The 113,596-nt window shown below is 41.1% G+C and overlaps 6 protein-coding genes, 7 non-coding genes and 1 pseudogene across 19 annotated transcripts in view; 4 read left to right on the top strand and 10 right to left on the bottom strand.

The window, feature by feature from the left end:
- Window positions 1–30,769: 30,769 nt before the first annotated feature.
- On the bottom strand, window positions 30,770–40,097 carry caly (calcyon neuron-specific vesicular protein). 2 transcript variants are annotated; one of them, XM_068727497.1, is made up of 5 exons: window positions 39,772–40,097; window positions 36,790–36,953; window positions 36,017–36,133; window positions 35,088–35,201; window positions 30,770–32,852 (listed from the first exon to the last, which is right to left on the bottom strand). In XM_068727497.1, the coding sequence occupies exons 2-5, from the start codon at window positions 36,916–36,918 to the stop codon at window positions 32,610–32,612; spliced, it is 603 nt and encodes a 200-aa protein (XP_068583598.1). In that variant the 5' UTR covers window positions 36,919–36,953; window positions 39,772–40,097; the 3' UTR covers window positions 30,770–32,609. The 2 variants fall into 2 exon arrangements, with proteins under 2 accessions (XP_068583598.1, XP_068583596.1); XM_068727495.1 differs by having other exon boundaries at window positions 30,770–32,855; window positions 39,772–40,096.
- Window positions 40,098–49,597: 9,500 nt separating this feature from the next.
- On the top strand, window positions 49,598–50,584 carry LOC137885242 (trace amine-associated receptor 13c-like). Its single transcript, XM_068727421.1, has one exon. The coding sequence runs from the start codon at window positions 49,598–49,600 to the stop codon at window positions 50,582–50,584; it is 987 nt and encodes a 328-aa protein (XP_068583522.1).
- Window positions 50,585–51,030: 446 nt separating this feature from the next.
- nsmce1 (NSE1 homolog, SMC5-SMC6 complex component) lies at window positions 51,031–56,093 on the bottom strand. The gene is made up of 8 exons (XM_068727081.1): window positions 55,952–56,093; window positions 55,311–55,437; window positions 54,748–54,869; window positions 53,782–53,859; window positions 53,345–53,491; window positions 52,578–52,694; window positions 51,872–51,998; window positions 51,031–51,567 (listed from the first exon to the last, which is right to left on the bottom strand). Exons 2-8 carry the CDS (start codon window positions 55,426–55,428, stop codon window positions 51,533–51,535), a joined length of 744 nt encoding a protein of 247 aa, XP_068583182.1. The 5' UTR covers window positions 55,429–55,437; window positions 55,952–56,093; the 3' UTR covers window positions 51,031–51,532.
- Window positions 56,094–56,666: 573 nt separating this feature from the next.
- On the bottom strand, window positions 56,667–63,322 carry vps37a (VPS37A subunit of ESCRT-I). 2 transcript variants are annotated; one of them, XM_068727435.1, is made up of 12 exons: window positions 62,867–63,322; window positions 61,577–61,651; window positions 60,850–60,967; window positions 60,515–60,618; window positions 60,088–60,310; window positions 59,852–59,922; window positions 59,580–59,707; window positions 59,407–59,465; window positions 59,188–59,256; window positions 58,606–58,749; window positions 58,386–58,474; window positions 56,667–58,199 (listed from the first exon to the last, which is right to left on the bottom strand). In XM_068727435.1, the coding sequence occupies exons 1-11, from the start codon at window positions 62,974–62,976 to the stop codon at window positions 58,394–58,396; spliced, it is 1,182 nt and encodes a 393-aa protein (XP_068583536.1). In that variant the 5' UTR covers window positions 62,977–63,322; the 3' UTR covers window positions 56,667–58,199; window positions 58,386–58,393. The 2 variants fall into 2 exon arrangements, with proteins under 2 accessions (XP_068583536.1, XP_068583537.1); XM_068727436.1 differs by having other exon boundaries at window positions 60,088–60,307.
- A 2,573-nt stretch (window positions 63,323–65,895) lies between these two features.
- LOC137885511 (small nucleolar RNA U3) lies at window positions 65,896–66,111 on the bottom strand. The gene has a single exon (XR_011104814.1). It is a non-coding gene; the product is annotated as a small nucleolar RNA U3 (small nucleolar RNA).
- Window positions 66,112–67,143: 1,032 nt separating this feature from the next.
- On the bottom strand, window positions 67,144–67,359 carry LOC137885512 (small nucleolar RNA U3). Its single transcript, XR_011104815.1, has one exon. It is a non-coding gene; the product is annotated as a small nucleolar RNA U3 (small nucleolar RNA).
- Window positions 67,360–68,112: 753 nt separating this feature from the next.
- LOC137885510 (small nucleolar RNA U3) lies at window positions 68,113–68,328 on the bottom strand. Its single transcript, XR_011104813.1, has one exon. It is a non-coding gene; the product is annotated as a small nucleolar RNA U3 (small nucleolar RNA).
- A 753-nt stretch (window positions 68,329–69,081) lies between these two features.
- On the bottom strand, window positions 69,082–69,281 carry LOC137885520 (small nucleolar RNA U3; annotated as a pseudogene).
- A 4,770-nt stretch (window positions 69,282–74,051) lies between these two features.
- LOC137885516 (small nucleolar RNA U3) lies at window positions 74,052–74,267 on the top strand. The gene has a single exon (XR_011104819.1). It is a non-coding gene; the product is annotated as a small nucleolar RNA U3 (small nucleolar RNA).
- A 676-nt stretch (window positions 74,268–74,943) lies between these two features.
- On the top strand, window positions 74,944–75,159 carry LOC137885532 (small nucleolar RNA U3). The gene has a single exon (XR_011104832.1). It is a non-coding gene; the product is annotated as a small nucleolar RNA U3 (small nucleolar RNA).
- A 1,696-nt stretch (window positions 75,160–76,855) lies between these two features.
- On the bottom strand, window positions 76,856–77,071 carry LOC137885531 (small nucleolar RNA U3). Its single transcript, XR_011104831.1, has one exon. It is a non-coding gene; the product is annotated as a small nucleolar RNA U3 (small nucleolar RNA).
- A 1,915-nt stretch (window positions 77,072–78,986) lies between these two features.
- LOC137885505 (small nucleolar RNA U3) lies at window positions 78,987–79,202 on the bottom strand. The gene has a single exon (XR_011104808.1). It is a non-coding gene; the product is annotated as a small nucleolar RNA U3 (small nucleolar RNA).
- A 975-nt stretch (window positions 79,203–80,177) lies between these two features.
- Window positions 80,178–109,190, bottom strand: micu3a (mitochondrial calcium uptake family, member 3a). 5 transcript variants are annotated; one of them, XM_068727162.1, is made up of 15 exons: window positions 108,894–109,178; window positions 104,277–104,424; window positions 102,994–103,025; window positions 101,748–101,826; window positions 98,621–98,668; window positions 97,417–97,499; window positions 96,409–96,480; window positions 95,186–95,227; window positions 91,578–91,673; window positions 85,589–85,683; window positions 85,279–85,450; window positions 83,730–83,838; window positions 83,369–83,526; window positions 82,007–82,071; window positions 81,316–81,408 (listed from the first exon to the last, which is right to left on the bottom strand). In XM_068727162.1, the coding sequence occupies exons 1-15, from the start codon at window positions 109,155–109,157 to the stop codon at window positions 81,402–81,404; spliced, it is 1,470 nt and encodes a 489-aa protein (XP_068583263.1). In that variant the 5' UTR covers window positions 109,158–109,178; the 3' UTR covers window positions 81,316–81,401. The 5 variants fall into 5 exon arrangements, with proteins under 5 accessions (XP_068583266.1, XP_068583264.1, XP_068583263.1 ...); XM_068727165.1 differs by lacking the exon at window positions 82,007–82,071 and having other exon boundaries at window positions 80,178–81,405; window positions 108,894–109,190; XM_068727166.1 differs by lacking the exon at window positions 81,316–81,408 and having other exon boundaries at window positions 82,003–82,071; window positions 108,894–109,190.
- Window positions 109,191–113,147: 3,957 nt separating this feature from the next.
- Window positions 113,148–113,596, top strand: part of LOC137885006 (fibroblast growth factor 20-like) — a 2,998-nt gene continuing 2,549 nt past the window's right edge. The window contains exon 1 of the mRNA XM_068727127.1: window positions 113,148–113,596. This exon is cut by the window's right edge and continues 171 nt beyond it. Coding sequence (XP_068583228.1) covers window positions 113,434–113,596 — 163 coding nt within the window. The 5' untranslated portion in view covers window positions 113,148–113,433.

Here is a 113,596-nt window from a genome sequence, read left to right as displayed (position 1 = left end):
ACCGGGATGGAAATTGATTAGGAATGACTGTTGGTCACACAGCATTACAGCAATTTAAGGCCTGTCATGAGCTCCTCTCGCTTCACAATGGCCTCAGTTGAGAAGCAACAGGCGTTTTCTTTCTCCAGGTCATACTATTTAATAAGCCAGACAAGTTGTGTTTTGCGAGGCGCCAGGCTCGGCAGGATCAAAAAGGAAGATACCTCGGGGAGGAAAAAAAGGCAACGGTTAACTCCACTTAACCAATTGTCCTCCGAATATTTCATAGTCCGCTGCGTGGAGCTGGGAGGAAGCAGCCGCTGACAGTTAACTGTTTCACGTCTAGTGTCAAACTGACGAGGGTGGGGTTTCATTCATTTCGACTATGTTTTATTAAAACGATGACGACGGCAGCAGCGATGCAAAACCTTCATCGTCATCGAGTTCATCACGACACCATCATGGACTTTGCATCAGGTGACAAGTCCGTGTTGTTAAGTCTAAAAAAAAAGTATTCAACTAAATCAATTGTATGTGAAATTATTGGAAAGAAAACTTTTTTTATTATATAGTAGTTATAGTATATAGTATAGTATTTGCAGAATACTTCACGTTCATTACGTTACTATTCAGATCCGTTGTTGCTAAGTTGAAGTATATCAATACGACAGTGTGAAAGTAATCGATTACAAATAAATGTCCTGCATTCAAAATTTCACTTGAGTCGAAAGTACCAAAGTTAATCAGCAAAATGTACTTAAAGTATTAAAAGTAAAAGTACTGATTATGTACTCATATTCATGTGATCATTACATCATGTTCACAGTTGATTTAAAACGTGTCCCGTGTTTTTACTGTATAGCTGGTTGAAGTGGAATTTATTCCGTCTACTTTATATATTGGACAATTAAAGCATGAATCAATCCTATTTTAGAGGCTGATCACATGTTTTGTATAAATAAAGTCTCAACACATAAAGTAACAAGTAAGATGCATGTAGTGGACTTAAAGGTATAGCATCTGCTTGTGTAGTGAAGTAGATGAATAAAGTTGTCGTAATCCATTTAGTTCTTCTTCATCCCATAATAATGATGTCCCTTCAAGAAGCGAAATGTAATCTCACCTAAACATCCTTTAAATTCTTCCCTTCCAGCCGATATCACGTTCAGAGTATCAGCAGCACACCGTGGCCTCCTGGACATCATCAGCACAACCCAACACAAGAGAGCTCCACACTCACCGACGCTATCAAATATACCAAGAAGTGATTAAGTGAGGAGATGGTTTGATCCGTGCCAGTTGTTAATCCGAGACCTTCAATTCATCCCCCCGTAATTCACTTCACCAAATTACTTCATTAGTCCTCTTCGTGCTTAGTTGGTATGAAACAAGGAATACTCAACCAACCACAAGCAGTTGTGTCCTGCGGGCCCATCAAGCAGCATATGACTGTCATGCAACTGGAATTAGTGAAATTAGCTGTTGTTTCTCAACAAACGACAACAACAACAAAAAAAGAAGACAAAATTCTTTATTGAGATAGATGGTCGGCCTCGTGCGAGCCCTCAGGTGCAAAGAACAGTTTACCCCTCATCAAGTAAGAGGGGCAGCTTTGGTTGGTGATTCAACTTGAGTAAATCCTGATGTTTGAGTGCGCTCCTTCTATCTGACAAAGCCGGCCCTCTGTCTCCTCACACACCGGGGCCTCTCGTCACCCAGCTGGTTTGGGTTTAAATCCCAGCGACCGCGTACCCTTCCCTCTGTCTCGTCTCCGTAGTGTTGTGCAAGAAGGGGATGAGAGTCGGCCCCGCGGAGCACGCAGACTCACACAGAGATTCATCCGATACAGGTACATCCAGAGACATATCTACACAAGAAGTACAGTTACCTCTCCTCCCCTGGTGTTTGGTGCAGTGTATTTAGCTCCGGGCCCCCTTCTCGCCTACCCCAAAAGACATTTCTGTAACAGCGTGCAGGAGAGGGAACTGTGCCAAAAGGTGTTAGTGAGTTTGAAAGCAGATCTGTCCTTCAAGCTCGATGGGAAGCACTTTTCCCCTCAGCTGGCACCAGAAACGAGAACTTCTTCTCGCGTACGCGCCGGGGCCATTTTCAATACCCAATGAAACCACTCAGCCAGTCGGTAAAGAAACCACGTGAGAAAACAACATCTCCCATCGTGCATTTGTTTTCTTTCAGAAGGTGTCCCGGTCAAGGCCGTGCTCTTCAGGCGCACCAGTGGATGAACTCAGACTTCGTGGGAGTCCAGGTGAGCCTGGTGTCTGTCCTCCATCAACAATGTGTGAATTCCCCGCTGTAGCGAGGCCCTCTGACAAACAAACCGATCATTTAGAGGAGTGAGCGAGCCGTGGAACCCAATCCCTGTGAGATGTGTCGACGGCGGCACAAAGACCTCTAGCTACAGGCCTCAACGAGACGGACGCTTTGCTGACGTGGCGGCGCAGACTATAGACGGGGACAAGCGAGTGTGCCGCTCTCGGCAATCGTCCCGCCACGCCGCTCTCACGCTGTCGTCACTTTTCTGTAGGAAAGGAACATTTCTGTGGTGGAGTTTAGGCTTCATTTCTGCATTGGAAGCAAGAGGTAACTGTTTATCTTTCCGTGCATTGTTTTAATTTCCTGCCTCTGTCAACACCTCGACTCGTGTGCCTTCCTCGCATAAGGTGGGCAGCACGGCACTCTGCATTTAACGGCGGTTTAAATAGCAGTTCTTAAGGCTGCTCAACGCTGTGGAAAAATATCTTGACCTTTCATTTGACTTAACAAGTTGATCCAATCCACATCAGACCCGCTTCAATCCTGCACTTAAACTCTGGTTTGACGTTTTCTGCCAAAGCCACTTCCTCTTGTGGCATCAGAGCGCCCTGTGTTTGAACGCAGCGTAATGAGGGAAATAGTCTTGCTCGGGCCGAAGCGAAGGAAGCAAGCTGCCTTCATCACGACTTCGTTTTGTGGACTGTAAAAAAGCAATCAGGGGATGGAGTGTCCTGTGGTGTTATGGCTGCTGTTTTTAACTCCAACCTAAACACAACAGGGTTCTTTTGACTGTGGTGGTTGCATTTGCATTTTGAGCTCAAGCTGAAATGAATGTTTGCTCATATACTGATGGCTACATTTAAAAAAAAAAAACTTGGACGCTGTTTCCCCACTCTTCAAAAACAGATGTTTTTGTTGAGAGAGTTCCTCCTGAACTCTGCTGCCAGCAGAGATTGTTGAGGAGAAAAACCACGAGAGGTGACAATGCAATCGGCAATTTTGTCTGGCTTGCCGGCGGCCATAGAAATCCGCATTCTTGAGGAAAGTCTGGAGACAATGCGAGTGGGCGAGTTAGGTTGAGGACTGGGAACGAGGAACTTTGAGTGGCTGTACTCCGTGGTCTCATTCACAAACCGAAGAATTTCGCCACAATCTCATACGCTCTTAGCAGCCAAAGCTGTGCTACAAGGCAGCAGCATAACTTTACTCCTGGCTTCAAAATCCCAGTGAGGCCAAAGCCAGCAACTATTGTTTAAATTACAGCAATTTGGTATATATAATAAGACAACTTTTCTTTTGCACCTCATAAAACTGTATTGGCTGTTATTTGGACGGAATGAGGAGAAAATAGGACATTTGATGCAACCAATTTTCTTCTTTTTGTGTAATTTCCTTATTAAGTTAAATAGCTGAGACGATTATTCTTAGTTGAACGCAGGTAAATTCACAGTTCTTGGCAGGTAGATTGCATCGATAAGGTTGCGGATGTGTCGCTTTATTGCTTTGGCAAGGAAAAAAACCATCACACCACCAATAATGACATTATTAATAATGTTATTAAAAGGTTTTATCACTGAAAATTGTCTTTCCACAAGGTAAAATGTGTGACACTTAATTGTGTTAATAGAATTGTTTCCAATTACCAGGCCTTCTATATCAGTGCTTCATAAGATTTAATCGTGAAAAAAAATCACTAAATAATTTTGGTTATATTGAATTCTCCATATTTGTTGCTTATTGACACATGTAGGTCAATTTAAATGTGCTCAAACCATAACTTTTTTTAAATGTTTGCCACTTGTTTCAGCCCTTACTTCATAATCTAACATGCCATAAAAATCTTTCACAAGTCGACAAAAGCTTTTGAGTCAAAGTGGTTGAATGCAGTGTAGATCCAAATTGGCAATGCCCGTCTGATAGTAATAATGTTATTGCAGTCACCAAAGGTCAGAACAAATGTGTGTGTTTGAATATCCTGAGATTACAATTTCAAAGTCCTCCCCATGAGAAGTGGAACAATGGAGAGGGTGGGAAGTTTAAAAAGCGGGGTCTCTTTCAAATAAACAAGCATGGGTTGATCCTGAATAGGGCTGCTACCGAGCAGCCGGATTGGTTCTCAGAAGATCGAGAGGAGCGACTGCAGGCTCTCTTCCTCCTCCTCCTCCTCCTCCTCCTCCTCCTCCTCCGCATCCCCGGCTCCCAAACCGACAGATGTAGTAAACACAAACAACCCGATAGAGCTTCACAACTATAATTTAGCACTTTGCTCCATTTCTTTATCCCACCTTTTATCTGCTCTGCGCTCCCCCTTTTTCCCTCCCGCTGAACAGAGCGTGGACGGGAAAGTAGATGGGGGGTAAGAGCTTCCCTTTTTTGTGCTATTGCTTAATGAGCCTGAAAATACAATTGCACTGTTCCGGTTGTGAAGGTAGCCTGCAGGCTAGTGTAAATTAGCAGCGCGAGGAAGCCCAGAGGGCCGAGTCTTGCTGAGCGGCCAGAATAGAGGGATGTGGGGAGAGGGGGAAATCCTGTTAGGGCAGTGCATGTGGAAGAACCGCGGTGCGTTTCAGAACCCCGACTGGAGACGGCCGGGCCACTTGTTGCAGCGACGATCCCCCAGGTCCGGGGGCGATCTCGCCTGCTGTAAGTGTGAGACTCATGGAGGCTCCACCACAGCCATGCGTAATGGCATCCATTATGTGAGATGTCAGTTGTTTGTCGCATTTTCAAACCCATAATTCCAGTTAGTTCCACACAATGGCTCTTTTGAGCCGCTGCTGCAATCATCATTCAATTCAATTTTCTATTCTTCTGTAGATTCCACGGCGAGAGTCGAGAGTCTCCCACACTGCATATGTCCTCTCATGAGCTCGGGGTGCTCTTTTGACCGCTCCGCTAGGCATCTGCTGCCCATTGCCTGCCCATATCTGCATTCTAATGCACATATCCTGCTGGGATGTTAACTTTAGGCCTTCAGTAATTGATGGCTTCCACACTTCAGCCGCGTCCCCCCTTTTTTCCCCTCTCCCTGCCGATTGTTGGTATATCTCTGTGGTTTGGGGGTCTTTCAGTCAACCATTGTTCTTTTATGGAGGAATTATAATAGACTAAAGGAGAGGGAGAAAAGAGAAAGAGAGAAGGGGGGGGGGGGGGGGCAGGAGGGGGGGGGGGGGACGACAAAAAGAGAGTCGCTGCTGATATTTAGTGAACTCCGAAGGGGGAGTTTTCATTCTCATTCTGCAAGTTTGGCACATGCCTTCTGTTACTAAGTGGCAGTGCATTGAAAGAGTGCCTTGCATTTCCCATTCTGCGGCTCTGCTAGGTGCCTAGACTTACAACCCTGGCAGCTGTTGGGCCTTCTATGCGGCTATAGACTCCTCTCCACAGGTGAGCTCCCCTACCAAACTCCCAGTCTCCACTTCACTCAATAGGGCCTTTTTTTCCCAAGTCTTTTATCAGTGGCGAGACGCTGACTTTATGTGTGCCACTCACAGGAGCAAACATTCACGGTTCTCAAGATGGCGATTCATGTTATTTATTGTGTCACACATGCAGCTTAAATCAGCACGGGGATGATTTCTATCCTGTTTCAGCATCATCTTCTCCTCGCTCAATGGGATGAAGGACGCACACATACCTTTCTGATCCATCATCCACAAACAAACAAACACAAGCGTCATAGAACAAACAGTGTTGTCTGTGAGATTGCACCTTTTCCGGGGCGTGTCTCAAGCAATCATCCATAAACAAAAGTGGTGAAAATTAAATATATTTGACGATTAATACAATTTCTCTCATTCATTCATTTCTCTCAAATTTGCCGTGCTATAAGGTTGCATACAGTGTGTCATTATGTGATATCATTGCCAAAGTGGCCAGTGGTTGGGTCTGTGTTTCAATACGGCCACAATGACTTTAAAAGCTGGATCGGTAGACCGCTCTAAATGATGTTGTTGTTTTGGTTTGGCCAGGTTTCAGCACCTTTTTTCTTCTGAATCCAGTGGCAGAATATTCTGTTGTTTATTTTCTCCTTCTCTCTCTTTTTTTAAATTTTTTTCTCTCTGTGATGCGAGCTGTTACATATTACTCCTGAGGTGTGGTGCCTCTTCCCTCAAAGGCCTCCACTGTTTCCCCCAAACTGCTGCCAAGCTGGGCTATCTTTTCATTTGGTTACTTAAGTGTAATTGCTCCCCTTTGAAGCCTCAGAGAGGCAAATCATTTGCTTTGGCCCCGGGGCAGTAATGGTCACCGAGCCAGCGACCCCCTCCCGGTCCGAGAGCGTCGGAGAGACCGCGAGAGGCCAGCTCCCATACGGAGAAGAAATAATACGGCCAGGGCCGCTCAATTTCACCTCCCTTTTCATCCCATTCTTTGAAAACTTTTTATTAACAACAGCTTTCTCTCTCATACCGGGGCGCCAGGAGAGGGGAGGAGAGGAGGCCGAGAGGTGGGGAGGGAGGGAGGGAGGGAGGAAGGGTGGGTGACGGGGGGGGGGGGGGGGGGGGGGGGGGTGGGGGGGGGGGGGGGGGGGGGGTGGTAGGTGGTGGCATGAGAGGATATCGGCAGCGGGGGAGGAGGGTGAGGGAGGGGGGGGGGGGGGGGGGGGGGGCGGCTGTCCCCCTGTAGATGTCTGCCCGGATTCTCACACACTCACATGCACACGCATACACACACACAGATCCGCGCACATACACACATCATCAATAGTGACAGGTCAAGGAGGCATTGAGAAAACAGCCTCCCCCTTCACTCTCCCCCACGGTTCACACTGCTAAACAGGGACTCATGTTTCATATGCCACAGGCCTCAGCGCACACACACACACACACACACGCACACACACACACACACACACACACACACACAAACAAACACACACACACACACACACACACAGCGATTCCTGCTCCATGGCTGCTTGTCAGTGTGTTTGCTATTACAAATAGTAACTCTGCATTAATATGGGAATAATGCTCCTACATACATACACACACGTGCATCTCTATACCTGCTTGTTGAACATCTGAGAATGTATTTGTCTCGACGCCAGAATGCCCTCTCTCAACCTATGACAGGCCGCGGAAATATACGGCAGCATAGCTCACAAAGACCCCATTTAATGCCGAAAATTACTCCACCACTTACTGTAATTGTCACAATTCTGAGCACATTGACATTGTAATCTCATAATAAGGTAATGGGCGCCGAAACTGTGTACAGGAGGGCGATTAGAAGGGTGTAGCTTAGAGAGAAGGGGTTAAAATGTCAGGGGATAACATTTTCTTTTCTGTCCAGACAGAGGGATTGCGTACTGTACGTTTGAAATCGATGAAACCATGGCAAACTTAAAACTGATACCTTTTTCGTTTTCTTACGCATCTCCATGATATGCCTTTTAGGACAAAAGCAACACATTGCACTACGAGCAACTCCTTTAACGGCAGAAATCACCAGGCTTCAGATACAATACTGTATTCAGATGCCGTACATAGCGTCAGAGAGAAATGGTGAAACCCACTTTTAAGAAGGAAAAAAAAAAACCCTGATTACTTCTAAATACCATGAGTTATCTTCAAGACACCGTGGAGCCAAATCAATGTGGACAGGCGTCCATAAAAAGCCAACCTGGTTATGAATGCTGAGTTTTACTTGTATCATTTTGACTTTGAGGTTTTTTTAAGAGAGAAGCATTCCCTGCAGTCAGGCCAGATGGTAACAATTCTTAGACATATTACGAGCTGCTCTCTGCCAAATAGCATACCTTTGGGCTATGTTTTCAGTGGGCTATAAAAGCCAATAATGTAATTTTGATCTATTTTATCAGACATCACCCCAGCCTCGGCTACATTTATGTAAGACAAAGTTTAAAACGGGATGAGAATTCTCTCTGTTTTTCTTTTCACTCTATAAGTGCACAATTTTCAATATCTGACCCGCTGCGTGGCTTTGCTTGTTTGACTTCTGCGTTGGACTGAGAGGCGGCGTGAGCCAAAACGTCGAGGTTAGCCTCCATGTTGTCGGGCATATGGCCCTGGGTATATGTAAAAAATACACTTTACTATAGGTGCGCGGTTGTCCACAAAATGATTTGCGCAGGCCAGCGCAGAGAGAAGAGGGGATCCTTTGTGGAAACACTCAAAAAGCCCGACCTTGACATGCCTTAATGTAACGATGACACAGTAGCAAACTATCCCAGCGCTGCACCACACTCCCCAGCGGTCTGCCATCAGCTCCATGACTCACCACTGACCTTGCAATCGCTTTCCAGCACTCCTCCAGAGCCATTTAGGGAAACCTTATGGGACGGTCACACATTTCGGCATCGCATATGAGATGGTGTAACTTTAAACACACCTGAAACACACACACACACACACACACACACACACACACACACACACAGAGCAACAGGGCCGAGGGATTATGCCCCATTGCTCCCCCTTAACGGCTACAAAGTGTAACGGCATCGGAGAGCAACCGCAACAAGGTGGGACGATCGAAGACATTAGCTCAGGTTTTTCCACTGTGAAGCCCGTTGTTTTTCTTCTCGTCCGATCACATGCACAACTGGAGGCCTGCTGTGTGGAATTACTCGCGCTAATGGCGCTACACACTTTTGTTGCAGGAAATCGGACAGCCGCGCTGTAACTGCTAAAGCGGTGATTAAAAAACCCCAAAATTGCATCATGATGTTGGGCAATTTAGCAGATAGGGGGAGAGGGAAAGGACTCCAAATGAAGCGAATGGGATTATTGACCCGTTCTGGGATGTGTAAACTTGTCTCGTGGAGCTTTGGCCTCGTCTATTGGATTTCTACGGAAAAATAAGACTTTTAAATAACTTTTCCAAATCTGGAGCGGCTAGTAAAGTCTAATTAAAGATTGCAATATAAACTCTGTAATTTGCTCGTCTGTGGGGTCATTAAGTGTCCCCCTGGCTTGGTTTAATTGGATACAAACTGCAGTTAATGAGACAAATAGTTAGCTGTAGTTATGCCTGGCTGACTGCTGCCTGTGGACGCTGTGAAGACTTAGCAAGTCAATTTGAGATTTCTTTGTACTCTGTAGGGGAGAATGGCTGGATGATGTGTATTAAGTGTGTTTTAGATTAGATTGTTAAGTGAAGATTAAAAGGTGGAATACCTAAGTCATGAGGAAGAAAGGACGATTTGCTTGATAAAACAAATGAGAAAAGAGCCAATATTGCAGTGCCACTGAACACAGGGGAAAACAGTTTGTGCTCAAATAGCTGCACGCAGCAGCGTTTAATCATATCTGACCTTTTTAAAAAACGTGGTCTTAATTTAACATCAGAGGGAGAAAAGTGCAGTGTACGTTATTCTGAGGTTTTATCTCCTTAAAGTCATATCCCCTCCTTGCTTGTGGTGCTTGTTAAAAGCCATTGTCGATAACAAACACAATTTTCCCGTGATAAACTGAGTACGACAGGGCAGCCTTATTGAGCAGTCTGCACAAAACTGTCTTTGTCTCTCATCTCCAGCGGCCAGTTACAAAGCCGAGCTTCCCCGACGACTGAAGTCTAAGTTAACTAAACATTTTTTTTTCTCTTCATCCCCTTTTCTCTCTGTGAATTTGTGGTTGTGTGCAATCCTTTAACGAGCTCCATCTTTGACCTGGGTTGTATGTTTCCACAGATGTCATGTCTTGTAAGTCAAGGAAAGACTTTAATGTCCACACGATTTAACATTAAAGGGAGGGATTCCAAAAAACGGGGCTCGGTGCCAGAGAAGTAATAATATCCCCGTAAATGAGAAATTGTAAATGCTAAATACATCCTACGGATCCTGGGAATAAACTGGCAGCAATGCTGTGCAAACTGAGAATAGGTCAGCCTTCTTTTTCCTGTTTTCTTTCTTTACAATTACTCTAAAAGGCAAACTTTTACATGTGCATCCAAACACAGAAGATGATGTAATTGCCAAACAGGGATTTGACTTAGTCTTCCTAAAATTAAAACCACTATAAGCTGCTTTTTTTTGTTTACATTGCACACAATCAAGATTTATCTTTTTCCTCCAGCAGCTCAGCATTTTTTCTTTTTTTTTTTTTTACTGTAAATTTGTTCTGCGTGTTTCCTGTTAAAACACATGACTTATGTCTTTATTCCTAACTTCAGATCATAAGGATGAAAAGAAAGAGAAGAGAAGGGGGAAAAACAGAGAAGGACTTTGGCTTGTGACTGTAAGTGACATGCTCGCCACGGCATTGTTTGAGGTTTTTGCAGACCTGTAATCAAATTTGGGAAGGTTTGGAAACCTATCGTCATGGTGCGCTCTCCAGAATGATGTCCAGTAAAAAAAATGAAAAGAAACACATTCACCATGCTGCGCTGAGCTGACATTTTCAAAAAGAAATATGCCCCACGAAAGGTAATTTCCATGCACCATGAAAAACGTTCCGATTACAAATACAGTTGTTATGTGCTTAAATCTGTTTGTTTTGTCATCTTGCTCCAGGCTTGTTTCTTTTTTCAGGAAACCCTGCTTAAATTAAGTGTGATAGAACACATGTGTCCCTTATCAGGGGCCAACATCTTCTATTATTGGCCTTTTTGAAACGACACCGGCTCCACGGGATAATTGAGCTTTAAAGGGGGATTCTCCCGGGGTGCCGCTCCTTGTGCCTGTTGGCGTGGATCAGCTGACGCCCGCCGTGTCCGCAGACTTGTCATAAGTGATCATAAGTGGTTGTGCATGTAGTCGTAGCCGCGAGTGCGATAGCGATCCCGGGAACCAACTCTGTTTTATTTGAGGCCCCCTGGCACACAGACAGACGCACTGCTCTAAAGTGTGTGACTGAATCTGATCAAATTATGTGGTTCACCTTTGAAGTTTGACACTTTCTGCAAAATGGATGATTGTGATGTTCATACTTTGAAAAAAAAAAAAAAAGAGGCAACAACAAAATAAAAAGTGTGTCTTTATTTGTAGGATGTCATCAGGATGATGATGATGACGATGATCGCCAGAGCTCGGTGGTCATTTTTGTACTCCATCTCACACACACACACACACACACACACACACACACATACGTCAGCTCGTGACTCAGCTGCCGCTCTTTTCAAACAATCCTCTTCGCTGACATCCCACAATGGACCAGTGTTTAAGGTTACGCTCCGTTTGCGTCACGTCACGAAAAAAACAACAATTTGCAGCAAACAGAAGGCTTCATAATAATTGCCTGCGACATGCAGCGACCCCTTTTGCTGTTTCGTGTTTTCTTTTTTTTTCTTCTCAGAAGCAAAAGGAAGACGCTAACAGTTCATCCTCCTCGTTGCAGAGGGCAGGTTCTCACTCGGAGGCCATTGTGACGAAGACGGGCCGAGCAGAATGGAAAATTGATTCCCCCGCAATCATCCACCGTCGTCTTTTGTCTACTCTGCACCACTTTGGCCTACACTCCAATCATCCCTGAGCACTGACTGCTCCTTTGAACAGATGAACTCGTTTTACCCTTTTTTGATTTTGTTTATTTCCTCATATGATGTGTTTATCTTTTTCCGTACACTTTCCAGTGACTTAAAAGCAGAGAATAAGGAGCTCAATCACTGCGTTGCACCGAATAACCCTGCAAACACACATGCTTTTGGCTTTTTTTTTTTTTTTTTTTTTAAGTCATTTCGGTTAACTATGGAGATCTCCTGAAGCGCTCTCTTAATAGCACTGGACTTAGAAAAAGATTTTACACCGGCGAGAGAGAGAGAGAGAGAGAGAGAGAGAGAGAGAGAGAGAGAGAGGAGCTGCCGGAGGCTCAGAATAACTGCGTGAGCCGTCAACAGGAAGAGTGTGCTTCGTGACTACAGGCCAGGAGCTTTAATTGGCTGTCTGCAGGAATTTCTCCTGTGGCAAACTAATTGACCCACAACTCCCTGGTGCTTTATCAACACGGGGAAATGCCACTGGGCTGATAACCAGCCAGCCTTGTAAACCAATCTATAACCAATGGCCAATTTGAAACACGTGTTATTGCCTATTTTACGACCGGTCCCCTCTTCTACTTGACTGAGACGTTTTGGTGTGTAACAAGGACTTTCTCAGGTTGAGACAGACGGCTTCTCCTGATTGACGGTTTGTCGAATGAAGAAACAGCGGTCACTGTACGGGTGGTTTGTTTTGTTTTTTTCAGTGTATTTTAACCGACGTGCGTGCGGAAGATACCTGGAAACGTAATAAACTATTTCACCTTAAAGTTAAAGGGCTGGTACAGCCGAAATATACCTCTGATATACATATCCAGCTGTGCAGATAATTACACTCATAATTGGAGAGGAACTTTTCTTGTGGTGCTCACAGCTTTGAAATGTACTCTTAAAAGAACAGCAACATCTGTTTCCAGTGTCCCTGTTGCTTAATAATAACAATAAGCCATAGTATGTGCTTTCAACATATATCATTTTTGGCCATAGAAAACAGTTGCAGTTGTAACTTATGAACAATGAAGTCTGTGTAGATTAGATGAGTCAGAAACTTGTAATTTGGGCTAAAACCAACCTTTGAAATATAAAGGTCCTTAACACGAGATTAGCAGCGTTTCCATTGCCTCTCAACATGGTGATGACTGGGCCGGCGGCTCGCAGCTAACGGCGCTAGCAGCGCTAACGGTGCTAACAGCGCTAACTACGGCGAAAGTGCTGAACTACAGGTTAGCATCACAACGAGGGAAGATGTCTCCCAGTGTCACAGAGGAGTACGATGTATCGGGCTTTGTCTGTAAGATCAAAGATCTAAGTAAGATCAGCTCATGCGTTGTTAACTAATATGTACTAGAATTGCGAAACTAACACATTAAGTTAACAAAAAGCAGTAAATCGGCTACACCTGGCCCACTGATCCATGCGTCCTTGGCGTCAGTTGCGACACATCGGCACAACGCGTGTCGTTACCATGACGTGATGAAAAGCCACAACTGAAAGGTCCGGCGCTCACGCACAGACCTGGTATTCACTTTCCCAATTGACTGCAAAAATGATGCCATAAAATCTCTGAGTGACTGTGACAGGTCCTGATCAAAACCAGCTGCCAATTAACTTAATGACGGAATCTATCACATTCAATTAGAGCGCGGCTATGAGCTGTCAATCCAGCCCTCGGCCCGCTCGTTAAACAAAAACACAGACGCAGAATGATCACTTTAGGAGGCACGTCTCTGTCTCTGTGATCCTTATCTGACGGGCCCTGCGTCCTATTTGAAGCAGTCGGCCCTGACAGGTCCCACGGATAAACCGCCGTATGAAATGGGGGTCACCCCAACCTCAGGAATCCATCGTCAGCTTTCTGTCTCGCGCAACTGACAAATGGTTTCAAACAGCTTTTCAGGAAGCTTTACAGAGGTATTCCCTGATGTGCGTCTGCAGGGAGAACAAGAGAAAAGTGGAAAGAAACAGAGAGAAAGTGGGGAGAAAAAAAAAAGCGATAGAAGAAAGAGATCTAAGTGAGATAAATGAACCAAAACAAAACAAAGAATGAGCACCACTTTCCCTCAATTGCCTCCTTACTATGGCAAAGGGCCTACTGTAATCCCCCAGAGGAGTGGCTATCTGGCAGGAGTTTGCTCCATGGTCAGTGTCTTTAACCCCAGATGATAACACTTAGCCCGGCCATAAAGTATAGGCCCCTTTAACTGATCCATTAGCGTCCGATCCCTTAGAGTGGACCCGCTGGTGTCTCCTGAAACTTACCAGGAAGCCTTGAAGGAAAACAGCATGGCAGGCATGGACTGAGATCAAAGACAACCACCCCCCCCCTCCCCCAACTCCTCCTCCTCCCCATCTCTCCTCCTCCCCATCCAGCGCTCTGTCTCTCTATCTCTTTCTCTCCCTCTGTCTATATCTTAGACGACGCCTGTACACTTTGATTTTGTTTTTGCCCACCATCCACACTAAAAAAAGATTTCAGAGTTTTCTTTCTAAATGTGTTTATTAGAGAGTCAACAGAGAGACGACAGTAAATGAGGAGAGAGACAGAGATGGGGAATGAGTGGACTCTAATCGAGGACATTGTGGTTCATGGTCAGCACCTTCAATCCTTAGGAAACTAGACGACTCCAACAGTGGATCAGTATTAATATTGACAAGCAATATAGTCTGGTCGATACAGGCATCAGATCAGAAATGTGTGTCATATTGGATGGCAATGATAAACAACAGGATTGACCCCCCCCTCCCCCAAGAAAAACAACAGTTTCTCATTTTAACATTCTTGTGTCCTTAAAGCCTTCAAGCTTGTCCTGAAACGATATTACAAACATTTGGTTTAGGTTAAAGGACTCTTTGTAAAGAGACAACAAGTCACTGCTCGTAATCTCCTTCTCCCTCTCTTTTACTCTGTTTCTCCTTGAACTTCCTCCACAGCAGCATTTCCTCCCTTTCTCTTATCAGCATCCTATTAACTCCCTCTTCTCTCTCTCTCTCTCTCTCTCTCTCTCTCTCTCTCTCTCTCTCTCTCTCTCTCTCCTCCTCTTTCTCTATCATCAAAACCTCTTCCTCTCCCTCCCTCTGTCTGTCTGTCTCCTCCCGACGTCCCCTTGCTCTCTGTCTCTCTCCTCCCCGTCTTTACTACCCACGTCCCCCTGTCTTCCTCCCCTGGTGTTTTCAATTCAGCGCCACTATGAACCAGCGCAGATTGTAACGCTATCAATTAGTCAGCGACTCCAGCACATTTATTCAATGGGGCCGGCAGTGAGCTTTGGTGATTTACAGGCTGCGATGGAGATGTGAGGGAGGGATGTGCAGACGTGGGCTGATATGGGTTTTTGAGGTCTGTGGGAATGGAGCCTGTGTACCGTGTACCTTGAGGATTTTGGGTCCTGCGGTTTATGGTCCCTGTAGTAATGCGGTGAAAACCACCGCAAGATGAAAAGGTTTGCAGCGGAAGAGAAGAAATGCTAAGGAAAGAGAAAATGTGAGAGATTTTCTGGAAAGCAAAATGCCTCTTTTTGCAGGTATTGGATTTCAAACACAGCTTTTTTTTTTTTTTTTTTTGGTGATATGCTATGGAGATGCTTTAAGATAGCAAAACAAAAACAAAACAGAAGGTATAAATACTGTGTATTTATCTTGGATTGCGCTTTCAAAGTAAAATTGCAACTTAAATCACCAAGACGCTGTTAAAAAAAAAAAGCTAAGGATGATTGAACTCTGGGGTATTTTTCCTAAACGGAGCAGATTTATGTCGATGATGCGATGCCACATATGATGGTTTTGATGCTGATCAGAGTTAACTCGTCCTCTTTTGCACGCCAACTATTTATCGTCATCCAAAGAAAACCTTTTTTTTCTGTCGTTTCTAATTGTTTCACATGATTACTCTTTCCTGATATTTCCTTTCTTCGTTGCTCATGTCTGACGTCAGCGTGACACTTTTATGTGTTCAGTGTGTTCACACATCAGCATGCATTAATACGTACACACACAGGACTCCTTCACATCCGCAGGTGTTACTTGTTGCCTCCTAACAGACGGTAATTGTTCCGACAACAACGAGGGAGCCTCTACACATGTCGCTGTCGTGCCTGGAGATAGGAGGTCTGGTAAAAAGATGGAGTGTATTTCCTGTTAGTCTAACAGCACAGGGAGCACGTGACACCTTATCATTTGATGTGACACATCAGTGCCTCCTCTGTCCTTCATATGGGCCCCTACAAAGACCTCAGTTTGGTTTGTCCCACAGGGGGAGAGACAGAGACAAAGAGAGACAGAGTGTTCATTTTGGCCGCTATTTGAGATTTAGTCTTATAGTCTTACTCTTTAGAGGAAAATGCGTATTAGTCTTATTCACATGTTTTATTTGTTGAAAAGTTGTTCATTTTAGTCAACTTTATGTTTGCATTACTTTAAATTTAAAATGGTTTTCTCTTTCAATTTTCTCAGCATTTTTTTTTTTGTAATTAGAAAAAGACACTGGGACCCAGTTCAATATTATATACTATTATACAGTTATGTACTCATATTTACAGTCTCCTGCAATGGGAGTTTTGGGGAGACACAGCTACTCTCAAACGGGACGGACAACATAAGAGAAACACCTCAGAGTTTAACACACAACAACACATTTTTGTTGTTCTTCCAAATAAAGCAATGTCACAGTGATGTGGTGTGTACCATCTTATAACTGATGACCAAAGCTTTGTAAATAACACCAAAATGTGATAAACTGGAATTATCTTTAAAATACATTGACCTCTTTCATTTTTCCGGAGTGAAAACACTACATACTCAAAACACAGTATCAGTATGTGGTATGTAGTTGGGACAGCAGGGCAAGTGTGTGTGTGTGTGTGTGTGTGTGTGTGTGTGTGTGTGTGTGTGTGTGTGAAACAGAGCTGGGGAGCAGCCTGTTATGGGAGAACCAGAGAAGGGTTTGTTGGATGTCGGTACACACAGCCAATGGCCTGTCGCCTGTCACCGAGCCCCCGCCGTGTCTCTCAGTGTCTTCCTCTTAATTACCCATCATTCCTCTCGCGGCAAGGCCCCTCACAAATTACAGCGCATTGTCCCCCGCCGATCGGCCTGTCATCACGCGGCTCCATGTTTCAGAGCACGGCTCATTGTGGACGGAGGGCAGAGCTGGGGGGCCGAGGAGGGACTCTCTCTCACACACACACACACACACACACACACATATATATGCATGCGCACACACACACACACACACACAAGTGTATCAATGTGTATCTGCATGCACACACACACCGATTAATTTGAATAGACATGCATGCAACAAAACCATTAGTGCGTCTCCACACACACACACACACACACACAGGCCCATTAGCTCTGGTGCCAGCTGACTCTGTGACCCAGACGGTTTTCTGCCATGTCAGCAGGGCCAAATGACAGTGCTATGGTAGTAATACCCCCACACACTCACACACTCACACAAATACACAATAGTGCAGAGTGTCGCTTTGGAGAATTAGACTTCTTCTCTGTCAATCAGCTGAATGACTGCTCGCCCCCGGAGATAGGACCCCCCCCCCCGTTTGTACCGTCGACCAGGTCGAGACAGCAGCAGAAGAAGGTTCAGTGTTTACACCAGGACACTTCTCACCAGGATAACATGTTCAGCTTGTACATGCAGGCTTAGTAATGATAATCTATAGGATTTGATTGACAACCAGCAGGATCCATCGAGTCATATCTTTTGTGGTTAAAGCAGTAGGCTGGATATTTTTCTGTCCAACTCTCACTACAACTCTCAACTTCTCCAGCCCGTCTGTGACGCTCATCCCCAATCGAAGATGTAAATTGTTAAAAAAAAGTTAGAAATATATATTTTTTTGTTATTTCTTCTAAAGCTAAACAATTTCCTAAAACAGCTGGTCATCGTGGTTTGTAGCAAACATTACGTAAAAAGGAGAAATTTGTATATTTGTTGGAGTCATTTCAGTTGCGTTTTTATACACATTTCATACATATTCAGTGGAACAGTGAGTGTCTATGACAATATGCTCTATGACAATAGAGCAGTAAGATAGATAAAGCTATATTTACACAGACAACATGATAATGGACTTTGTCTAACCAATGAACCAATATTGCACATCACTAGACTTATCCTAAAAACTATTTTACAATATGAGTGTCAATATATAAATCATTTCCCATTGAATGCTGAAAAGTTATTGCCCAAAACATGATCCCAAATATATCCACCCTTTGAAGTGCAACATTTAGTTTTAATTTGAGTTACTGTTACTGTATCGCCATACAAAACAGGTAGCAGGAACTTGAGCTCATAGTGCAACAGGACGGACAACGCGTCATACATAAAACCATCCAATAACTAAAACATATACACAAAATACCACAAATACAGTATAAAATGCTATTGTGGGGAACAGCTTTAACTTTTTAAAATCCCATACAAGTTGTAGTACTGAAGTGGAAGTGTTTGTCGTTAAGTTAAGGAGATATTTTCATCGATAAACTGTCATTTCTGTCACAGTCGTTCCCTCCTCCTGCTCACCCTGAAGGTTGAGGAGGTTGTTCAACAGGGACTTCGTCCGTCAACATTAATCTCCCTCATTCTGACTCGCTGCAGTTCTGTTTATCTCGCAGGAGGAACTCTAGCTGCTCCGTCTGCCAAGTCGTTGCATCAGCTTAACGTTAAAAGCCTATTGAAAAACAAACACATTGTAAACTTTAATTGTAAGCATTTGCCTTGGGTATGAGGACTCACAATTTTACTGGTTCTTTCTCTTATTACCTAAAAATGCAGGCAAAACACTAATTAATAATCACTAGCACATGCTTGGTGAAGTGTGGAAATCTTTTACTGTGGCATTAGGTGCAAATGAGATTAAAAGTGCAGTAATAGCCTTCGATTCAACGCGTTTACTTTAAATAGCACAAATCTGACAACTTGTTTTTCCTGAAATGGGCAAAAATGTTGAGAACACTTTGTGTTTTATTCTTAAATCACATTTAGATCACATTTGCATCTCAGAAGAAGACTATCTTGAGCTTTATGTCTTCGTACTGCATTTGCTCTGGAGATTTTGTCCTACAGTGTTGCTAAGATGACTAAAAAAGTGGCATGTGTATGAAGAATTTAGCACCCTGCAGCTCCCAAACAAATACCTCTTAATTATAAGCAATTGGCCCTCCTTCCCCACCGACCGCTGACTGGGACACATGAAAGCGTTGGTAATTGTAAGAGTTGCTGCGTTTATGTGTGCGGAGGGGGGGCTCAATGTGACGCGTCTGTAAAAAATAAAAATGGAAGGCTCTCATTGAATACAATGACTTCCTTCCTCTGTCTTGCTGTATCGCCCAAGCTGGGGAAAAGGGGGGAAAAAAAAAAGAAGAAAAATCTCCATTTGGCACTGATTAGGGAAGACGCAAATTTGAAGGAGGGGGCTTAGAGACCACAGGGGTTACACACATGTATCTGAAGCCACGACACTTCGGGCCCCCTCTAATTTAGATGTCTAAGAATTTGCTGTATGTGTTGCCTCATGCCAGTACGTCTCAGACTCACTGTAAATAAATGGCACAGGGCAGTGTGCAGTCACCCCCATTTGTAAGTCATTAAAATATTTTCTCTGTGACATATTAATTAGAGTGTTGTGTTCATGTCTTCTCGCCTGTGCATGAAGAGCGCTGAAGGTCTGCATGCTTCCTTGCAAATGTGTGAGCTTGTGTGTGTGTGTGTGTGTGTGTGTGTGTGTGTGTGTGTGTGTGTGTGTGTGTGTGGTTTCATTCATGCTACGCGATCAGGGACAAGATAGCTGTACACACGTTTCAACCATCTGTAACTTATCGTATTCACACTTAGAGACACAGTTCTAAGATGACTCACACTGGAAGTTGAACTGCACTGTCTATAGCAAACAGGGCAGTAGCACATGAACATGACGCATTCCCAACACCCTCAGACGATGCTATCCAGAAACAAAAAAGGAGGTTTGATGATTTAAAATTTCAAATGATTTATTAATTAATTTACTGTAATCGTTGACCACTTGGAGGCAGCGGAAATAGCTCTAAATCTGATGAATGTAAGTCCTATAGTCACACTCCTTTTAGCTTTGTTTTGTTCTCCACCTCATCCTGAAGTGTCTCAGCTGCTAAATGCTACACTATGTTCACTTGCTAGTCGCTAACTTTGTCTGTCTTCTGCTTGGTGCTGATGTTTCTGATCCGTTTACAATAACATGTTTGGTAAATTAGAAAATCCTAGCTTTGTAAAGCACCTGAAAGCATCATGATTCGAAACATACATGTTTAAGAAGGCGACAAAGCAGCCAAACTTCACATTTTATAGCCACATTGACATAAATCTATGTTCCTGCAAAATGATTTCACCAAAGCTTATGCTATTTTTGCTAAAAACGGCAGGTTTTAGTTACTTACGGATCTGCTGTAAAGCTTGGGCCGAACATGGGGCCATATTAGTCAAGTTTGAGTGACTTTCACTAGCAGAAGCTCTGGTTTCTTGGCCATCTGGTGGCTGTATCAAAGAACCTCCACCAACAAGCCTAATCTCATTCTCTTTCTGTTGCTGAGACGAAATTGTGGATATCTCATAACAGTGGTTCTCAAACTTTTGTCAATAATGTAGCACCCTTTAAAATATTTTTTTCAGCCAAGTATCACCTGACAAGCGCAAAACACAAGGCTGAACAAAGTGTGAGTGTAATGCCGTTTCTTGCAAAGGTTGATTATAATGGAATTTATAATAGTACAATTATTTTAGGAATCAAGCATGACGTATATATTGTCAAGTACTCCCTTCAATACTCCAAAGCATCCCTAGGGGTACTAGTAGTCTACCCCCATTGGAGAAACACACACGTCATAGAGCACTGTGGGGTCCTGCATTAGCCATTTATCCATCTTATAGCATGGAGCTCTTCAGTCATGTATGAAGATTGATCAATATTCATTGTGTTTATTACAATGTTTTGGGGTAAATTATGTTATTTGTTATATAGCTGTATGGAAATATAATGTTTTGAAGTAAAACTCCCTGTAAATACAACATGTGAACAGTAGGCTTGGTCCAAACATGGAGACCGCGTGAGCATATCTTTATAAATTGTATCATAAAAGGGGTATTTTACTGTATTTTTTACTGTCACAGTTGTAGTAAAGAGTAGTGGAATGCATTCAGTTGCATCATTATCCGAGCTTTAAATGGTGATATTGCCTTTGAAATTTAGATTAAACACTATGTCAGGATACCTTTATTAGATGTCCATTTATTTTGGAATGATAATATAAATAGGTGTATTACAATGGATTCATATTCCTTAGAGTTTCTTACCTTTCAAAGGTGACCAGAAACACCTGATTTATTTCAGGTATGTTATCTTAGGTGTTCATTTTTGCTTGGAAGCTGAATTCTGGAAGTTGCAAAAAACTTGTGTATAATGTGTTCTAGTATTCAGTAAAACTCACTGATACAAACATAGCATTGATTTCCCTCCAGTGTATCTTCTCGCTCTTCATGAGCAGTATCTTGGTATCGCTTGGCCTGCTGGGAGAATGATGGCTCTAATAACTTTCATTCGAGGCCCCTGTAGCATCAGTAAAATGTTTACTACAAGAGCGCAAAGAGGACCTTTGGTGAAGCCATGCGTTCGTTACAGAGCCTTTGACTCAATTCAGTGTGTATAAATACATCCATTTCATTATGGAGGCGAGTCAAATATTTGTTTCAGCGGTTTTCCCCCCATATAATGTAAATTGCTGCAAGCTGTTGCTCTTGGAAAATGTTTTCTCATAATGCTTTTCTGCCTTCACGTAAATCACAGCTAAATGTTGCATTCAAATGACTACAGACAGGCAATTTATTCTTGGCTTCCCTCATCCTTCTCGAGAAAGGCTTGTGGCAAGAGGGTCGCTTTGGTTTTTAATAGCGACTGTCATTATTTGTTGACTTGTTCATCATCGTTTTCCTGAACATATTTCTTTGTTTTCTCTGCAGTTATGACCACTGTCAAATAAAGCAAGGGGTGACAAGAATTAGGTCACTGTGAGGCAATGACCACATCCTAGTGTGTTCCTAAGAACGTTGCTCAAGATATACTCCCATAAATATCATCAATATATTTACAAGAGTTTCTTGACTTGGCTTCCATGCTACACCATGTAACCAGACCTGGAATATCACCTCAAATTGATACTGACATTTTTATTCCCTTAATAAAAAAGAATAACTTTAATAATATACCATGTGCAAGAAGATCCGGTGGTGAAATTTTTGTTCCCTAATAACAGAAAACCGAGGTTGTTCTATGCAGTGTGAGGGATTGCTGCTGCTGAGCCGCTCTGTGTCAGTTTTAAATGAATCTCAGTGGGGTTTTGCCGACAGTTGGCTCTGTGTGCGAGTGAGGGATTTTGGTGAATATGTCAGCAGTGGCAATCAGTGTTAATCCTGAAAAAGTCAGTTTCTTTGCTGCCTGTTAACTGAGGTCTTACATAATAACGTCACTGTAGAGCAGACGTGCAGCTGAATGGTGTGTTGAAGAATGCCGCTGACGTTATTATGAATCTCTTCTTGACAAGACCCGCCCTGAGCAGCATTCAAGCGGCTGGGATTGGCCGGGTGTCCATGCTCGCCAAGGCACTGGTAGCCTGATTTGTTCAGGTCACACGTCCTGACCGATAGGCTATCCTGACCCTATGCTACTTGAGGTCTATGCCTAACCTTCACCAATTGTCTCTGCTTAATACGCAGGACAGGTCTTAGAAGATTAGTGGGATTCATAATGGATCCAAAACCCTAGTCCTGCCCTCTACTGTGATTGGCTAGTGCTGCTGTGCTGGGATTGCCGTATTATCTGGAAATAGCAATGTACTTTCCTACCTGCGACAAGAGTGTAAACTATTAAGATGAACAATAGTCCTTGGTGTGGATGAAGTTGTTAAATTTTCCTCAATTAGCGGCTGGCTAGTTCCTAATTCCACTGGGCACAGTAAAGCGGGACTAGGTGGAAAACTCTTTGGGGGAAAAAAAGAACATGTTAGCAACACATTAGCTCCAGACGGCTAATGCAATGGCCAACCTGGGTAGGATTAAGCTGATCATTAAAAAAACCTAAATTAAATGAAATCAACACTCACAAAACAGCTTGAATAAAAGGCATACATGCTGGGACACAGATCTGACAAAAGGTAACAATGTCAGTTAAACTTCTTAAGAACTGTGTGAGTAGTGGTTACTACTAGCAACAAAACACCCAACTAAATACAGTGAAATCCCCGTCACACACTGATACAAAACTAGTTACCCTACACAGCTTGAAACTGTAACAGTCTCCTGGCACAGAACAGGTGAGAACCTATACGCATGACTCAAAACACACACAAGTAAAGTCCAATATATAAAAGGTTCAAAAGGGTTATTCTAACAATCCAGGAGGTCAAACAGGATTCGGTAAACAGTATCAGGATCCGGATCAGAAACAGAAACAGAATCAGGATCAGGATCAGGATCAGGGTTGAGTTTAGATAACTAACAAACACTTTCGCTTTAGCAACTGACCACTAAAGGTCTATACTAGTTGAGGCTATCAGCGAAAGGGGAAGCAGCTGTGAGCTACGGGGGAGGAGCAGATCAGGTGGGAGGGGTAACCAGGGGACAGGTGAGTGTGGCTGGGTGTGAGATGACAACACAGTTTGTGATTCGGACAACTAGGCAGAATAATGAGTGAATAGTCCTGAGAGAGCAGAGAGGTGTTGTAACGGAACTTTTTCTCCCCTTGACGTCTTCTGATTTATGTTTGTTTTACTGCAATGTAGAGATGCTGCTTAGCAGTTCTAACATTATCGGTGACTTCGAAAAATGTCAGAGAAAATAAATGGACATTTGGTTTTGGAGCATGTCGTCGTGGTTCTCTGGCTGTGACGCCCAGATGCTGGACGGAGTCCCTGGAAAATGTCAAAGATTAGAAGCTGGTTGGGGGTTGTGAGATGTTGTCAGGAGTCCCAGAACTTTCTAGCCACACCCCTGTTTACTGGTCTGGACTTGGCAGACTTGTCAGATGGTCACAAAGAAAAAGCAAGGGCAATTTGATTTGATTAATTTGGAAGATTATGATAATGAGTCCTAATTCAGTTTTTCTCCCGCATGGTTGGCTAACACTGACAGTCTGTGAGGTACATTTAGAGAAGACAAATAGCTCCATGGCTCAATGCTTGAATTAGTATTGGGAGGGACACAAATATATTACTGCTATTGCAATTCTGGAAATGGAAACTGAAATCGCTCCTTTATTCACTCACTCGCTTTTCCCATAACAATAAACAGTCAATGTATTACGCTATGGGCAGTAAATTGAGATTTCAGACACTTATGAAACATCATTTTGCGTCAGCACTGACAGGCGCAGTTTATACATTCAGCCAAATAATTGCAGTATGCGACTTTAGGGACATTACAAGTGGTGTAGCTGTGAATACTGCTTCTTCATTCCATCGTGGCTTTAATTTAGGGATGTGTATGGTGCCCACATTTCACACAATTTGGACACTCAAATCGCAGAATGTAAATAAAGAGCATTGCATAGCAAACAGGAAGTGAATTCAAACACAGCTTCTACTTTACGGAAGATAAAGTATTACATCACAAATAGCAAAAAGTATCAATACGGATCACAAGCAAAGCTCTTAAATATATATATAATGATAAGTTATGGGACTGAAGCGATTAGTTGATTAGTAGATCATCAGAAAAATATAACTATTTTGATAATTCATCGTTGAAGTCATTTTTCAAGCAAAGTTGCAGCTTCTCAATTGTGAGGATTTACTGACATTCTATGGGAACATGAAACTTACTATGATGTATTTGTCACTATGATCTGACATGTTCTAAACCGACATTATCTACACATTAATCACCAATGAAAATAATCATTGGTTCCAGCTCTCAAGAGTTATATCCACAATAATACAGTTACAAAAAGCAGGTGAATCTTCAGTAGTTGATTTAAAGGGACAGTCCAGTTGTTTGGTACGGCACTTCCAATAATACCAGGGACTCACAAGAGACATGGTTTTAAAAGATTGATCAAAATCAAAGCAGTAGAGGCTGCTCTCTGTCTGTCCCTCCAAAAACAGTGGATCCCACATGTTTCAATATGCAACGTAAAAAAGCATCTTTCATCAGACGCCACCCTCTTGCAACGGCATGTTCTTTCAAACCCCACACTTCCAGCTTTTGTCACTTGGGGTTTCTGATAAAAAAAAAAAAAAGACTTAAAGACCAAAAGTCTTAAGACCAAACTGAGACTCCCTTGACAACATAATCAATTAGTTTATTATTCAGATTTTGGAGAGCTTGATCCAGAAAAGAGAAGAGAAAAGATTTCACAGGCTCCTCGTGACGACTAAACTGTAAAATCAGTGCCCCTTTTCAGTGAAATTTCAAAAACGTAACCTTTCCAAGAAGCTCAGCACATGGACAGTTCAAAGTTGTAGAATTCAGACGTCACTCTGTTTTTCTTAAGTGCTCCTTTCTGAACGAGGAGGGGGGGTGTAATTACCAGTTATTTTAATGAACAGTAGGCTCACAGTCAATATCTTCATAATCATAAAACTACTGATACCACAGCGCTGGTATTACATGACACAGAAACCAGACCTCCTGTCTGGATACATTTAGGAACCATGTTGATTGATAAACAAACGTACTGTATGGTAAACCCACTTCGGTTTTAGTGACAGTGTTTTATACTCTGAGATTCAAACTGCTTTTCTGCTGTGTCATGCTCTGCGTTTTTTCCTGAAGATTTTCTGATAACTCATCTCGCGCTACGGCTTAGCTGAGCGAGTCGTGGATTCAACAGATAACCATTAATCACACCGTGACCTTCCTCTCAACCAGGCCCATCTAAAGCTCATTCATCCCTATTTGCCATGCGGCTCTGCGGGTCGATAATTGGCAAAGCAAAACACAGATTAAACCCAATTTGGAGGGTTTCAACTTGAAGCTTAGCAGAGACAGCCGGGCTCAGGCTGAACCGGAGTTCACTGCGCTCTCGTCCTCTCTGCCTGTCTGAGGCTGCACCGGGAGGGGACCGCAAACCTAAATCAAACCAGTCTGTTCTCTGTGTTGTGTGTGTGTGAGTGTGTAGAAAGAGAGAGAGAAAGGGGGAAAGAAAACAGTGTGTGTGTGTGTGTGTGTGCATGTGTGTGTGTGTGTGTTTGTGTGTGTAGAGCATGCAACAGTTCATTTCTCCCTGCGTTACCATCCCTAATAGAAACCAACTTCCAGCATTCAAACTCCATTTGTCTAATTAACCTATTAGCTTTAAGTTTAATCGCAGGATGTCGTAAAATGATTTGGTCTATGAGTAATGACAATATTTCGGCTCCGTAATGGCCAGAACAAAGCAAAGCAAAGCTAAGCTAAGCAAAGCCGTTTGTTTTTCTTCCTCACGGCATGTCTGGGCTGCAGATTCGGGCCTTCTACCTCGCCGTGTCGGTCGGATAATTGTTTACTGGCGAGGTTTTTGTAGCATGAGGGCAACATCACGGCAGGATAACAAACTAATGACTAATTTCATGGCCATTGAGTCATTTTAAAAAGACCATCACGAGGATCAACTTTAAAGAGCAACTGTGACTAATCCGACAGCAGGTACTCAAGGTATAGTCAACAGGGTATAATTCCCTTGTAAAATGAAACAAGACGGGTATTAAGATGTATCCACATCAGCTTTTTACTGACTTTAATGGCCTCTTTGAAAAAACATAATCCACTTAAATTCTGCTCATCAAACTGTGGTTCAAAAATAAGCAGAGAAAGACCACATTCCTCTCGGCAACCGTGGGAGATGACCTCTAGGTGGCAGCGTACCTCATGAAACCTCCACCACTGTAACAACAACATCACTCCAATTACAAAACCTCCTCAATTGTCCTCCCTTTTATTTGCTCCGCAGGGCAACGAAACTGGATGACAGTGCGTCGGAACACACGATAAGTTATGATCAGCTGAACCGGCTCTCGCTCCTGCCCTTTAAACAGCAGCTTGATAGGATCTGTGAGGCGCGCTGGGCATGTATAGTGTTACTCTCATCAAAGGGGACTGAATGGGGGTGAATGGAGGATGATGTGTGTACTGCCTCTGCTTAGTGGAGGCATTTCCAGCTGGCGCCAGGGCAGAGGAAACCCACTGAGACACACAACAACACACACAGACACAGGGGTCAGCCTGGATTCACCCTCCTCCTCCTCCTCCACCACCACCTCCAGGCCTCTTGGCCTCCACCGCCTCCTCTTCTTCTACCCAAAACCCTCACCCCCCGCCTTCTCTTCCCAGGCCTGGCCGCCTCTCATCTGCTCTTTCTCTCTTGTTCATCTTTTCTTCTGCTTTTCCTTCCATCTCTCTGCTGTCTCCTTTTCTCTTCTTCGCTTTCTCTCTTCCTATTTATCAAACGTAATTACATTTTAGTACACTTAAAAATGCACTAAAGAGCCAACTTGGGGTTTTAGATTTTTTGTGTGTGTGTGAGAGTGTAAAGAAGGAGATTTATTGATATACTTATAGTTAAGTGTATGGAGTAACATTTAAGAGCAACTCTTAAGTGATCACATGATTTACCACATGCAGGGAACACGTCATTTTGAACCCCGCTGCATTTCATGGCAACATGCGCCCTGTGCCGGTTGAGGCAGAGACGATGAATTGAAAATAGGCGTCGATGTTGTGTGTTTAGGGATAGCCCATTGGTCGGGGCATAGGACCTGAGCAAATCGGGTTACAGGTACCTTTGTGGGCATGGATGCCTGGCCAGTTCTAGTGATTGAATGCTATGGAGCACGGGTTCTTGCCAAGAAAAGCAGTGGGATTTTTAATAAGGTGTAAGGCACGGACAGACGTGCGCGAATGCAGACGAATGAGGCAATAATGTGCTGAATGGGGGCAGTGCGAAGTGGGGTCAACCACACACACTGCTTTTGGTTAAGGCTGCGACTTTGCCGGTCAAAGTTCACTGAAGTTAAACTCCTCTTGATGCAGAAATACACATTTTGCAAACAAAATGTATATATTATTATTGTTTATAAAGAAAAGAAAAGAAGAAAATGACTGTTTGTATCCTTTTAAATGTTCAAATCGAATGCAAATGATAAAACTACCACAATTTATTTATTGCTTCAGCTCACATATGGTTGATAATGCTTTTTTATTATGTACAGTCACTCCAACATGTCTGACAACATGTCCTCTCACCTCAGGTTCAATACTGCATCCATCTATGATGTATTTTGACAAACTTAAAACTTTTGGCAATACAAATAAATAAAGTCATTTCATAAATAGCTTCTAATTCTTTGAACAAAGGTTCTATACTATGAGAATTTGCGTATTCATGAGAGTTAGACAAGTAGACTGATTCCACTCTCATATCTGTGCAGTCAATGAAGCTCCAGAATAAATAAAACCTTTAAAACAGCAGCCAGGCTGGCTGTTTCCTCCTGTTTCAAATGTATGCTAAGCTAAGCTAACCAGCTGCAGGCTACAGGTTCATAATAATAAGGTTCAAAGAGAGTGGCAAGAGTCTTGTCATCTGACTCTCCGCTAGAAGGCGAATAAGCATATTTTCCAAAAGAAGGTAGTGAGTAAAAGTGAAGGATTTTTACTTTCACTTTGGTCCCACATTTTAATTTTAATAATTTGATAAATACGACCCTTTCTCTCTATCCCACCTTCCTGTTTACTTTCATCTCCTTCTTCTGCTCTCCACCTATAGTACCCATCTTGTTATTCTATATTCCATTGTGTTGAAAGAATGACACACTTTAACAGGAAGCTGCATCATAACGCCTCTAAGCTGATCAACTTCAACACACAGAAAGGCAGGAAGTCAGTATTTAAATCACCACGAAGCTTCGTTCTTCCTCTCCAACGTTTGAGTGACATCGGGGCTCAGAGGACTTTGATTCTAGTGGGATGTTATTAGCGGCTAAATGACTCTTGGCTCGGCCCTCCCTCGCAGTCTTCTGGGGGGAAGGGGGGGGACTCTAAACGGTCAGAACAAATTAAAAAGCCAACCTGCTATTTTACTGTTTAGATCTGTTGATGCTATAAAGCAGGAAAATGGGGCTTGGCGGCCTTTACGTGACTACTCGGCTGATTTTACGTGATTTTCCCCCGGCCCTGAATCTAAGCCTTTTTTTTTGGCACAACATGCTATGCTTTGACCAGGCATGGGATCTGTAAATGCCCTAATAAATATTTTTTAACACTTTATTCAGTTCCATGCCCTGGGCCAACAGCGTCTAGAGTATGTCACCCAGTAACAGTGGGGAGAGAAAAGAGCCTACAGGCTAAGCAGGGCATAATGTAGATTTAATTAACAAGCTAAGCATGGGCTCTCTCACACACACACACACACACACACACACACACACACACACACACACACACATTCAGAAGCACGTGTGCAACACAAAGTCACTTGTACAAAAACTTTAGCAAACACACATGATTTAATTGTCACACACACACACACACACACACACACACACACACACACACACACACACACACACACACACACACGCACACACAAAATTCAAGCCACACATCCCTGGGTTTGAGCGATGGTGTGAAAATATGTGAGTGTAAATGAGATGCAGACAGGCTCACAGCAGTGAACCCAGCAGAGAGAGAGAGAGAGAGAGAGAGAGAGAGAGAGAGAGAGAGAGAGAGAGAGAGAGAGAGAGAGAGAGAGAGAGAGGATGTGGCTTGGCTTTGAATTGCTAAACCAAAGTTTGGGGAGGAAGGAATCATATTTGGAATTCTATGCATACTGATCATCTTTGAGCAACAGAGTGTAATAGGAGCTGTACATTTTTTATTCTGCTGGTTATTTAGGAGCAAATGTTGCTTCAAAAAAAGAGGTGAGACTTGCATTAATAATTTCACCGAAATTAAGTAAGCAAGATTTAGATTTAATAGAAATGTGCTTTACTGCAAGTCTCAAAAGTAAAATGTATCCCAGAACCACTCCTGTTGTTGTCATGCAGGTAACAGTCAACAAAACGCTTCACAAACATTAGTACACAAATCATGAACTGACTAATGAATATGAATTACCAGAAACAATGCAGAAGCCACTTGTTAGTTTTTTCCGATGACGGTTTATTTTACTTGAGGCGGCACAAAACGTGTAAATGATGGAAAGATATTCACGAAGTAATAGAGGCTCACTGCTCAGTATGACGTGTCACTTTACTTGATGGGGCAGAAAACAGTAATTATTCAGGCAAGTGAGTAGTTTTGTTAGCTTTAATTAATTGGTTTTGAGCAGTTCAAGTACTGTACTTAAGTACAATTAAGAGGTACTTGTACTTAAGTATTTCTAATTTAGCTACTTTATATTTCACCGCTACATTTTGGAGGGAAAGATTGCGCATTTTACTCCACTACATTTATTTGACAACTAGTGGTTACTAGTTAATTCACTCAGTACTATTTACAGTCCAGTAAACTCATCATCATGAAATATAATGTCTAACACTGCAAGGTAGTTAAAATGTAGTGTGTGTGCAACATTAAAGTACTACTTAAAAGTAAAAGCTTTAATGATAATAATCCAATAATAATAATAATAATAATAATATAATAGGAGCTCAGGTCAATTACCTGTAATGGACTACTTTCAAAGTGTGGCATTGGTTATACTTTAAAAAGTACAGTTACTTCTGAAACTAGAAAGTGGCATAAAATAGAATAACTCAATTAAAGTCGCTCAAAACTGCACTGGAGGACATACTTAAGTAATTGTACTTTGATATTTTTGACCACTATATTTATCTAAAGTACTTTTACATATTGTGATTATACATACAAGTGTGTCCTTAACGTCTTTCCACCACTGACTCCGCTCTAGATTATAAAAAAAAAAGCTCAGTTAGTTGCTGTTGGCTGAAAAACACATAATGAATGTTTTCTGTTAAATGCAGCCGCTAATATTTCCTTCAGTCTCATTAATTAAGGTCATTAGAGGCAATAGGCGTAAATCAACAGGGCCGGTTGTGAATGAGAGAACTCAACACTTCAGTCATTTATTTCTGTTCAGTCAGTGACATCAGAGCAGATGGGTCTGATGTAAATGTTTGGCACTTAAACTCCAAAGGACAAGCTGTGCTGTGATCTCACACACTCACATGAAGAGTTGGGATCCAAGATGAGAAAGTCATCATTTGAAAAAGTGACAAAGGGGAAAAGGTAGGTCAAAATAAGGGATGGCAGGTAATTAAGAATTGTGAGTTATTTCTGATGACGGATGAAGAAAAACAATATTTGCATCACATCAATTTTTCCCTTTTTAAAAGTGGATTGGAAAAGAACTCTTCATCCTTAACAAAGCAAGATTTACAAACACAACGTTACCGTTGAAAAGACACCAAATAATACACACGTACATTTGTTAATGCAATAAATAGAAACATGTGAAGACAACAGAAGCGTTTAGGTAGTACATCATGAGCACTGATTACATCTACTGCATGAATAGAGCAGCTACTTCATACATTCATATATGAGTCAAACCTGTGGTTAAACTGTACATTTTCAGTGGCATTACAGAATTACTCAACGTACATCAAAAAAACAAAATCTAGTAACAAAACTAATAATTTGCTAGTTTTTTTTACAATCATCTTCCACACATGGAAATACAGCATTATTGAAATGTAGATATTCTTTTGTAGTAATACATTAAAAGCTCTCCAGTTTTATTCATAATTACAGTAAGTGGCTCACATCATCACGTCACATAATGAAGAGATGTATAGTGGCTTCAGAACATCGTCAGGCCCATTTACATGTTGCAGACTTTATTGCGTTATAGATTTGAGTTAAAATGGTGAAAATTACACACAATAACCCATAATGACAAAGAGGTTGTTGTTTTTTAGTAGTTTTGTAATAGTCTGATGCTTTCCAAAGCCACTGTGCGAGTCTCTTTAAAACACTCCTTAACTTACAGAACTGCAATTCACCGTCTCCAGACAATCCCATGCGAAATCAATTTTTTTTTTCGACAATTCAATTCAATTATAGTTCCTTGTCTTGATGTTTAAAGTGTGCGCACATTTGCTGATGATTTCATACATTCCCCTCTGAAACTAAATGAATAGACGGCGAGAGAACGAGGCGGCGTGATGAGGAGAAACTCGCAGCGATCTCATTAAAAACTTGTTATCTTCACTTCTCGGTCTGAGCTCTCACTTCACTTCTCTTCTCACACCTCCAACTCTCACAGACAAGTACGCACGCACACACACATACACATACACACACACACACACACACACACACACACACACACACACACACACACACACACACACACAAACTGCAAACATGCATGCAATACATATGCGCTCATGTGCATGTGAGCATTTACAGTGTACATACACACACTGAATGCAGATGGCGGCGATTACTCACGCCTCAGTAACACTGTAAAAGTCAGGCACATTCTCCAACACTTTAATAACATTCCTGCCTCTAACCACAACATCTCTCACACACACACACACACACACACACACACACACACACACACACACACACACACACACACACACACACACACAAAGTTGGGTATTAGACTGTAATATAAAAATTAACGGAATATAAGTGGATTGAAGTTGAGTAAACCTGAGGTTTACGGAGCTGATTTTAATTTTCAGTAGTTACACAGACACCTTTATGGTTTTGGAGCACCAGTATAAACGAGCGATTCGATGGATTGTACGAGGGGAAAGGAAAATAAATTCCTGAACAAATACAATCAAAAATGTATCTTCTCTGCCTCCCCATCATCACTTCCTCCCTTTCACACCTGCATTTCTGTCAGACCCTGTCACTCCTCTCCCTCAAGCACTCCTTTCATCTGCTCACTACCTTGTTTGGCCACCTCGGCTTCCTTCAGAGCGCTGATGACTGGTAACCATGGCGGTGGCAGCTCAGGCCCGGTCCTCTTGACCTGGTTGAGGTGGCTGAGGGCGGCGTACAGCCCGGCGTTGGCACCGCCGCGGACGCCCGCCTCCTCCTGCTGCTGCTGCTCTGTGTAGTACATCTCCAGAGCTGCCGGGGTGCAATGCTTCTGCTGTTACAGCAGAAAGACAAACACGTCTTTGTTTGTTTCAAGGTGACAAACTGCTCTGATGTGAACAACATAAGTCCGTAACAGCAGGTGTCAAACAGTATGTTTGTTCCTGAAATTCATCACTTATTGGTTATTTTTACTACAGTAATAATGATTAACACACTGGTCTAGGACATCTGTTATAAGTACATGAAGAGATTTCAGGAGACTGAGAGCGTGCGTTCATCTTTTGAGTCCTTGTTGAAGAAAATGGAAGTCATCAATATGTTAATGATGACATGAATAAGTGGTAACATTTTACAAAAGGGAACACAAAAATTGGAGTAGTCACCAGGGAATAAATGAGGAACTAACTGCTAGTAAACGATTAGTTAACGGACATATTTGAGGCGCTCCTAATCAAATTATAGAGAGTGGCTAATGATTAATTAGCGTAAATGTAATCGCTAGAAGCAGGAATACACAACAAGGCTGTGAAGGTGAACTACAGGCCTGTTGACGTTTTGTATTGTCATTTAGTTACTTGTTATCAACCGCCTTCTTTAAGACACTTGAAAGCTTCAAAATTCCCGAAAGAGGTATTTACTGATATATGAAAACCTTAAAATCCCCTAAGCTTGTGTTAACCACAGACCTTATTTCAGGCAAAAAAAACCCATCCAACACTCTGAGACGAAGGAACCAGAAGTACAAAATTGCTAACTCATTTCCATCTTTTAGGACTCATATCTGCAGCACTTTATTAGTTTCTATTTTTGTGTCTCCTCAAGCAAAGTGGGGCACCATACTGAGTTGTTCGCACAAAATCATTAACTTGTTCCTTGTTGTAAAGTGTTATCGAATAAGTTCTCAGAGATTGTTCATTCATAGAGGTCTCTGTCTAACGTCATGCTAGACTGTATTCAGGTCAAAGTAATTGGAAAGGATCCCATGTTGTACGATACAGATTGTCAAAGGTTATGTTTGTCTTTGCGTCCTTTGGGGAAAAGTTCCTAAAATGACATCCCAGCAGAAGAAGCTTTACAGAGGTGAAACTAAATCCAAGTTCTTTCAGGTGGTGCTAGCAGTGTTGACAATCCCAATGTAGTTAGAGTTGCAGAGGTGTAATAATACACCGCGGTTGCAAGGTCAATTTAGGACGAGCCTTCAGGAAAAACCACGATGTGCAACATCTTTAAACTCAACTTGTTTTTGAGGAGGGTGAGTGTGTTCGAGACAATGTGGGTGAATTAAATCAAACAAACTGGAAATCCATCCTGTTAATGTTATGTTATGGAAAGAGCCCACCGAGTTGTGTTGACCTCGCAAGCGTTTCTCTTCCGAGGATCCACTACCTGACCTTCCCTCTCAGCGAGGAGTCGAACCTCTGAAAAGCGCAGCAGTGATTTCGCCTCCCTCCATCCTCGCTCCTCTTTTTTATGTCTCCAACAACGCATTAGCAGGAAAAAAATGCTGAAAGCAACTGTAACCGGCAAAAACTTCAAAAGCCTTGCCGGAAGGTCCCCCCCTCCCCCCGTCCCTTCCCTGCCTTGCTTTCCCCCTCACTGTTAAGCCTTTAATCACAGTTTAGTCACGCTCAGCCCTAATTAAAGACCCCTCCGATTCACAGGCGGGCGTCCCAATCTCTGCCTGACCAGAAAGCGGGCTCCTTAGCTCCCTCCTTCTCTCTCTCTCTCTCTCTCTCTCTCATTTCTTATGTGAGACAGGCTCTTTAACTAACATGCGTGGCAGTGGTGGCTCGCTACACGATGCCTCCAAGGTGTCTTCGGGAGATAATGAGTTTGAGGTTCCAGCTCCAGTTTTCAGAGAATCCTCCCGAAGTGACTGATGCGAGGGTGTGCCGAGAAACAAAGCACCAGCTGCGTAGTAGACTGTGTAAGTGCCCTTTGAGTGGGTGACGCACAGACTACTGCGGCCTGGATAATGAAATAAGAAGTCTGTGATATCGAAGGACGAGACTATTACTTGAGTTGGTTCTGCTGTTCTCTGCTGTACTGGAGGAAGGTTTTCTTTCTCTCCCTAAATCATGCAAATCCACGTTCACACATCTGTGTGTGGTGTGTGTCTGCAAACACACACTTTATGCACATTGAATTTTCTGAAAGGATAGTGAAAATGAAATAAAAAAATGCCATATGCTAAGCAGCGTTTTAGTGAATGTGTATGTGAGCTCATCTATGTGTGTGTGTGTGTGTGTGTGTGTGTGTGTGTGTGTGTGTTCATGCTGCATACCTTAAGGATGAAACCCTCTGGGCAGGTAAGTTGGTCGTACCACATGGCTTTGTACATGAGCAGGAGGAGCAAGCTGGTCAGGAAGGCCAAAGTGATGAGGATCAGACCTGTGATCTGAGCAACAACACACACACACACACACACACACACACACACACACACACACACACACACACACACACACACACACACAACTTCAGCAACAAGTGCCTTCAATACTTGAAAATAATAAGGCTGGCAATTTCAGTTTTTGCCAACAAATTCTGTGAAAAGACCAAAACCAACAATCCCTTAGTCGTCTCTTGATACTATCTGGCTTCCCAACTCTGTCCGTGGCACACAGTGTGTATCAATGGGAATTGATTACTACTGAAGACAGGTAAAAAGTAGCAACAAATATCCAATTTAATTTAAATAAAATGGCTCAATATTTTTGTAAAACGGCCGGGCATCGTAGAATGTAGCAAACGCTACTCAAACAGACAAATGAAGTGCATTTGTTGGGGACTATTTTAATTAGCAGATTAATACACATTCGGAGATCAAGTGAGCATGAATGGAAGCGCGGCACTGCATGTGGGATTGACTGAATATAAACTAAATGTGATGTGTGATCATGGTAATATGGCAAACATCAGCCAGTGCAATTGTTTGGCTTATTTTATTGTCTAGCTAAAATTAAATTGTACGCTGTAATAAATATGCGCAGTAAATAATTTCTCCTGTTTTCTGCTTTGAGAAAAAAAATCTGAATCCTAAAGGGAGACATTTTTATTGAATATTTTTTCGGCTCCTAATGGCGCCCTTAGTTTAGTACATCAGGCTTTGTATTCACAGTTAATACTTGTAAGTGGGATCCATTCATTGTTGGTTTTGGTCTTTTGATTTGGAACATGAGTCCATTCACAGACTTCGGGTTGTTGTTGTACCTTGGCTTTGTCTGAAACATCACTGTAGAAGTTGATATTCAGCTTCCTGATATTGGGCACGTACAGCTTGTTCTTCTTCTGCTGCAGCTGATATTGTGTCGACGTCTTCACAATGACCTGAAGCAGAAACAATGCACTGTTACTGTGACTCTTGTGGAGAAAAACTGAGACCTGCTAATTATCTGTGATTTGTTTTACATTATGGTTGATGGATGACTTTGTCCCCAGTGTTCAGCACAGGTTGTGACCCAGTGAAAATACAATTTCCCAAGTCTAAAAATACACGAGCATCATTTGCAAAGGCGGACAGTGTTTAATCGATGCCTTAAAAACACATTTGGGAGCTACAAAGGTTGGTTTTTTTTATGTTAATGTTTCAGCAACATCTAATCAGCCTGTGGAACATCCTGTGCTACTGAGTGCTTCATCCAACAAAAATATGATTGAGGGAGTTTTCCTCTTGCATTATGCATTCAAAAGGTGCCCGTATTGCGTGGGCTGATGCCAAGGTTTTAACCTGGGACGGTAGGTAACGCAAGGTGAATACAGCACTCTCGCTGTTGGGGCTTTTGCTTGCGTGAATTTTAATGGTGTTTGTCCAGACGTGTTGTGCAGCGACTCGTAATCTGTTAGGTATTTCTGTAATGCACTAAAGCGTGGTTTGTTGTGGTCTGCGAGCAATTAAGAATCACCGTATTTTAGAGAAAAACGAACATAAGTAGGGAGGCAACATCAACGGACTCACGAACACTGACCTAATAGGCCGCACTTACCTTGTCTGCGAACGGCTGCTGGAGCTGGTTGACCTCCAGGGGTGTGATGAGGGGGATGTTGTCAAAGCCGTCGTCCGCAGACGGCTGCTTCTCCAGTTTGTCAGACAGATTGCTGCCTAGCTTCACCATGGCTGCTTAGTTTGCCTGAAAATGCCCGGGCAGATCTGGAGAGGGGGACAGACAGCTCAGGTCAGACCATCTCAAACTGTGTGCCTTGTAACCAAATATGACAGCGCCGCTTGTAGCTCAAATCGAGGACACGAAAGAAGATGGAGAAGATGATAGTGTGATGAGGAAAAACAGCAAAGGACCATAGACTGCATATAAGAAGGACAAGAGTAATACAAACCACAGAAAAAGTAGAATAGAATAAAAAAAAAAGTATGTCTGGTACAGAAAGAAATAAGACTGATATGCAATGTCGGCCTGTTGGTTCATCTATTAGATGTATTACATGAAATCTTGTACAAAGATTCATGTCAACCTCAGGATGAATAGCATAACTTTGGTGATCATCAAGTCAATATTTTCATTTGTTCAATATTTATATTTTCTGCAAACCTCATGGCATTCCCCATCAGCCTCAGTTGTACTTTGAGTTTAGTGTTAATTAGCAAATATTAGCATAGGCTACTAACAAACAGTATACCTGCTAAACACCAGCATGTTTGCATTGTTGATGTAAGTATGTTGGCATGCTGATGTTAGCATTTGCTGTCGACTCTTTGACTTGTTAGCTGGTTAAATCAAACACTATCATTACATAATGGTTACAAAAATAAGACTTCTGTGTTACGGTAGTTTATGCTGGATTATGTTCTGTCCGACAGCAGTGACTTCCTGGAGTCTTTGCTGGTTTCCTGGCAATTGCTCAGATCCAATGATAACCTAACGTAAAACAAACTTGTGGTTAAGTTTCGTATCGGAGGAGCTGGTAGGTGGATTCTGTTACATTCGGACAGAGCAAAGCCAGCGTGTTCCCCAGTTTCCATGTCTTTACGCTAAAATAAACTAACCGACTTGCAGTAGCCACAAATAAGAGAAGGATATGAATCTTCTCGTCTAACTCTCAGCAAGAAAGCAAGTATTCCACAAAATTCCTGAGTATTCCTTTAATAATTGATTTATTAAGTAAGTGGAATTTTATTTATATATCAAAGTGGTGGCATATTTAAGTGGCTTCAGAGTGGCTTCAAACTTAGGGATGCTTTCCTCTTGTTTGTGCAACAATCTAAAGTAAACATGTTTCATAACCACTGGGTATAAATAATATTGTATATATATCAGCCCCATCTCTGCCTCCAAACTCTTCTCTTTAATGTTTTAGAATCGACGTGTAAATGAAACGCGCCACCAACACGGCGCCGGACGCCTCTCCGCTCTGATAATGATTCTATTTTCTCGCCTCGATCAAATGATCATCTAAATGCGGAGGAAAGAGGTGAGGATCCACTTATCTCATTCACACAGTGCAACACAACACCTTCCCTCAGCCAAGGACCCCACAGGCCCCAATGACGCCAGTGACTCACAATGATGATACGCTCACCAGGAGGCAAAGCGCTACAGTTTTTATGCTGCAGGAGACATCCCCGATGCACAGGGAAAAGTGTTTTAGATAAAGGAGATGCAGGATCGTTAACTACGGCTGCTGGACACATCCATGATCTGCTAAAGAAGGAAGTATACTGTGTATTGTTATTAAGTGGAAACCTTGAACCAAATTAAATTCTAGACATTTTGGACTCTGGATTACAGGAGACCAAGCCTACAAACAGATAATACTGGTGCAAAAATGATCACCTCTAAATTGGCAAAAAAAAAAAAAGACAAAGAAGTATCTTGATAAAGAATCTGTTCTTCTTTTTTTTAAATTTTCTTTAAATTTCCAAGCAGTTAAAGAGCAGTATTTGTCATCGGAGGAAATAAAATAGTTCTTAAGTGAGTATAATACTCAAGACCTACATAGTAGCCTACTTCTTGTCCTTGGTGAGTGGGTGGCTAAAGTGGTCATCTGTGCTGACGACCAATTTTTTTTCCTCCCAACAGTTGGAGGGAAGTGTGGGTACGATGAATCATCCTGAATCTGTGATTAACAAATGAGCCGGGTGCTGCTGTCAAACACTCAGTGTTCCCACACTCTGACAGGAAATGAGTCCAGCAAAAGAAAGCCGCAAATGACATCTTTTTAAATGCACATTTTACCTACAATTAAAAAAAACAAAAAAACTAATTATAGCATAATTATAGTTTAATTCATCGCCCACAATCCGTCATATGATAATCAATTTAACAGGACAGGGAGGACACAGCTTTCTGAAGGTGAAGACGTGCTGTGTTATGAATAGGTAAGAGTGGGCTGTTTATGCCTGTGCCTCTCAAGTTCTTCAGGGTTCACTGGTCATGCATATCTGAACTTGCTGCATTGGAGACTGCTGAGACAAGACATACAGGCGGTGTAACCAGGAATCAGAGAGCAGGGATGCAACAGCAGCACATGACATAGAGAGAAGGCTGATTAAACTAATTGTCGGTAGAATTAGCCAGATCAAAATATATTATTCCATCCGGTGAAGCCTGTACTTTTATTGTCTTAAATGTCACACTGTACATGAGCTGCGGACTTAACTAATGTATCCATAAGCAATGAGGACAATCCATAGGCTGAATGCGTATTTAATTGTAGCCGTTTATGTAACGTGTAGCGCAAATTACAACGCAATCCAGCGTGCCACAGAGACAGCCCCATACAACACGCGATTAAAAGATGCGATGCTTGTCCATTTATTCACTAAAGCAGATGAAAAACCATGAATCACTGGCACTAAATCACTTCAGCACGTCACGAGACGAAACACTCTCCTATGGGTAGAATTACGCAGCGGTTCAGTCCCTCTCTACCCGCAAACACGTGTGTCTAATGCACAAAATACCGGCTGCGCACTCAGAAACATAACAGTAGAAAAGAGAATATAAACTCACTGTGGTTTGTCTGTGCTCGCTGGTCTGTGGACGGGATCGGACCTCACTGATGCTGCTGACGGGGACTCGGTGTGAACGCCGGTTGCCGTGGTGATGTGTGATTCACGGTAGCACTGCGCATGTAATTCAGCCCTGGAGCCGCTCGGTCCTCCGGAGGAAACTGGCTGCTCGGTGTGAATGCGCATCCCACCGCGGCTCACGGGGGTTGTGGCTGATCAGGAAATTGCGTTTTGTCTGTGGGAAATAATCATATCTCGGTTTATCCGAGTGTTTGTCCTCAATGCGGCAAGACAGGGCCTTGAGTCTTGTTTGTCTCTGAGTGGAAACGCATAGAGTGAATGAAAAGACACATATAGCCTGTTATTTAATACCTGCACAGAATTGGAGTGCGCTTCATATTTACAATTCGACGTGTGCTCATGGTAACATGACATCAATACAATAGGAGACAATGACGCAATTGTTAAACGTACAAAAACCAGATTAAATAGCTAGAAGCCATATCTTAGTGTGCAAAAGACTCATGTATGGTCAACCCAACATAAAACAGTAGTTCCCTTAAATGTCCTCTCAATTTGCCTCTAAGCTAGATAAGACACTTTTAGGACAGCAGCATGTGTTTCTGTGCTGCAATGGTGAAAAGTAACGTCAGCTACATTCACAGAGGTGCTGGACTGAAGTTCAGTTTTGAGGTACTTGTACTCGACTCGAGTATTTCCATTTACTTGCACCTATAAACTACACTCCGTTTGAGAGAGAAATGTTGTGCTTTTTAATACTCTACATTTATTTAATAGCTTTAGTTGCTGGGGACATGTAAGACCCCCTATTTTAGCATTTCTAATTAACATTATAAACATGTAATAAATTATCTATAACACACTATACAAAATAAGTGGATATAGGGATATTTTGAGTGTTTAACACACACACAAAATATTTGACACCAATTTAACTTTTCCTATGAAGACATATTTAATATTCTAACAACAGTGCTTACCGTCTTTCATTATGTTTATACAACATAATCCACACCAGCCTGACATTCATATATATGGTTACAACTACAATATAGTGTTGTATAAACCAAATATTGCATGCTCATATACTACGTATGAATGCTAACTAGGGGGACTTGAAGTAAAGCGTTGCCTTGGCTATACTTTACAAATTCAGATTTTAATTGATTAACTTGAAAAGAAAGACATTTTAACTTTCCAATAGTGTAAATAAAATAGTTTTATGTAAACTAACATTAATATGCTGCTTACATATTCATGCGTCAGTAAAAATATTCCAATAATGTGATATAACTCTCTCCATTCTGCATAATAAGCACTTTTACTGTTGATTCTTTTGGAACATTTTGCTATTGAAACCTCTGTTCTTTCTAGCATTCTGAATTTACTTTCACTTGCAATGGAGTGTTTGAGGTATTGCTTCTTTAACTTAAGTGACAGATTAAATAGTTCTTCTAATTTAAAATAAAGTTCTCCAGCTACAAAACATGAGTTTGTACATCAAAGGCCAGCAGACAAGGCACAGCTCAGTTGCCTTTGACCTACCAACAGATATCCCGTGACCCAGGTGACCTGAGGAATCTTCAAAGACATATTCAAGCATTTGTGTATTTCTGGGTTATTGACTCTTGAAACAAAGGTTTCTTGCTGTGAGGAAGAGTTAAGGGGGAAGCATCTTAAAGAGAGGTTTTTGTTCCGTGATGATGCGGTTCCCCTCTCTCAAGTGAAGGTGAGAAGGAAGTGATGCATATGCAGAGGTGTGTGTCAAAGAGAAGAGATGTATTTTTGAGTTTATATTCATACGTGTGTGTATGTGAGTGTGAGACAAGCCTATGCTCTGAGACAGAGAGAGAGAGAGAGAGAGAGAGAGAGAGAGAGAGAGAGAGAGAGAGAGAGAGAGAGAGAGAGAGAGAGAGAGAGAGGAGAGTGATGTGTGTGGAGAATGAGTGGGAAGAAGGAGCCAGGCTCGTCTGCAGATTTAGATCAACCTTTTCATGGAAAGAGGACCCATGCTGTTTTCCTCTTTGGCCGTGGCTGACTGTATGAATTCATTATGCCTTTAGGGGAGCACTCGTCCAAAAATCAGCACTGAAACCCCCACGCCCCCCTGCCAACCCATCAATTGGGCCTACATTTATTATTTTGACCTTTCCTTTGCGGGGGAGTGACATCAAAGTGGATCCTCGGCTAGTTCCTCTGTAAGGAGACGGAGGTGTCATCCTCACAGTGTGAGAGGCAGACTGCCGGCCTGCGCTGGTTTTGTTGTCAGTGAAGAAGAGAGACGGAGTCTGGGTCAACATAATTAAAATGAGAATCAATTTGGTTGCGGTGCGTGGAAGGGAAACTGGGTGAAACCAGGCGTGTTAATGTTTGGGCTTGTTTGTTTGTGAACCTTTGAGACATTCAGATGATTTGATGGTTTTTGCAAATTCTTATTTGGTATTTCAAATAAATATTACTCCTATGACCTTACATAAGCATAATCAATCACACAAACCTATGGTTGTATGTGTTTGTATCTGTTTGATTTATCTCAAAATATTCCTTATAACAATAATATTAGCATTTGTCACATTTGTTCCATATAAAGCATTAAAATCAAATTCACCTACAATCGAAAAACAAATCATTGATGTTGAGTCAGACAATGTCATTAACAGTAATTTAAAGACCGTTCAGTAACAGTAAAAGTTTTCCTAGGATGTCCTATAAGAACAATCTCTCCTCCTGTAGATACCCAGCACACCAAAACTATTTAGCAGTAAATTGGTTCAAATTGGCAAAGAAAGTTTTGACATTTGAAGTTCAAAAAAATCTAATGAAAAGAACAATTTAAACTGGTGAAATCATTTAAATGGATTCCTTTAATCAGATTTTATACCATCACCAACATAAACAGACGGTTGTTTCTAAAAGTTGTTTAATTTAGTGCCAACATTTGAACTAACTGTAGATTTGAAGCTTTTGTGTTGTTTTATTTGAGGCGGAGCAGCGATGATCTGGTTAAAGGAAGACGAAGAACAGACGGTGTTAGTGTTCGCCATAAACAATGTAAGCACAGTGCTTCCTTGTGTCTCCAATGCTTTCTTACAGCCATTAACTTGCGTTGATACAAAGTGTATGAAGACCACAATATTTCATTTAATCCAAAAAAGACAAATATTTTTAAACTTAAACTAGCAATATAGATTTGAACTTTAAATAACACAAATACACATTTGTATTTTGTACTGTTTTAGTTCAGTTAGATGATGTTCAAATACAGTATTTTGTTTAAAGTTTGGGGGAAGTTTTGTTTTTCAAAGCTTCTTTTGAGACTGTAAAGAATATATATGTATATATATAGTAGAGCACATCTAAAGACCATTATACAGTAAATGAAGAAACCTAAAGTCTCCAACCTTGATATAGGGATACACAAGACCGTAGCTCAAAGAGATCTTCAGCAGGACTGGCTCTGCTGCTCGGCTTTCCTCTGCCATCCGACCTTCAACCATCTCTTCTCTGGCTCAACGGAGCACCAACCATCGTCCCTTCTCAACAGAAAACTCATGTTTTAAACATCGCCCTCCTCCCACTGCATAATGTAGCATGCTCTCTAAATATATCCTAAGTTTAATTATGTTTCTTTCTCACTCCTTGTTCAGACAGTACGGTCACACCACTATTAAAAGAAAACCAAGGTGGATATTTGCCGTCATTATTTTCGGCACGTCTCTTATTTTGTAGCACTCAAAACTCAAAAAAACAAAAGTAACATCAGTGAAACGCCTGAAGACGTGCGGTCATAAAAATAGTACAACACATATGAAAAGTGTGAAGTGGCTTCTATAGTCTATTACTACAGAGCTCCTAAACCCTGATTACAATATGATTTATTACTGTCTTTTATTTTCTTATCAAAGACAAAACAAAAAGAGTAATTATGCTTTATCAAAGAATCCTAATTGGTTTGCATTACTTTAGTTTTTTGAGTATGACATTTAAATCTTCTTTTTCACACTTTGAAATGAGAATATATTTCCACTTAATAAAACTAATAGTTCCGATTGATTTGCTCTCCAATTTCTGTGTGCTGTATATTTTGTAATTCACCTCATCATGTGAGCAGCAGTCACTGACTTTATTCTATTAACTGTAACCTGAACAGTCAGATGTAAAAATCTACAGTACTGACTGCGTTGTTTCGGTTAGTCTGGGTGACATAAAACTTGGACAGGGAGGTTAAAATCAAAATGTTAAATAAAGGATCCAAACATAAAAGTGATACGTTAAGTATGAGATGACTGTAAATCTTCACATATTGTTGTTCATACAACAGAAATGTTGTTTCGTACTTTGTCAATGCTACTGCAGTTTGTTTTTAAATCAATGTCAAATGCTTTACTAACAGGGCCATCTAGTGTCTGACTAGCCACATAACCACTGCAGTAGATGCTGAGCCCAACAACAGAGAGATTGGGTTTCTGTCTCCTGACTTGTAAGAACTGTCGGTGCAGGTTTTACTATCAGATGGATGAGCTGCAACAGATCTCACTAAAAGATTATAGTTCAATCACTGAACATGTTCAGTGTGACGCAATTCTGGATCAGTTGGTAGGTCTATTCCTCACCAACAGATGGCAACACCACATCAGTGACAAGGATGATGTAACATGGGACTCTGTTTTCTTCATTAGATAATTGGACATTTGATAATGAACAAATTATAGTTTGTTGATGTGAAAATTCAACTATACATTAATACATGTTTAATGAATGTTGAATGATGTAAAAGATTTTGAATACAAAACAAATAAATTAGAAACAAGATGTCAATAATGAGTTAATGCTTTGTTGAAGATTTAGATATCAGGTATTGTTGATGAAGATGTTATTTTTCGATCAGTGTTTTATACCCATGATCCGTTTGTTAGGAACTTTTAAAGGTTTTGCTACGCACTACTGATGGCAATGTTTAATGAATTATATCTTAGCAAAACTGAGATAATACATATCTCAAAGGATTCTAGCGCTCGTTGGCAGGTTCCAGGCAGGAAGGGCAAGACTAGGGTGGGGATAGGTGCCACGTTTCTGGTCCAAGGCCAAACGGAAAGCGAGAAAGGAGATGGTGGTGTGAGAGGTGACAAGGATGGAGGAAGAGTGCTATAGGATCAAGACGGTGTCGCAGGGCCGAAAAGGAGACTGGACAACCTGGGACAAGGTTGTCAACCGGAAGATCAATTGATCAGACTTTTGGCAGATCCCAAAGGCAAGACTCGGCTCCCAGGTCAACCTACGAACCCACACCAGTGGTTCAGGAACAAGGAATGCTGCTTGCCCTGCAACGCTCCCAATGCAAACCTCCGACAGATCTTGTCAGGCTGCAAAATGGCGTTTTCTACAGGTGGTGCCATGACCAGGTGCTGAAAAAGCGAGATCGAGGGGCACAGACAGGAAATCAGGGGATGTTAACCACCAGTGGAACACCACATCCACTTTGTTGGGGCATGTGGAGGTGGAAGAAACACCGGACAAGGAGAAATACCAAGGCTCTACTGCAACCAGGAGTGGAATAGGAGTCAATCTTGACAAACAGCTCCAGTTCCCCTGCAAGATTATCACTATGTCTCTCTGTGCTGACATAGTAGAGTGGGCCACTACGCCAAAAGCTCTACTCCTCATTGAGCTCACAGTACCATCGGAGGAAGGGATTGAGGCCACCTTCGGAAGAAAGAAGAAGTACTCAGGTGCTGGTTGCTGGAGGACTACGATCTACCCAGTAGAGGTTGGATGCCGTGGATTCATGGGGCTGTCAACCACACTGCTGCTGAGGGATGCAGGAGTGACAGGAGGAAAGGTGAAGAAGGCAACGACAAAACTGGCAGAGGAGGCGGAAAAGGGCAGCTTTTGGCTGGACAAGTGTTGGGGAAAGAACACCTTACCCAGACACCAGCTGCAGGGGGTGCAGGTGCTCCGCCATCAAGAGATGTCCACGTTTAAAGGAGTGAAATGTTCAGGAATGGTGGCTCACGACCCAGCAGCTGGGCCTGGGGGCCCTGGAGAAAGGGCGATATTTACTAATGTAGTTGAGCACAGCACAAACGTACAATGGTTTTAGTTTTGAGAATCCTCCTGATGCCACTTCTCACTGGACTTTGAAACAATGCGGCAGATTTGTGCGAGAGTGAATCTGAGGTTGTTTCACCCGCTGACGAGCCCCCTAACTCTGGACAACGCTTAGCACTCAACTTAATGAGCTGAGTAGAAAGACAAAACACTAGACAAAAGGTGCACTGATTTGAATTTGCTGCATTTTTGTGGCAAAAGCTAAAATATGAATGAATTGATTAATAAAATGTGTATTCAATGTGTCAAATCATAAAAACAAACTCTGTTAATTATATGATTAGTTGAAAATTGCAACAATTTACTCTTTACAAGTGGCAATACAGTAATGGAAACACAATCCATCCCAAATTAAGGTTATTGAGAAGGTTCTTAAGCATGTAGCAGATAATATACTTCACTGTTGAGCAGTCTGAAGAACATTCACAGTTCAGTGTTAAATAAACCAGCTTTAAAAAGTGATGAGTTTGCGGTAATGTCCCCATTTATATTTGGTTGGTTTAATGTAATTTAACCATTTAGAATATTTTATATTTTACAACCATCAGCAAAATGTAGTGTGGTGAAAAATATATAAAATTGCCTTCTGTTTTATAGTGGAGTAAAACTAGTTGTAAATTTGACTCTTTTCACATCTGTAAAAACACAAAACAAAAAATGACTGGTTAATAAACCAAATTACTATTTGAAAATATAGTGCAGAATGATTTATGTTTTGTATAGATATTACACAAACAAATGAACTCAGTACGGTGAACATCCGTACCTCAGAGGATAAATTAGTCTCAACATAAAACAACAAATGTCATGGTTGATAGCTGTGTTACCAGAGGGACATGTTCACACTTTGTAATAATGTCTGATAACACGTTAGACCACAGGTGAATTCTAGTCAAAGGTGTTAATAAACACATTTTAACATCAACACATGATGCAACCATGTGAGCCATGACCTCAGCTGGGGCAGAAAGACAAATGTACTTGTTTGTGAAAATTGTCGATGAATGACAATGCACATTACCAAGGCCCTGAAACTGAAGAAGCCAAATGGGCTTCTTCAGAGCTAACAGCTAACGTTAACGGAGGTTCCATTTAGTTACATCCTGACGTGTTCAAGCTCTTTTCAGTGAAAATAAGTATTGGGCGAAGGTAAAACAAAAAAAAAAATCTTGTCAAATTCAGTTTTCTGCGAGAAACTTAAATAAACGAAGTTGTTTAAAGGAAATGTTTCCACAGCAACTTAAATAGATATTAGAGAGGGAATTATGACCTGTTAAAGTTCATAACAGTAGCTCTAAGCATCATATAATAAATAATTACGGTTTACCCTGACTGGGAGGGTTAAAATTATTTTTTGGGACGATGATGAAAAAAAATGAGTCTGAAGCCTTGAAACCTGGAAAGTAAAACGACACTTAAATGCACTAAATGGGTTTCGTCATATATTATGTATGCAATTTAGGTTGAGTTTTCTACAAAAGAAACCAATTAGTAGTTCCATGTTATTTTCTCTTTTGAATATTTACTATTGCTTCTTAATAAAGCAAAAATATTTTTTATCCGGTTACTCAATGGAATGTTTCCTAGAATACTCGATTACTAAAATAATCGATAGCTGCAGCCTTACAACAACCACAACAATAAAATACACAATGATGTTTGTAATAACAGGGCTAGCATAAGGAATAGACTTAAAAAAAATAGATCATGATAATGCCTCAAATTGTTTCAGTGTGCATTTCTTGTCTGTATATAGTGGGCACATTTTTTACGCTTGATATTTACCATGTTTAGGGTATATGTATTTATTTATTGTTCACTTTTAAATGCTATTTAAATTGATCTTATTACCTCTGTGCCTTTTTCTTGTTTTCCTCTCAAACGGACTCAGTGAGCATTGCTCAAATAATGTTCTTTTTGAGGTGCAAATGGCAAATAAATCTCTTGAATCTTGAACTGTGCTTCTGCAGCTATACACACAGCTGCAGAAGCACACACACTGAAATGTGCTATTGCTGCATAGTCACAATCATCAAGGTCCTGAGACCAAACCACCTGCAAGCAGATCAACAGATATCTGTCCTGATCACTAATTAGTTGCAGCGGAGACTGGTCAAAGTCATCGTTTACCAGGCAGCAGAGGTAACTGTTGCTGCAGATCTGTTGATACAATCACAAAGTCGGTCATAAATCTTTGTCCTAAGGTGTTCTTGTACCAAGTAAAAATAATAGTGCTGGGCAACGATTACAATTTTTAATCGCGATTAATTGCAGAAAGCATTGTTATGCGCAAAGTTCATTAATTAATTCAAAAGTAGTGTATTGTGCACTTTTATTTTAAAAGTGCTGCTATATGAACAAAAGTGCAATAATATTTGGTTTGCAAACACTTCAAACACATAAGGTGCTTTTTAACAGCAGTATTCCCTTTACACAGTAGCAGTCATATTTCTTGCACTATTTGTGCTAAGTATGCTGACTTTATTTGAAACGTTCCACTGCGTTGCAACATGAATAAAATGTTCGGCGCACGTTTCAGCAAAACGTCTGTCTTCTGTTTTCATGACAGTCAGGGCATGTGAATACAGCTCCCACTGTTCATCAATATAATGCACTGTAACTCCGAGGTGATTATGGTTACCCAGCGACGTTCAGTAGTCTCTAGTAAGAGCAACAGCTGGTGCACGTTGTAATGCCGTCGCTTTTGTAGTCCTCTCCTTTTCATACAACTCGTGTGTTCTTCTTGTGATGGTGCGTCTTGAGGGAGGCTCATACTTGCCGTCATTCATTGGGATCCTAAAGGTGCGTTCACACCAAACGCGATGCGAACGCACCTTGAGAACGTTCCTCAGACCGACATCTTCCACAATACCAATCGGCCTGCAGGTAGTTTGTAGCTATCCACTTCGCTGTGGCATTTGTTTATCTATACTTCTCCTACACGCTCCAACGTAGTCTGCCGGAGCCTCCCTCCACCGTTTGTTTGGGTGATTTGCTGGCATCAACGGTGTGTATTGCATTTTTTTTTTTTTAAATGTGTTAATGCAAGATAAAATAATTGTCGGCGTTAATTAATTAATGCGTTAACGCGATAATAACGCGTTAAGTTGCCCAGCACTAAAAAATATATATCACTCAATGCTCCATTGTGGTGTTTGCTACGGCCAATCCATGACCGGCACACAAGTCCAATAACAAAGCACCACTCGGGTTCAGGTCGGGAAGGACATTCCTCCCAATCAACCCCTTCCAGGTTGCTCCACCGTTTCTCATGTGAGAGTTTAAGTCTCCAGTAGAACTAAAGAGTCCAGAGGCAGTACCTTCCCAGGACCCCAACCAGAGACTCTAAGATGGTCGGATTCAGCCGGGGGCTTGAGTCCGCTTTTGAATTTGACTTTTGGAAACCAAGCTACTGCTATTGAGGGCTTGATGTGACTTTAACAAAGCCTTACAGTTTAGAGAAAATCTTTCCATCAGTTACATGAAACTAATGTGCTGCTTCATGTCACGTGGGATAAAAAAGGGAGATGGGAGGAATAGACTGACAAAAGCAGAGGAGGATGAGGAGGATGACTGGGGAGTTGAGGAAGGGTGGAGTGGCGTCAGAGATACTGTAAGTGAGCCGCACTGTCTCGTACGTTCAGAGAGCTGTTTGAGCTCAGCAGGTTCAGGTCATCCCCTCCTCTGAGCACTGCATGATGGACGGCCTGAAGGGAGCAGAGCTCTGCTACCCTCAGCTCCTCAACTCATCCTGCAGGGGTTTAATGCGTCCTCGCCCTGAGACCGTCCTCCTCTACACGCTGCTCTTCTCCATCACTGTGCTCACTGTCGCTCTCAACCTGCTGGTTGTCATCTCGATCTCCCACTTCAGACAGCTTCACACCCCCACCAACCTGCTCCTGCTCTCGTTGGCCATCTCAGACCTCCTTGTCGGGCTGCTGGTGATGCCGGTGGAAACGGTGCGATTCATAGAAACCTGCTGGTTGCTGGGCGACCTCATGTGCGCCCTGTCTTACATTATCGGCTTCAGTCTCACCTCAGCCTCTGTGGGGAACATGGTTCTCATATCGATCGATCGCTTTGTAGCCATTTGTTATCCTCTGCAGTACCCCATCCAAATCACTCGCAGCAGAATTGAGCTGTCTGTGTGTCTGTGCTGGGCCGGCTCGTTCCTCTACAACGGACTGATTTTAAAGGACCATCTCAGGCAGCCAGCCAGACATAACTCCTGCTACGGGGAGTGTATGGTGGTGATTAGCTATGTCTCTGGCACCGTGGACCTTGTGTTCACGTTTATCGGCCCCTGCTCAGTCATCCTGATTCTGTACATCAGAGTGTTTTTGGTGGCTGTGTCTCAGGCGCGTGCCATGCAGTCTCAAATTACGGCAGTCAGTGCAGTTACAGTCACTGCAAAGAAATCAGAGAGAAAAGCAGCCAGGACTCTGGGTATTGTCATACTGGTGTTTTTGATGAGTTTCTGTCCGTACTACTACCCCTCTCTTGCAGGACAGGACATCTCAAACAGTGCTTCATCTTGGGCCATTGTGTCCTGGCTGTTGTATTTTAACTCTTGTTTGAACCCACTCATATATGCTTTTTTCTATCCGTGGTTTAGAAAAGCTATAAAGTCAATTGTCACCCTGAAGATACTTGAGCAGAAGTCCTCTCAGGCAAATATAATTTAAAGTCACTAAATACTTTTTTTTCAAGATCTACATCCCCTTACAAGTGAAATTGTCAAAAAAAAAAACATCCATTCTATTTATGTATGTCAGCATGTTGTATAGCCTGTAAGGACCTTAAAAGACTGAACCTGATGGGCTCCCAAGAGGTGAACTTTCCTAGCGTGGTTTGGGCTTGGTTATTAATGCACAAGGACTTTGTAATAAAATACTGTCATTAGAAGATAATAGAAGGCACAATTTGGAATTTAGCAAAAGAGAGTTTGAAACTTGTTATTTTTTCCTAGATAATTGAGTATATGAAAAAAAAAAGAAAAAAAAAAAAAAGATTATAGCTCTGACTGTTGAGTGAAAATGTATATATTTTGTCTCAGAATTTCCATTTAAACACAGAATTATTGAGGTAATGTGTGAACCATAAATGTCAGGATTCAGCAGCAATGCAAAACTAATGTCCATACCATAACCACTTTATGAGAGAAATGTTTAACAGCACACTGATATTCATGTCTCCCCTGGTTTAGTAAAACTGTTGATGCTCTTGTGAAAGTAAAGCCTGTTTTCTATCAGATTAAGAATCTAGTTGGAGAAAGAATTAAATTGGATGAACAGATCAAGAACAATAAATGTGTTAACATTACATCTTGAGGAGCTTCATTATGTTCATTAAGCTTCTTATAGAAGAGAGGAAAATGACTCTGCATAAAAAGGACAAAAACAAACATTCAGATACAGATACATTGTGTAAAAAAAAAAAAAATAGCACAGTAAGAAACTGCTTTGTATTTTGTTTTTGATGATGGTGTTTAACTAAAGATAATGAAGACATTTCAGTGAAAATATATTCATTTATTTGTGTAAAATTAACTATAAAGAAATGTATATTTACAGTTTGGTTTAGTACAATGTTGAAAACAAAACAAGTTTTAAAAAATTAAGTTTGATGAAGTCTCATCTTCTGGACTGAGACTGTGGTCGTCTGACTTCTGTAATGTAGAGAACAAACAATATATGAAACATAAAAGCAGACAGCATTTTCTTGTTTTAGTCACTTGCCATTCATACATGTATTCATGTTATGTATTAATACACATCAGTCTAATATATTTTACTTACATTTTTTTACAAAAATATATATAAAATGTGATCTTTGAAAAGCAAAACATCCTGGGAACAGATCTGGAAGGTGGCCGTTTTTAGGAAGCATGTAGTAATTACATGTAGGACATTTCAGTGTGCATCTATGTAATTATGGTAGGTCTAATACATGTGTGAATACACAATAAGTACCAGGGATTTCATGTGGCCAAAAGTCCTCACAAGCTGGACACCGCGGCTCTGCTCTTCCTTGGAAGTATCTGGCCACACATGGGTTGTGTATTTTTATTCCACAAGCAGAATTCTCACAAATTTGGCACTAAAAAAAAAAAAAAAAAAAAAAGTGATCAGATTAATACGGTGTACTCATTTTGTTAAGATCAGGTCTGTCACACATTAGCTGAACCAATGCAAAAGGGACTGCAACGCAAGGTGAAAAAAACTAACGCAACATGAAATAAAAACTTGATTGAACTTAAACTGACAGGAAAAACACAAAGACAGACGGCCATTACATATGAATGTGTTTGCACTGCAGAGACACACAAAATCACATTATTAAGAGTGAATTATTGGTCATTCATATTTACGTTGTTACTCAAGTCTGTGACTTCCCACGTGATTTAAACTATAATCATAATAACTTTTATTCCTCAGATTCTTATTTCCAGACAGCTTAAAATAGTACAATTATCTAATTGTATTTATTAATTTAATTAAAACATTGGATTTCAGACTTTTATCGACACATTGAGGAAAAAACAGTTATCTGTAATGACACTGCCTTTAAATTATAAAATTGAGAGTTTCTAAATGACAGAACTAAATCTGATTGATTTCATTCAGGTATTTATCACAGGGCACAAAGTATATCATAAATAACAGAGGGAACATTTACCTGGAAGGCGATGTTGTGACAGATGTGGCACACTTTGATTTGCTCCTGATACATTGCACGAATGTATGGCTCCATCTCTATAATACATCTGGTGGACAAAGTGTATTCACCCCGTTTCTACATAAATGAACAGAAATCAATCACACATCGAATAAAATACACAAACAAAGCGCAAGACGTGTTTCAATACTACAGCAGAGAGGCTTTCATCTGGTTCGCAGACTTAAGTTGGTAGTGAATGTGATTTTAATTTAATATTTGACATCTTTCAACCCACTGAATCGCAAAACCCTCCCTCAGTGACCTTATTTCACAACAGGGATCAGTAACACAGCCTGTTCACTCACAGTGGGCCGATAGACATCCTCAATATTAATCTTATCGATTACATTACATTACGTACATTACAGTCATTTAGCAGACGCTTTTATCCAAAGCGACTTACAATTCAGTATCTATCTACACACCGTAGACGCAGCTACGGGAGCAATTTTTGGGGTTAAGTGTCTTGCTCAAGGACAGATTGACATGAGACTAGTAGAGCAAGAGCCGGGGATCGAACTGCCGACCCTCTGATTGAAAGGCAGCCCTGCTCTCCACTTAGCCACGGTTACCCCTGGGACCCGGGATTAGCCAGATTAAGTTGAAGTCCTTTATGAAAAAGTCCGCAACTGGCATGAAATGCGAGCAAAGTGCTTGATCGATGTTAAAAACATCCTAAATCCTAAATTGTATTTTGACATCCTGTTGGAAACACCGTGTTTTACCTCACTGAGCCATTTGTCGTGCACGAGTCGGTTCAAGAGGTGCTCCGTCTCGCTCTTCTTCAGCTTTTTGGTGGTCAGGGTGTCGGCGCTGTTCAGAATGTCCGTGGAAGACGCCGAGCCATTCTCAGAGACCACGATCAGGTCCATCTGAATCAGAGCGGCTCAAGTTAGCCGCGACACACTTTACACACTGAAGAAGGCAAAAGCCCAAACATCGGTTCATTTTCCCCCGTGCGAACATCAGAGATTGAAAACTGAATAAAAGCTACAGTCAAACTGCTTAGTGGGGACATATGATATGAGACATATACTAATAGAAAAGGTAGTATTTTATTACAAGGCTTTTCATCAGATTTTTCAATTCTTTTTTTTCAAAAAAGCTTTGGATTTAAGTGATTGCAAAACGTCGATTTGCAGGATTTCCTTCTTTAACTCACCGTTTTCCTGAACAGCTCCAGCTCATTGTCGGCATAATCCGACGACATTCTGGTGACAACAGTCTCAGTCATGTTCACCTGGACCGGAATGAAGGAAAACAGGGATCAGCGATGCCTCCTAGTGGTGGGCAGCAGAGCACCATCAGGTGGGCTGCGGAGGTACCGCCAAATGGTTACATTAAATACAAAAATATATTTATTTGGGAAATTTACAAAAGATAGATATCTCAATGTATAAATGTTCACAAAAAAACACCTCAACAATCACATCATCAGGTAGAGACGAATGCATTTTTACTGTTTGCTAGCTAACGGTCCCTTGGATGTAGCGACACAAAATGGATGGTTTTAAAATGAAAAAGTTATGTTGGAGACAACCCTGCGCCAGCAAAGGCTCTGAGAGTAAATATGACCCAGATTATATTAAATTTGGATTCATAATGACCGGCAGTGATAGTTGAGAGTACGCAGAATATGTATTGTGGCACAACACATTTACAACAACGTTTTTGGAAAGGTGGTCCTCGTCTTTGTTTTGTAACAATCAGAAGATGGCCTTAAATTACAAGCGATTGAGAACAGACATTACAGGTTTACAAATCAATTCATCAATTTACAACTATTTTCAAAATGTCACATATTTTTCATCCACCAATGAGCAACTACTCAAACTAATAGATACAAATAAATGTATCACTGTATGTTGTGGCCATTAAAGCTGGATTAAGTGAGCAACCATTCATGATAAATTATCACAACATAATGTGGTTCTCAAAGAGTCCCAATCAATCCCACCGTCAAATTACAGCAGCTGCTGGTATAAAAATGGTTGTCCTTGATTAAATGAAGTCTGCAAGCAAAGCATCGTTTCAGTCGTGACACAGTTGTGCTTCACATCCCCAGTTCTGTGTATTAGGGAAACAGGCCTGACAAGGCAGTCCCAGTAGAAGACTTAAACCCACTTACCAAGGCATAGAACTGGTGACCGTTGTCTTCAGACATCCCTTTTCTGATCTGCATGAACATCGGCTGCAGATTTGAGTTGATGGCTTCAATGAAATCATCCAGCTTGTCGGGGGCGTGCTGCGCTGCAAAAAAAATAAATAAACAAACTGTGAGAATCAACTCCTCTAATTATTTCTTGTGCTTTTCAACCCATATTGTATTACGTACAATACGAATAAGACACACTATTACAAACTTAAACATACAGTATACAATGGCGCAAATGAGCAGGGAGCAACAAAGAAGTTCTTCATTATGGAGATTTCAATTTATGTCTCAATTAACGTTTTCCTAATCAATTGTCGGGAAAGCTTAGATATTCCCAGAAAGTTGTGTTCATGAAGTTTACAATCAGTTAAACTGTTCAATGTAAAAGGCAGTGGAAAGGTGAAATAGTTATGCAAATGTGAAGTAGACAACGGAACATAATTCTATTGATGCTATAAATCCTATGTCCTGATACTGAGCTGAACTCAACTTACTCTGGATCAATCACATTACAAACTGCATATAAAATGACTCACTGTTGTGGGTTTCACAACAATATTGATGGAGCGTCCTCGCGCCTTGTTCATCGACGATGCCATTGGCCATCATGGTCTGTAGGAACCGTCGATGGCTGTCTCCCATCTGTCTCGACATGTCTCTGGACTGATGTAGACAAAACAGAGCGCAGATGCTTGCAGTGTTATACTTACAATATGTTGAGAACTGGTTATTAAAGTAAAGTACTATTCAACCCAACAATCACATTATCCAATGTACATAAATACAACAGACGCCCAAAGTCATCATTTCTAGTGAAAAGTATTTAGTAAAAAACAATCCAACGGGTCACTGATTTCAGTATAGATCCAAACTGCAACTATGCTTCAATGTTAGCCGTCCCTATATGTGTATTATCGGACAGCTAACGTTAACAACCAAACAGAAATGTAACTTTACACGGTCATGATTCATGTTTCCACAATGAAGACCATGGCCCAATAACTCACATCGGTGGCTAACTGAAGTACACAGTATGACGTTTGTGACTTCGTCTCGAGCTTTAACAGTTATATATTGGTAGCTTAGCTAGCTGACGTTAATGTTACATCAAGTGCTTCAACAGCCGCACAGTAACGTTAGCTAAATGAAGCTAACCTAACCGTTAACCGTTGCTTACCTGTGCCAAGATGTTGTCGGTTAACGGTTTGACCACGGATATTTGCTTTCCAGCGAATTAAAGTTTGAATAATGTGCAGAAACGAACTTCTATAGTCAAAATAATTCGCGGACAAATTTACGAACTACCCTCCTGTGATCCACGCTTCCTGTTATTTAGCCTTTCTTCTTCTTCTCCCCCGTGACGACTTCCGGTAGTTGGCGTGGTGAATTACCGCCACCTGTCTGTCTGTAATGTCTCTGTCAGAAGTCAGACTTGCTTTGCAAGAGTAGCTTTTGAGTAGCTTTAATAGGGCGGAGACTTACAGTAGATAATAAATTGCTGATGAAGTCAACAGTATATTTCTTAGTATTGCAATCTACATGAATTTGATTTTTCAAAGTGACTGTTGTGCTTTAGAGTTGCTGAGAAACTGTGATTGTCATATGGTAGCGTCACAAGATTAAGCTGTGAAATGTCCATTTTGAAGGGGATAATGATAATAATGCAATAGTTCACGGTTAGTATTCTTGGTATCTTGCTTGTCATGAGATTAACACAGAAGTGTGTGGACTGGGTAGGCAACTTAACAGTATTTATCCTGAACTTAATGAATTACTGTTACAATAAGACAATGCATCAAGTGTTACAGTATTTGTGCTATGATCTAAATAAATAGTTGCCCAAAAAGGTTAGAGTGCTAATAGTGATTGTCAAACAGCAAACACAATTTATTCTAAATGCTTTATTACACTAACAAATTAAATAAGAACAGATATAATACAAGGTGTCTGAGTCTTTGATTACAATATAGCCTATTATTAACATTATTTAAATACAGTATCCAATGTCATCATGTTTTACTGCAGCAGGTAACCCTAATATTCCTCAACATTATCCCAAATCTTCACTTCAGTTAAGTCAGTCAACTATTTCAAGTTCACAAGGTGTCAGAAAATAGACGGGTTATTATACTGGTGTTCATCATTATCAGCATGTTTACATGTGCCCCAAGACCTCGATTCATGTGAAAGGCAAACCGTTTATATGGATATCCCAATAACCTCAGTTTAACTGGTCAATGTCTGAAAAGGTTTATGATAAACCTCCAGGAAACATTGTATTATCCCCCTACAAACCTGAACCAAAATATGTAAAAAAAAATATTTTTTTAAAACTGACCGGTAACCAGGTTTGTTATTTGGATTATGTTGACTCTTCTTTCTGAGGTACAGTGGATAAAACGATTCTGATGTTAAAAACATTAGGAGAATTAAGAGTACTGCCTGATTGAATCAAATCACTAATGTTTATGCAAACGCACTGATGTCGAGGTTGTGTTCGAGTCATTACTGAAGGGGCAAACACACCAACCTGATAAACTCGACCACTGTCATTTGCAGAGTTGAAATTTTGAAGCTCTCCTGATAACACTGCCCCGTCCTTGCTTCTATTTTTTTTTTTTTTTGGAGAATCTAAAATTTGAGTCGTTTAATTAAAACTCAGGAATGCCTTGGAGGGATTACGCTGACTTGTTGAAGTGCCAATGCTGAGTTTCATCTCAACATCTAGAACAATCAAATCAAGTAAACAGCAGATTTTCAAGGCAAAGGTTGTTCTTCCGTCTGTCCTTCAGGAATAAGAAAGCAAGGTCTTGACAATGATCTCAGAGATGGAAGTATAGACACCGACACTAGCATTTTAACAATTATTCTATTGTGACATTTACTTGCTCACCGCATGAAAAAATATAAAATAAAAGTACGATTGGGAGTCCTGTCGTAAAACAATCTGCATTTTTTTTCTTCCCAGATGAGTTCACATCAGCAACCACTCTGATCCGGTGCAGGTGTTGCTCTTATTTAGCATTGTGATATAAATTCAGGAAAGAAACAAAACTCGTCACTACTGTCAAGTCAAAACTGAACAAACGGCATGTGCAATAGAAATTATCCACGGTGTGATCAATCCTTAGTAATGTGGTTGGAAAAGCTAGGCATGTGTCACTTGTTCTCCCAGTTTTGGCCTCTTGCGGTGGCTCAATAGATTCTCCGTCTTGCTCTCGCACAATCCAACTTCAACAGTATTTGAAGTCCAGATCCAAGGACAGTGGGCTTCTTCTTTTTTTTTTTTTTTTCTTAGCCCACAAATGTAATCACTGTCTTCCTATTTCTCCAAAGTGCCCATTGTTGACTCAGTGTGCTTTTTTTGTCCCATCAAATGTCTTTATTCTTTAAGTTGGCAGCAGTTGGCTGAGAAAGCACCACACCTGAGGACCAAATGTAAGAAGGAGAATGAAGAGATGACAACAACAAAGCGGTTTTCCCTGGAAAAAAATAAATAAAAAATGGAGGCAATCACAAGGGCTGCCTGTTGTGAAACAGTCAGCTGAGAACCACCAGTGTCCCTCCACAAAGAGAACAATGACGATGATGATGTCATATGTGGTTTGTACCTTGTGTTTTAGTGGCTGGGAGGAAACTGTCCATGTGTGTTGATGGACTGTTGCAATTTTTCCTCTTTGGCCCTTCTGCTGTGGCAAAGCTGTGGATTAACACACAAAACAGTCATAGCATCTTTCATCTTAAAATGTAACGATGAGTTCGGATCACATTCAGACTCAGAACAGAAAATATATCATGATTATTTTTTTACACAAAGACAGCACTTCTCACCGTTCTCTTCTCCATGAAGCTGGTCAGGAATTCGTCAATGTCTGCGCGTCCCTCCAGGAAGTTTTCAGCCGTCTCCTCCGACTCCTCCTCAGCCTGGTGGGCTGCAACTTTTAACCGAGCCTGTAGAGTACTAAGACTGCAACTCTAGTGGGGATTTAAAAAAAAAAAAACACAAAAGGTAAGAAACAGAAAGACAAACATTTTTCAGTGGCCTGTGTCAAGACAAGTTTAGCTGCTTGACAAGGTAAAACAATGAGGTCTTTTGGTTGACTGAGAGGCAGAGCATAATCCCACCCAACAGAAGAGGATCCTCAAAACACGAGGGCTGATGTGTAGCAGGAGACAGATGCTGGACTGAAGTTTAAAGCCAGCGGTTGCTTCACATGTCAGGCACCATTTTTTTTTTTATGAACACACTCTACTAGACTATTTTGTAATTTTTGTAATGCACTCTGGCACCTTATTTACATTAAAAGTACAATAAATACCCCATTATAAATCAAATAATTGTCATTGTGAATTAAATCACGGTTGGTGGGTCACCCGGCACCAAAGTTGAGAATCACTGGTGTAGCCTCTCACCTCACTGAGATCATGCTGTCTCTGCATCCTTGTTTCAAAGGCCAACTTCATCTGAGTCAGCTGTTCATACTGTCAACGGACAAAAACAGGCATCACAAGCTGCTAGACAATAGTGTGCACGTGTTCATAGTGTGTGTGTGTGTGTGTGTGTGTGTGTGTGTGTGTGTGTGTGTGTGTTTGTTTGAAAGAGAGCACAATAGACTGGATGTAATATCTGACCTTGTAGAGCATTTCTTGTCGTTTTCCTTCCAGCTGCGGCTCCATCTGAAGATTTTTCTCTGTAAGTGACAAACGGGGGACGCACAAAGCTTTGTAAAACTCAACTAAATGTTCACTTCCCTTTCACGATTGACTTTCAAGACCTTTGGTCCAGCTGCAGAAGAGGAACTTACTAGCCATGTCCACTATACTGGTGACCAGCTCTTCTTTATCACTGGTGACCTGTTTCAGTTGTGGCAAACTCACAAAGAACTCCAGCAACACGTCCTCGTTCTCAGACATGTCCGACAACTGGGTCAGACTAGGAGGGGGCAGACAAAGACATACAGAACAAAAGACATTAACGGGTACAACAGAATGTTCCCCCTGACATTATAGCATGCTTACAAAATGTCTCATGAAATATAAAAGATGTTTAAGTTGGCGATATTTGGGAATACATTACTTCAAGTCACAGAGTTCAGGAAAAGTCTCAGGAATCTCAGGCATCTTGTACATGTGTCCGTTCAGTCCAGCCTGAAACGGACAGCAGTAGAATCAGCACGTCACATTCTTCAAGGAATTTATGCCAACACTAGATGTGTCTGAACCCGAGCAATCAGCTGCAGGGAAAGACATCCTCTATGCGTTCATTCCGGATGTATTCAATCCACTTGTGTACGATGTCCAGTATCATTTTACCTGGAAGTCTCCAGTAGGAACAGGCAGCGGCAGGTCAGAAATCAGGCCGTATGGGGCTGGAGCTCGAGGGGGCCCATGGGCACCATCGACCCCTGGGTGAGGCATGAGAGCTGGAGCTGGGCCTGGACCAGGAGGTGGCGTGTGACTGGGGCCCACATGACGAGGACCATAGTGATAAGCCTGAGTGGGGTAAGGCGCCATGCCTGACGGCTTGTACATACTGCTGGGTAAACGCCAGAGGAAATATGATTATTTGACGTAAGCGTTACAAATGTATTTCTAGAGGAAATCGTAGCAGGATAAAATTATTTTGCTAAAAAAAATGAGAGCCAGTTTGCAGAACACCTGGACTTTCTGTTGTAATGAAGCACAATGAGAAAGTACTGAGAGACAACTGAAGTGTCCATGAATGTAAGGGGAAGCTCACTATGGGAAGCCAGCAGAGCCAGTGGACATCAAGGCAGGAGGACTCTTCCAGAACTCGTCCAGCAGACTCTGAATGACCTTGCCCAGATCTGAGTGCATCCCAAACTGCAACATACACAACAAGGAAAATGTTTCAAGGAAAGTGAGAATAGCACTATGCAACTTAAGCATGAGCTAGCAAAAAGGAAAAAAAATGAAGGTTATGTTGCTACAGGCTATCGGGAAATTACTAATTTGCCAATGGTGGCTTTTATGAATCAATTACATTGCAGATCTGGAATAACCCAACCAACTAAACTCCTTCAACATTCCTGGAAACCCTAGAAAACGACTTACATTAGTGATGAGGGGGCTAGTGATCATGGTGCCATTATTGCCGTCGACTAAATGATGACCAACGGGGGGGTAGACACTAACCACCGGCTTCTCCTGGGGGAACTGAGGAGGCAGCAGTCTAGAGGAACGAGAAGAGATCCAGCTTTCAGGAATCACAGTAACATAAGTTACAACATGTGAGATCAATATTGTAATGCGGTATTATGGTAGTGTCATGTCCATATGTCCCTATAAAGTCCCTATAAAGTACAACTTTAACCTATATGACTAGTTCCTGCTGTGGGGACTGAAGCCAGTGAGACATGTTGTTTTGATTGCTAAGCGCCCTTTCCTGCGTTCTTCTCTAACCATCTTGTGAAAATATGGAATGATGCTGTTGCCTCCTCTTCTTCAACTCCACACTGGCATAGAAATGTGTGAGTTGTTAATACAACATATTCAAAAAATCATTGTGTTCCTATACGCAGTAGTTGGGATTAATGCAGGTCTATATGTTTGGTTGGAAATGGGGGGAAAAAAAATATTATTAAAAAAGGGAATAAAACTTTTAACCCTCAAAATAATAACAGTGGTTCAACCGTATGTGAAATGTTTTTTTGTTTCTTTAAATGTTTTTGTAATTTCAACTATACAAGTTTATTGATAGAAAAAAAGTTTGATGAGAAGTGTGTCACGTGGTTGCTTCCAAACGAAGTCAGTCACTCTGTATGGGCAGAGATGTACTCACATGTTAACACTAATGGTGGAGTTGTTGACTGTGAATGGTATTCTGTACTCCACATCCTTCTGGATCTCTGCGAGGCTGTTTGGGGAAACAGAAACACACGATCAGAACTCTTGCATCTGTAGTCATGATCAGCACAGTACGAAAACACATTGTACGTCTACCATCAATGTTTATGGACATTCTGCTGGTTTGGAAAGAGAGATACAGAGTTATGAGATATTTAAAGTGAGGCCTTTACTGCCTATCCACAACCATTACCTCTACTTCTAATGCTGATATTGGTAACAATATTTACATCAGTTTTTTTAAAACAATCTATACATTACACAACATACCCAGCAACAACACATTCACCCCTACAAAAGAGAGCGGCAGGTCAAGAAGCCCTCGCTTTACACACACAGTACAGTCTTATATAGAAAAGTAGTAATTATTAGGAAATGTATTCCTTTAGCACTGCCATGTCACGAGCAGCATTCACCACAACACATTAGCCTTTTCACTCCCATGAGCATGGTTCCTTCGCAGTGTGTAATCCCATTACTTTGTCACACACACACACACACACATACTTCACATCAGGAGGGAGACCACCATGGTTAAATGCATCTGGCTGAGAAGACATGTACTAACAGAACAGTCTGTCGTGTCGGCAGTACATGTCTCACTGAGGAGAAAGACGAACCAAACTGTCACTGAGATGACAGAGCTCCTTGGTAAACAAAGGCTAATACTTTAATCGCCACGTCGAATTAGCAAAGCTCCTCCTAAAACCAAATGCGTGACACGTTGTCGTGGTAAACACTAGCATGGCCACAGGACAGGAGCAGCCAGCTACAACTCGTGTCATCGTCCCTACGAACAGACATTGCACACAGTCACGGGCTGACTTGGTCAGCTAGCCAGCTAACACAGCGCCCTGACGCGTGTTAGCAAGGAGAGATTAGCAAACATTAGGCTTTCAGCGATCACACGAGGGCACGTCAAAGCAGTGGTCGTGGGTTAATGTAAAATCACGTGTATTGTTTTGGCAGGGACTAATGTGGACGAAACACTGGGTTATAACCTATATAAGCCTGACGTTGTTCCTCTGACTCAGCTGAGAGCCTGGCGGCTAGCTATGCTAAGTAAACATTAGCTGTGTGTGTGTAACTAGTCAACATATTTGATTGATTTACGTGAGTTGAGTGGCCAGGAGATATTGTAGTGACCAAAATAGCGCTGTGTTTAACAGGCTAACCAGCAGCCCCCAGGGGGTAGTTTGATGTGACCGGTAGCCGTTCACTTTACCTTGGGTGAGCGGCTTTGAGTGACTCGATCTGCCGCTGTCTTTGTTGCTGTAGGCTGTTCAGAGGAGGGAGAGGTCCGGAGCCTTTGGACAGGGGGAAAAGCCAGTTCATCCTCTCCTGGCGAAACCACGGACTGAACTTGGTGACAGAATGTAAAGGCCGATAACAGACGAAGACGAAATGGAAGAGAAAGTGAGACTGAACAGCACACGGTGTGGAGATGTGTGGTGCTAACCGCTGTTAGCTGCTTGACGAACGACTCGGTTTGTTGTCCACACGGGGCTTACTTTGTAGATACGTTACAAAGTCAGATGGCATGTCCTAACGTTTCGACTAAAATGTCACTTCCGTTTTATCCACAAGAGTTTGTATGTCGTTTTAGCATTGTCATTAATATTACTGAGGCGAGAGATAATTATAGCGCAACACGAAAACAACCTTCCGAGTAGGCAACAGAAGCTTGATCAACTTATTTACGTATTACGTCACGCAGCAGTCTACGCAAAGCGCAACTTCCGGTTTTGTTGGTTTCATAATAAAGAATCCTTAAAGCTAAACTAAAATGGTTTATTTTTTGAATGTATAAGTTATTGCATGTCATCGATCAAATCAAAAAGAACACCATTAAAAAAAATATTTTGATGATTCATTTCTATTTAACCCTACCTTTCTAAACCCCCAAAAGACGATGGACAATACATTAGATTATTTTTAGTACATTTATATTATTAATGTAGTAGACCTTTGGCGGTTTAATTCATTTCTATTATTTTCTATATTGCCTGTATTTTTGTCGTATACATATTGTTTAATTTGTTTGTTTTTTCAACGAAGTCATTCATGACATAAAGATACTAATTCGGGAAAGTCAGACAAATTATAAAGTTGGATAGATTCCACATTTAGTTTGGAAAGTTAATGGCACTGAGAATAATGGCTCAAACAAAAGGATATTACTTTAAGTTTTGGATTGTTCAGTCGATAAAGACAGGGATCCTTCTCATGCTGGCTCATTGTCACAGTGGCATGGCTTAATGGGACACTTGAACAGAACAGAACAGAGCAATCAGTAATATTATCAGTAACACCTGTGCTTCTCCTAGTATGGCATGTCAGAATTTGCTATCGCCATCGCTCTAGTATAAGATTAACAATGTTAGAAGACACAGTACATTTACAATATATTTGATTTCTGCTCGTATGACATGCAGTAAGAAGACAAAACACCAGTCAAAGTTTGAGAAACCCAAATTGGACAGTCAAAGTTACTTCACTTGGACACGTCAATGAAGTAGTGAAAGTGGCGCCCTGTTTTCCTACATGAGTATATAGATTTCCATCCTCATAAAACATTTGCAAAACCGATATTTTAAGTGTTTTAAATCGTTTTAAATTGTTTACGTCCATGTGTACTTGCTGTATTTTCCTTCCTTTTTTGACGCTTGCTGTATTTATTGGGATACTACTGCCACCTCTAGATCAGTAAAATAGTGTGAGACATAGAACACTCAGAAAAAAACAGCTCCATAGTACTAGCTACTCGAGGTAAAACACACCAGGTAATCTTAAACATTTTCGATCCTTAACTGGTTGATAGTAGTATAGTTTCAGTTTCATAATGTGCAGGAGTACAACACCATTGTATTAAGTTATGTATACAAAATACACAAATAGTCATATTAAATATTTAGTATAGTCAATATCAAGCCTCATTCTTATTTCCCATATCCTTGACAAAACAAAGTCACTTAGCGGCTAATCCATGAGGTTAGTAGATCCCTCTCCAATAACTTTGTTAACTCCGTGACTTGTCAAATTTGTCAGTACTTGGAAAAAAATTAGATTAAATAGGATGACTCCAACCCATATCATTTACTTTTCACAGGACCTTTTAGCACCACTCTGACCATATTTTCTTCATCAAAGCTCTACAGCAGGAGTCACTAATAGAGGGACCGCAGTCCGGATCCGGAACCTAAAACCTAAAGATAATTGAGAATTATTACATTTTGACGGAGCGCTTTTATTTGAACCGGCGAAGATTTTCCAGCCTTTACGGCACTTATTCAGCGGCGTAAATCACATCACGTGATGCAGCTCAGCCAATCAAATATGGGTATTCTGACAAATTTCCTGAATCAAGTGAGATGTAAACACACGGGGGAGACGAGGACAGAGAACGAGGAGTAGAAGAATTATTACGTGAGTCAGAGAAGTTATTTCAGATGACGTTCTTCAAAGAGAGAAAAGTGGTCAGAGAGACAAGAGACCAGAGTCTTTAACTAACAATGAACAGACTCTTTCATAGGTTAATTCTTCCCACGGACAGTTTAAAACCAGTGTGTCTCATATATTCAGAGACCGTGACGATTATTAAAAGCGGTAATGTGAAGCGCCACTACGAGACAAAGCACAACTCTTTTGAGCAAACGTACCCACTCACATCTGAAATGAAGACACAGAAAATAAACCTAAGAGCCCAATATGATCAGAATCCTAACACATGAATTCATTGACCAACTATGATGTTAACAGAGAGGATAGAGCTGAAACAAGTAGTTTAATAACCACAGATAAAGTCCATGCTCACACATTTCTCTTGTTAGAAGATGAGAAAAATACAATATCGTGGCTTTTTTGATTGACATCACTTCACACCTGAATGAACCGAATTTAAAGCTACAGGGCAATTCAGTGAAATACATTTTTCTAAAATGAATAACTTCATTTTAACCTGAGGTGAAATGATTTTGTAACTATGCACCATTTCCTCTAAAATCCCATTTGAAATCAGACAAATTGTCTCATGAATGTGATTTGAAGTTAGCTCATGCATGCGATTTTGAAGAGCTTTAATTTTGAAATGCTACATCAGAATGTCCTGGTTCTCTCTGAGTGAAAGCTTGAGGCGGTTTGCTGTTAACCTGAGATTAATGCTCATGCTGATTTACTGTCAAATATGTTTAAATGTCTTGACAGATTTACACTGTGAAAGTTGTAATTATTATGTGATATTTACTTCATCTGATAACCACTCTCTCCATACTCCCCACCTCTTAACTCCACAAGGAAGTAAAGAGTGATCATCAATGGCAGACAGCATGTGAACTGAATCACTTCTCTCTGCCCGCTTTGCTCTCAGTGGGAAATATCACATCTCATCATCGTGGTTAGTGAGACCAAACAATTTAGAAACACATTTCTCAAGTCAAAAACTATAGAAATGATCCCTGAAAGTATAGTCTTAACAAGTTTATGGGTGAAAACAGTAAGTAATTCACAGGACAATAACTCTCTCTCAGGGTTCTTTCTGCCATCAACAAGCTCCTCCTTGTCTTGCATCTCATGTGTGTTTATGTAACAAACAGGAAGTCAAAGAAACAGGTACTTCCTGTCAGATCCGATCTGTAGGCTACTTGTAGTTTACAGACCTCGTTTGGATTTAGTCACGTGTGTTCCTAAATATATATTTGGAAACTTGCGTTATGTCTGTCTGTGAAAAACTTTGATGCTCGTTTTGATATGTTTCCTATAAATAAGCTTCATTATTATCAACCACACAAGATTTGACTCTTTCATAGGTTAATTCTTCCCACGGACAGTTTAAAACCAGTGTGTCGCATATGTTCAGAGACCGTGACGATTATTAAAAGCGGTAATGTGAAGCGCCACTACAAAACAAAGCACAACTCTTTTGAGCAAACGTACCCACTCACATCTGAAATGAAGACACAGAAAATAAACCTAAGAGCCCAATATGATCAGAATCCTAACACATGAATTCATTGACCAACTATGATGTTAACAGAGAGGATAGAGCTGAAACAAGTAGTTTAATAACCACAGATAAAGTCCATGCTCACACATTTCTCTTGTTAGAAGATGAGAAAAATACAATATCGTGGCTTTTTTGATTGACATTACTTCACACCTGAATTAACCGAATTTAAAACTACAGGGCAATTCAGTGAAATACATTTTTCTAAAATTAACAACTTCATTTTAACCTGAGGTGAAATGATTTTGTAACTATGCACCATTTCCTCTAAAATCCCATCTGAAAAAAGATAAATTGTCTCATGCATGCGATTTTGAAGGGCTTTAATTTTGAAATGCTACATCAGAATGTCCTGGTTCTCTCTGAGTGAAAGCTTGAGGTGGTTTGCTATTAACCTGAGATTAATGCTCATGTGGATTTACTCTCAATATGTTTCCATGTATTGACAGATTTACATTGTAAAAGTTTTAATTATTATGTGATATTTAACTCATCTGGTAACCACTCTGTCTATATTCCCCACCTCTTAACTCTACAAGGAAGTAAAGAACAATCATCAACGGCAGAAAGCGTGTGAACTGAATCACTTCTCTCTGCCCGCTTTGCTGTCAGTGGGAAATATCACATCTCATCATCATGGTTAGCGAGACCAAACAATTTAGAAACACATTTCTCAAGTCAAAAACTATAGAAATGATCCCTGAAAGTATAGTCTTAACAAGTTTTTGGGTGAAAACAGTAAGTAATTCACAGGACAATAACTCTCTCTCAGGGTTCCTCTCTGCCATCAACAAGCTCCTCCTTGTCTTGCATCTCATGTGTGTTTATGTAACAAACAGGAAGTCAAAGACACAGGTACTTCCTGTCAGATCCGATCTGTAGGCTACTTGTAGTTTACAGACCTCGTTTGGATTTAGTCACGTGTGTTTCTAAATATATATTTGGAAAGTTGCGTTATGTCTGTCTGTGAAAAACTTTGATGCTCGTTTTGATATGTTTCCTATAAATAAGCTTCATTATTATCAACCACACAAGATATGACTCTTTCATAGGTTAATTCTTCCCACTGACAGTTTAAAACCAGTGTGTCTCATATGTTCAGAGACCGTGACGATTATTAAAAGCGGTAATTTGAAGCACCACTACAAAACAAAGCACAACTCTTTTGAGCAAACGTACCCACTCACATCTGAAATGAAGACACAGAAAATAAACCTAAGAGCCCAATATGATCAGAATCCTAACACATGAATTCATTGACCAACTATGATGTTAACAGAGAGGATAGAGCTGAAACAAGTAGTTTAATAACCACAGATAAAGTCCATGCTCACACATTTCTCTTGTTAGAAGATGAGAAAAATACAATATTGTGGCTTTTTTGATTGACATCACTTCACACCTGAATTAACTGAATTTTTAAGACAAATTGTCTCATGACTGCGATTTGAAATTTACTTCATCTGATAACCGCTCTGTCCATATTCCCCACCTCTTAACTCCACAAGGAAGTAAAGAACAATCATCAATGGCAGAAAGTGTGTGAACTGAATCACTTCTCTCCGCCCGCTTTGCTCTCAGTGGGAAATATCACATCTCATCATCGTGGTTAGCGAGACCAAACAATTTAGAAACACATTTCTCAAGTCAAAAACTATAGAAATGATCCCTGAAAGTATAGTCTTAACAAGTTTATGGGTGAAAACAGTAAGTAATTCACAGGACAATAACTCTCTCTCAGGGTTCTTCTCTGCCATCAACAAGCTCCTCCTTGTCTTGCATCTCATGTGTGTTTATGTAACAAACAGGAAGTCAAAGAAACAGGTACTTCCTGTCAGATCCGATCTGTAGGCTACTTGTAGTTTACAGACCTCGTTTGGATTTAGTCACGTGTGTTCCTAAATATATATTTGGAAACTTGCGTTATGTCTGTCTGTGAAAAACTTTGATGCTCGTTTTGATATGTTTCCTATAAATAAGCTTCATTATTATCAACCACACAAGATTTGACTCTTTCATAGGTTAATTCTTCCCACGGACAGTTTAAAACCAGTGTGTCTCATATGTTCAGAGACCGTGACGATTATTAAAAGCGGTAATGTGAAGCGCCACTACGAGACAAAGCACAACTCTTTTGAGCAAACGTACCCACTCACATCTGAAATGAAGACACAGAAAATAAACCTAAGAGCCCAATATGATCAGAATCCTAACACATGAATTCATTGACCAACTATGATGTTAACAGAGAGGATAGAGCTGAAACAAGTAGTTTAATAACCACAGATAAAGTCCATGCTCACACATTTCTCTTGTTAGAAGATGAGAAAAATACAATATCGTGGCTTTTTTGATTGACATCACTTCACACCTGAATTAACTGAATTTTTAAGACAAATTGTCTCATGAATGTGATTTGAAATTTACTTCATCTGATAACCACTCCGTCCATATTCCCCACCTCTTAACTCCACAAGGAAGTAAAGAACAATCATCAACGGCAGAAAGCGTGTGAAGTGAATCACTTCTCTCTGCCCGCTGTGCTGTCAGTGGGAAATATCACATCTTGTCGTCGTGGTTAGCGAGACCAAATTTCTTGTCAGATCCGATCTGTAGGCTACTTGTAGTTTACAGACCAATTCAATTCAATTCAGTTCAATTAATTTTTTTTTTGTATCGCCCCAAATCACAAATTTGCCTCAGTGTTAATTTGTTATTGTATCTTTGTGAGGACTAGTTTGAGTTTTACACCTTAATTAAAAGTGAAATCACTTCACTTCTCAAGTGTAGAATCAAGTCTTAACCCTTTTACACCTTAAAAGTGAAATCACTTCACTTCTCAAGTGTAGAATTAAGTCTTAAAGTCTTGACCCTCACATTGAAACAGGGAGCCGGGCATTAGAAGAGTTTGTACCAATTTTTCTTCTTTGTGTGCATTATTTAGGGTTGAGGCTTAGGGATAGGGTTGGGTGTGAGTTAGGTATTGTATCTTTGTGAGGACTAGTTTGAGTTTTACACCTTAATTAAAAGTGAAATCACTTCACTTCTCAAGTGTAGAATCAAGTCTTAACCCTTTTACACCTTAAAAGTGAAATCACTTCACTTCTCAAGTGTAGAATTAAGTCTTAAAGTCTTGACCCTCACATTGAAACAGGGAGCCGGGCATTAGAAGAGTTTGTACCAATTTTTCTTCTTTGTGTGCATTATTTAGGGTTGAGGCTTAGGGATAGGGTTGGGTGTGAGTTAGGCATTGTATCTTTGTGAGGACTAGTTTGAGTTTTACACCTTAATTAAAAGTGAAATCACTTCACTTCTCAAGTGTAGAATCAAGTCTTAACCCTTTTACACCTTAAAAGTGAAATCACTTCACTTCTCAGGTGTAGAATTAAGTCTTAAAGTCTTGACCCTCACAGTGAAACAGGGAGCCGGGCATTAGAAGAGTTTGTACCAATTTTTCTTCTTTGTGTGCATTATTTAGGGTTGAGGCATAGGGATAGGGTTGGGTGTGAGTTAGGTATTGTATCTTTGTGAGGACTAGTTTGAGTTTTACACCTTAATTAAAAGTGAAATCACTTCACTTCTCAAGTGTAGAATCAAGTCTTAACCCTTTTACACCTTAAAAGTGAAATCACTTCACTTCACAAGTGTAGAATTAAGTCTTAAAGTCTTGACCCTCACATTGAAACAGGGAGCCGGGCATTAGAAGAGTTTGTACCAATTTTTCTTCTTTGTGTGCATTATTTAGGGTTGAGGCATAGGGATAGGGTTGGGTGTGAGTTAGGCATTGTATCTATGTGAGAACTAGTTTGAGTTTTACACCTTTGTGAAATCACTTCACTTCTCAAGTGTAGAATCAAGTCTTAATCCTCAGCATTGAAACAGGGAAACAGGCGTTTGAAGAGTTTGTGGTACCATTTCTTCTTCTTCTTCTGCTTGTTGATGAGCTGACTCTGAAGATCTTTTTCTGTGGCCTCGAGGGAAGACTTCTCCTGCTGCCAAAGGAGACGCTCCGTTTCTAACAGATCTTCTGTCTTTTTCTGGTCTCCTTTGATCCTGTTTATCTCCACTCTCTGTTCCTCCTGCTGGGCTTGGGACATCTGGTCCCTTTCGAACATCTGCGTAGCTTCCTCCTCCAATGTTTGAAGAGTAGCTATGTTCTTCAGCTGGACATGATTGAGGTCAATGCAGGTTTTTTCCAGGTGTGTCGTGAGGGATAACTGTTCCTCAAAACGGAGACGCTCCCTTTCTAACAGATCTTCTGTCGGTTTCAGATCTGCTTTGATCCTGTTTGTCTCCGCTCTCTGTTCCTCCAGCTGGGCTTGGGACATCTGGTCCCTTTCGAACATCTGAGCAGTCTGGAGCTTTTCATTCTCCATCTTTCGCTGTTCAAGTTCAGCCACACAGGAGGCTTTGATCAACACCAGGGAGGCTTTCTCCTGCTCCCACTGGAGACAGTCAGCTGCAAACTTCTCATCCTGCTTTTTCTGCATCTCCAGCTGGGTCAACCTGGCTTGCTGCCACTGGTCACGTTCAGTGTTCAGCCCCTCCTGGGTTGCCTTCAGAAAAGTCCGGAGCTTTTGAGTCTTCATCTTCTGCTGTTCAACTTGAGCCCGATAGGAGGCTTCGGCCTCCTTCACCATGGAGGCTTTGTCCTGGTCCCACTGGTCACGTTCAGCTGCAAACTTCTTATCATCCTTTGTCTGCATCACCAGGTGGGTCGATTTGGCTTTCTTAGACCGGTCAAGTTCAGTGGTCAACTCCTGCTGGGTTCTCTTCAGAGCAGTGTGGAGCTTTTGATTCTCCAGCTTCTCTTTTTCAAGTTCAGCCTTCAGCACGGAGGTTTTCTTCTGCTTCCACTGGGCACGTTCAGCTGAATATTCAGCCTGAGCTTGGTCCAGCTGATCTTTCAGGATGTTTATCTCTTTCTGCAAATCAACTTGAGCCTCACTGGAGGCTCCTGTCAACTCACTGGAGGCTCCTGTCAAGACCAGGGAGGCTTTCTCCTGGTCCCACTTCTCTCGTTCAGCTGCAAACTTCTCGTTCTGCTTTGTCTGCTTCTCCAGCTGGGTCGACAGGGAGTTACGCACCTGGTCACATTCAAAGTTCAGCTCCTCCTCGGTCGCCTTCACAGTCTTCTGGAGCTTTCTCTTCTCCATCTTCTGCTGCTCAACTTGAGCCGCACTGTAGGCGTTTTTCAACACAAGGGAGGCTTTCTCCTGGTCCCACTGGTCACGTTTAGTGTTCAGCTGCTGTTGGGCCGCCATCACAGTAATCTGGAGTTTTTCAATCTCCATCTTCTGCTGCTCAGCGCTGTTCATCTCCACTCTCTGTTCGTCCATCTGGGCTTGATGGATGGATGGATCCTCCTCTGTGGTTTGTTTAGGATGAATCGGTGGTTCGTGATGCTCAATCTCTTGTGCACTTTTCAGTGGAGGTTCACACTCCTTGGAATTCAATTCCATCTCCCTTTGCTGCCTCCTTTCCTGCACCTTTTGCTGCACCTTAAGCAGTCGTCTCTCCTTACGCAGCTGCTTGTTGTTATTGCTCAGTGTACTATCCATAGTGTTCATCATGTGTATCTCTGTTATATCGTGCATTGTATTTGTAATCATGGTTAATAAGCGTAATTATTAATAATTTTAATCCCTACCCCTCAAAAAGCTTCAAAGACAAAAACTTCAAAGCCAAAATCTTCAAAGCCAAACCTACATGTGATGTCATCGTGACATCACGGATTCTATCCATAGAGTCCTCCATGGCATCGTTACTATGGATACCAGATTGAATGTTTATTTTTGAATTTGATGATTAATCCTCTTAAAATACTGATATAAATGATTGTGTAATGTTTTCCATTGATTACTATCGACATCTCTCTATTTTTTGCATAAATATATCTCTCTAGTTTTTCGAAACAATAATATCAGTCCCTATACAATGTTGTTGTTTATAATCAGTTAATGGCATATTTGACACTGAACTAGTTCATCTTTATCTCAGTGATAGTGTCCAAATGAGCATAAACTATCACTGGTATGTAAAAACTACAAGGATCACAAAATGGATGTCCATTCTCCATCCATTGTGTGCGGTCCCTTTAAGAATTAGGATTTGGGAGTGACGCGGATATGAAAGCTAGTTTATCCGTCTTCCCTTTACAGGCAGGACAATTATTTCTCTCTCTTTATTTGAGAAAAGTTCATATTTGTTTTGTCAAATTTCATTATGACCCTGAAATTCTATCTCTTGTGTTATCATATACTGAATGCAAGCAAAACTACAGCGCAAAATCACACTCTTTCTGATTGAACCAATCTATGAACTGTCTGAAACAACGGATATCACAAGAAGAAAACAAGAGAAATTCACTCGAAGCCGATGTAAAAGTAATTATCACAGGACATTTATTCTTGCAAGAAGGAGACAGAGTTGAAACACATACAAGTCATGTATCAAGGCTGCTCAGAGGTCTGTCTCTGAGTCTCTGATATTTATACTTCGGATAACACACAAGTGCGTTTGCACAGAATCATTTGCATAAAACTACGTGGCATGTCTTGAACTCGTCCCTTCCGCACAAGCAAACGTTTAGTAAGATATACAATCACCCCTTACAGAAGGTCACAGTGACTGCTAAATGAGGAACCTCTGAGGATAACAAGTGTGAAGAGATTTCACACAGTAGTCACAGACTTCACGGAGCCTTGTATGTTAAACAATAAGAACTGATCATTCTAAAAGTTATTTTTCTCCAACAGTAATTAAAACCTTTACAATGTAAATCTGCTAATACATGTAAACACATTTGAGAGTAAATCAGCATGAGCAGTAACCTCAGGTTAATAGCAGACCATCTCAAGGTTTAATTCAGAGAGAACCAGGACATTCTGAAGTAGCATTTCAAAATTAAAGTTCTTCAAAATCGCATGCATGAGCTAACTTCAAATCACATTCATGGGACAATTTGTGCTTTGTCTCGTAGTGGCGCTTCACATTACCGCTTTTAATAATCGTCACAGTCTCTGAACATATGAGACACACTGGTTTTAAACTGTCCGTGGGAAGAATTAACCTATGAAAGAGTCATATCTTGTGTGGTTGATAATAATGAAGCTTATTTATAGGAAACATATCAAAACGAGCATCAAAGTTTTTCACAGACAGACATAACGCAAGTTTCCAAATATATTTTTAGGAACACACGTGACTAAATCCAAACGAGGTCTGTAAACTACAAGTAGCCTACAGATCGGATCTGACAGGAAGTACCTGTGTCTTTGACTTCCTGTTTGTTACATAAACACACATGAGATGCAAGACAAGGAGGAGCTTGTTGATGGCAGAGAGGAACCCTGAGAGAGAGTTATTGTCCTGTGAATTACTTACTGTTTTCACCTGTAAATTTGTTAAGACTATACTTTCAGGGATCATTTCTATAGTTTTTGACTTGAGAAATGTGTTTCTAAATTGTTTGGTCTCGCTAACCACGATGATGAGATGTGATATTTCCCACTGAGAGCAAAGCAGGCAGAGAGAAGTGATTCAGTTCACACGCTTTCTGCCATTGATGATTGTTCTTTACTTCCTTGTGGAGTTAAGAGGTGGGGAATATGGACAGAGTGGTTATTAAATGAAGTAAATATCACATAATAATTAAAACTTTTACGATGTGAATCTGTCAATTCATGTAAACATATTTGAGAGTAAATCAGCATGAGCATTAACCTCAGGTTAATAGCAGACCACCTCAAGCTTTCACTCAGAGAGAACCAGGACATTCTGAAGTAGCATTTCAAAATTAAAGCTCTTCAAAATCGCATGCATGAGCTAACTTCAAATCACATTCATGAGACAATTTGTGCTTTGTCTCGTAGTGGCGCTTCACATTACCGCTTTTAATAATCGTCACGGTCTCTGAACATATGAGACACACTGGTTTTAAACTGTCCGTGGGAAGAATTAACCTATGAAAGAGTCATATCTTGTGTGGTTGATAATAATGAAGCTTATTTATAGGAAACATATCAAAACGAGCATCAAAGTTTTTCACAGACAGACATAACGCAAGTTTCCAAATATATTTTTAGGAACACACGTGACTAAATCCAAACGAGGTCTGTAAACTACAAGTAGCCTACAGATCGGATCTGACAGGAAGTACCTGTGTCTTTGACTTCCTGTTTGTTACATAAACACACATGAGATGCAAGACAAGGAGGAGCTTGTTGATGGCAGAGAGGAACCCTGAGAGAGAGTTATTGTCCTGTGAATTACTTACTGTTTTCACCCAAAAACTTGTTAAGACTATACTTTCAGGGATCATTTCTATAGTTTTTGACTTGAGAAATGTGTTTCTAAATTGTTTGGTCTCGCTAACCACGATGATGAGATGTGATATTTCCCACTGAGAGCAAAGCGGGCAGAGAGAAGTGATTCAGTTCTCACGCTTTCTGCCATTGATGACTGTTCTTTACTTCCTTGTGGAGTTAAGAGGTGGGGAATATGGACAGAGTGGTTATTAAATGAAGTAAATATCATATAGTAATTGTGATATCCGTTGTTTCACCTGAAGCCGTCTGAAACAACGGATATTACAAGAAGATAACAAGAGGAATTCACTCAAAGCTGATGTAAAACTAATTATCATAGGACATTTATTCTTGCAAGAAGGAGACAGAGTTGAAACACATACAAGTCATGTATCAAGGCTGCTCAGAGGTCGGTCTCTGAGTCTCTGATATTTATACTTCGGATAACACACAAGTGCGTTTGCACAGAATCATTTGCATAAAGCTACGTGGCACGTCTTGAACTCGGATATACAATCACCCCTTACAGAAGGTCACAGTGACTGCTAAACGAGGAACATCTGAGGATAACAAGTGTGAAGAGGTTTCACACAGTAGTCACAGACTTCACGGAGCCTTGTATGTTAAACAATAAGAACTGATCATTCTAAAAGTTATTTTTCTCCAACAGTAAAACATAACATTAAAATCATGATATAGTACGTTATGAAAATGTAAAAGAACTCATGCCTTAATCCATCTCATGCAGGTCGTTCCCCAGTGCATCGTGTCCACCACCCTGAACACCTCTCCTCTGGTGAAGCTCAGACCGATGGGGCCTTCTGCCTCGTGGTCAAAGTGGGTGCGTATGTAGAAGTTGTCGGCCAGGTTGGACTTGATGAGCTTCTTGTAAACTGTGAGGTGAAGGAGGATTAAGATTGGTTTCGTGATAAACTTACTGTCCATCTTGTTCTGAGTGCAGATTTCAACCTGCTCTCCTCTCTTGATGTTCAGGAAGAAGTTGGCGGCTTCTTCTCGTGTGAAATGACCAAAATCTACTTTATTTACCTGAACAAAGGAGACACAAGTTTAAGGAGTGCAATTTTTAAATTCCAAAAAACTAAGAAGACATCTTTATCTGTGACACCTCTTCTTGTTTTGTTTCCTTTTTTCCCCTCTTTCGATATAAATGTACATACTTAGAGTTGTAATTTTTTTTAAATAACAACAAAGAGTTAAAACACACAAAAAAAACATAAAGTGAGTATTTTACATGCTGACTCGAACAAGTTGTAGCAACAAGAGGAACTTTAATTCTGTGTGTATTTTGGCGGTCCCTGTGGACAACAGCGGTAGTGTTTCCGAGCCTTCGAGTCCATTTAGAAAATAATTTCTATGCAGCAGGGTCTGACAGTCTGCTCTGCTCAGTCCTGGTTCTGCAGCATGTGGTGGAAAAAAAATCTTTTTAACCTCCCTGTGAGAAAAAACTGAAATGAGAAAACTCTTAAATATAAAAAACATATTTAATGAACAGACAGTTTGTAATAATTCAGCTGAATGGATAGAGCTCTTTCCCCACGGATGGTTCGGAGGTCTGACAACACTCAAAAAAAGGATATTGGCTGGCTGTTACATTTACTATAGTGTAACATGTATTTCGAACGATATTCATGCATGTTTCCAATGTGAACGTGATTCAGTCATGTAGGATTTGCATGAACTTCAAAAACGTAACATTTACTAGATCCATTCATGTTGCGATAAACTGAGACAATTGAGTATCAAGGCGCAGGCAATCTTCGTCAGAAGAAGTGGTTCGCTATCAACCTGAGGTTAATGCTCATGCTGATTTACTCACAAATATGCTTACATGTATTGACAGATTTACATTGTAAATATTATGTGATATTTACTTAATCTGATAACCACTCTGTCCACATTCCCCACCTCTTAACTCCACAAGGAAGTAAACAACAGTCATCAATGGCAAAAAGTGTGTGAACTGAATCACTTCTCTCTGCCTGCTTTGCTCTCAGTGGGAAATATCACATCTCATCATCGTGGTTAGCGAGACCAAACAATTTAGAAACACATTTCTCAAGTCAAAAACTATAGAAATGATCCCTGAAAGTATAGTCTTAACAAGTTTACGGGTGAAAACAGTAAGTAATTCACAGGACAATAACTCTCTCTCAGGGTTCCTCTCTACCATCAACAAGCTCCTCCTTGTCTTGCATCTCATGTGTGTTTATGTAACAAACAGGAAGTCAAAGACACAGGTACTTCCTGTCAGATCCGATCTGTAGGCTACTTGTAGTTTACAGACCTCCTTTGGAACTTTGATGCTCGTTTTGATATGTTTCCTATAAATAAGCTTCATTATTATCAACCACACAAGATATGTTTTTAGATCAAACCTTTGTTGCACAACATGAGACTAGCCAACAATCTAGCGTTAAATATTACATTTACACAGAAAATAGGATTTTCTATAAAACGTGGTGAGTTTTGTCAAATCTAAGAGCCAATCAGCTCTTTGATCTGTGTACAGCGTGGCGTCATATACATATATATATATATATATATATATATATATATATATATATATATATATATATATATATATATATATATATATATATATTTATAATGCAAGAAAGAAAGTCTATGGTAACAAAGTAAGAAATTAAAAGTTACAGTAGACTGCATTTATTACAGTTCCCAAATAATGAAACACAAGGACAAATTCACCCATTAACACAGACATGTCAAACTCAAGGTCCTTTTTACTTTTTTTTACTTTCTTTTTTTCCAAGTCTAACTTTTAAAAAAATTAAAAGTTAGACTTGAAAATAAAAATATCCCCATGGTCTAAATTATGAGATAGAAAATGGAAATTAGGAGATGTTGTCTGTGTGCCGACATCGAAATTATCACAACAGGTGGACAGGAGAGGCAATGGCCCCGTAAAGCGGTTTTCCAACAAGTGATTGAGTTGAAAAAGATCGACAAATAATCCCAAAATGTCAATGAAGAGAAAAATTGATGTAGAGGGAAGAAAATTTAAAAAACGAAGGGAAAGCGAATACATGTTTGTGCTTCAAGGAGAAAACCCGGTCTGTCTTCTGTGCTATGAGGCAGTGTCAGTGATGAAGGAATACAATTTACGTCGGTATTTTGACACCAAACACGGAGCTAAATTTAGCCTCCAAGATAGACATAAAATTGTCCAAGAATTAAAAGGCAGACTGCAATCACAGCAGAATACATATACAAAAGCTACAGCCCAGTGCATGCTTAAAGGTACGTGAGCAGGTGAGCTCCGACCAGATACAGACTTTTACAAATGTCAGTTTGTGAAGAAACACCATCGGGCCGAGTTCAGGAACTAGCAGGCAATCTGACAACACAGCTAGCCGAAGAGACGAGCAGGTACTCGTCTTCTTCATTATCTGCTGATGAAAGCACAGACAACACGGATACATCACACATCTATCAGTGATTATAAGAGGCTGAAGGCAGACCTGACCGTCAGTGAGGAGCTCTTGGATGTAGCTGCATGAACGGGACGACGACGGGGACATTAGTGATGCAGAGAGAGGACAAGAATAGCTTTGGACAAAGTGAATGTAATAACCTGTGTTTGATGGTATTTGTCTTTGTTATTTTATTTAAAAGTGTGATCTTTGTTAGAGTAATGTGGGTTTCTTAAGCCTAAATTAAACTGGTTTATGCTATATTATCAGAAATGTGCTTAACCCTCCGGTTATGTTCGTGTTTTAGGTACAGCGATGATGTTCGCGGGTCAATTTGACCAAGTCCATGTTTACAGTTACAACCAGCCCTTTGAGGCAAACCACGACGCTGATGTAGCCCAGAGTGAAGATGAGTTTAACACCACTGCATTTATAGGAAGCAGAATCATGGGATTTATATGTAAGCCCCGCTAGAAAATTGTTATTCTATCGTCCACTGATCACGCTAGCACGTGGGATTAAAAGATATACACCTTCGTCGTAGCAAAATTCGGTAATTAATATTTACATATTCTGATAACCACTCTGTACATATCCCCCACCTCTTAACTCCTCAAAGAAGCAAAGAACGGTCATCAATGGCAGAAAGCGTGTGAACTGAATCACTTCTCCCTGCCCGCTTCGCGCTCAGTGGGAAATATCACATCTCATCATCGTGGTTAGCGAGACCAAACAATTTAGAAACACATTTCTCAAGTCAAAAACTATAGAAATGATCCCTGAAAGTATAGTCTTATCGGTTTAACGGGTGAAAAAAGTTAGTAATTCACAGGACAACCATTCTCAGTCATGGTCCTTACCGTTACACATGCCCACAACGACCGGTTAAAGAGTAGTAAACGAAGCATGACCGTAATGAAACCACACAAATACAATTTTAATCCAAACTGTCACTAAAGATGTCGATTTACTGTTAAAGTTCAACGCCACACAACCCACAATGCTTTGCGAATTGAATCGTTGACGCCCATTCATTTCATTTGTTAAAATATTAAAGAACTGCACGAGTCATAATCTTTACAAGTGACCTGGCTGTTTGGACATTTACAGTCCTAAATTAACAGTACAACAGAGGCAATGCTTAAAGTCTTTAAAGTTACGTTAGTTAAGTTTGAATTGTTCTCGATATGCTGAATGGTGCGTCGTTTGTAATGTCCCTCGCAGAAACATGGCAAAGACATTAGTTCCGTTTACAACTCAAACGCCAGAGCCACCTCGCTTTAGGGTTTCTGGAGGCGTCGACATATAAAATGTAAAACGCTGCAACTCAAATTACGCGAAATGGTCTGCGACATCTTACAGCGACATCATGTCGAAAACCTGCATTCGTTTTCACCGTAAAATACCGCTCTTGGCATCAGTTTTGGTTTTAAACCAGCAGTAGGTTTCCCACTATGGGCTCCTCCCACGACACGAGGGCAGCATTTCACTAACCGACGAGAGCTCAAATTTAACAAGAACACCACCAAGGTGGATATTACGTCTTGTAGGAGTTAATCTTTAACCATTAAACCTTTTCTTGATGCTTCATTAATACAAACCTTTGTGACAACAAACTTACCGATGACGTTTGCAGCTGTGGAACAGCAGCATAGTCCTTATCTCCCAAGAATGTTTCATTTTGGGGTAACATGTCCACCTTATCAGTAGAAAAGTAGTTTTGTAACTGGTTTCCTTGTGCATAACTCAGTCAACACTACGGCTTTGGCATCTCTTCTTAAAATAGTTTATTGATGCATGGAAGTAAATTCACCAGGTCCACTGACAAATACATACATACAATATTGCAGACATGATGAGAATAATTAACATTATGAGAAATAACTTTCCATTTCCTCGTATTTCCTTCATTTCAATATATTCAAAATATTCCATATTTCACACCAAGACATAAAAAAATGATATTCAATGATTGATAATATATTACACCAGATTGGGTGATACATCGCATATAGTATTTATGTAATCAATGTACATGTTTTATACTTCTGTTACTGTTCGAAGAAAATAGTCATAACCATATCAAATGTTGAAATTGCAATATTACAAAAAAAAGATCTTGTTCTATTCTTTTACATCCAGGACAAAGACATCCGCAGTCTTGTAGTAATATTAGGATCATAAAGCCTCCCACCTGTAGCAATAGTGTTTATACACACTCTTAATGCATTAAAAAGCAATAACTATACTGGCTATCAATGAGTAAAAAAAATGATTGAGATGAATAAAAAGACTCTACATGCAAAGATTTTTTGTTGTTGAATTACTGTTGTGCTCTTTCAGTTGTTACAGTTGGAGGTGCAGCTAAGTATTCTTTCATAAAAAGGCATATATTATACTGTAAGTCATTTAAAACGTCATTCATCAAGTGAAATATCCTTTGGTTGATAGAACTTAGACAATATTGTAACTTGCTTAGTTATATCGATATAATATTGTTATAAAGTCGATACCTTGCATTTATAGGCTGTTCAGTTTAAGCTTATTTAAACTTTTTATAGCTTAATTCTTTTTTTTTTTTTAAATCATAGCCTTAACCAAAACATAAATAATAGTTAGCTGCAGTTCTACTGACTCGTGAGGAGGTGCCATGCTTGGAGAGTTAAGTCTAATCTAACTGTATTGTTGTTATACTTGGCATTTATGAAGATGAAAACAAAGAGTTGCTTGTTATCGTCATACAGAACATCCGTCTGCTGTAGTTATTATCTGCTTTGGAGGACCAATGGAGCTCTGCCCTTGAAAACGCAACGTTGCTAACTCAGGCCACTGAGTTTGATTTATTCCATCATCAGACTTCTTCCTTCATATCCTTTCTGCCTTCTTTCTCTCTTCTCCACTACAGCTTCTCCTTGTACCTCCTCCAGAGCTGGTGCACTTGTCGTCTGGCCCCAGAGCGAACACAGCCGGAGAAGGAGGTGTGGTGTCGGGCCTTCACCTGGTAGACACCGAGCAAAGGGAGGCACGGTCACTGTTAGACTATAGCTACAAATATTCCAGTCACAACCAAACAGCAGCTCAGAGGTGTTTCCCTTATCTCATCCTGTTTGTTGGATGAAAGCGCTAAAAGGGAGGGACAATGATTTAATAAGTTCAAACATACTTAGATAAGACATTGAGGAACCCACTGTTGCAACTCTGTACACTTACTGGCACGCTGTGTAGTGACCTAAACAATGTAACAGTTTACAAGTAATAGTTATCTTGACTGGAAAATGTGATGAACGAATCTAAACATGGCATCTATTTCTAAAGGTTGTGTATATTATTAAAGAGAGAGTTCGCTGGCTAGCAAAGTGAAAACGTCACTTAGCATGTCACAGGTCATTTTTACTAAAATTAGGTGGTTGTCACCTGATCTAGCTTAAACATACCCATGCTGGTAACGCACTGCAGTAAGACGATTGCGGCTGATGCTGTTGTCACGTCCCAATAAGTGATTGATGTGTTTAATAAAAAAATGAAATGTACATAAACTCCAGATATCAAATTGAAATGATGAAAACAGTGTCCGACTTTCTGTTATAGGTGTTACTTATCTGCTTGCCAGCTCCTTCTTCAGACAGGATTTAAAAGAGGTGGCGCGCTCCACAGACTTATAGCCCTGAGAGGTCAGTGGTTAGAGGAAGGACGAAAAGGGGGAAGAAGGGAAAACACAGGGAGAAGAGGTAGGGAAGACAAAAGATGGTGTGTTGTAACACAGGGGGAGGTTGGATCCATGGCAGAACAGATGAGCGTGTCCGATAGAGAGGAGATTGAGGATGAAAGCGAAGCAAAGAGAGAGGGAGAGAAAGAGAGATCACTGTTAATAAGCCGAGACTGTGAGGCAGAGAAAGCATCCAAAAGGAGCCAATAGGGTCATAAATCGGGCTCAGTCTGTTGTGCAATGTTAGTGACGTTTGTGGCATAGCAGGCAAACTTGTAACAACCTGACTACTCATGTGTGTCTCACTTCTGTTGAGAAATGATGCTCTGGACTGTAGTATTGTACCACAATACACCACTAGAGGGCAGTATCCATCCTTGGGAACAACACTATGAAGTGGCTCAAGGTGATTTCAAATTTTTTTTAGCACTTCCAAGTAATTCATTGATGTTGTTTCCAGATTCTTCCTGAAAAGCTGTCTACCTGCATGGCCTTGAAAACAACCATGTCTATAATTAGACTTTATTAGCTTATTATTCTATTGAATTTAGTCTTTGCAGATGCCAATGCACATGAACCCTTTTTCTTGTTTCTTGCTTGTGTGTGTGTGTTTGCAATGGCAGAAGGGCCTTTGCTGTTTTAAAATCCCGATCTATGTTGTGATCCTTACAATGAACGGAAAGAACCTTTTAAACAGCCGGCGGTCTATCTGTTACAGAGACTCTTCTTCAACTGGAACACCTGGGTTCCAACCGACAAAGCCCCTTTACTGCGTGTAAAACAGTATTGTGACCTTTTGCAAGCACGACCAGGAAATATGTCTTTTTGCTCATGCTTTACAAAATAATCCTTTACCGTAAATTTAACCACAGCGTGAGAGGTGATGTTGTTGGATCATATTTATCAGAATAAAACCGTACGCTCTTTTTCAAACGTGAACGTAAAACAGGAGATGTAAGGTTTCTAGGTAATGCTCCATGTTTTGGCATTTTGACTGCTTACTGTAAGTTAGTATGTATGGCTTCTGCAGCAGATGTTGACCTCTGAGGAGAGAGAGGTACATTGCCGATCCACAGTCTTCAGGAGCAATTTGGGGTTCAGTATCTTGCCTGATGTTCCGCTTAGTGGATGACCCGCTTTACCTCCTGAGCCACATCTGTCTGTTTATTGTTTTACGTCAAACAGTTTGAAGCCTAAGAGTGCTTTTTCTCAACTGGCAACAATCCCCCTGTTTCTTTCACACACAGTTCCTCACCCTTCCTCCCCTGTGCAGCCGGTCCTTCATTATGCCGATGAACTCCTTGTAGGAGAGCTGGTCATCGTGATCCACGTCAAAGATCTTGAAGATGGTGTTTACAAGGTGCCGCGTCAGCTTCAGCCCAGTGGCCACATACACCGCTCTTGCAAACTCATCTGGTAGGAGAGAGAGAGAGAGAGAGAGAGAGAGAGAGAGAGAGAGAGAGAGAGAGAGAGAGAGAGAGAGAGAGAGAGAGAGTAAAAACAGTTTTGATCATTTCGGCCACTTGTTGTGCACCAAGCTAAGAGGGAAAGAACACACCAGCTGTGTGTGTGTGTGTGCTCAGTCCCCCCCCCCCCCCACCCCGCTCTCTTCCTACCTTGTCCAATGGAGCGAGAGGCAAAATTGTACATCTGCATGGCAATGGCAAAGTCCTCGAGGTTGTTGAGAAACTGGAAGAATGATCTGAACTCATCAAAGGTGATTCCCTGAAATAGCAGGGAAAAAAAAACACGCGTGAACGGCCCAAACAATTACTTTAGGGAGAAGTATTGAGAAAAAGTAGCTTTCAAATGAACGTAATGAGTGTTTGAGCACAGGCTGCCATCCAAAGGGACGTTGACAGACGGGCATACAGCATTCAAGGCACATCCACTCTGTTGTCTGAAATATTAACTAACCATAATAAACAAAAAATAACGGCTGACCACAACTCATACTATCAATCAATCACTGAGAGATTCCATGAAATAGTCCTATTAATGACGTGAAAGGTCATTAATTACAGGATTGAGTGTGCATGATATGGAACATTTCAAACCTTCTTGCGGTGTTTCATAACCCAGTTGCATACATTAATAATGCTGAAGCCATTCAACAAGTAGCCGTAAACCGCCCCATGCTCTCTGCTGTGAATCAAGATCCAACTGATAACGGCTAGTTTAATAACAAACGGTAGATATGTACAAAAAAAAAAAAAAATTCCATAAATTAAAACAAATAAGAAAATGCAGTTTTTACAGGTTTACATGAAAAGATGCAGATTAAAGTACACAGATAAATAGAAAAAATAAGTCGTTATCTTCCCTTAAATGTAGAAACAAAGAAGTAACTAAATGGCAGATTAGACTGACAGATTGTAACTGCAGGTTGCGTATTGTACGAAGCCGAGACCAACCTCCTGCTTCTTCCACAGCATGAAAAGGAAAGAAGGAAGGGACAGAAATAGAGTTGGGTTGCATAAGGACTACACGCCAATGTGTAAATAGATAGATAGATAAGACATTCACATGTAGCTGGAAGTGCAGTCAAAAGTGTGTGTGTGTGTGTGTGTGTGTGTGTGTGTGTGTGGTCGTGTGAGGCGGTGAAGCGTTGAAGTGTGGAGAGCCACAACAGCTTCGGGCAAAGATAGTGGTGGGAAATTATGGAGGCTCTAGATGGCTGGAGGGCGGGAGCACCCATACAGCAAGGAGAAGAAATGAAACCGGTGAAGGATTAGGACAGATCTGGTGTTATCTAAAGAAGATAACCACAATCCAAAATCCTGGTCAAAACCCTCGTGTATTTTTTCTCCATATTTTTAAGTCCATATTACACTGAGGGTCATTTTTTTTTAAACTGTAAACTGATTATCACGTTGACCCCCTTATGGGAGCCATTGAGTTCCAAAAGGCAGTAAAGGTGCGATGGATGGTTTTCATTGTCATCATAAACATTTTTTAAACCACAGCATACATTATAGTGTTAATGTACCTTTTATCCAACATTATCCAAACAGAAAGGACTTTACATTAGGCTGATCCATTCATACGCAAGTAGTCAACATGAACTCAATTTAAGACTTTGTGTATTTTCAATCTTTTGCACAGCTGTTGATCCGCCTGTGTTCGTCCCCCGTTAACAGAACAGTGTGCCTGTTTGTACCGTACCTTCTCATCGGGTATACAATGGCGGACATTCTCCAGGTAGGCGCTGATATTTTCCACATTGGTGAAGCGAAGCAGGATTTTGGCAAAGTCTTCTTCACTGATGGTGGTCATCCCTTTAGAGTAGGTGAGAAACTCAATTTCTAACACCTCTGTTTGAAGGTTATCCATAAACCTGAAAAACAGCAAGGAAGGGGAAGGAGAAGAAATAGATCTTACTCAAAATGAACATGTTACTGTGTTGTAATTTGATCAATATTGATTACAGCATTAGCATTGTATTTCCTGTTGTCCGCCGTGTGTTGTTTAGTACCTGTAGAAGTCATCAAATGTAAGCTCTGCCTTCCCTTTCTTCCCAAAGAAATGGACCAAAAGGGTGGTGTCAATGGTGATGCTCTCATCTGCTCGCTAGGAACCATCAGAGAAGGAATAGCAAGAGAGAGGATCAATGAGTGACTAATCAAAAAACACCAAGTATTGTGAGGAGAAGCAGTGGGCGGGACGAGTCCGTCATCAATCCAAACATGGCAACCCGTGGTGCCAGGCTAGCAGGAAGCAGGTTTTCTGCTGCAGAACGTGCGCCAGAGGAGCAACAACAAACTGTCAATCAAACGAATCAGCTCAGACAAACAGTCAACGGCCATCGTGACGTCACACATACCAGTCTAGGCAGCAACAATGTTTAAGTTTAACCTCTTAAATGGGATGGGTGTCACTATCAAAGCTTTCAGTACAATAAAGTGTGGAAATGAGCAGCTAAAATGGGGAAATGAGGTAAAATGGAGAGAAAAGAAAACAGTCATGATAGTCCTTATCATTGGCTGTTGAAAGCAAAGGAAGGTATTTTTTTCCATGCTGCCTAGACTGACGCGGAGTATTGCCGTAACAGCATGAAACACAGACCACTACTAGTCTGGTGAAGACGGAACAAGTGCTCAGGGCAGCAAGACACGAAAAGATACAGGGACACGACGAAAAACAGAGTCATGCAAATGTTCAACAGAGTGGGGGAGTGTTGTCGACAGAGAGAAACAGAAGAGGTGAGAGAAACGGAGAAGAGGCCAAGAACACATGTGGAGGAACAACTAAGGCGGAGACAGACACACACATAACACTAAGCTGCCAAACAGACACAGTAAAGCCACCACATCCCATGCAGTTCTCTGCGGATGCCACAGTGACACACCCGTAACACAACCTTTAAATCACAAACAACAGCAGCACGGAACGACACCCACGTAAGCACAAATGCAGAGGACGGGAGCCGATTCCACCTTTTTCCGTCAACGGACGAGAATTATAGTGCCGTATGTGCAACTTTGCATTGTTTATTTTTATTTTTTCTCCTGTTTTATATATTTACTCTGTTTACATGATCTTCAATCTTAGTCTTCCCTTCACCGTTTCTCAAAGTGTGTGCTTACTGAATGATCCTGGTCATTTGAAACATATTCAACAAGTTCGTTTGAGCCTTTTAGAAACAGTATGTATATCAGTGTCTTCCTATGGTTATGCTCCCTGACATATGTATCTCAGAAAAAGGTGACTGTGCTTTTGAGCAGTTCCAGAAAAGACTCGGCCAGCGTCGGTGCAGAAAGAGAGGACGTCAAACGGCCATAGTATTTTCTCTCTCTCTCCCTGCCATGCCCCCCCCCCCCCCCCCCCCCTCTGTCCAATCCACTGCCATGCTGAGGTATATGCAGACATAAGATTGGCTGGAATCTCATGTCTCATGTAAAGAGGAAAAGCATTTATGCCATTTCCATCATCAACATAATTCTCATCATCACTGCCACGATGCCATTCGTGGTTCTACCTCAAGAGTAAAATCCTAAAATCCGACGTGGGACAAGAGGAAAATGTCAAACAAGAGTAGTTGTTGATTGTCACAAAAACATAGTTTAGTGTTCAAGTTACGTTCCAAAGACAAGTCTCAAGGAAATCAGGAGAATATTTTTCTATTATTATGATGAAACTGGTATCAAAAAACCTCCATTAGTTTCTAAATTGTAAAGCATTTGATAGATCAGTTCTTCCTCCTTTTTGTGTACATGTAGAAATCCCCACTGTAATTGGCACAGACTGGATAAAAATGTCTACTGGGAAACAAGCAGTAAAAGTAAACCCTGTTTTAGGACCACAAACATTAGTGTAAAATTCTGATTCACGTTGCAGTCTGGTCTTTCAGTCTTTGATTAGGAGAACTTCTTTTAGATAAACAGAGACAAAGTGACAGACGTATCATTTCAGTGTCTTGTTCTCGGTGTCTCACTTATTTGAGGGTCTTTTCATTAAGCCTCTGATTACGGACAAACGGGACAAAAATACTTTTTTTTTTTTTTACTCTTTTATCTTTTATCTGACGCATTACTGATGTCTTTATGACACATGAGCTGATCATGCATCTAGACAGCATCCAGGTGGTGTTTCTCTTCTGCCTCTCTTCCTTCCTTTCACCATATCCCTCCTATTCTTTCCATAATCTTAAACAGTTTATTTTTTTTTGCTCTTTCAATGATAGAGAGACACTTAGACTCTGCCAAACCCTTTGTCCATCTTTTGAACATAGATACATGTAATAAAGGCTTTCCTAATGAATCTATCGTTGTCTAATCACTGTTGCAGTGAGTTAGTTATCCACAAGAAGTTTAATTAAGTGCAAATCCAGTTGGTCAGGTGATTTAAGATTACATGGGTTCACATAGTAAAACAATATATTGAGTGAAGTGCACTTTAGTGGTAGTGTTTGATTTCAGTTGAATTGAGCGAACTAACAAGATATTGATATTTGGATGCCGTGCACCATGGGCAATCTATAAAATCAATGAAATCAAATATTTTTTAGAAATAAAGATTTTTAAATTGTTCTGGCATTTGGTGGCAGCAGAACAAGCTGTTAACACAACATGGACATATTATCGCCTAATAAAGTTGTTAAGGAGAGTTAGTGTGTCTGAACGCCAATAATGTTCCCCAGCAACTTGTGAGCGAAATGTCCGTCTCTTTAGCTGGTAAATGCTCCACTATATGTTCACCAGCGAGTCCCTGTGCCGTTTTCACTGTAAACAGCTGCCTGCAGCTGCTGAAAGCAAGGTTGATGAGACCAAAAGAGTAAAGCTGTGAACCATCAAGCCAAAGCAATGAGCTGAATGCCGCTAAAGCACTTTGTAGAGCTAAGGGAAACCGCAGAGTCGAGTGGTAAGCCTCTGTGGGTTCATCACTATGAGTGAAACCTTTCACATTATACAATTTGATCCATTGGTAATATAAAAAAATTATTGATTAGAGACCCAAAAAAGCTTCTCCGGCAGGATTTCTCTCTCACTGAACAGAATTTGTGTGAATTTTTTTCTCCCTTTTTGCCAAATTTTACAATTGGTTCTAACTTTGGTAGAAGGAACGTCAGCCTAACCTCGAAAAAGACGTAATGCCGAACGGATCATAACAAGCTTATCATTCCTGGAAGTGTGGCAGCACCAGTGTGAGCTCATCATCCCCGTGAAGACGTAATGGTTCCTCCACCCATAAGGCACGAGCCAACACCTGGTGTATGCATGTGTCTCTTTGTCCATCTGTGTGAGCCTCAACAGACTTTGATCATGAAGCTGAAGGTAAAAACAGTAATTACTGATGTAAACACTAAACGGTCTTCCTCACCCTCCCTATCTGTGACTAATATACCTTGGAGGAAGAGCTCATTGTCGGACTTTAGTAGACTTTGCGGAGTAAAAACAACGACATGTTCATTTTTTCCCCTGCAAACCCTGTTTATTTTTATTGCACACTTCTCTTTCTTTTTGTTTCCTTATCCTATCACTTCTTTTCCCTCTTATCCTGATCTGATTTCCTTTTTCCTCATACCTGACAAACATAAGAGGTGATTTGCTCTTTCCTTTCCTCCCTCCTTCTCAGGCTGTCAGTCAGTCCCTCCTTCTCCAGACAAAAGCAAAGCGGTATAATGGTGACTAACCTGTTGAGTAAACACATCTTTCTCTAAATACAACCTGCTTCTTTCTTTTCCCCCTAAATGCGTTTCCCGAACTTCTTCTCTCCCCACCCACTTTGTTCCTCAACATTTGTTCTCCCCGCTGACCTGTGTCATCATCTTTGGGCCTCTCTCACCTGTTTGTTGTCTCTCTGATTTTATCTCTTCCCTCTTTTTTTCTTCGCCCTCAGGTTTTCAACTTATCTGATCTGGTTTGCTTCAATTCTAACGTGTCTCTCTCTAATTTATCCCCATTTCTTTTGTTTTGTGTAGCCATGTCTTACTTTTTGTTAAATGTATTTACATGTTTTAATCCCTCAAACTTTGTCTTCCTATTATTGCCCTCCTGCCCTCCTCCCCCCTCTGTCTGATTCGTCTGTTCTGTCCGTCTGACATCCCGGTAGATGAAAGGCTGCTCGGTGTAAATACAAGGTCAGTCCCATTACGCGCCACTGTCATTATCTCCACCTCAGCTTCCGCTGCCACCACAGCACATAGCCTGTCATTAGTCACTTAGCTTGCTAGCGCTGTTAGCTGTTAGTAATCATTACCGGCAACTTGACCTTTTGTCGGACATATCGGAAAGACAATTCACGCTGTGCATGAACAAGCCAGAATGTGAGGTTTTGCCAAAATGTTTTGTTTCAACAGATTTTTAGCCATGCTAGTGCCAAGGCTCTAGAGCTGGTGATATCTGCTTTGGTTTATCCACCACTTTTGCCCAGACTAAAATATCTCAAAAACAGATGGATTGCGACTCAATTTCATAGATATTCATGGTCCCCAGAGGAAGAATCCTACTGACTTTGGTGACCCCCTGACTTCTTTCTCTACTGCCACCATGAGGTTGACACGTCTTTGTTTTTTTTAGAAATGTCTTGGCAATTATTGTATGGGTTGCCTTGAAATGTTGTACAGACATTTATAATCAACACAGGTTGAATAGTAATAACTTCAGTGATCCCCTTACTTTACATCGAGAACACATTATATTTGTCCAACACTTTGTTTATGACTAAATACCTCAGCTGTACTTTCTCTTTAGTGCCTGCTAAACATTAACATGTTAGCATTATTCATGTTAGTGTGTAGATGTTAGCATTTAGCTTAAAGCACTGCTATACGTACAGCCCCACAGAGCTGCTAGCATCGCTGTAGACTGTTAGTATCGTTTCTCTATTAATTCTGTCGAAAATGACTTGAATGCTTTTGAGGGTGGTTTGGAGGTAGTAGAGCCGCAGGTATAGTTTAGGTCACCATTTGGTTTGAGTTTCTGAAGCAGTATAGAACTACTATACTCAAAATGACTCAAATTAAACTGTGTGATGCTGTAATGATCAGGGCATTTGTGTGTGCTCGGCGGTCAGCCTTCCTAACATTACACCAGTTTCATTAAAGAATGATTTGACACCAAAGCTGCGACACTAGCCACAACACAGCACAGATGACAAGGCACAGATACACATACAACAGCATAACAAAGAGACTAAAGGACAGAAGGCAGGTGAGAAACAGAACAGGTTATCAGAATACGCACAATACAGTATCTCTCATCTACACTTATTTGATCAATTCCGTCACATCAATATAGTGGATTCAATTATTTAGAAATCAGAATCAACAACAACAAATATAAACAAGTTCTTGTAGTATTTGTTGATCAGGAATGACTGAGTGACACAATGACATGAGGAAGAACTTTGGAGGAGCCTCAATATTGTGTTTGGTGCAAGGAAGTCTTTTAGAGCTCATCCAAACAGAAATGGTGTCACATGGGGAAAAGGAGTGGAGGAATGACAGTAGTTTCTGTACACTACTAAGGTTTGTAGAACAGAGAGATGGCAGAGTATGGCAGATGGTAATCTATGGAATGTTTGGGAAAGAAAGGAACAAATAAAGATGAAAAGGCCAGTCTATGGAAAGTATCAGTATCCAGCCAAACCAGAATAAAAGTGATGATCAAATGGTGATCAAACCTTTTCTACAACAAGCCCACAAACTATGTTTGGTTGCTTCTTGTCTTTTAGCCATGACGAACATTAAAAACAGCATTTAAAGAAATATTATTTCGGTCCACATTAATATGAGCAGTTAGGATGATTGCTGCAGAATTCAAAGATTAGGCCTTCAAAGCTTTTATTTTGAAGGTAAACATTTCTGGTCTTATTCTGGCCAAGCTTGATGCGGCTACATTGTTCTGCTTCTATGGGGCTCGTTGGAGGAGCAACATTTACAACAAGGAACTGAAGAGGAAGAGGAAGAGCGAAGGAGGAAGAACGGAGGGATGTAGTGACAGAGGACAGATGGATCTGTGTACCTCTGCCAGGTCAGAAAAGAGGACTTGACTGGCGCTTCGCCTCAGAACGTCCCAGTAACTCCGCGCCACAAACTCCTGACTGTCTTTTTTTAGCACCTGTAGGAGCGGTCAAGCAGGCCCAGGGTCAGTTCACCTACAACTTTACCACTTCAGGAAGTAAACTTCAGCTTCCAATGTTCACGCTATCATATCTCAATATACACAGACAGATTCATTCAACAGTGTCACATTCAGCATTATTAAATAGTGAATACAAGATCAAGATAAGTCTGTTCTGGCATCTGGACTCATTGTGGTATTATGGTTAGAACTAATAGCAAACTACAAGCACTGTAAATTGTTTCTTAACACTACATTGATGAAATGCTGTTTATTAGAAAATGGCTAATACAACAGAATTAATTAATTAAATGTTTAGAATTCATGTTCTGTCATCAATTAAATTTACTGAAGTAATAACCATTTATAATGTTTGATCCAACTATAAATTCCCCCCAACCACTGTAATCCAAACATTAAAAAATCCCATTAGTGTCAACCACAACAGGAATGAAGTGAGGAAGAACCAGACTAAGACAAACACCCTCAGTTATCTATGAAGACTCTGCTGTAAGACCATTATATCTAAATTACTAAAATTGCTATTTGTTACTTTGCCTTTATGTTGAATCAACAATGAACACAAGGAAAGTTTAAAAAAAAATCTTTCACATCTAATTGATCTTTGACTCAAATGCACAATTCTTCCACCCAAAAGCAAGTTTTCCTCTATAACATAACATATAATATATATTTATGAAAGTGAACCAGCTGAACAGATCGCTGTCATGCTGCTTCTGTTCAGAGTCCGTCCGGCCTTTACAAAAGAGAACCACGCTGCTGGGCTCCTGACCACCCACCTCGTCTGTCTCTCCAGGGAGAACGCAGGAGCAGCCATTTTAAAATGACCCTGCACCGCTCCTAACTTCACAGTGACAATGCAGCTATCCATCACAACACTGACAGGACGAGGTGTGTGTGTGTGTGTGTGTGTGTGTGTGAGAAATAGAGAGAAAGAAAGAATGCTAATAGTCCTTATAGAGACTGGACAGTAAACATCCCCCTGATGTTTTTTTGCTGCACTGTATTCCATCTCCATTAGTAAATATGCATTACCACTTAGGTCGGGAAGCCTTCTACAGTGGTTATCATGGTAACTTCAGGAGACTATAAGACATTTGAGTATTGCAGTGTCCAAATTCCATTATTATCATTGTGTTAATTTGGGTTCCCAGTTTTATATGTGTATCAATAAGTGTGACCGATAAGTGAATATGTCTCTTTCTTAAATTAAACTTTTAACAACATTTTTTAAAATTGAATTAAGTCTTAATTGTATGTAAAAAATGTTTCACATTATACTAAAGGGACAGTGTGTAGCATTTAGGGGGATCTATTGGCAGAAATAAAAAATAAGATCAGGTATGTTATCTTAAGTGTACAATCACCTGAAAATAAGATAGTTTTTGTTACCTTAGAATGAGCCATTTTTTAAAATCTATATAAGAAGCGAGCCCTCTTCTCAGAGTCACCATGTTTCTACAGTAGCCAAGAACGGACAAACCAGACACTGGCTTTAGACAGGACCATTTGCTATTTTTGGCACGTGGGAGAAGTTTCAATTGGTTGCAATCTGCAACCTCACCGCTAGATGTCGCCAAATCCGACACACCTTAAAGAAATAGGTTACATTTTGGATGCCATACAACTCAGCAGACAAATGCAACCTGTTTGCTTTCTTCCTGTAAGTGAGACTGTGCACACACAATATAAGCAAGATTCTGTCTATAGACAAGACCTCCCACCATAAAAGAAATGTCCTGCTCTCTCTGTGCAATAACAAAACCCCCAACAGGAACACACACACACTGCCAAACAAACAGCACGCGTCCTGAAACAGTTTGAAATGGTCAGTGTCTGATTGTGTTTGGAGCTTTAGAGTGCCTCAAGTCATTCTAAATCACATCACTCTCTTTTTGTAAGAGTTCATCTCTCCTGACCCCTTAAATCTATTACTCCTCTGCTGCCGTCCCTCTCTCCATTCATCCAACCCTCTGCGATCCTCCCTCGATCAATCACCCAGCTGACCTGACAGATGGACAGCCTGTCTTGAAGGAAGCCTCTCTCTATCCCGCTTACCCTTTCTATCCATTCATCCTTTTAAGAAGTCTACAGTGGATGTTTTACTGACAACAAAGGATCATGTGGACTGGGTCAGGGTTAAGGCTTTTTCAAAGACCAGGTCAGGACACAAAAGTGGCTGACAGAGGCATTAAACAGAACCCTAAGTATCCCAATAGAATTGACATTTACACCCACCAAACCCCAAGAGTCCCCAGAATGAGGCAAAAATATCCCCAACAACACAGGGTGAATTTTACTTGATTATCCAGATGCCCAGCAGGTATTGAAACTGGTGTTGGATTATGAGATTCCAGGTGACGGTTTGCTTAGCATGAAGAGTGGAAGCAGGGGGAAACAGCTAGCGTAACTCTCTCTAAAGTAAATTTATTTATTTTTATTTTTATTTATTACACTATATTTATCCCGTTGAGGGGGAAATTCTTCTCTGCATTTGACCCATCCCTGTACCAGGGAGCAGTGGGCTGCCCATGACAGGCGCCCGGGGAGCAGCTAGGGGACAGTGTCTTGCTCAAGGACACTTCGACTCAGCTAACGTCCCAGCCAAGGGGACGTTAGCCAAGGATCGAACTGTCGACCCTCCGGTTCCCAGACAACCCTCTTAGCCTAGTGAGCTAGTCGCCCCCTTGAAAATAAAATATTGTAAATAAAATAACCATAATATCAGGCACAGTTACTTCCTGGTTGTCACCATGAGGTTGCAACCAGGAAAACAGCAGAGACATCAGCAAGTCACTGCAGCCAACAATGAAATAGTCCAACGCACATCTGCAATTAAAACCACAACTTGTTGTCTTTAACACTTATTGCACAGATTAAACAAAGTGCGTTAATTAGTGCGCTTTAGAGGTTCTGGCAGGCTGATTTCAGGTTTAGCTGTTTCCATCCGCTTCCAGTCTTTATGCTAAGCTAAGCTAACCGGCTACTGGTTGAGAATATATCTAATACACAGATATGAGAGTGGTATTGATCCTGTCATCAGAACAGGAAGCAAACAAGTGTATTTGAAAAAAAATTCAACTATTCCTTTAATGATATTTTCCAATATTGGGAAACTAAGTTTAAGATATTCTTTCGATTGAGACTTTTTACCACAAAAAAATAAAATAATATAATAATAATGAGAGGTCAGTCGACTTTAGAGATCAGAGGAGGTTCTAAATATTCTGCAATACTGTTCATAAAATATCTGTCTACCATAACTTCTTTGCCTTTTATCACCACCATGCATAAGTTCCCATTGTGGTTTCATTATTTTCTTACAAAATTGTCAACTAAACTGCTTTCGTCTTTAAAAGAAACCATTAAGCATGTAGCAACCTAGCTAACAGACACAACTAGCTCTCTGTTCATCCTTCCATCAATGTCTTTAACCGTCTAAAGGTGAACAGAAAGGAGACTAAAGATTTGCGGTTTTGGATACATACGCTGTTCATGGGGGCAACCTGATATCCATAGAGCTGCATACTCTAACACACAGAGAGAGAGAGACACGTGGAAGAGGAGGACAGAGCATGCAGTCACAGAGGAGGAGGGAGGAAGAGAGAAGGTAAAAGACATGTTAGTACATGCAGAGAGGCCGTGGATACGCTCTGCAGAGGGACGAGTCATTTTCAACACATCTGCGATGGCATTTTACAACAACACTCACTTTGCTTTACAACACTGAGCGCTGCACTTCCCACAGATGGTTTGTGAAACTCTATGTGTGTGTGAGGAAAAGTGTCCCATTTTGCTTTATGCAGATTTATTTAATTATTTGAAATTGACTTAATAAATGTTATTGATATGACTTCTTGTGAGCTCAACACTATCCATATAATGGCTTTAAAAAAAAAGAAGTTATACAATTATATATAAACCTATATTCATATTTTATATTAACACATAACACACACTAACATTCTTGACTAGGCCCCCATAAATTTGTTTTTTTAAAGAATTTTCCCTTCTTTTAAGATTTCTCATGCAAGAGCCACTTAACAAATAAATAAACTGTCTGTAACAGCATCACTGTTTGCAATTTACCTGCACTGACATGTCTTGATATTACCCGACACATATGCCAGTATTGATATGTTAATATTCACCTGGTCTGACCAATTCTTCTTTTTGACATAATTACTTCATGCAGCCTTTTAAAAGTACACTTCACGGTGAGCCAACAAATTGGCAGATATAAACATAAAAAGCATAATCCAGTGTCGTAAAGCAATGTGATCTGTGTTGCTCTAAAACTTAAATCCCAGAAGTGAACAAATTCTTTCAAGAGTGTATCCAATCTAACAAGTACACAGTAAAAACAGAAAAGGCACCACATTGTCAAAAACTGTTTATTTAAGGCGGCATGCAATCAAACACATGAAGGGTTTAGCTAACTTTAATACCTGTATAAATACAGATGATGGTGTCCTTTTCAATTCATCCACATGGACAGTTTGACACAGCATTCATGTCAGAGGCGTCGTTCTACACTCATGGATGTATTGAAATGCCATTTTAAGAGGGAAGTGACTTTAAAGTGCTGTTTACTTTGTACTGTTAGCAGCACTAAGAGTGATCAGTGACAGAATTTGATCTCCTTAAAAATGCCCCCCCCCCCTTACACACACAAACACACACCCTCGTCCTGCGTTACCAACTTTCTTACCAACTGTGCTGACTTGTCAACATCTCCTTTCCTCCCTTTCTTCTCATTTTTCTTCCGGAAGATCTCCTGAAGCTGTAATGTAAAAAAGACAATGAGGCTCTTCTTGACAATTCAAAGCCAGATTCAATGTTCATAAACATATATACTGAGTTTACAAAGTTGTACACCTTTGCAGTGTGTGTCTAAGACGTCACTCAAGCATTGGCCCTTTTGACAACGTGATTAAGAGAGTGTTGGTTTTCTAGTTTTAAAGGTAAATCAATGCTGAATCATATCTGGCAGAAAAATGCAGCTGTAGGTGTTAATAACTTTTCTTAATTTGGAGAGAAAGTTGTTGTTTCTTTGTATTTCGCTTTCAATGTACTTCAATGTACTGGCCCAGGAAAGCATCATCAACTATATTTTCATTCATTGTTATTATTCATTTGAATTAACATTTCAGTATGATATCTCCAGGAATACTTTAAGAGGTGTCGTCGCAAAAGTGCCTGCCTATTTAAATGAATATTCCCTTCATTTGACTACAGATGTTGTTTTTTTGGCAAAGTCTGAATTAAAAAAAACAACAATAGCCTTGGGAATGTTTTTTGCGGTCCGGCACCTGCCAACTCCCACAGGATCTTCAACCATTACCTCCCACTCCTGCTGATATACCACCCCACTCCCACCAGCCCCCACAGGGATTCTGATCACTTCCTGCCTGCAGCAGTGTTTTCATTTGAAAATCTGTTTTAATCTAAAGAAATGCTATTAGTTAGGCTACTCAGAACATTTAAACAACTGAAAATCAGCTTTGAAATGCTTTAAATGTAACAAAAAGCAGCTTCAGCTATGTCAGTGGAGATTGAAGGTACTTAAAAACATGAACCCCTGTTTCACTTCAAACTTATTGTCGATATCTTTAATATCCTAAGCTTGTCCTTTTTGCCATGCGAGCGAAACGTGATGTTAATAATAACAAATTAATTCAGTCATGGGATGGATTTTCTCTCAGTGTCAGAGACTCACCACCAAGAACTCCCTCTTGTCCACCATCTGGTTGCCGTCTGCATCAAACATATTGAAAGCAATCTTGAAGCCAGCATGGGGTTCTGGAGAACAGAGAGGAGAGCACATAGGGTGAGTGTGTGTGTGTGTGTGTGTGTGTGTGTGTATTAAATGCAATTCTAAATCTAGAAATAGCATGGAAATAATGGCATATAGGCTAGACAGGAGGGCGATGGGACAGGTGGTTAAATCTATATGGACTATGAGCTACATTTAAATTTGTTTATACCACCCTACCTGTTTTTTTTAGACATCAGGTACAGATGTTGATCTACCAAAGCAAATGAAGCTTGGGTAACTTCATGTCTTTATTCTAGAAATAACACAACGCATTTTTGCTACAGAAAATAAACACAGAACTGAACTGAAGACATTTTTGAACAAACCCAAGAAAGAAAGTCCAACTACATATTCATTTGATTTTGTTTTTGAAACTCAAGCAGGTATAAAGCGCACATGAATTTCAGTTATCACTAACAGTTTTTATAATTATTGTGAGAAAATAACTTTGCTTTTTGTTATCTTCCCAACAGAATCTCAAATGAACATTGATTAAATTAAATCCAACAGCAATAACACAAATCCTTCCCTGATTAATGATGAATGGTCGCTCTGAGTGTGCAAAAAAAAACCAACCTTAAAAATGATAAGAATGTTGAACATTGAAAGATCATTTACAGAGGAGAAAAAGACTTAAATTCCTGATTTTGAGGGGAAGAAGAGCAGAAATATTCAACAACTTGAATGTGTAATGGGGACATATCTTAATGCAATACAGTATCAGTGTTCATGCAGTAAACTGATGTTCTCAGAGAGTCATGAGTGCAGCAGGTTTTTTTTAGAAATAAGCCTCACATTCCTGTCTATATTCATGTTTTGAAAGGTTATAGGTGTAGGTATTCTTTTCCTCTTCTCTCTCACAATTCCTTGCTCACCCCAAGGGGAAGGGGAAAACCACCGGATTTCTGTCATAATTGCCTCTTATTAAGTCCTGGGTGGGCCTGAGTATAGTTCATATCATATACCTTAGCTACAAAAAAAACAACTACGTTCCCAAAATAAGCACAGCGTACTGCTACAATAACGTGAGAGAAAGACAGAACAAGGACGTAGGAGATGAGATGAAGCGGAGGAGGATGTGTGTAGAGAGACTGAATTGACTCACTTGTCAGGATGCAGAGCAGGAACAGGTACTCTGTGTATGAGATGATGCCTAGTAATGAGACCAAGACAGAGGGAGTTAAAGAAAAGGTCACATACAACACGGACAGACACACACACACACACACACACACACACACACACACACACACACACACACACACACACACACAATGTTTACAGATGTTCAAAGACCGTAGGCCTCCTGACACACACACACGCACACACACACACACACACACACACACACACACACACACACACACACTAACACACATAATCCTTCCTTTCAAGAAGATAGCATCTTAAAATGTGTCTTCTGGAGCTCAGCTGCCAACAGCCATTTGGCCACACACCGTTTCTTTTTCTACACCCCGAGTGTCCAAAGTAAAGACACAGGTTGGTAGGGGTGTATGCATGTGTATGTGTCTATGTTTGGATAAGCAAGTGAAAAATGTTTTAGGAGGTGATCCTTTCTTGCCTCGGGCCCATTTAGGAATCTTTGGAGCTCCATCTCATCTCTCTCTCCCTCTTTTTTCGCTTTCTGTCTGATCGTTCAGATAGTTCAGGGTGACTCGCTTGAGTGTTACGGGAGACTGCTTTCCTATGTATGTATGTGTGTATGTGTGTGTGTGTGTGTGTGAGTGTGTGTGTGTGTGTGTGTGTGTGTGTATATGCATGTCGGTGAACATGACACCAGTTAAACCACCAGTGTGTGCCTTGTGTTTTCCTGATGCCCGGCTGCTTTGTGTCGAGCAGCTGGTTTGGAACTGAATTCTCTTGTACCCTGAGAGCAGGAGATAAACTCTGAAACTACTCAGGTTTCTGAAATTCATTCTGCGTGTTTAATTCTATCATATCATATGTCATTCAAGGTAAACGATCAGTCTAAATACAATTGTTTATGAGTTGTACATTTTAAAATGTTATGTCATGCTAAATCAGATGCACAGTAAAATAAAAAGGTTGATATTGACAGCAGTAAATCTGATCCCACTGAGAACCTAATCATTCAGCAGGTCCACTTCAGGCCTGACAACTCGACCTCGCAGACTTTCCTAGCTTGCAAATTCACTCAAGTTCACAATGAACTACCCGCCCACTGTGAAATGCCACAAAGTTAAAACAATAGCTGGTGAATAGCAGGTAAAAAAGGATCCACCAGATCATTTTTCTCAAGAGTTGGTGGACCAAACAAGAGCTAAAATGCAAATACATTTTGGATTTGCATTTTGTGAACACATTAGCTACAACTTGATAAGAAGACAGCATAGGAAACACAGAAAAGTCAGGTTTATTTGTACAATACAAGCCAATGGCCACACTGGCCTTTACGGCCCATATCAGTAAGTGTTGCTGACTGAGATAAAGGTCGTTAAGAAGATAAAAATGGGATTTACATTTACTATGAGCTCTCATGCTACTGTACATTAATAATCATCTAACCGTGAACTCAGCCCAGCCCTGAATACATTGGATGTTTCTAAATCAAAGCACTTGTGCCGGGTCACTGTGTAACACATGGCCAACCAACACGGACATATTTTACAGCACGCACGCACACACATAAACAACAGCATTCCTGTGTCTGACTCATGGCTCTGTCATTCTCAGAAATCCAAAGCCATCCCAAGGATTTGAACTGTCCTCGCTCATCATGGCATGAAGAGGAGAGCATGTCCTGACATCACACACACACACACACACACACACACACACACACAGAAATATATAATATAAACACACACTTATATACAGCTTATACGAGGGACGGCATTGTAAGAAAGTTGAATTGAATAAATGCGTGAATGGACAAACAAGTTGTTTAGCGGTAATAGAAACAAGTAAAGATAGTTATTGTTGAATGCTGATGGAGTGTGTGTGTGTGTGTGTGTGTGTGTGTGTGGTCTTGGCAGCATGCCACTAGCAATTTGGATAGACATGCACTAACTGTCTTCCTCTTGCCATGAAGACCTAGGATAGTTTTACAGACTTTCTCTCGTTCCTATTCTTCTATGTGCTCTTTCATTCATCCCTCTACTTTGCACAACTTCTTCAATTTGCTCCTCATGTCTCTTTTTTGTCCTCGTCCCTTTTCCTGCTCCCTTTTCTGATTCTCTCCATCTCAGCTATTTAAAAAGAAAAAATGCATAAGTGCAATGCACCCGGATACTAGTCACTGAAGTGTAAATGTAAGACACACTCATGCACATTAGCTGGAGGGTGTAAAACACTATCATGGCAGAGGAATAGAGGGAATGTTATATTTAGCATCTCCCGGTGTGAGTGTGTTATATTATCTCTATGGGGATTCACTCACAGACTGTGTGGTTCCTCTGTTACACGCTGATGCAAACGCATTAATTAGGGGGAACTTCTCTCCCTCTCCCTCTCTGTCTTTGGTGCTGTATTATTTGTTCTTTTCCAATATGCAATCAGGAGGAGAGGAGAGGAGAGGAAAGGAGAGGAGAGGAGAGGAGAGGAAAGGAGAGGAGAAGAGAGGAGGTTTATTTTTAGTTTTTTCAGCATGTTGTTTGGCTGTAAGAAAGGACAGCATGGATCCAACCTCGGATTAGAGACACCTACAGTGACACACACACAGTGACACACACACACACACACACACACACACACACACACACAGACACACACACACACACACACACACACACACACACACAAGCTCACAAGCACTATTTAGTCACACATCGGCAGGTAAAACCTGGTGTCCGTGCACTTAAAAGCTGCAAGAATGCTGTAGAATTTGAAGAACTGGTCCTCACTTACTCCTCATGTCAACAGAAACATGTAACCGTTCATAAGTTATTGTGAAATAAATATTTAATATATTATATTGGAGCTATTATATATCTTCAAGGGCAGATTAAACTGTAATAGCCAAATCCACCGACATTCACTGACCGTGTTATTATCTGACTACTCTGATAACTATTGCATCAGTGTTATTTAGGTGTGTGTGTGTGTGTGTGTGTGTGTGTGTGCAAATGTACTCAAGGTGCCTTTGCTCCTGTTTTGTGTGTGTGTGTGTGTGTGTGTGTGTGTGTGTGTGTGTGTGTGTGTGTGTGTGTGTGTGTGCGTGTGTGTGTGTGTGTGTGTGTGTTCTCTCCGACCTCGTTCTCTCAGGTTGCGGAACAGTTTGGAGGATCCTCTCCATACTGGGGGAGTTTCTGACAAAATCTTCTCCAGCTCCTGGCACAAAAACACACAATTTACAAGTGAGTTGCCTGACATACACATCGTACAACCACAGACTTCATCCTTCAAAAACCATGAGATTCACAAAGACAGAAACAGAGAGAGTGAGGGTATCATGCCATGAAAAGAGGGGAAGGATTCACAACAAAACCATCTTGACATGTATTCTAGCATTGTATATTACACGTTATTTTCTTGCAATCAAGAGAAAAGTGTAAATGTGCATTGAAAATATATGAAGTTGTATGTGGAGTTCTATTTCTTTTTTTTCTAACACAACATGAGCTGTGCACTTCCATTGCTTGTAAATTGGTGACCTCTGTAGTACTGCAGAGAGCAGCAATGCAAATGTGGACTGCATGCATGAAAACACTTTGCACTGAGAAGGTGGGGAATAAGAAGACTGCTAGTTGATGTGAACATGGATGTAAAAGCATGCAGGATTTAAAATATGTAACAATGTTTGTCTGTTTGTTGCTCCTCATCGTGCGATAAACACGATACCTTTGGTAAAAAAATCACGCTGAATGTAAACAAAACTGCTCACAAGAAAACTCCACAGGGTACCTTTAAGATTGTATTAAGATTTCACACTGACAAATAGTGATAACGCTGATTTCCTGTATTTAAACAGCCAATGGCAACACCTTACCATACCATTAATGCATTTGACTACAGTCAGCACCACTGACAGACAAACAAAGTTGCGTTATTATGAAATAAAAGCACCTGATTGGTGCCAAATGAATGGTTCAGAGGTTGTACATTCATATAAAAGTGCATTTTATTCGTTTAAAAAAATATAGTGTTCAAAAAGAGAAGGGATCTGGGTGCTCTGGAGACACACTGTAAACACCTGGACGGCTCTGTATAGTTTACCTTCACATACTGTCTTCTCTATTTATCAGTCTTAAGTTAATTGCAGTGAGGAGGCCACTAAAATCGGCCTTCACCTGTTTTTTTCTTTACATATAGTGACCATGAAACTGAGGAAACATGTGCAATCGTGCATTAATGCTACTGTACGCGTAGAACCTTCTACATTTACACTGAAAAAAAAAAAAAATTGGGATTTTAACTTTGCGGAGTCTGCAACAGATGTAACATGCAACGGATTCCTGCAACGGCAGAGGAAAGAAGCATTAAGAGTGTGTCTCCCACCTGTTTGGCCAGGGACCTCCAGGGCCTCTTGTCTGCCAGGGAACCAGACAAAAGAGGAGAGAAGAAGAAGGGAAAGAGGAGAAGAGAGTTTGGGTGGGCTTGGTCAGATAACATCTGTATGATCTAGAAATGGGTCTTAATGTGCCGAGTACAGTCACAAAACACACACACCAACACACACAGGCACACTCACTGTATATACACTGTCATCATCACAGGCCCATTTGTACCGTCTAAAGTGCCCCGTGCTTGTCTTTGTAGTATGTGGAATGTCCCCGTAAAAGCACATACTACTTTTGTTCTGTTTTATACAACAAAGTTCATCTAATTCAACTTCAAAGGGGGCATTAGAGGATGTCGGCTGCTGAGAGGGTATGTGCGGCTGTATCGTATGTCAGTGAGCCAGGGCTGATGTAAACACACACATACAGGTGCACAGTTTGCACGCAATACAATCGCATACCAGCTGAAGAGCGGAATCGCTAATTTTGGTGTTTTTGCGATAACCTCAACTTGTAGGGGACCAGTTGTCATAAAGTAAAAAAATAAGTTACGTGTCTGGTTTAGATATTTACCGGTTAAGAGAAAAGGTAAATACGAGCAACTGGAATGTGGAGAAGTCGAGTGTGTCTGTGTGTGTGTGTGTGTGTGTGTGTGTGTGTGTGTGTGTGTCTGACTAACATTAACCACAGACTAAACAATAGCTGTAAAGCCATCTGCTTTGAGGCTGTCTGGCCGGGACTAATCTGTTACGACTGGCAGCAGGCTGACAGAAACAGAAAAGGCACAGTTAAGTGTTTTAAAACTTGGATTCAATAAAAAAAAAACAATAGTTAGGACACTGAGATCCATATTGGGACACCGGTTTTGGATCAGAGATCTACAAACTCATAACACGTATGATTTAGTTGGTTATCAAAAGCACATTTACAACAAAATAAAGCCTTCTACAAATACTAAAATACAACCAAAATTGTATATTTGGAGCCAACCAACACACATGCTCAGTAAAATGGATGTTGTAAGATGGTGAATGGAGTCTGTACTTTTAGGTAAAGGGAAATTGAATGCATGATGTCAGATCTGTAATCCATTAAATTCTTGATACAGTCCAGATATAAGCCACATGTTAGTGTACAGGTGAAAAAGGGACCACGGTCATAAAAATAACTGTATAACTACGTCAACGTGAAATGGCTCGGATGCAATTAGAGAAGGTTTTCTGACTGAAGTTTGAGGAGACTTTGCATGGTGTCTACACAGTGTACGAACAGCGAACATACTTCTGGGTTCGCTCATGGTGACCGACTCGATGAAGTTCTGTGGAGTCATGTAGAGCTGCCCGTCATACTCCACCGAGCTGAACATGCGGAAGCGATGCTCATGGGACGACATGTACACGTCTCCCTCCTCGAAGTCAAACGGGCGTTCCTGCAGACATAAAAGCAAAAGGCAAAAAAAGTAAATATTACAGTGGTTGGTTGTGTTGCCCTCTTGAAATGCTCTTTTTTTTTGTTGGTTTTAGTATTATTTTTGTAATTTTTTTTATCAAAAGCGAAAAGACATTACTGGAAATATGAACATCATAGTTACTGATGAGAAAAGCTTAGGCCATAATAAAGATACATATAAAAACCTATTACCTATCTACCAGCATATTTAAAAATCCAATGTGCCCCAATGATTAAAGGTTGAAAGTGACTTCCCATCTGTGAAGAGACAAGTCTCTGGTCTCTCACACAGACAGCAGAATACAAACTGTTCGTGCTTTTGAACCTCTATAATGAGGAGACCCATCTATTCTTGGCATCGACTCTCTCCATTCAGCTCTCTGAGATTATAAACAGTCAGCACCTCTGGCGCAGTACAATAACACACACACACACACACACACACACACACACATACTTTGTCACTACTTTCTACTTGATTAGCATCTCTCTCACTCTCTCTCTCTCTGTGAGGATGCCGGGGCTTCAACTTGATTAGCTGCTACGCCAACAGATTGTGCTGCAGGAAGCTGCGTAATTAGCAGAGAGGTTTCCAAAATTAAACCTGTTTGGCCGCAGGGCCCAGCACACCCAGGTTCCTGCTCAGCTCAGCTAACATGCTAATGAGCGCACGGATTCATTCATAAAGCTTTGATGCTCCCTTCACCGAAGGGGGCTTTTGAAGGCATGAATAGGAGATGAGCGCTCGGCTTCATAGGAATGCAGTGTAATCAAGTGTATGAGCCCAGACGCCCATGGCCCTGGCTCTCACTAATGAATGAAGTTTATAAAGTTCTGTAAAGGCAGCTAGGTTCACATGCCACGCTGCACAACACGATGTTAAAAGTAATGCAAAAAGAATTTATTTTTTTTATAAAAAAATAATTAAATGGCAGTTATTTTAAATGACAGTGTGGTACACTGTGATTTTGTGTAGTTGTTATGCCATGTAGCCACTACTAAACCTGTTCCTGTCACCTAGGCTTGTTCTCCAGACTGTATAGCAGATGCTCCAGGTGTTTCCCCCTCAGGCAACCCAGTGTCCTCCATTCACAGCTGCAGCTTTTCGTAAATGTCCTCTTTTTCTCAGAGCTAAACTGTCCTAACCCTCCTAGTTTCATTGTTTAATTTCAGTCAAATCAAAGTACAATCTAGCCAGCTAAGGTCCCAGCTCTTGAGTCTGACGTGTCAGAAATCCTTAACACTGTTTGACAACTCATACAAATACAAATAGCAAGTATTAATTTTCTCTTTTGTGATACAACAAGTCTGATGCTGAACTGAGTGTAGATCAATGCCACGAGATTTTCCAGCAGTGTGTTGCTGTTTCTTCAACTCCTGCGTCACTCTGAGTCTGTGCCTCTGAGGCTAATGGTATCCAAGCTACGTGGCTTCTCCATATGTTGAGATTCCCATCAGGTCCTACATGTCCATCTGAGCCAGGCAGCAGCATCCGGGTCTGAAAAGGGAAGCCAACGCTGAAGTGCCTTGAACTTGCATTCTCTCTAATGGCCACCAGGGCGCGAGTTCTCTGGTCGCAAAAAGAAGTCTATGAGAAAATGACTTCTCACTTAATGTATTCCCTCAGTAAACATTGTAAACATGAGTTTATGGTCTCAATCTCTAGTTTCAAGTCTTCTTCAAAACAGCATGATGTTCATTTGGTAAATTATGATTCCAATTAGTGTAAAATAGACCATAAAGCAGGGTATGCTTCAGTGCGCGGCTACCTTGTGATTGACAGGTTGTTACCATGGCGTTGTCCGGTCTGCGAGCTGTCTGTGTTTTCGTCCTTCAACTTTAAAAAAACAAGATGGCAACGGCCAAAATGCCAAACTAAAGGCTTCAAAATGGCAGTCCACAAACCAATGGATGACGTCGAGGTGACTATGTTTACTTCTTATATAAATAAAGTTTTTTCCTCGCCCACTGGCAGGTCACTGAACATTACTACTGGCAACTTTATTTTGTTTGTTTGCCACTTTGATGTGAAATCGATTTAGATTGCATGGAATATATCATGTAGCCTTAATCCCTGACTACATTTGATTTAGAAAGTGATTTTTGAAAATAGCATTTCTTAATATAAGGAAAACCTATCTGCCATGGGGGCAGGTGGCCTGAACTTTTACATGCCACAGCCAACAGTTACCCTGCAGGTGGCAGGCGCTACTTTTGAGCCATTGTCTTCTCATACGATTCTCTAGTGTCCAGACTGCCAATCAGTATATGCCAACGATTCAAAATCCAGACATGATTCTTTTCTGAGGAAGTTTGGTCGCGTCCATCTCAGGCTTCTGCTCCCCAGAGCAATGAGATCTTGCTAGTAACTCCCCCAATTGCAGGTCTCTGGAGACTCAACTGACCCACTCTTGTTTTCTGGTAGATGGTTTTTCTTCTTTCCTTACAGAATCTCAGCCTTGTGTTCAAGCACGTAAGAACTTACATTACATTACAGTCATTTAGCAGACGCTTTTATCCAAAGCAACTTACAATTCAGTATCTATCTACCGTAGACGCAGCTACGGGAGCAATTTTTGGGGTTAAGTGTCTTGCTCAAGGACACATTGACATGAGACTAGCTGGAGCCGGGGATTGAACCGCCGACCCTCTGATTGAAAGGCGGCCCTGCTCTCCACTTATCAACTTGTGTTTCCCGGAAGCTTTGTTCTCCTTCCCTGCTGGTAAGTTCTCCCAATTTCTTTCAGCCTTATCCTTCAGAATCCGCGCAGGCTACCTTTACTTAGTGAGCGACAGAAGGCCGTGTTTCCCTTTTCCCACAGGAGCTATCCTGTTCCCAAGTTGGATGACTATCGAGACACCATATTCTCCAGTCAGGCATCCTGTCTGTCTTCCTATAGTCTCTCCTGCTTCTGAACTGGCTGCCCCTCCTTCATCTCAGCGTCCTTACAGGCAACTCTTTCATCTCTGGTAGTTTAGAAGAACTAACCGTATAACCTATACTTTACATTATTGATTCAATTTACCATAAGTTCTAGATTGATTTACTACCCTCCAATAAACCACTGGTGTCTGTTTATTTCAACAGGCCTAGAGAAAGAAGCTGTTATTTCAATGTGCAAGATACAAATGTTTTCATATCTTCTCAAATGAATCAGCTTGTAGCTTGTATGTGCTCATAAATACAGACATCAGATCAGACTTTGTATTGAGAGACACACAATATCAAAGGACTTGGATCACGACTGGGCCCAAAAGATCTTGATCAGGACATCACTACTGATCATGAAGCAGCTGATGTGTACATCAACAAATAGCATCTGGTGTCACTGTTAAGTTAGTCTTTGTATTCGATCATTGATGTAAATGTGCTCTGAATATAATGAGTATTTTGTTGTGTCTGTGATGTTTCAATTACAAAGAGGATTCCCTTCCAGCTAAATACGATGCACCACTTTTACTATAATCATCTTATTACGTCACAATTATATCATCTTATTTCATAACTTGAAATAACTAATGACAAAAACAGAAATGTACCTAAGTGAATTCTAAGCCAAAAAAAAGTACAGTATTTTATTCTATATTTTATCCCTATATATTAACTGCACTTGTTTAAAAACATGTTTACATGTTATGTCATTAGTTAATGTAACATTAATAACACAATAATATAGTATACATAATAATATCAACTTCTGAAAAGCTTGTAATTTTAATATTTGATTTTAACTTTTGATTTATTTTGCTGCTAAAAGTAGTTAATTTAAAACGAAACTTGTAATGGGGTCTTTTCAATATGTGGTATTACTACTTAAAGGATCTAATGGATACAAATACGTTTTTCCACCACTGGAAACTGGTTGATTTTATAGTATCTAGCTGTCTGTTCAAGTAACGTATTATTACTGTGAACTACACCTACTCAGTGATTTATTTTACCTTATTTTAAAGTGTTACTCTTGAATCTAAAACGTTGTTGTGATCAGTCCATTCCCTCAGCTGCCTTGGCTGACAGTAACATCCTCAACCTGCTGTCATTTCAGCACCAGCTCCAACGGAGAGCGCCATTCCTGCATCTATCTGCGCGCGCACGTCGTCCTGTAGCCAAAACAGTGAGTAAACTGTTTCCACTGGGCGTGCTGGGAATGAATGACACAGTTTATCCACCCGAGAGGAAAACATATAAACTGCCAGCCACACCACGGCTACAGAACACAAGGAAGGCCCGTCTAACTGGGCTGGTGTGGGTCTAATTTCAGTGGAAGGAGATGTGAAAACACGAAGCGCTCTTTCCCTTTTCTCCCAGTGGTCGTTTTAACTCCACAGTCCTCCACACTGAGGCCTCTATGTCAACACCGAGGACAACACATATATACGACCTTTCATGTCGCTACGTGCCAGCAAAGTCTTGTTGTCGGCCTTACACATCTCAGCGCAGCGTCCTACCTTCTCCTTGGCTTCGACCGTCGGGATGACTGGTAGCAGACCGTTGATGTTGTGACTCCCCATCCTCTTCCTGCCTCTGCAGCTCGTCCTATCGTTGTAAAAGTAAAGCGCCACGGCGCCTCCCGTTGCCAGACACATCCCGACAGCCAGACGCCTCCGTATCCTTCCTCCTCTGGCCGTCTGACCACCGACTAGCTCGTATCTCGCCGCCGACCAGAGGTTTAGCTTACCGGCCAGCGCTGCCACTCTGCGGAAAGCGGCCATTGCTGCTGTTGTTGTTGCTGCTGCTGCTGCTGCTGCTGCTGCCGCCGCTGTGCTGGTGAACGATTATAACTTTGCGGGCAGCCGAAAACTATCGCGTTTCCTCGCTTTCCTCGCGAGATGTGCGCGGGCACTGTAGATGCTGTGCAAAGTCCCACGCAGAGTGGAGAGGATTTGATGCTTCACTAAGAGAGAGTGAGTGATTCATTTGAAACCGTGGTCAATTATAAACCAGTCGAAGGTAAACAGTGAACTGAAGAGTAATTCATCGACTGGAGATCATATTTCAACCATGCTTTTATTCACTACCAGTGGCGGAAATTAAACCTTAGTTTTATTAAGAAATATAAAATTGATTATCACCATTTTAAATTAGTCTACTCTTTTATAAATGGTCTATAAAAGTCATGCATTCAATGTTCAGGTGTTTTGCATATACAGCAAAATATCCAGTATGGCTGTCAGAAAAATGTACTGTATTAAAAACTAGGCTACATCATTTCTATCTCAGATGGGGTAATAGTAGAAGTAACCTATAAAGTATCATAAATCTGAGATACTCCTCCGCCAAACTGACTGCATGCTATATGACATACTGTACATGTAAAATGTAGCAGATCACATTAAAAACCAGTGAGAGAAGCACATTTTGTTAATAGTCTATAAGCTGACATATCTGTGACAACCTGTGATAACAAGTGAGTCTTGGAATACACTTGAAAGACATCTTGGTTTACACGGAGGAAACTACAAGTGACCAACCATATCCACATTTGTCAATGTTCACTTTTTAATTGAGGGTCAGTGGAATCCGATTTCCAGTGGGAAGTTCAGGATCAAAGAAGCCAAGAGAGCAGATATCAAACGAATATCAAAGATGAACTCTTCATTTAAGTCTTTACATGTGAGACTAATGTTAACCTGATGGGGCTTTTCTTATGACTTTGATGCCGAAAGAATAAAGGAGAGGAGTCGAACACATGGGCCTGTCACCTGTTCCCACATGAAGCATGGATCACTCTATGAGCACAATTTAACCAAAAGTTGAAAACAGATCAAACAATGACTATCAAAACCTGTTGGTACAAATAAGCCCTTTAAAGGGTTGAATATATGCATTAAGTCCTGAATTTGTTCCTTTGATTTCTACTTTGGTCATAATTTAAACAAGATTAGCCTATTATGGTAACTAATAGGCTCCCTAATTGGTTAAAAATGTTTAATAATTAAGTAAGAAAAATCCTCAGAAGTTGAACGCCCACGATTTTTACCTGTAGTTTAACAGAATTGACAAAGAATGTATTAAATATCGACTGTTGCATAAAATCTGTCAATCTCAAGTATAGCAGAGCTCCAAGCAGAAATACATCAGCTCATGCACGCCCTCATTTCATAACAGTTTGTACAATAAAGGACAAAGCCTTTGTTGTGGTTTGATTTTTGAACCCCAGACCTGTCTGGGGACATAAAAGTGATGAGATCTCAAATGCTCATGCATGTTCTATACAGAATAAATAAAGAGTCTACGTTTTGGGTCCTTCTGAATCTGTCTCTCAAGGACCCCTGGAGTTCCCTAGACCCATGTTTGGACCACTTGCATTAATAACCTCAAGGCTACTTATTCAGTTATTTCATTATCCAGGCATTCGATTAGGTTGTAATTTATTTGTGTGTATGTGCGTGTGTGTGTGTGTGTGTGTGTGTGTGTGTGTGTGTGTGTGTGTGTGTGTGTGTGTGTGTGTGGGTGAGGGGGGGATAACCCTGGGGGCCTTCTCCTCCTCTATGACTGCTATGGTGGCTATGGTTGGCTATGGTTGGCTTCACTCTCTGTCCAACGTATGCAACAAACCAACAGGACCGTAAACCAACATAAAATATATTCTAAAGCAAAACCTGTTTACATGCACCTTGTAAGCATGAGTGGAAACGTGGCACTGTAGTTGACACCTTCATCGTGGCCAGGTCGATATCCAATGCATCAGGATCTGATCAGCCTGCGGCGATTCCGATCGATCTTGTCCCCTTTGAAAAAAAAAAAAAGAAGTTCCCTTTTCTACTGGTCATAAATAATAATGAAGCGAGGGAAAGAGGGAGGAGGAAGCACGCCACGCGCATAGACGCCCACTCAGTTTAGCCGTCTGTCTTACACACGTGCACACAACCACATCCACGACATAATATATTTAAAAAGATGAGCGCAACAGTAAAAAAAAGAAATGAAAAACGAATGCTGCAACCCCTCTGTCTTCCTGTCATGCATTAGAAATCGACACAGTACAAAATGACCGGCGTATAGCGCGCACACAAAACACCTCGGCACCTTCAACTCATTTATCAACGCAATTCCCAACGGAGGGGGCAGCTGTGTGTGCGTGTGTGTTTTGAGTGCACGAGCGCGTGTCTGTATAGCTGCCAAAATCAATGCCATATAGGCTGGAACATGGGCCCCTGTGCCACTGCTGTGGTTTGACCCCGAGCAAAATCCCACATTTGATTAATACAAATGTATCTTAAAATATTACATTCTTGTTTTTTTTTTCTGCAAAACAAAAAAAGACGTTGAATTGAAGATCTTTTATCTGCAATTATTTCCAGTGGAGGTGACCAGTAGTACGACAGTTTGTTACACAAATATATGGCCAATGGAATGAGTTCAAAGTTATGATTAATAAAAAGATTTATATGCATAAAAAAAAAAAAAATCCGTTCATTTACATAACGAATTAACAGCTCCTGAAGCCCTTCAAGTGTCAAGTGTCGGGGTATTATCTAAGCTCGCAGTTCAAACAGGTATATTCCCCTCTTCTGGTTGTTATTGCCTGATCCCCTTACAAGATCCCTGCACTTTGAAGCCTCTGTGTCTTTGATTCGTCTTTTAAGACCACAATTAAGGATATATGGGCTCCTGCGCTGTTCAAAGCCCATGTGGAAAGATCAATGAAGGGATTGACAGTCAAGTGATGTCGTTTGCACAGGTGTGTGTGGGTGCGTGTGTATGTTTGTGTCTGTGCGGGCGCTGTTAACGTGGGGCTGGGTTACATAAAACGAGGGGGGGGCAATAAATCAACAGCCGAGTGCGAAAATTACGCAAATGGGGGCTTTCCTCTCTCTCTCTCTATGCGCACCTGAGTCATTTCGTTAAGGAGGCGTGGGGCTGTAAAGCGTTTAGGGTAATGGCGATATCACTTTCATGCTGTTTGACGCACACACACACACACACACACACACACACACACACACACACACACACACACACACACACACACACACACACACACTTCCTCTCTATGTCCATTTCACACACAAGTCGCTGCTGAGACGCACACTCCCCACTGACTGTCCACTGCTGAAGTGCCCATGAGCAATTTGACATAGCGTCTAAATGAGCTTCACTGAAGTCGTTGTGTTGCTGCAAGGGGACGGGAGGGGGGAAAACCTGCCGTGCTAATTTATATGAGTAGTTTTTTAATTTCCTCTCCAAGTCCCTGCGCTCTCTGCACCGAAACTGAACATCAAAGGTGAGACAGGAGAACGACGAGCTGATGATGGGGCACCGTTTCAAACGCGAACATAAGAGCCATAAAGGGAGGAGATCGGGGGCGCATTTGCATAAAAAGGCAACTCGGGGTGAATTTCGCAAAGGAGAACTGCGTGATATGCTGTAGATGTTGAGTGCAGCGTGCTGGTCTCACTGCGCAACATGCTGCCGCTGGAGGAGAGAGAGCGGAGGGTACCGCAGAAATAAAGGGCTGAAGTGGATGGACAGAGTGGGAGAGAGAGAGAGAGAGAGAGAGAGAGAGAGAGAGAGAGAGAGAGAGAGAGAGCGCGAGAGAGAGAGAGAGAGAGAGAGAGAGAGAGAGAGAGAGAGAGAGAGAGAGAGAGAGAGAGAACCCTGAAGTGCTCTGGAGCAAAGGGGAGTATCCCGAGGTGAGGAGGATAGAGAGGGAGCGGACAGGACTGGAGGGAGGGATAAATAGCAGTTGAAGAGGGGAGAAGAGGGGACTCTGACTGCTGCAACCGGCGATAGCTGCATACATCAAGATATAGCGCGGGACTTAAATCTTAATTTGATGACTAATTAACGGTACTGGTGACTGCGCCAAAACGCGCACTCATTTCGCACTCATTGGGCATTTTCTCTGCCAGCACGTCCAACTTTTCTTTTTCTTCTCATCACGGGCTGTTCGCCGGTTCGTACCGAGGCTCTCCTCTCTGCTCATCACTTGGATCTCGACTTGGACCCCTCCTGCTGTGATCCGGAACGGCTGTCTTATCTGTGATGGGGGCAGCGGCGGAGGTTGGGAGCTTCGTCAACGGATTTGTGGACAGCTTTGGCCCCGCGGGCGCCGCTCCGGCTCCCGTCGGCTCTCATTTCGTTCTCACGCCAGCTGGGGCGGTGGACTACAACTCGGTGACCGGACTGATGATGGGGGGACAGGGCC

The sequence above is a fragment of the Cebidichthys violaceus genome, unplaced genomic scaffold, assembly GCF_023349555.1.
Source record: "Cebidichthys violaceus isolate CVI_PGR_0920_01 unplaced genomic scaffold, fCebVio1.0.p SCAF_4, whole genome shotgun sequence".
In the NCBI taxonomy this organism is placed as follows: Eukaryota; Metazoa; Chordata; class Actinopteri; order Perciformes; family Stichaeidae; genus Cebidichthys; species Cebidichthys violaceus.
Note: the sequence above shows the minus strand (reverse complement) of the source record. Positions and strands in the feature narration are given on the sequence as shown.

Excerpts from the sequence above, each read along its gene's own strand:
- caly (XM_068727495.1), bottom strand. The coding sequence starts at position 36,918 with ATGGTGAAGCTAGGCAGCAATCTGTCTGACAAACTGGAGAAGCAGCCG. Across the intron at positions 36,134-36,789 it reads AGCAGCCGTTCGCAGACAAG|GTCATTGTGAAGACGTCGAC; the intron begins GTAAGTGCGGCC and ends TTTCTGCTTCAG. Across the intron at positions 35,202-36,016 it reads ATGTTTCAGACAAAGCCAAG|ATCACAGGTCTGATCCTCAT; the intron begins GTACAACAACAA and ends GTTGTTGCTCAG.
- LOC137885242 (XM_068727421.1), top strand. The coding sequence starts at position 49,598 with ATGGACGGCCTGAAGGGAGCAGAGCTCTGCTACCCTCAGCTCCTCAAC.
- nsmce1 (XM_068727081.1), bottom strand. The coding sequence starts at position 55,428 with ATGTCGAGACAGATGGGAGACAGCCATCGACGGTTCCTACAGACCATG. Across the intron at positions 53,860-54,747 it reads GTCACCAGTTCTATGCCTTG|GTGAACATGACTGAGACTGT; the intron begins GTAAGTGGGTTT and ends ATTCCGGTCCAG. Across the intron at positions 53,492-53,781 it reads TGGAGCTGTTCAGGAAAACG|ATGGACCTGATCGTGGTCTC; the intron begins GTGAGTTAAAGA and ends GCTCTGATTCAG.
- vps37a (XM_068727435.1), bottom strand. The coding sequence starts at position 62,976 with ATGAACTGGCTTTTCCCCCTGTCCAAAGGCTCCGGACCTCTCCCTCCT. Across the intron at positions 59,466-59,579 it reads CAGTATAGTGGACATGGCTA|AGAAAAATCTTCAGATGGAG; the intron begins GTAAGTTCCTCT and ends TGTCACTTACAG. Across the intron at positions 58,750-59,187 it reads GACAGCATGATCTCAGTGAG|AGTTGCAGTCTTAGTACTCT; the intron begins GTGAGAGGCTAC and ends AATCCCCACTAG.
- micu3a (XM_068727165.1), bottom strand. The coding sequence starts at position 109,157 with ATGGCCGCTTTCCGCAGAGTGGCAGCGCTGGCCGGTAAGCTAAACCTC. Across the intron at positions 103,026-104,276 it reads CACCATGAGCGAACCCAGAA|ACAAGAGGCCCTGGAGGTCC; the intron begins GTATGTTCGCTG and ends GTTCCCTGGCAG. Across the intron at positions 85,684-91,577 it reads TCTTTTCTGACCTGGCAGAG|CGAGCAGATGAGAGCATCAC; the intron begins GTACACAGATCC and ends GATGGTTCCTAG.